The sequence below is a fragment of the Solea senegalensis genome, linkage group LG6 (genome assembly GCF_019176455.1).
Source record: "Solea senegalensis isolate Sse05_10M linkage group LG6, IFAPA_SoseM_1, whole genome shotgun sequence".
Lineage (NCBI taxonomy): Eukaryota > Metazoa > Chordata > Actinopteri > Pleuronectiformes > Soleidae > Solea > Solea senegalensis.
The window spans coordinates 12,377,202-12,505,918 of record NC_058026.1 but is presented as its reverse complement, the minus strand read 5'-3'; the positions used below and the strand labels follow the sequence as shown (position 1 = coordinate 12,505,918).

Below are 128,717 nucleotides of genomic sequence, written 5' to 3'. Positions count from 1 at the left end.
TTATTATTATTATGTTGGTACAGCTATTTTATCTCTGTGGTGGCTTTGCAGCAAACAAATATGAGGTTCTATATTAGTATATAATTTACCTACATTTAATTTTTCCGTTCTGTTTTCTATCTCTATATTGTTGATCGCTGATGTGCTGTTCCACTAGGGCTGAGTCGATATGATACGCCGTATCGGTCGGATATTGGACTGCTAAAATCCATTGCAATCCAAAGTAGAGCATGCAACCAACCATTATTTTCTTGATTAATCGATTAATCGTTTGGTCCATAAAATGTTAAAACGTTAACATTAACTGTTGATCAGTGTTTGTCATTATGATGTTATCGAATGCTCTGTTTTGTAAAATGGCTGCATCGGGCTGATATTTGAGATACTCCAGTTTGTGATATCAGTACGGTCCTCCAGCATTGACAAAGGCAGAACAGTACACAATTTAAAATTACATCAACAGACAAGGCTGTTAAAACAGAATCTATATTGTCGTGTTTCTTCAAAATCTATTCGAGGGGTATATGTTGTATATTGTTTAAAATGTATTTCTTTATATTTGGGGGGAATTGGACATTTACAATTTTTTTTCTAATGGCTGAAATTTGGAGATTAAAAGTTATTTTTGTTTTACCAGGGTATAAAGTGTTGCTACGCTCTTTAGATTGTTTTTAATTGAGCGAATAAGGAGAATATGATATTTTGACATGAATTCATCCAGTTCAAGTAAAAAAATCATTCAATTCAAGTAAATTCATTCAGTTTCTTAAAATAATATCTTATTATTTTATTTATGAGGGCTGAAGTCCAGTTATGACGATTTTGACACGTTAGTACCAGGCTGTGACGCACGTGATAACCCGGATGTAAAATCATAACTTCCGGGTCAAGTTCTTCCTGTGAAATTTAAAGTTTTCTCATCGAGCGTGAGTACCAGTCAGACCGCTGCAGGCTAGTAATGAGTCATATTCGCGGTGTGTAAACGTAAACAGTTTATTGTCTGTGTTCGTTTTTTGTTTAGTTTTATAAAAGAAGAAAAATTAACTCGAAAAAGCGATCCGAGCTCGTTTTATTCTATTTAAATACATTATGCAACATCACTTGAATGGAAGGAGCCTGATGAGCGGGTCAGCTTTTTAAATCGTGAGGATTCATTTCTTTAATAGATTTTTGGACATGTGGACCCACCTGTGCTCCTGATGTTACCTGTCAAACATGTCCTGTCGACACGAACACTGTGGCACGTTAGGGGGCGCTGCAGTTTGTCAGGGAGCGTGGATGCTGATCAGGTCAGGACCTTTTCTTTTTTATTTATAATAATCAGTTCTTTTTTTTTTTTTTCACAAAACTCCATTTATGAACATCAGTTTACATACCAGAACAACTAAACGTAACAACAATAATAACAAGATACAAGAACAGATAAAGGAAAAGGTATAGGGACTAATACTAAAAAAATAATACTATAAGCATGTTCATCAACAGGGATTGTTACTTGGGGAGCAGGACACTTAGTCATAGACTCGCTTACATTTTAAAAACTGACTGAAGGGTTTATTGTTGTGTATAGTCCATTTTTTGTATATGTATATATATGTGTGTATATATATATATATATATGTGTGTGTATATGTATATTTATATATATATATATATATATATATATATATATATATATATATGTACACAGTACTTTATACCACTGGACCATTAAAGAAACATAAAAAGACCATTCATATAAAAAAATAATTATTTATCCCAAGAGTTAACCATACCTGTATAGAATATATTTCCAAAATTGCATTGTATCAAACAGAAAATCAGACCGAAACAAGAATCTACTATGAATTTTTTTTTTTTACCTTTATCTTAGAGTTTTAGCAGCTGGATAAATAACGTTCAATATTTTAACGTGAATTTCCATCTCAGGTCAGGACTCTGCTGCAGCTCTGTGTGGACAGATACTACGTCTCACCCGGTCACACAAACTTGGAGTTGTTCCGCCGTGGTATGAGCTGTAGCTTTGGGCCTCTGGGCATGGAGCTGAGGAGGAACCTGCTGGAACAGTGGTGGCGCTCTGTGACCACCTCCAGAGCTCAGGTGTTTGGGATAAACACTGTGAGCAGCAGCAGGGACACAGACACTGATGGAGGAGGAGGAGGAGGAGGAGGAGGGAGGAGGAGGGAGGAGGAGGGAGGAGGAGGAGGAGGAGGAGGAGGAGGAGGAGGAGAACTGAGGATGGTTGAAGCTGAAAGACTTAAACAAATAATTGGACAGGAAGAGCTGAGTAAGGAGCAGATCATCCAGGAGGTGCAAACGCTCCTTCACAGGTCCCCATCTGTGAGAACTAACTTACTTCAAGGTGAACTGCTGCATATTGTTTTATATAACCATTACACCTTGTCACTCGATTATGATGGCTTCACTATTGCTGCACTAAAATAACACACTGCAAGATTGTTTTTTGCACATTATTTCATTAACTCTTCTCTCTCAGGTGCCTTGGAGCAGTTTGTGCCGTTGTTGGAGCTGGTGAACAGGAAGTTGCCCTTTGGCCTGGCTGAGACCAATCTGTGCTTTCAGCCTTCGGATGGTTCTGGTTGGTGAGGTTTCATTCGCTGTCTCTTTTTCTGCCTCTTTATTGGTGTAGAAGCAAGCTTGTGAAATGCATGATGAATATGTTATTCTCAGACTACATTATTCTCCAGGTGAGACGAGGATGCACAGTGTGTGATTGGCTCCTTGATGAGTCTTTGTTTAAGCACCTGAGTGATTAGTGATGACAAATACATGGAAATAATCACAGTGTACTATGTTTTCATCAGTAAAACATTATATTTAACATTATATTTGACAAACCTAAATCATTATCACAGTCTGTTAGCAGCTTGATCCATCTCTGCTATACTGTATGTTGTATGAAACTGTATTTTAAAGGGAAAAATAATTCCAGTTTCACATAATGTGTTTTACCACTAGAGGGCAAAGTGTCATCAATGGTTTGAGGTGATACCTGGAGTCTAGGCAATACACTAGCACAATTCAACCACAGTTGTCACTTTAATGTGTTGGCCTTTTTTGGCAGTCCTGCTGAAGTCACCCAGACGTCTCTGGTGTGGTTCTGCTCTCCTCGCACATCTCCACAGTGGCTCGATCACTGGGCTCGACAGAGGCTGAAGTGGTGGAGAAAAGTGAGTATTTTATTTTTGGAGCTAAACTGTCACAGGTGATGGGACGAAGTGAGTGGCCCTCTGCAACACCAACATCTCAAAATCATGTTGACTCACATTTTCCCTTCGTTCCTTTGTTTCTTTCAATCCACCTTTGTCCAGTTTTCACTGTCTCCCTCCGACTTCAGCAGCAGTGACGTGCCGGAGGGAGAACTTGTGGTGGCAGCGTCCCGCGGTGTGAGAATCGTCTATAATTTCCCGTGGGGACAAGAGCCACTGGAGATGCTGTGGAGCCGAGGAGACACTGAGCTGCTGCAGACACACAAAGGTGTTCGATCAAAACTTCAGGTTTGTCTGCTGTGATTTTTTTGACACACCCTTTTTTAGTATGAGTCACATGTGTGCGTTCATTACACTTGCTGCTTTTGTTGAATATTTGCAGTGTCATTGCAACATTCAATGCAGCACCTAGATTTAATGGCACCATGGAGTCTCATAAATAATATTTGATTGATTATTAGGATCTAATAATCACTTCTCCCATGTGGAAATCAAATCAGCTCTGTGGTTTGTTTTTCACAACACTTTTGAAAGCAAAGAAAAGCACAGGTGTGAGTAATGAAATGAATAATTGCTGCAACTTGTTTAGCTTTATTACCTTAAGGCCCCAGAAACGTGGTGGTTCAGTGGATAGTGATAAATTTTTTAGCCAAAGACTAAATTATGAAACATCACACATTTACAGTTGATGGAAACAAGTAATATATTTTGACCAAACTGATTTCTTAGGTCACATTTTTAACACTGGCTGTTGAAATACATTTGTTAAGTGTATGGAAAAACAAGCTAGTTATTTTATCGTTGTTGTTGTAAGTCTGTATTATTATAATCACGTGTAAATATGTTTCAGTGTCGAAATGAACGCAAGTCAGTGCCTCATGTTGTTTCTCTCACCGGGAACATGGATCGTGGCATGATGGCCTTTTTGTCCAACTCACTGCAGCTGCAGAAGAAAAGAGACAGCAAACAGAGGCTGCACCAGAGAAAAGTATTGATGGTTTCTAGCACGAATTGTTTACTTATAATAGTATAATTTGTCTATTGCTGTGTGATTCTGTCACTGAGTTTAATTTCTCTGCTTGTTTCAGGTTCTGAAGTTGAATCCAGTGTTGGCTCCAATAAAAGTGGCTTTAGACATTGGCAGAGGAGCTACGATGGAGTTAAGACAGGTCAGAAAAACACCACTGTAGACATCAGTGATTGACAGTTTCTTCTTTTGTGCTGGGTGAATTTGATATTCAAGGGATATAATCACCACAGAACTTATTTATTCATTGTTTTCCCGTCAGTCAGTGAACTGATGAATATGTATCTGCTTTTGTAGGTCTGTGAAGGCCTTCTTCAAGAGTTTATGGAGTCTAAAATCACTGTGTGGCCTGGGTACCTTGAAACTATGCCAACATCAATGGAGCAGCTTCATGCCAAGTAAAGTGCTATTAAGTGTTGTGATGAATGTAGAAGTTGGGTATCATCGGGAGCAATTTAGTGATGATTCTCTTGTTGTGGACTCATGTCTGTTTCTGGTCTATGTCTCATTGTTTTGTAGATACGATGAGATGGGAGTGCTCTTCACTGTGGTGGTCAGTGAGAACACCATGGAGAGTGGCCTCCTCCAGGTTCGCAGCAGAGACACCACAATCAAGGAAACCATGCACATCTCTGAGATTAAGAACTTTATCTCTAGATATGTTTCTGCTGCAGACAAAATCTGAAGAGACATACTGTGATGGCACCCAGGATATTGTGCTGCCTCAGTGTCCTACAGAGACATCCTTGTGATAAATATTTCCTCTATCTGTAATGTTTTATTGAATAATAGATGGTTCAGTGTGATCCAGCCAGGAACTGTGGATGTGTTTGGCTGGCTGGCCATTCTGTACCATATCTGATAAACTGAGAGACTCCTATCATTACTGGTCAAAATGGCAGTATGAGACATGGACAGTTTATGTTCATGTGCACAAAACCATTGAGCATGTACTTGCCAGATGACGCTGATTCTGATGATGATATCCCTCAGCCCAGTTTCAGTACATTCAAGCCAAAGGGTGGATCATTTATGACAAGGCAGGACAATTTATAATTTTCAAATCATAATCACAATTTGAAACAATGCGATTTGCAAATCACAAAGGTTGCAATTTATTTTCATTGTATACTACATAAATAAATGAAAAAAGTTTTCATTCTTGCATTGAATAGGTTGTCTTCTCATGTTGTATTGCTCTGCCTGAGATGTTGTCGGGGTTTTTTGGGGGAGGGGGGTGTTGGTTATGTGTTCACCTTGGCAGCCCGTGGCCAAGTGGAAAGGGAACTTGACTTGTAACCAGAGGGTTGCCAGTTCAAATCCCCACCCGGCCAAAAAGGGCTGGGGTACCCCTGAGCAAGGTACCCAATCCCCAATGCTCCCCGGGCGCCACTCAGTGTGGCAGCCCACTGCTCCTAATTCTAGGATGGGTCAAAATGCAGAGGAATACCCCTAAGGGGATTAATAAAAACCTGCAGAATAATAATGGGGGGATTGCACACCAAAGTCACGATTTTGAGAGATTAATTCACAATTACGAGTTGCTATTTTGAAATTTTGACTTAGTATCCCATTATTATAACTTAGTGATCAGTCAGTCAGTCATCATCTAACCGCTTTATCCTCCACCAGAGGGTCGCGGGGGGTGCTGTGCCAATCTCAGCTACATCGGGCGATAGGCGGGGTACACCCTGGACAGTTCGCCAGTCCATCGCAGGGCCACACACAGCTAGAGACAACCATTCACTCTCACACTCACTCCTATGGTCAATTTAGAGTGTCCAATTTACCTAATCCCCACATTGCATGTTTTTGGACTGTGGGAGGAAGCCGGAGAACCCGGAGAGAACCCACGCACACACGGGGAGAACATGCAAACTCCATACAGAAAGGCCCTTGTTCCAACCGGGGCTCGAACCCGGGTCTTCTCGCTGCAAGGCGAGAGTGCTCACCACTATATACATTTTTATTTTTCAAGTGGCGGAAACGCGCGTCCTTATATAAGAGCATCAATCAAAGGCAACAGCGTTTTTGTTTTTTTTTTCTCATAGGAAAAGAAGAGAGTGCAGATCAAATGTAGATCTAGCGCGTACCCACCTCTAAATTGTGTTGAATACGACTTTAATTTGTGATCACGCCAGACCACAGTTGGGAGGGCCGATCAAGTTTGCAAATCTCGCGAGTTTTTAATGTAGTTTCGAGAGCAAGGCCAGCCCGTCCCTGCTGGCTCAACTCCTGACTGTGCATTTGTATGTGGCTGCCGCTTAGCCTTTAGCATCCAGACATGGCCGCAGACAAGCAAAACGAAGCTAAACTTTCCCCCATGGATGAAAACAAGGAAAATTTGCAAGACGGAGGGACTGGATTGGAGAGTATCCTTTTTGGCACCAGAAGTGACATTTGTTTTTATTGTTTTTTATTTTTAATTTGCCACAGCGAATATGTGTGCGTTTCCAAAGCTAACGTTAAGCTAGCACGGTTAGGGGGATAACGTTTTAGGCGACGTGTCATATTGAAGCAGAGAAGAAAGTCAAATTTGCTCAATATGTCATGTCAACTTTTGTACATCGAGTAAACAATGAATAGTTTTGTTTAGCCGATTTGTTTGCTTTCCATTGTTGTAACCTCTTGAATTTTAGCAGCATTGGTAGAGTCAGACCAGTGCTAACACCACTGACATTCTACAGCCAGTGATAGTAGAACGTCGGTTTCTCCTTAACAGTGAACCACAGTCTTGCAAATCATCAAGGAATCTCAGCAGCAGCATGGCCTCAGACACGGAGACTACCAGAGATACAGGTGAGCCGAGCCGAGTCCAGTCACAGATTACCCTATATTTGACCGCACATTTCTGCGTAGTTCCCTGCTTACTCTATGGTTGTTCATGCAGAGACGTCCAAATACCATATCTATACGTTTCCCACTAAATAGTAATAACGTTATGCTCTTTATATATTGCGTTTGTGTCTTTGGACTAAATTCTTATTTTGTAAGTTGACAGGGAGCTGTACGCATGGAAATCTATGCTGCCATATGGTTCCCATCAGACAGTTGGTGTATAAATCAGGGATGGGCATGGTTTAGTGCTGAACGACTTGGGGAAAATATCTTATTGCAATTTGTTTTCTAAGATATCACAGTTTTATTTTGATTTGCAATAAACAAATTGGTAGTGAAATTGGTAGGAAATAGGGCCAATTTCATTCCTAGTACTAAGAGCTTATTGAATAACTAGTGGGTTTACCACACTGTCAATGCCCTCCCCTTCCTCAAGGTTAACTATTGTTTTTCAAAAATCCTGAATCTGTAAGTGTGTCCAAATCTCTTATATCTCTGAATAACTTAAAGCCCACATAGACCGGAAGCTCCAATTAACGCTGCGTTTGTGTGTGTATCTGCGTCATTACCTCGTTTATGAAACCCTAAAGTTTCAGAACAAACAGTTCAGCCACTGCTGAGAAAATAGTGTTGTATTGTTTTCCTGGGCTCTGCGAAGCGGATCGGCACTTCCTTAATTTGATGTCGTCATCAGAAATCCGCACCACTCCTCTCACCACTGTAGCGCCTCCTGGTGCAGGCACTAGTCCGGGCACATCCGGTTGCGTACATTCAACCGCAGAAGAAGAACGACTCTCATTGTAGCTGCTGAGATGCAGAGCATCCACCGTGCCAGAGGGGGAGCTGTGTATCTGAGAGCTGGCGTATCTATTACGTCACTTCCAGGTACCTGACCAATCACAGGACAGTGGGAAAGCTCTCGTTGGCTGGCCAATCACAACACAGTCCACATTCTGATTAGGAGGTTTTTAATCATGAAAACAATATATGTAAGTAGACCTCCATAACTAACATATATGTGTGATACAAGCATTCTATGTCACCTTTAAACCTAAAAACCTACTATCACTGAAAATCCATATCTGTTATTTACCTTATTATGTTTTGTTGCTCAAAATGAAAGTGGCCAAAACCTCATTGGTGGAGGTAATGTGTAAATATTTCAGTCCAATTCTAGTCTACTCTGAGGCCCCAGTACAATACACTTGTGGTACAGCCTGAATAAACATCCTTTCATTCGCTGTCACTTTAACTTCTCAGTCTTTACTTACTGGTCTGAATTTTATTACCTAACAATGAAGGGAACATAATTAAATATTTATACACTATCATTGCCACCACGGAAGCTCTGTCAACTAAAGAATAGAATAGATCTTTATTGTCATTGCAACACTGGCAATGCCTGCCTTGTTCATTCTGAAAAACAGAGGTTAATATGTGACTGTTTTTGTATTTCCAGGGGCTACTGTTCCCGGAGGCTCCGGCGCCTGCGCAAGACTCTTGGCTTCAAGATGGGAAACAGACACAAGTTTGTTGGGAAGAAAATAACAGTTGAGATGCTTTCTGACAGCAGGTGAGAAATGATGGTGTACATATTTTGAATATAATCTGTAAAAATAAACTATAGGGATACCCAACTTTAGCCTTAAATGGATATAACATGTACATATTCAAGCGTGTGTTCCTTCAACTGTTAACTGCTGCCTTTTAAATACTTGACTGAAAATTGTACTTTGGGAGATTATTAAATATGAAAATTGTTTTGTAAGCTAACAAGTGATTTAACTCCATCTCCGCTATCAGGTATTTATTGCTAGTTTTGATGGAGGCAGAGCGTGCATGGAGCTATGCCATGCAGCTGAAGCAGGAGGCCAATACAGAGCCACGTAAACGCTTCCACCTGATGTCGCGTCTACGAAAGGCGGCCAAACACAGTGAGAAGCTGGAGAAGCTCTGTGAAAGCCCTCGAGTCGATGCCAAAACCAAACTTGAGGCACAGGTATGAAAGACATTCATCATTCGTCTGGATGCAAAGATGCATCATGAAGGAAATGCAGAAATGATTTATTTATATAGCCTAGAGCTGCAGCTAACGATTATTTTCATAATCAATTATTTTCTCGATTAATCGTGTGGTCCATAAATATCAGAAAACCTTATGTGTCCAAATGTTGATCGGTGTTCGTCAAACCTGGAAATGATGATGTTCTCAAATGTCTTGTTTTGTCCACAAACCAAAAATATTAACTTTGAATGATTTCTTTGTTATCCAGAGCAAAGAATTTAAGAAAATATTCACATTTAAGAAGCTTAAACAATCGTAAATCTTGTTTTAATCATGAAAAAAGCTTCAAACCGATTAATCGATTATCAAAATAGTTGTCGATTAATTTAGTAATAGATAAATAATCGATTAATCATTTCAGCTCTAATATAGCCCTATTATAAGTTTAGCACTTGCTATTATATAGCAAGTCCTTTAAAGAAAAGAGAAATACAAATTATAGAACAGCTATTGATATTTTGATCTAAAGCACATATGGGTTTACTTTGAAGGTGTATAGATTACACTTTGTTATCTTTGAAATTGTAGCCTTAAATACCTTAGCCTTCATTTTTTCTTTTTTAAATGTCAACTTCTTTTCAACCTTTTCATGCTTATTACTACAGACAATGTTGATATGCAGAATGAACTATTTAAAGAAGCATTAACATGTGAAACTAATGCTTACAACAGCTAATAGTAATGACTAATGTATCTGATTCCAGGCCTACACTGCATACCTCAGTGGCATGGTGGATTTCGAACTGCAGGAGTGGAAACTTGCCATGGAAGCTTTCAACAAGTGCAAGTGAGTTTTATCATAATTACCTTTTCAACATTGTCTGGCAGAATAAGTTGGTTTGTCATCTTTGGATTTGGAAACTATAAAGCAACCTAATTCTTGTCTTTTCAGGACCATCTATGAGAAACTAGCTAGTGCATTCACCGAGGATCTAGCTGTTCTTTACCGTCAGCGCGTGGACGAGATCTCGCCAAACATCCGCTATTGTGCTTACAACATTGGTGAGTAACGAGCACTTGGGTACAAAACTAATACTCTTTTACCGACTGTCATCATAGTTATGAAGTCATCCTGAGACATTGTCCAGGATCTCATATCCTCCTACATGCAGTGAACTTGTTGTTCCCCCTGACTGCAGGTGACCAAAATGCTATTAATGACTTGATGCAAATGAGACTGACAGGAGGAGGAGGAGGCATGATGGCTGAGAAACTGGAGGTGAAAATGGTCTTTGTTTCATTAGAGTAATATATTGGAGATATCATGTTCGGTTTGTGACACAGAATTTTCATTGACAAAATCCAAACTTGTCATCAGTATGCAGATTGGGAAAAATTTGTATAAATTTGTATAAATTAATTAATTATGTTTTGGTTTTTTTTCTTTTCAGTCCCTGATCACACAGGCAAGAACCAAACAGGCAGCTACCATGAGTGAAGTGGTGTGGCGAGGGCGTACAGTGCCCGTCAAGATTGACAAGGCCCGAATCTTCCTCTTGGGTCTGGCAGACAATGAGGCCGCAATAGCTCAGGCAAGTAGCTGCTGCTCTGTAGATCTTCAGATGAACTGACTCCATTGTCAAGTAATCAAATTATCAAATTATACTGTACTTTGAGCATCAGCTTGGTGCAGGGCCAGTGTGATTGTTGTTGTTATTATGTAAGCATTACCAACAAAAAAACCCATGAAATAACAAATGGAAAGCCTATGTTATTCATTAAGGATCAACATTTATTATTATTAGTTATAAAATGAAATCAAACTTGAGCAGCACTGACACTGGGACAGGGATGTATGACCAGCAGTTGAAAACAACAGTAGCAACAAAAAGCTGGAAAGGGTCAAGACTTTCCAGCTCAAGAAAATGTAAAAACTTAGTCCACCTTTGTCACAATATGCTCCAAAATCCTTATACACTAACACTTAATGAATGTGTAAACATGTGCAACAGAGTAGCAAAATAGCTCACACATAAGTCAGAGGCAAATCGCTTTGCAAATGGGATCTGCAATGCAGCAACACAGGGTAACCAGCATTTAAAAGCTAAATACCATGATCCGAACTGAAGATGCCTCCTGGATGAACTTCTACAAAACTCAAGCAAGATTTGTCTGTCTCTGTACTCCAAAGATGCAGTGACCTGAATGACTGAGAACTGTCACAGACAAGAATAGAGCAAACACTAAGCTGTGATCTCCTTTGTTATTGGATCTGAAAAAAATCTTTTTAGTTCATTATGAGACTAATCGGGCAAATTACACCATGGTAGGTCACTACAATCTAGATAATTAATGGGAAACACTTAGACTCATACAGTTCACCCTTCTAGTATCGATGTACTGGTTGTTTTCTGTAAGAGTGAAATGAGAGATCAGGATTAGACTTATGGCCTAAGATCTCAACATATTACACAATAGCCTTGTACCAGTCAGGTTCTTTACACTTTCAGTAGGTGGCACTCTCCTCTTTACTGTCTCACATGTCCCCTTAGTGACACCACAGCTCATTCCTCCTGCTGTTTCTGTGCCGAAACGCTCAACACACCCTGCAGACACACCTGTCACACCCACAGTCACTCAGGTCTCTGGCATGCAGCCTCTCATCGCACAACTGCATTCTGTGCATTTCATCCCACACATGAATATAGGGCTACACCCAGCAGGTCTCTGTGGACAGACCAGTATTGTCTTCTTGAAACACCTTTCATGCTCCACTGTTCGGTTACTGGTCATTATTAAACTAATAATGTTATAATTGAATTGTATTGACACCAAAACAGAAACTGTAAATAGTTAAGACTCTATGGATACAATCCAATTACCAGGCACATTGTTTGAATGTGATCCAATTGTAATTCACAACACATCAGATTTGAAGGGTCTTGCAAATTGCATGCATTTACCCTCTCACATGGCATCTCGTTACAGAAAATGGTTGTGGGAGGTAGTTCAGTAAGTGAAACGTACACAGAATTTGGTGGTTAAATTGAGCTCTAGTTGACACCACTCTTCATTGTTTGAATTTGCCACAATGCTGGTGCAGGTCAATGACGACAACGCTCAGCAAATGCGTTTGATGTGGCCCTTGTGTCGATACACTGGAAATATATCTGATCTAGAACCACATACTGAAGTGACACAAATCTGATTTGACAATCGTAATTAACGATCAGATTACTGTGTCTACACAGCTCTGGGGAAAAAAAATCTGATCTGAGTATAGACACCATAAAATAGCTTCAGGAAATCTGAACATAATTTTGATTTATAACATTAGTTAACATTTTCTGGGAGAATTAATGGGCTCTTTCACTTGTTTCACTTCTTTAATAGTGCATGATGTTAGTTTTGTAATTTGTTTTTTAAATTTAGAGGAAAACATTCAATTCAAATATAGGCTGCCAGTTTGACAGCAAGTATCATCCCATAGGTGCAGGCGACAAACTTCCACTTGCTAAAACTGATGGGGCATCATTAAAATTGTGAAAATGGAGGCTTCAAAATGGGACTTTGTTTTGTTACTACTACGTCCCCATTTTATATACAGAGACAACCTCAGGTGCTACCTTATAAACTCAGGAGAATTCATGTCAAACTTATATGTGAGGCTTTCCCAGGTGTTGCACCTAACCCTCTGCTCTTGTCTGATGGGGACAGGAAACCCTGGGTTGGGTCATACATCAATCATGGTTGAAGAGCTCCATCAACACCCTCCTAACTCTAGTCAGTTTATCTGCTGTTAAACCCTCTATCTGAACAACAGAAGACACTGAACAGGTTGAGCTGGTCGTGCAAGGCGTTGTCAGGTTGTTAGCATGAGTGTGTAGCAGCACATAACATCAGCTGTCTGGGTGGATGTGAGCAGCTTGATCTTTCACCAATAATTTCTACGAGGAATTTCAGCGTAACATTCTTGCCCTCTGATGCATCCGAAGGATTAACTTGCTCTTTAAAGCTACAAATGTGTCAATAATGTCATTCAGATGAAGTGTCCCCATTTTTTTAAAGACCCCCAAAAAAAATAAGAATCAGATTTTTTTTATTGACTAGAATCACAGATTCTGCTAATAGCACATAGCATCTTTTCAACACAAACCTAGCATTTACAGCATAAAATCATAGAAGAGCAATATGGGAGTGTGTCAATGAAGGGACGGTCCTGTCTTTCACAAAGATCTGAACCCTGAAACTGCAGTGTGTCTGATTACAGAAGAGTTGTGTGCAGGAATGCATCAGCAGCCTGCCGAGCCACATACCTTAGTCTTTCCCCCTGTACACCACAGTAGCATTCCAGCTGCAACTGTTGCTCTTTGTACTACTACTACTTCATGTGTATTCATTGGTGAAACCATTTTATAACGCTGTCTAAAATGTTGAAATTGAATTAAAAATACAAAGAACTGTTCACCCCATTTTTTGAACAGCCCAGCCTGTCTTTACATACAGACATAAAATAATCCAAATATAAACAAAACAAGGCTTATGTGTGAATGTATCTCCTTACTACCCAAAATCTTAATAAACTTCACACAACATATAATTGATTTGAATGATTTTTAAATATAGCTGTTAGAAATGTTCATTGAAGTACGCTGTAGATCTCAAGTGGTGTTTCTGTCACACAGGCTGCCAACGAGGAGACCAAAGAGCATCTGTACGAGACGCTGCTGGCTGAGTGCAGAGACACCATCCAGGCTGTGAGGGAGGAACTGAAGAGTGAGGCGGTAGGACATCATATTTGGTTTTGTTCGCAGTGACCTTAATATCTGTGAACAAGTCAAAATTGTAAGTTTCGTTTACGGGCGGCTAACATTTCTCTTTTTTTTACGACTGGCTGTCCTTGTAGAAACAGCGAGAGAGAAGCTCTGATGCTGACAGTGGCAAAGTGTCCAACCTGCAGTTCCTGCACAGGTAAGAGAAAAAAAACTGTGTTAATCTGGTGTTTCCATCATGGTACAGTTCGGTTTGGAATGGGAGCAGTACCTTTACTTGGTTGGCTGGGAGTGTGCTGTGCTCGATGGCCACGTCACTGACTTGCGTAGCGTTACGTACCAGTGCACCAACAACGACATTAAACGCTCGGTTTGTGGCTGTTATTCTCAACAAGATGTCAAGCTTTGTATGAGAATAGACTGTGGGCATTGGACTTTTCTGTTGCCCAATCAGCTGACTAAATTGACTAAAGATTTAAATTGACTAAATTATCACTATAGCTGCAGAACAGAGATAACGACTAATTACAGGTAATGATAGCATGTAGCCAGGCCTTTGTCTGTGAAGAAGTGGTAAAAATGTGCTGCTTTCTCTTCTTAGTTACCTGACCTACATCAAGCTGTGTACTCTGGTGAAGAGGAATGAGAGTATGGCTCATACTCTTCAGGCCAAACTGAAGGAGCCTATGACCGATGAGAACAAGAGGGGTCCCCGTCCACAGGACCTGATCCGCCTCTATGACATCATCTTGCAGGTAACTGTCAGGACATTAAGTTATTGATCTTTTCGGCTGCATTTAGGGTTGTTCAAAAAGACAAACTGTCCATAACACTTCCTTAACCCTCCTCTGTACAGAGTCTGGCTGAGCTCTCCACCCTGCAGGGTCTGGAGAATGACCACACCTTCCAGAAGGAGGTGTCCCTGAAGACACTGGTCTACAAGGCTTACAGGTGTGACATTTAGTTTTTTAAAGCTTCAGCTGTATACAGTCAAATGGTTCAGACACAAACAGCATCAGCTAGTACAATAAAATTGATGTTTCCGTCAGTTGGTGTCCTCTTGTGATCCTGTCTTACTTTCACTGTTGACCACATGACACCAATTTTTGCAGGTCCACCTTTTTGACGTCTTCTAATTTTACAGTGTCTTATTTCTGATAAATGACATGTTGTTAAAGTTGCATTGACCCTTTTTCCACCTCCTGTGGCAGGTGTTTCTTCATAGCCCAGTCTTATGTGCTGGTGAAGAAGTGGAGTGAGGCTCTGGTGCTGTATGAAAGAGTGCTGAAATATGCCAAAGAGGTCCAGTCTAAAGCCAAAAGCCTGAACAACAGCCTCAAGGTCGGTTTGGACAGTAAAACATGCACTAATAAAAAGTGTACAATGATCATTAACATCCATTGTAAAATCCTGTAGGATCTCCCTGATGTTCAGGAGCTGATTGCTGATGTCAATGCTGAAAAATACTCACTTCAGGCTGCAGCAATTTTAGGTGAGGGAGTCTTTCAAACTGTTTGCCTGTTTATTTCTTTTACTGTATGAGAAACTGTGAAGTTGTGTTGTTCTGCTACATTAAGTGTACAGTCCTGAGGAAACATGTTTGTGTTTTAGACACTGATGAGACTGCTGAAGTTCCTTCTCAGCAGCAGGTTAAGGACAACACGGTAAGTCAGGGGAAACATGAGTTCATTAATATGTCATATTTTGCTCGTGTAATTTTATAGTTGATTCATGTTTTAATGACTTTCTCCACCATGCTCCACAGCCCCTCTGTGACCACCTGGACACATTTCGACTTGACCCCACCCTTGTGGGCAAGCAGCCACATCTGGTCCAGTTCCCTCCTGACTTCCAGCCAATCCCCTGTAAGCCTTTGTTCTTCGACCTTGCTCTTAACCATGTGGCCTTCCCACCGCTGGATGACAAGGTAGAGCAGAAGGGCAAGGGTGGTCTGACTGGCTACATCAAGGGCATCTTTGGCTTTGGCAGTTAAATCAAACCCAGGCCTTTGGCCTCCACAAGAGAACCACAAGGCCCTGCCTGCATTTACCACAAACATGCAGACTTGGTTCAATCAGTGATTACAATAATTTAATTTACTTTTTAGTTTTTGATTTGTGGTGCGAGATGAACTGGGTTTGCAGAGGGTCTAATCTTGCAAGAAAGATTATAGAAACACATTGGAATTGGAATCAATGTCTTAATAAGCAATATGATCCAAGTTCTCCTGCCACCTTTAGTAGTAACATCATGCTGTGTGGGTTCCTAGCATACCAACTCCCTCATTTATCAGCGCTGTAGAGATGTCGCAGACTTTCAGGTTTTACAGGTTACCATGTCATGGTCTTGTTGCCTACAGCCAAGTGGTCAATCTAAAATCTTGTCCGAGTAAACTCCTTCTTTGGCATTGCACCCCCCCCGTGTTGTTTTTAAACGCCTTCATTTATTTACATCTTGTCTGTTTCAACATCGTTTGTTCAATCCAAACCACAAAGTGCAGACTTGGCTCAGCTTATTAAATACCAGAAATAGTAAGCTGCAGCCAATGCATTTATCAAACATGGTGCAGTTGCATTCCATCACATTCTATCACCTTTGCCGTGGACTCTCGTGTTTTTGACATGGTGTGATTCAAAGCCTCTTTCAGTCTGAACATCCAGTCTCCCTCCTCATTGACTAATTGTTTCCACAACTCTTAGCTGACAAAGGAAAAAAAGAGATGGAACACTGCAGGCCAGTAATGCAACTTTCAACTGGACAATAAGGAGCTCAGGTTTATGATGTGTAGTAATTATGCGTGTGGCTGTAAAACCTCCTCATTCAGAGGAAGCCTGAGTTGTGTGAAGAACTGGAATAAAACGTGGCTGCATCAGGAGGAACAAATCCCTGAATTATTCATTTATTAATATCAGCAGTGACATAAACTGTTTCTGACATACTGTGACATGTTTGGTACTGAACACCCCGTCATGTCAGACAAAGGGTCCAACTGCATCAGCTCAGTGTAGAATTTATTTTATCACCACAGGCTTCCTTTCTGATAACCTCATTTGTGCCCCGGTGCAAGTGACGCTCAAATAACTGTAATTATGTAATGTTTTTATTTTGACGTTTGTATTTACATTTTAGCTAATCATAGTCTTTGGACTGTAGTAGTTCAGTACGTGGGGGGGAGTTTTTTTTTTATCAGCCTTTGCACCACATGTGTTAAAGCACCACATCTGTGTCCATCATCAGGATGAAGACATTTCATCACTATCTGCACATCTCTCCTCTGTAACATCAGAATAGATTTTGTCATCAGTTGTTTGTCAGCCGTAACATGTATCCATGTTATCTTTGTACACCAAAGGCGCGTCATTCCTCTGATCCTTTAGGGACCTGGTTTGCCTGTGACATCTGCCAGAAACTCACCCATCCATTCATGTCTTGCTTTCTAATTTTATCAATTATTATAATTAATTATTCTCTCTCTCTTCTGTTGTATGTTCGTGAATTAAGATGGAGGTGCTGGATAAATTCCAACGTTTCACCTCTAAACATACTGGAAAACCATTGAATATGACCAGTAATGAGAATAATTATGTATGATCTGATTTGATTTAGTTTCTAGGTTATTCATTAAATATATTTGCAACAAACACTCGTCTTTTATGATTCATTTGAGTCTTTTGTGGAAACGTATTGAGACATATATTTTTGTCTGTGTCTGTCACCCAGAGATTCATGGACCCAGGACCATGAAACAAAGCTATGAAATGTAAATTCAACCCTTGTGGTTTAGTGAGTAAAAAGAGAATGTCTGAACGAAGAATCTGTGTAGAGGAAGAGGTGTGTGTGAGTATGTGACTGCGCCTGAGCATCTCTCTCAGGTGTGGGTGTGGTAGGAGTACGTAGGATTCCTCAGCAGGGTGTGAATGTTGTTTAGGTGTATTTCACGTATACATTTTTATGTATGTGTTTGTTAAATAAACACAACCCAACATGACAATATGGTTTTTGCCTACTCATTACCATACACCATATTAGTAAATGAATTAACTCACATACCCTATGATAACACATGTACTAATGAAACAGGATTCTTGACTTTATTTTTGTCAATGTGCTTCACTAAAAACATATATCCAAAAAATTACTTAGATAAAGATAAAGGGAGAAGTTCCATGTTACACATGTTTGTCAGACTTCATATTTACTTGGTGAACCAGTCAGCCATTCTGTGTTTGTTGACTGTATGAAGAAGGCTGACACACCCTCACTGTGTTGCTTCCCTGCTGCTCAGCTGTTTTCTTGTAGCATACAATTTATTTTCTTACACTGCCCTGCAAACTATGGAAAAGTAACTTGACCTTTTAATCAGATATTTTAACCTCAGTGGCCCAGAGCACAGGTGCATCCACTGTTTCTTTTGTACTGTTTGTCACTGAAAATGTAAAAGCAATTTCAGAAAATTCTATTGCTTTTACATAATTCCTAACTTAAAGCTGCAGTGTCAAAAAGTTTTGCTGATTGTTGATGTTACTCTGCCTCTGTTTGTTTTTTTGTGAACAGAAATGATGTAATATTATTTGTATGCTGCATCCTTCATCTTAAAACAGGCTCTGTCAAGTAAAACTGTCAGAAATGACCGAGGCTGCGTTTGACCCTGTTCAGACCTGGGGCCCATTTCAGAAAGCAGGTTTAGTGAAAATTCTGAGTTAGTTAACACGGCAACATACCCCGTGAACCTAACCTGCTCGTTGGCAGGTTTTCTTCAACAAACCCTGAGTTTCTCTCTGTCTCCTCCTCCTGCTGAGCCTGAAGCAGCTGTGGGGGTGCGGGGGGGTGTTGCGGGATGGACGTTTGCGCGTGCCTCAGAGCGAGGACCTGTGGCGTATTTCCACCGGCTCTACTCGCCTCGGCACGGCACGACGCGGTTTAGGTACATACTCAACTCAACACATCTATGATTACAAGCCTGTACGTTTACTTGTCTTCAGTCAGCACATATCAAATCCAACCTCCACACACGCATCAATTCTTAATCAAATCAATCAAAAAACAATATTTTGCCAATGTTTTAGAGACGCCCCCAAAATCTCACAAATCATGTTTCCAGGGGAGCTCATGTCTCATTAAGGGGGGGTGAGAGTGCTGGCTCCCCTGTAGTTCACACCAACACTGTGACTGTGTGCACATTAAGACTCTGTCACACTGTTTTACCGTGTGTTACTGTAGACACATCATCACTGGAGACACTCTCTGGTACTGTAGACATTGTTGTGAAATGTTCCGATCATAGATCACATCATGATGGAGATTATAGCTGATGTGCCTATTTCTGATGCACTTTAACTTCACTGTAGTTAAGAAGTGACTTTTTGAATCTAGCTGTAGACAAAATCTTAAAGTTTGACAGCATTTCAGTGACTCTGTTTATATTTACACATGGAAATATAGCCATGAAGCAAAATGTGGTTAAAAAAGTGAGACACCTGTGATGAACACACATAGTGGGCCAGTCCATCACAGGGACAAATAGAGACCACTAAAACTTAAGTACATTTTATTTTAAAAAATTACTTTTGATAGTTAAAGGAATATGCATGTAGCTTTGTATTACTAGAATAAGGGTAGTCTTTTTGAAAAAAATTTCCCCTGAGTTGAGAAATATCTTCGTTCTTTTCTTTGTTACGTGCCCTCCAGTGACACTTGGTCCTGTTAGCGTAACTGTTAGCAAAGATGGCGGACACTGTTTACATTCTGGAAATTAGGTCCCGTCCCCCTACGAGTGAGTCGAAAAATTACCAAATTAGCGTTGCAGTTTCAAGCCTCGGACCAAGTGTCACTTGTGAGCATGTAACAAAAAATAGGATGAAGATATTTTACTTAAACTGAGGTTGGGAAGCATCATTGTTACTACTACCCCTATTCTAGTATTATAAAGCTAAATGCAAATCATTGAAGTATTCCTTTAAGTACAGTAAAATGATAAAAAAAAGTGAGTCATTTTCTAGTAATATACTTTTACTCAAGTATCCCTTTAAAGGTACTTTATACAAGACTGCCAGGTCCTAGCATTACTGCTTAGCTCAAAGGGTTTAGAGGCCTCATCATGGTAGCCACACAGACACATGTGCTGTTTGATCAAAACTCTTGTTAGGATTACGTGGGTGTGGTCAAACTGTTGACTGACAGCTTCCTTCTCCTGTTAGTTTTGTCACACCCGTTACAACAGGGTAACTTGTCGACCGATTGTGATTGTGACTGGTCATGAAGAGTTTTGTGTGTCCACATGTTTCTAACCTGAGCAGGTCTAATGCGTCAGAGTCATTGGAAACACCTGTGTGTGTATGTGTGTGTATGTGAGTGTATGTGAGTGTGAGTATACAGCCTCACATAGTGACCAGCATGACACTGATTCTGAATCAATCCTGTCCTCTACTGCTCTGTTTAGTTGCTCTCAAACATATTAATCTGCCTTTCATTTCTTTTTTTGATATAGTTACACATTTGGATCAACTTCATCACTTCATCACTTCAAACGCTCTGATGAATTCTTTGTGCTTCCTGGTTTTAAAGTGAGCCAATAAAGAAATAAAGAGCTTAAGTGAAATGTGAGTATTTGCCCTGACTGATGACGGGCTTCCTTTCACATACCTTTGAATCACCTTTCATTTCTGCTTTGCCTTAAGTTCTACACATTTGAACCACATGGTATTGAATCATTTCTATGCTGACCTTTAGAGCTGACCCCTGGTTTAGTAGCGACAAACACTCGCATCACCATGTGGTCAAAGCTAAGCCATTTTTAATGGAGCGACTGACTCTTCACAGCTCAAAAACATGATAAGGTTAAAAGTAATTGTAAATATAGACATTTCAACAAAATTGTGTTTGTTTTTAATCTAGTAGTAGTTGATTTAAAAGTTGATATTTTAAGAGTGTGTTTAATTTTTGGAACTCACTGAATCGTTTTCTTTTCCACTCCCACAATTCCCCTCAACCTATTTCCTCAAAAAACAATGTATAGTATTATTCAGCTTGACAACAACATTATTGATTAGTGTTGAGCTGAACTTTTTGAACTTTTGAGCTGAAAATTAAAAACGCATGCATGCTTGCATCCTCCAAATAATGAGTATCTGTTCTTCCAGACAGGTGGACGCACCCAGAGAGAGAAAGAGAGACAGGATGACTGGACCCATGAAAAATGTGCGGTCTCTGTGCTGTTCCCCACTCTGCTCCAGAGAAAGCTGCCCAGCTGCATTCCTCACCATGATTTCCTATTGTTGATACGCTACAGAGACGCCCTGATCCTGAATGATTGTCATGCCTGTGGATGCCACATGCAAGTACCTGCAGTATGTATGGAGCCATGGTTATTGTTTCTTTATCATGAACACTATGACATTTTTTTGGCGGCATTATGTAATTGAATTCCTCACTGGTCCAGAGGCTGTTAGGCACTTCTGCACTGTTGACTGAACACACAGAGCATCTGGGTTTGTCGCGTCAGCCTGAGCCCTATCTGAGGGTTAATTTGGGTTTTTTTGTTTGGACGTGTGGTTGTATGACGTAGAGATACAACCACACTGGTTCACTGTCACCTGTCAAAACCAATACCTGCTGAACTCTTAAGAATATGTTAATCTCACTGTTTTTGGAGCTGGTATTTGCGTCACTTGTGTAAACCACTCACTCCCCATGACAAAGGCCATAAGAACATCAGCAATTTTGCATCACTGCACAGAGGAGATCTTAAATCAACTGCTGCCTCTGTCAGGAAGTTAAACTGTGTTGTTTAGTGTTTGGAATTCTTCATTCGAATTTAGTTAAAGGAATACTTCACCAATTTGCATTTAGCTTTGTATTACTGGAACAGGCTAGTATTTTGAAAAATTGTGCTTCTCAACCTCAGTTTCCAGAGTCAAGAAATATCCTAATTCTTTTTTTTGTTACATGCTCACCAGTGACACTTGGTCCTGTTAGCTTAACCGTTAGCAAAGATGGCGGACACTGTTTACATTCTGGGAATGAGGTCCCGTCCCCCTACGAGTGGGTCTAAAAAGTACCTATTTGCATGGCTGTGGTCACGTGACCACAGCCGTTTCAAGCCTCGGACCAATTGCTACTGGTGGGCACAAAGGAAAGAATGAAAATATTTCTCGACTATTTTTACAAAATACTACCCCATTCTAGTAATACAAATCTTGAAATTTGCAACACTAATTCCGCATGGGGACGGGACCTCATTCCCAGAATGTGTGCGCCATCTTTGCTAACAGTTACGCTAACAGAACCAAGTGTCACTGGTGGGCACGTAATAAAGAAAAGAATGAAGATATTTCTCAACTCAAGGGAAACCGAGGTTGGGAATCACATTTTCTTTACATTGAGGAAGATAAATTAGTTGTAAGGAACAAATGGATTGTGTTCTTACTGGACAAACCTCATTACTGAGCTGAGGTTTCCAAGGCCAGAGGGAAACCATTTTAATCCTCCTATTATGGTTTTTCCTAAAATCACTTTTCATTGTGCTTTATTCATTGTCAATGCACACATGCAGCCACAAATCTAAAATTCCTTTGTAAAGTATCTTCCTTGTTGATGTTCTGAAGTGTGAACTCGAGTGTTAACACTTAACATCGCAGTCATTTTTGTGACATTACATTTTTGTGACATTACACTTCTGAAATCAGTTCTCCGGCTTCCTCCCACAGTCCAAAAACATGCAATGTGGGGATTAGGTAAATTGGACACTCTAAATTGACCGTAGGAGTGAGTGTGAGTGTGAATGGTTGTTTGTCTCTAGTTGTGTGTGGCCCTGCGATGGACTGGCGAACTGTCCACCCCGCCTATCGCCCGATGTAGCTGAGATTGGCACAGCACCCCCCGCGACCCTCTGGTGGAGGATAAAGCGGTTAGATGATGACTGACTGACTGACTGACACCGGAAACTTTGGCAGGGAATGAGGAGGACATGTGAATAATGAGGACAGGTGAATGATGAGGACATGTGAATGATGATGAAGACAGGTGAACGATGAGGACAGGTGTATGGTGAGGAATGGTGAGGACAGGTGAACGATGAGGACAGGTCAACAATGAGCACAGGTGCATGTAATGTAAAGCGTTTGTGACCTTTGACCCATTTGGCTGATACATTATGTGCTTACATATTTCATTTTGTCAGCACTGTCATTTGTAAAGGTTTGCCTTTTAATTAAAAACTATTTTGTCATTTTTGCACGACACAAGAAAGAACCCCAACCTTGTTATTAAAGTAACTTAGTAACTTGGGAAATCTGAGTTTAAAATAAGCTACTTTTTTACTGTAACTTGAGTACATTTTTAGACTAGTACTTTTACTTCAGTAAAATGTTATCAAAACAGTGGTTGAGAAGAATATTTCAGTACTCTTTCCACCTCTGATTTTAATAAGATAATACTCTTGGTTTTTATATTGTACAAAACCTTCAAGATGCTTAAATACGGTCTTAAAACAATACCCTGTGTGTATTTACTCTTTGTATATGTTAAAATTTGTGTTTTGTGTTATGATTGTGCAGGAATTGAATTGTCCTTCCAACCCTGACCTGTGCATCCATGTTCATGGAAGAGCCCCTGCTCTTGTGCTCCCTCACAGAGATGAGAGAGTGTTTGGAGGCTCAGGTGAGAAGGAAGGGCAGGACCAGAGGTGGGAGAAAGGGAGAGTGCCAGGAACAGGTCGGTCCAGTCTGCATGGTGGTGGATTTCTGGGCGGTGACACACGGGCTAACCTGTCTGGGAGGAGCTGCTGGTGCTCAACACTGTGCTGACGTGAGCATGTGTATGTTTGAGTGAGTTTGAGGAACCAGAGGGAGACGAGAGGCAGAGTAGCAGCCACAGGGAGAAGAGAAGAGGACAGAGACGCAGAAGGAGTAAGAGACAGAGAGAGATTTCTGTGGGATCTCTGCTTGGGCCCCCCATCCCCCCCACACAACCTCCAGGATGTTTAAGAAAAAGGAGACCAATGACAGTACGAAGCTCAGCAAGTGAGTGTTTATATCCCAGAGCATTTTATCAGTGTATGTATGTGTGTGTGAGGTGACACTATCCTGGTCATGTTCTCCCCCCTTCTGTTCTTATAGAGCTCAGAACTGTGTCATGTTTCTTGTGTGTGGCCTTGTCCTCTTTCTGTGTGTGTGTGTGTGTTTTGTCTGCCTTCTTGTTATTTAGCAGCTTGTCAGGGGTAAATAAATAAATACAAGTTTACAGATGGAATTCTTCACTGATTTCAGGTGCTGAGGTTAATCGGGGTTAAAACACGGGGAAAGTGTAAGATTACTGAGATGTTTGCAGACCTGTTGACACAGCCTGAGGTCAGGTTTACCTTGTAAACATGAGGTCTGACATTGTGCTTCTGCACAGCAGAGGGTAGTAGTGAAGATGTGTATAAAAATGCTCCAAAAACTAAACCTACATTGAGACTTTAGGCATCTAACAAGACATTCTTGCTTATATGAGAGATAATATCTGTTCCATGAAGTCTGTGACTGGAGATAATCAGACAGCTGGTGTTCATCCACACTCTCATATTCTGCCAGAATTAAAGGGCCACTTCCAACCTCGCTGCCGAGTGCCATGTCTGCAATGTCTTACATATCGTCTTTATTCAACATAAGGCGATAAAGCCAACGTGCAGCAAAATATGTGAAGGAGAAGAAGAAATCTCCAGAGCTGGAAAAAACTGATCTCTGAGGGATGTGGACAATCATGGCTTTCCCCTGATCTGCCAAAACTCATTGATTGATAGTTTTATTTTCTTGGTCTCAGTGACATGGTTTCACAGGAAGGTGTTTTCACCTTGCTCCTGCCCTTGCTGTGGTGTCTGCTGAGGTGTGATGAGGGCTGGGCAGCAGCTTTCTTTCTCTTCTGTGTGGGTGTTGGTTTCAAACAGGTGTGACACATGCCCCTCTTTACATATGGCTTTCCAGAAATTTCCATCGCCTGTGACGTCAGTCGTGTAAAACATGGCAACAGCCAATGAATATTATCTTTATTAACTAATCTCTTGGTCAGTTTTTCAAGTTAGTGGTCCGTTTCGTTTAAGTCGGGAAAATCCAGAGACGATGATTTCAGTCAAAAACACAATGATTTTCCACTTAAATGTGATTAAAACTGTAAATGGTAGGATGACTTAAGGGATTAATGGATTATGAAAACCGCCACCAACTAATGTTCCTTTACATTAAGATTAAGGTTGCAAGTGAATTTATTTTGACTTTGTTCTGATTGTTTGACTGAAAAACACAGACCTATGATCGACACCCAGGTAAATGACAGTGTGTGTGTGTGTGTGTGTGTGTGTGTAAGATTCTGATTGAAGGTCAAGTTCTTTCCTCTTGTTAGTCACGGTGGTGGAGATCTGGAGACACACCTGCAGTCACATGACCACACACCTTTATTATATTGTCTGTCAAGGATATGAATTACAAGAACTCTCATGTTCCATGTCAGCAAAATGCTCATGATCACTAGTGCACACGTAAAACTCATCAGTTGTGGAGCAGATGAGAGTTTTCAGCTTTATTTTGTGGTCGTCTCATAATTCAATGGGAGTAAATTTCACAATGCAAGCAGTGAGCTGGGAGGAAATGTGAGACCGTATCAAGGAAGGAGTGTTCTTGGTTAAACGTTCTGCGATCTTGCAACTTCAATAAAAAGGAAAAAAAAAAAATTGGACGACAAGCCCTTCTCAATTATGTAGGTTATCCAGTTATCGGCTCAGCCATCAGTGTTGAACTTTGATGCCAAGATACCATTATAATATATATATATATATATGTTGGTGGTGAAACTACACAAAGAAATAGCAGCTCTTGCACTGTTACACAAAGGTGGTTATTGAATGAACCATGACAGTTAAATTAACTGCACATCCAACAACTCTCACTCTACAACCTCGACACAGCACATGCCTGATGCAGAAACCACACAATCGGTGATCTGTTGGTGTGGCCTGTCATTCAACTTCCTGAGGCAAAACAGATTGCACTGATTTGATGGAGACCTCTTCAGTCACATCTCCCATTCCTGTCCTGCAGCATAAAGATGTAATGCAACCACCTTTAAAAGCGAAACACAAACTCCTCGATTACAATCCTTTTTTTAATCAAGACAAACATAATACGTAATGTATATGACATGAGGACATGTTAGAAAATGTTACAATGTAATCAAATCAATTATGTATACAGACATTTTATAAAACTCATAAAAGTTACATACTTTCATATGATATAGTTTCACTCAGTTCATCCCCAGCACAGAGCAACGAAAATGATAATGTTTCTCTTCACAACTGACAATGGTGAAGAGGAAGTTCTTGTTTGTACTATGTGTGTTTGTGTATGTGTGTGTGTGTGCGTGTGCGCGCGTGTGCGTGTGCACATACCTGTCTCTCCTGCTGAGTGAGCAGGCAGAGGAAAGCCATTGTCAGAGCAGTGGCAAAACCAGATCAGCTCATACCTCCTTGAGTCTGTGCAGGAGGAGCGAAAAACACATTTCCACATTCCCCTGTCACTCCGTCACCATGGCGTGAAATGGTTTTGAGGGTTGTTGTAAATCTACATTATACACAACACCTGCTTGTCTTCTCCTCAGTGAGAGATGCCTTTGTTCTCTGAGGAAACTTTGGTATGTGGGCTAATTAACCAGTGACAGCCGCATTATTCCCGAGGCTTTAAGTGTATATGAATGAATGAAGCGGTTGTGCAATCGATCAACTGTGTAAACTATCAGAGGGAGGAGAGGATTTGGAAGGGCCTTGTCGTGTTTTAAATGTGTATAATACGAAGTCTATGTGAAATATGTGTTTTCGAAAGGGGAAAAAATGGAAAAAAACTCTCATATTTCTAGCTTTCCCAGCTGGTGTGAAACTGATTTTAGAAGATAATTGCTGCATGTGGGCAAGATGCTACTTGAAATAATTTACATTGAGTAATTTGTCACTGCTGGAGATGAAAAAGCAACATGCAGTTGAGTTAATGTGGGTATTAATATAATACACCTTTGTCAGAGAGAGCTTCCATAAGAAAGGAAAAGCTGCTGAATATTGTATTTATGTGTAAAAGAGGAGCTGCCGATGTGCCACAAACCTTTAAAAGTCTCATACTTTCTCATGCGTTTGCAAAAAAAAGAATGAAAGAATACAATGAATGACTACTTCATGCTGTTAGGGTTATTCACATTAATGTCATTCAACTCCATCGTCACAAAGAGACCTCTTGTTTAAGTTCATGGGGCGTAGTTTCGTCTCGTGGTGCCAGTTTGACTTTTCTCAGGTTAAACACAGAGTGATATCGACAGAGAGCAGCACAGAGGGAGTGACAGGCATGCTGGAATTTTTAACATTTCAGAAACGCTGTGGGTGGGGCTCAGTGAAACAACACATCCTCACGCTGACCCTCACGCCACACACACCAGCCGCCACAGTGATACAGTTTGTCAAGTTTCCGGATCTTGATAAAAATCAGTCTGATAATACAGGAGTGAGAAGAACGCATTTTTTTTTTTTTACGGTGTGAAAATTGTCCAAAGAAATGTGATGCCGAAACTGGTTTGACAGCATGTCTGCACTCCTGGGTTCATGTACAAAGTGTGTATTAAAACACACACATTTGATGTCTTTCTGCTCTTAGAAATCCCGGTTTAATAAGACAAAGGTTCCCTCTTTTTTTTTGCCAACACAAAATTCTGTCTTCAAAAGTAAAAACAAATTTAACATTGGCAGAAGTTGCACATGGGAGCTTTAAAGAAGCTATTTGTTGTGCTCGTGATCTAAATCATCTTTAGTATTTCGGTCTTTTAAAGACTGATGGGATAAACATACGTCATTGTTGGGAAATCACAGCCACTTCCACGGTCAAGTGTCGGTGCTCAGGTGTGGAGGGTCTGAGAATGAAGCAGAAAACTGAATCCATAATTTCTAATGTCGTATAACTGATCTGTCACATTTATAGATCCTTCACTTAATGGGTGTTGAAAATGAGCAGTAGCTGTGTTACATTATGTCTGATATTTCGCCTTTTTCTCACACTTTCAGGAGCCAGACGAGTAACCTGGCTCTTCTGATAGCTCAGATGCAAGAAAATGCCGACCGGGTGGAGAAAGACATCCTCCGGGCAGAAGAGCTGCTGGCTGTGGTGAGAGCAAGCAGAATAACCCAGAATAACAAACACACACACACTATTGTGCAAATGATGCCATAACTGACACCGACTGCAGCCTCGACTTAAAATTCTATTCTCATCTGTTTTCTTCTTACACCAGGACGCAGAAAATGACAAGAAGGAGATGCCGTATCAGCATCAGACTGAGATCTCAGACAAACTGGGCGAGGCCGAGGGTCTGCTGAGGGATCTGTTCTTGGATGTTGACAGAGCCAAGAAGCTCAAACACCCGCAAGTCAAAGAGATAGAGGACGAGTCAGTATAATTCATTCATCTTCACAAATCAAAGTCTCCACCTCAAGCTAATGTTGCAGCTCAAAGTTGTTGCTTTTTTACATATATACACACACATTATTTATATATATATATATATATATATATGTATACATATATGTAATGCTGCTTTTCACTTGAAGATTTCTGTCTAATCTGAACAAACAGAGCAGCAGCAGGTGTGTGACTGAATGCAAATACTGTACATGACAAGGGATTATGAGTTTTTGACATTTGAATACAATCTCTACTATTGTTTAAAGAAAATCAGGATAGAATTTCAAGGTAAAGCAGATTTATTTGGAAAGCAAGGGATGGGACCATACCACTTTTTTTGTGTCTACACAAACTCGAGCATCCACCAATACTAATATTATTCTGATAAAGTCATTTTAGACCGTTTATGAACTTTGAGCTGTTCACAACACATTTGTGCGGAGACATTTCAAAGTCATAATTCTCCAACTGTGTAACAAATATTGTTCTTCCCAAAAGAAGAAATAAAATGCTTTTGCTGATTTGTATTTACATTTTACATTTATAATATAGGATTTTTGGATTGAGTTGATTTTTATTTATCTAGTGATTTTGAGCAGTATCAGACTTAAACTGACCAATCCCAATCCCTAATTTTAACAGCAAAATTATAATAATATATATAATAATAAAAATTATAATATTATAATTTCTTTTCAAAATTAAAGGTGTTTGTGATCCCAAAAGCAGCGTAAGACTATATAAAGAAGTAAAAGTTTAACCAAAAGCTCTTTGATCCTCGTTTCTCTGCCGACTCCAGTGTCATCCACCTCCATGAACGCTGGCTGAAGGACTGTGCCTTCTACCGAGACATCTTTGAACAGATTGACGACGTGTCACTGATGCCCAGAATCGATTGGGGACCTGTTTTCAGCCAGAAACAAGTACGTGAGCAGTTTGAATGTTTTTTCTTTTTTGGTCTTACCATGAAGACCACATCAACATTCTCTGTTATTGCCGCCCTGGCAATAACAGTGATAAGCGTCATATGAAGTACAGTAAATATCCAAAATCAGTTTCCTTTGTGACACAAAGCTCCACCGTCGTCCATGGTCTATTAAGAATGTATGGACAGACGTAGTTTTCCAGAAAACAGCCTCCAACAAACTCACTATACTCCTGTTTTAATGTCATTCGAACATTTTCTTCAGTCTCACCATCAGATATACCCATGTACATGATTCAAAGCAATAACTATATAACAAAAATGAAAGTAAAACAAGAGTAGTGTTTGCCATCAGTGTATTCATACCCATGTGATCCAGTCTACACTCTCATTTTCAAATTGACTCAAGTATATATGCTGTATTTCTAGAGATTCAGGTACAAATAAGATGAAAACACAATAGAAAAAAAGCAACATACTTCCTTAAACGGTGTGAGCTCAGGTGAACTGACTCTGATGTTGTCATGTTCCTGTGGCGTCTTGCAGAAACAGCTGAACGTGGAGGAGTTCGGGCCCTCGATGGAGGAGCTGGAGAAGCAGATTGCGACTCACAACATCTTGCACAAACAGATCGAGGCTTACAACGCACAGCTCAACACCAGCTCTGCCGGCAGCAAGGTGAACCAACACCAGTGTTTACATGAAAAACACATCAACGTCACGCGTGTCTTCCGTGTGCACTGACTTTGCAGTTTGCAGCAGCCCCTAACTGTGTTTTTATTCCATTACTATTTCAGGACAACTACCTGGCCCTAAAGAAAGAATACAACAGTTTACTGGTGAGTTGAGCTGTTCACACATACTCACTTTATCAGTTTTATGATGATTTCATTATCCCAGTAACATCCCTAAGTAATGAACAACTATGTGACACTTTACATTATAATATACTAACAGCATGGTAATAGTATGGTAATAAGCTTGTAATATGATGGTAATGTTGTGATAATGCATCTTATTTCTAATGCAAGGAGATAATACTACAGTAATACCATGTTGTTCCAAAATAATATCATCTGTCACACCTTCACATCAGAATGTTTGTGAATCTAAATTGAAAAATACTATATCATATATATATATATATATATATATATATATATATATATATATTTATATATACATATATATATTTATATATGTGTGTGTATATATATATATATATATATGTGTATATATATATATACATATATATATGTCCCACAAACATTTATTACTAGCTACAACTTGGCAATTACTAATAAATAAGAAATAATATGGAATTACCATAATATGTAAATAAAACTAGTTTAAAGCATTTTTTTTGTCATTGTCTCCACCTGAAGTTCACTTGGTTGAAATAGTGCACATTGTACAGTAGCCCAGGTTATTGCAATTTACAACTATGCCTTTATATGACTCTGTTTGGCATAAACGAAGGATGTTCTCGTGTTTTTTTTATTTATTAATAATTGCTTGTCCTTGAACACGCAGCTGTACTCTCTGTTTGTCTTTCGACAGCTTTCCATAATCTCCCTCTTTTACCCAACAAGTGTCTTCCTCACTCCATTACCCTCATGGAATGTGTGCACATCCTTTGTTTGATATCACTTTCCACTCTTGTGATTGTACACAAATCAAAGACAGGAATTACTTCCATCACAAATGAATCACAGCCAAAATATCTCAAGTAGTTACAGAGACATAACGATTTCAGATTTAAACAAGCTAAAAGGCCTAAGTTAAAGGAGAGTAAATAAAAGAGAGAAATAATAAAGTAAAGTGTAGAAGCATACAGGCTATACCAACAAGATCCTGTATCCGAACCACTCAAAAAGGCAAATATAATTTAATTCCATCTGGAAATGACTGAACTTCCAGAACTTGTCAAGTCTTACTTGTTGTTTTTTCATCTTTCCCCAGGACAAATCCAAGTGGCGCCGCCACTACCTGAACAGCCTCCGTGAATACATGCACGGCTGCAACAAAGAACTGGGTTTCCTGAAAGAAGAGCAGGATAAGATCAAGAAACAGGACTGGAGTGACCGCATGGTGGATCCACCTGATGTCCGAAGGCAATATGAGGTCAGGACTCGTGGGTTGTCGGAGCAGTGAGAGATAAAACGTCCTGAAAGATAACATGTAGTATAATATAAGCCTAAACAATAAAATGGTGAGACTTATACTGAAAAACAAAAATGATTTGATGTCAATCAGAACTTCAAGAACAACAGTCTCCTGTCCCACGAGACCGAGGTGAACAAACTCCAGGATGAAGGAGACAGACTCATTGAGCTGAAGCATCCTGCCAGTGCCACAATACAGGTATGTGTCACCACCGTGAAGCCAAATCTTTCAAACTTTTATCAGTGTTTCGAGTCGTGCTTTAAATGTTGCTCCAACCCACTGATGACTGTACCTCTTTAACCGATACAGACTCAAAGAGATGCCGTGCGAAGTGAGTGGCAGAAATTCCTGAACCTCTGCATTTGTCAAGAGACACATCTGGATAATGTGGAGGAATATAAAAAGGTAAGTACAGAATATACATAATAATTCACAGCTTGTGACACATTATTGGGGACACAAGAATGTTCCAAGTCTTCACATTCTAATCCTCTGCCAACTTTAGATTTTAATTACTCACATATTCTTATAAGCAGAGCTGCTGTACAGTATTAACAGCCATAACGTACGACTTACTATCTGTATCAGACCTGGCACGCTGCTCACCAGAATCTGCGATGTCAGACATTGTCTCAGTTCTCCTCGGAACTGAGCTGTCTTCAATAAAATCTTTCAACTTAACTCACCACTGACCCCAGAGGTTCCATCATTGGTCATCTCACCTGATGATCAAAAATCTCCATAACATTTACTGTGCACTGAATACATCTCTGTGTAGATTGACATGTTCAGGTTTAATACAAATGTTGTCGTTTTTTTCTGTTTTCTAGTACCAAATGGACACAGACCAACTGTCAGAGACACTGACCAAACTCAACAACAGCCTGGACCCCAAGATCGTCAGCAAGAAGACCACCTCGGAGACACTGTTACAGCTGGAGGTACAGGAAAACTGCGAGTCACCCTTGTTTTAAGATCGAGCGGGTCATGTGAGAAAGAGGAGAAAAGGGAAACAGAAAATAACAGACAATAATTGACCTTTTATAAATATTTTAAACATTCATATCTTAAAGTTGAAAAACAGTCAGAGACAAATACATTTATATAGAATCACCAGAGTTGAAAGTTTGACCTACAGTATTGTGGAGCAAACCTTGATGAAGATAACATCTGCCAATCTTAAGATGTGCATTTCTGAGGATCCATTTGTCCATTTCCAACCTCCTCAGGGAGAGGAGAAGGCTGTGCAGAACTCTGAACAGCTACTGGCTGACCTGAGGAGACGCAGCACCACCATTCCCCCTCTGAAACAACGACGCATCACCCCCAGCAGGCCCGTCACCGTGGAGTCCCTGTGCGACTGGGAGACAGACAGGGTAGAGTTCTGTCAGATATTCATTGAACAAAGAAAGAAAGACACACATACAGTATCAGTCAGTGATGGCTCTTATGTTTGGCTCTTACGTATGTTTTATGTGTTATCATAATTATATTTTCAGGATTCTCTGTCACGAGGCGAGAAGTTAACCCTGAAATCAAACTCGGATGAAAACTGGAACTTCATCTCCACTAATGGAGCAACTAAAACCTTTCCAGGAGTTTGTTTCCAGATCCCACCGCCTGACCCCGAGGCCATCGACAAGGTGGATCTGTAAGTGATGCAAAGCTCTAATTTTAGGCAAATGAGGCAAACACTTAAAAAACAAAACATGCCATTTATACAGTTTGTGTTTCTTCCTCTGTCCCTCTGTGCTGTTAACGCATCAGTTTGGGTGGTGAACTGGGAGACATCAAGAAAAGAAGAGCTGCTCTGTCGGCGTCCCTGAAGAATAACAAAGCAGATGTTTCCAGGTCCCTACAATCAGGTCATTTTCTATAGATTACATATTCACCTCTCCTTCTTTGGTGTTTTCCAGCAGCTACAGCATTGCTGCCCCCTGCGTCCCTTTCCTTCGCACACCATGAAGATTGTATCGCCACATTCCGGTCAATTCAACTTCCCTGTTCTTTTATTTAGCTCCAGTGTCCTCTGCAACAGTGGACCCTGCAGCCAGAGCCCTGTCCCAACAGCTGGACAAGCTGGACAATGACCTGACCAGCACTGAGCAGAACATGCTGAGCCGCCTGCGAACTCCACTGAGCCACAGTGACCCAGCTGGAGACCTGGCCAAAAGACTGAGGGAGCAGGAGGTGAGAGGAATAAACCTACCACTGACTGTTTGAACACATCATGTATTTGAGCTGAGGCTGTTAATGTTAATGATCATTAGATGTTGTTCTGTAGACACTAGACGTGTCAGCTCTTTACTACAAATGTGCTTCATGTTAAGTACTGTAGCTGTAACCAGCAACACAACACAAACATTTAAAACCAGGAGGTATGTTGGAAGCCGCCACTAGAGGGCAGAACCCCATTTGAATGGAAGTCTCTGCAAAAATGAGCCTAGTTCTCACTTGATTTGTAACTAAACTAATAGAATGAATATAGAATCCCATAGAACATTATGTTGATTTTGTAAATGATGTTCCAATTTAGAGGAAAAGTGATGGTAAAGTATGATAGAGTGTGATTGACAGCACGTATTGTCCAATAGGTACCTGGTTGCAGATTATCTATGCATATGTGCTATTTCTGAAATTACTGATGTGGAAAAAAATGCTTCTGAGAAGAAAATAGACCCATATGTGCCTCTTTAGAGTTTGCTCGACGTGAGATGATTGGATGAAAACCCTATATATTAATTAAATTACAGCAAGCTGCCAATGCCCTGAAGACTCTGGCACAACAGAAGCAGGCAGCGCAGGCCGAGCTGCAGCCACTGCTGTCCAAAGATGGTACTTCCTCTGCACTGCCTCTCCAATTCAACGCTGCCAACAACAAGCACGATAGCATTGCTGCACTTGCTGACCTGTACACCAAGAAGTAAACAGTCTATATTTTGTTTGGGGAGTTGCATATATTACAAAACAAAAACATAACACTTCTCATTTTCTTGGAGGTGTAGAGCTCTACACAATCTCAATCTTATCATTTATTTTTTGTCACACTCAGAGCACAAGCTTCTCTCAATTTGGAGAGACAGCTTCAGAAGGTGGATGGTCTTGTTTCTGGATTTGAGAAGAACCTAAGTGAAGATGGCCCAATCCCTGATCAGCCGAACGCAATTCAAAACAGTATCAAGGACATTCAGGTGAGGTCATCGTCATTCCCACTTTTCTCACCCCTACCAAATAAAAAGCAGTTGGCTTATCGACAGCGTCAGTTTAGAGTTGACGTATGCTCTGCATCTGTGTCTCCTTTATTGTGTTCAGTACCAGCGCAAGTCTGTGACAGCAGCTCAGGATGACATGAAGAAGCTGAGTCAGGATCTGGAGACCACAGAGCAGCTGTGCAGCTCTCTGCAGCAGGGCTACCAAGAATACTGCCCAGACATCCAGCGCCAGAGAACACAAGCCAAGCAGCTGCAGACCCGCTACACAAACGTTGCCAACCAGCTGAAGGAGAGGTGAGTCCAATTACTTCCGTTTCTACAAAAACTCAGAATACAGTGAGGATTATTTTCACACTGATTGGTAAAAGAAAGGGAAAATCTTGTTTTAAAGGTTCTTTTTAATCTGATTGTTGTTTTGTTTTGGTAAAGTCAGGATAGGTTTGTCATCAGCAGGTACCACAATGCTAGTCTCGAATATATTGCATTCATTTGAAATATTTTTAATGTTTGTTTCAAAGGAAGTTATTTTTGCAAACAAAATGTAAGAGGTAGAGTGTGTTAAATTGTTGTGTTGTTGTACGTTGCAGCTGAATATCCCTCACTTCACCTTTCCCTTCCAAGTGTGTTGGAGAAACTATGTAACCTTCAGTTAGTATCAAAAGTCAAAACATGTTTGCCCATTGTGGGCTGTTGTAAAAACATGGTGATCCAAAATCCCTTAAAAAATCCCTTAGTAGAGCTGGCTCAGCTGTCGATATAAATATTAAAGGCTACAACAACAATTCATATCACATCGATTGTAGGCAATTGTACACTTACAAAACAGTAAGTATACTTTAAGTATGATTATTTTGTCTTTAAAACCTAGAAGACTTCATGTTGACCTCCACTTACTTCTATTACTATATACAAGCATTGTACACCATCTTTCTATACTGCTCCACCTGTTTCCTTCACATGCTCAGCGTAAAATAAACCACAACAGTCATTTGGATATAACAACACTGCCACAAACATAATTGGTCTACAAACTCCAAACATACAAGAAGAGAACAGCAAGGCCATCACACACATTGCACATGCAACATCACAGGACACCACACACACACACTCAGTCATCATTTCCAACTCCTAGCAGAAGCCTAATACCTTCACCAATCTCCACTTTAAACAAAACAAAGCCATATATGCAATGTCTGTTGTATGTATTTCTGCTGTGATTTTTCACAAAGTGAGACATGCAAATGTACGGAAACAGTGAAAACCAATTTCCCTAAGAGAACAATAAACTACCTAAGTAACTAACTAACTAACTAACAATAAATGAATTATTTAAAAATGTGCGCTAACCATTAGACATTTGACTTGTACAAAGGTATCATAATGCAGTGTTGTCACAATGCTAACTCAAAAAACATTTTACATCAGAGAAAACATCTTACAAGAAGCTGCAACCAAGAACCTGGAGTTCCAGGCCACATCCAAGTCTCTCAACTCCTTCCTGAACACCCTGCCGACAAACCAGATAAACTACACCGATGATCTATCCCAGGTCATGGCAAAGCAGAGCTCCCAGGAGGTGAGACCATCTCCTGACCATACAAAATGTAGTGCATGGCACTTTATCTGCAGTTCCAGTAGAATGACTGTATATTAATATGTTATATCACAGCAATTAACATGTGTGAAAACATTAATGTCACTGCAGAGGGTAGTGGAGGACCTGAAGAGGAAGGGAGATGACATGGACAGACTCACTGACGTGTCTCTGGACCTGCAGAACCTACTCGATGTAAGGATCAAATGACACATGGCTTTTCTATTTTAAAAAAATCTGGAGACGTACTTAAAATATACATTAACAACTGAATGAATGACCTAAGATGCTGTGATTAATTCTTCACATTCTTTGCAGGAGTATGATACAAATGTTGATAAATACAACTGTACACTTGAGGATTCTGGGGCCACTATTGCAAAGAAACCAAGAGTGCTCACACTTTCTGAAGCTGTTCAAAGAGAGGTAACTGTAACAGTTTATTGAAACTATAATTTACATATATTAAATATATTTTGTGTGGTTGGTGTCTGATGGTTGTCTCTGTTGTTAGGAAAAGGATCTGGTGAATCTTTATGCCAAAGCAACAGCTGAAAACACCCAACGCCAAAAACAGATGGGCCTGGCCAAGAATATCATTTCACAAGTAAGATAAATATAACTCTGTAATTTAGTTACTGTCATTTTAATCAATTATCATTAAATCATTTAATCAGGCAGCCTCATGCAAGAGAGACATACGAACATAAAAAACCAACAACACCACAAACAGAACCAAAACATCTTAGAATCTTAGAAAAACATCAGATAGAGGAGCTTTAAAAACTCTGTACCTGTAAACAGATTTTATGTGTACATGAGGATATCTAGGGTTAGAACATCTCTGGATTGTGAAGAAAGAAAGTCCATCCAGCCCTCTGGCACATGCAGTGCACTGAGACATACATGGCTTAAACTGCTTAAATGTTGATGGGACAGCATGATGGTACATAGTGGTGGTTCTACTAATGGTCACAAAATAAATCTGTTTTCTTTCTGTTTTTCTATAGCAGAATGAGGAGAAAGTTCAAATGGTGGCTCATCAGCAAGTTCAGCTTGAAAACCAGCAAAAGACTGCTTTTGAGGTCAACACTTTGGTGAAAGAGCTACAGGAAGAGAAGGACAGAACAATTCATGCTGAGACAAACCTAAGAACCTTTAAAGACAGGATGTTATCCCTGAAGAGTCGTAGAGGTGTAGAGCGCATTGAGGAGAAAGAGGTCCTGCAATACTATCGCGACCCAAAACTGGAGAGCGATTTGGTTGACCTGCAGAAAAAACTGCATGAAGAGTCTCTGAGACGTAGCACCACCCATACTGACGTTGAAGTGTTTAACAAGAAAATCACCACTCTTGAAGACACTATCAAAAACACTCCTCCCAAACTGGTGACCAAAGAGGTGACAGAGTTTGAGAGAGATCCTCAGTTGGACATCGAGGCCAGTAAACTGAGAGATGAATTAGCAAGGCTGAGAGATGAACTACGAGTGCGAGATGGGGAAGAGGTTCAGATGAAGACAGAAATTACTATTCTCCAACAGAAGCAGCCACCGATCAAACAGAGGGTGGTGAAGAAGGAAGTGTTGAGAGTAGAGCAGGACCCAGAGATGGTAAAAGCAGTGCGAGTGTTTGAGGTGGAACTTTCTAATGAGAATAACAAGATTAAGTCGCTCAATGATGACATTTTCCAAACAAGGAGTCAGATCAATGCCCTCGAGCAAATTATTCCAAATATTCAGCCTAAGATCATCACTAAGGAAGTGCTACAGATTGAACAAGACCCTGAGCTCATCACAGAATCAAAGACGATTAGAACAGCCCTGGAGGATGAGAGGGTTACCAACACCACTTTGTCCACAGAATTAATGGAACTCCACAGCCGCTACAGAGAAGTTCAAGACTGGAAACCAAAAGTCGAGGTCAAGGAAATAGTTAATGAAATCTACAGGATAGATCCAAACACGGAAAAGGAGATAATGCGGCTGAGAAAAGATATACAAGATACCAGTAAGCAGCGCTCTGATCTGGAGAGAGAGCTCATTGAGGTCACGACTGATGTGAATGTCCTTCGATCTCAGAAACCTAAGGTGGAGCTTAAGGAGGTTCTCCAAGAGGTGGTTAAGGAGGAGAGGAGCCCTGAAAATGAGAGAGAGATTCGGAGGCTAAATGATCAGGTGAGCCTTTTACACACCTCTTACAACTCTCTCCAGGACCGGGTGAGACTTCTCAGGAAAGAGAGGGATGAATGGAAGGCTGAGAAGTCCAAGATAGAAACCAGACTTGTCACCAGAGAACTCATCAAGTATGAACCTGATCCACTGTTGGAGAAAGAAGCTGACCGCTTGAGAAGAGATGTACGGGATGAAGCACAGCTGAGGCGCACCACTGAGGAGATGGTGTTTGATCTGCAAAACAGATACATCCAGCTGGAGAGACAGAGACCTGAGGAGAAAGTGGTAGTGAAGGAGGTTCTACGTTTACAGAAGGACCCAAGGCAGATTATCGATCATGATCGACTCAGCAGAAGTCTGGATGATGAAGTAAAGAGTCGGCGTCAGCTGGAATTAGAGCTGCAGCAACTAAGAACAATGGTAGAAGACAAAGAGAGGATCCTCAGACAGAGTGATGAGCGCCAAAAAAGGATTCATGCTGAATCTGAACTCAGAGAGATTCGTCTGCGCATTACACAGCTGGAAAACGCTCCACCTCCTGTAGAGGAAAGTATAATTGTTGAAGAGGTGCTGAAGGTTGAGAGAGACCCAAAACTGGACAGGCTGACAAATACTGTTCGATCAGATATAGACAATGAAACCAGAGACATCCTGCGTTTCCAGAGAGACATCCGGAACATCAATGTAAAGCTTGAGATTCTGCAAAGGGAAAAGTCTGGAGAGAAAACGGTATACAAAGAGATAGTCCGTGTTGAGAAAGACCAGGCTGTTGAAAGTGAAAGGGATCGCTTGAGGGAACAGGTGTCTCAGAATAGATTTGCCAGACAAGACGTGGAGGATGAAATCAGACGTATTAAGGATAAAATTAACTTTCTATCGAGCACCAAGTCGAGCACTTCAAGAGAAGAGAGTACCCTGATTATGAACAGAGATGCCCTAGACCGGGAGAGGGACAACCTCACCAGGGAGCTCAGGACACTTGAGACCAAGAAACATGACATCAACCTGTCATTCCAGCAGCAGAGCCGCTTGATGAGTGAGAGATCACAGATGAGCAGAAAGAAGAGCATTAAGATGGAGTCTGATGTACAGCGTCTGGAGAGGGAGATCCTGGATGAAAAAGACAAGATTCATCTTCGAGACAGCACCATTCGAGAGCTTTTGCTGACACTGCAGAATGACGAGCACACAGAGACAAGGACCAAAGAGACCAATGTGTCCACCAAAATCACCATTTTGGATCCAGAGACAGGCAAAGATATGTCTCCTTACGATGCTTACCTGCAGGGTCTAATTGACCGCAAACAGTACATCCATCTGCAGGAGCTGGAGTGTGACTGGGAGGAGACCACTTCCCAAGGACCTGATGGGGAGACATCAGTACTGCAGGATCGCAAGAGTGGCAAGCAGTATTCCATTGACAGGGCCATGAAGGAAGGGAGGCTGACAGAATACGATTTACAACAATACAAACAAGGAAAAATTCCTATCTCGGAGTTTGCCTTGCTAGTTGCAGGTGACAATAAAAAGCAGCTTGATTTTAATTCAGTCATCCCAAAGTCCATCACAACAGTGAAGTCAGCCCCTCTAGAGCTCTCCTCTGCGAAAGAAATCTACCCAGTTGCTGGAGTCATGGATACAAATACTGACACCTGCTTTACAATTCGCAGTGCCACCCTGCGTAAACTGATTGATCCAACCACTGCCCAGAGGCTCCTGGAGGCTCAAGCCGCAACTGGTGGAATCATTGACATCAACAGCAAAGAGAAATACACAGTTCACAAGGCAGCAACCAGAGGCCTAATTGAGGACAGCCAACTCCAGAGGCTACTCAATGCCCAGAAGGCTTTCGCTGGCATTGAGGACCCTGTTACCAGAGAGTGTTTGTCCCTTGGGGAGGCTGTTCAGAAGGGATGGATGCCGAAAGATACTGCCATTCGATACATGGAGGCTCAGCACCTGACTGGAGGGCTGGTCGATCCCAACACTGGCCGCAGATTGAACATCATGGATGCCATTGGGTCAAAAATGATCGACAGCACAATGATGAGGGAGTTGCAGGCCGAAACAACCTACATTAAAGATCTTGTAGACCCAATCACCAAGGAGAAGATCAACTACAAACAAGCTCTGGATCGCTGTAAGACAGACCCAGCATCAGGCTTACCAATGCTGCCCGCCTCCTCCAAAGATTCTCGTTACACTCCAGTGTACAATTCTACGAGATATGCAAGATTTTAGATATGTTTACAACGTACTTGGAATTATCTAGTCTCTGTTGTTTTGTGGTAAAAATTAATACTTGATATGGAAAATACATATGAATCTCTACATTAATTATAATGAACATTTTGACTCAGGAAATGTCTTCTCCTGCTTCTATCTAGCTAATGTGATTGCTGCGGAGTTGCCTTTGTTTACCAAATGTATCTGACTTGGCCAATGTTTTGATCTAATTTAAAAACCAAATATAAATGCAGTTTATCTTTGATATTATTGTATTAGGGATTCTGGGACATGGTGCAATTCTATTTTCCAAGATTGATTTAATCCTGTATTATTCATGGGCTATTCTTGACTGTTCACTTTATACTCAGTCTTGTTTGATACTTTATTAAGAAACAAATATCAATAAAAAATAAATTATAATGGTTAAAGAGCCTTGATTCCTTCACTTCCTATACTGTGTCGTCTTATAAATAAAAAAACACATTTGACACGCTTTTACCCCAGCTTTCTGCACCTTCATGCAACTTAGGTTAGGTAGAAGAAGGAATACCAAATCTTATATAGTATACACATGTTATAATGCAAAGTACAAACAGCAAAAAGACACCATTTTAAACTCTCATTAGTTGAAAGTGCTGAGTGGGAGAGTTTTGTATTAGTAGATCTCTATACAATTTTTAATCTATGTAAGTGAAGTAATTCTACATTGTTCAGTTTGGATCAGTTTAATGTGACTCTTATATGCCATACCTATTGTAACAGATTTACAAAGTATCTTTGGAATGACATCAGATCACTTTCAACACAAATGTTTAAACTTTATAAAAGATCACTGAAAAGCTATTAGTATACAGTACTATTGAACACAATGATCACACTAAAAATGAAATAAATCACAGATCCAGAATAACCTCTCAGTTCTTTATTTACCAAAAATTCTGTAAAAAAAAAAAAAATAACTACAACAAAACATTTATTTTGAGTAAAATGCAGAAACATGTTATGGTCAGACATAGACCACATAAACCAGCAAAAGAAATCCAGTGCATTTTACATTGAACTAAACAGTGCACCTTGACAAAGCTTGATGAGAAATATGATGAGTGAACACTCTGATCACATTGCATCTGCAGGCTGTGCATCTTTAGCCTGCTTACACTCCCTCTCTCTGAAGAATCGTCTCTGCTCATTGATGGCTTTCTGTAAAAGGGCTATGTTTACACCATCAACACAGTTCATCAGACGGGCACGGATCATTACACCGACGCCTGGAAGATAAGAAGATATAAAGGAAGTAGGCAGAGAGCAGAAAGTCCTTAAGTTATTTCAATGAGCCTAGTGACCGAGAGTCCATTAATGAAATTAAAATCTAGATAGAGGGAATGAAAAACGAGTATCTACATGTTATTTTGAAGAGAGTCGGGAGTGTGACGAGGTAGAGAGGAAGAGGTGTGAAGAGGTTTTTGCATCATTTCCAAGTTTTTATTGTTTCCTCAGGTAAAATAATTATTTTTGTGTACAATGCTAAATGATATGTCTGGGTTCATTATATACCCTGTTTGGTAAAAAAAATAAGAATAATAATTAAAGAATGTAGAGAATAGCTCAAACTACTTTGACATTTGCAGACAAATGATTCATAAAGTTATGAATCATTTTATATCGCATTTTTAGTAGTGATATAAAGCAGCAATAATTGTGCAGAAGTTTTTCTTTTATTTTCGCCAAGCGAACTTTGAACTGTGATGTATTTGCAAATTTCAATCCGATTTTAAATATTTTCAGTACTTTTTTGCTCAGGTGTGTTTATATAGTTGGTGAAAATGAAAACAAAATGTCGTCAAATTGTGTAGATTGTGCTGAAAAAAAGGATATAAGACACTATATTGCACTTCCTATAGCCTCTGTATTTACTATACATTTTAACATAGTGATACAAAAAAGCAGCTGAAACACTCTATGTTCTAAGGGTTAAATGGGAATTCTTCTCTCTACATGTTTCTCTAATGCAGCCAAATAGGTAGGTCAAACTGCCCTTTGTCTACTCTGAAATAAGCTTTGAACCTTGCATCATCCACATAAAGCTCCTAAATTAGTTTGAAATTTGAAGATTAGACTGCACGCAGACACTGTTGGGTTTTTTTAATTTTATTTTCTATTTGGTTAAAAAATGGTGAAAAAAACCCTGTGATTGTGAATAGTAGTTATTTTAGTATCAGTTTCTAAAGCTAAATAAATCTGTTTTGATAACATGTTTTTTCCTAAACACTAGATGATGAAGATTGCAGTCACTTTCTGACTGAATCAACTGTCACTTCAAAAAAGTTTGAGGTGGAAAAACACACATGTGATTCTAACTGCTGTGAGCCAACACGGAAAATACATATTTACATATTTCTATCTTATATCTACCTACAGCATTTTAGTATTTGTCTAGTCTCATATTTGTCTACCTTTATTTACTTATATATTATATATTTGCCTGTGTTAATCAAAAGGGTTGGTCTTGTGACATGCCACACCACGTCACCTCCTCTGCACTCTGTATTTCACTGAAACCCATCATAGTGAGATGAAAAACATGCATTTCTGGAATTGTTATTTTAATCATAATGGTGTAATACATAATCCCACATGCCTCCATCAACAATGATAAGTAATAAGAGATCATAAAGTTTTTCCTCACCCTCAGCATTTTCTGTTTCACCCAGAACTATGTACTGGGCCCCAATTATTGGGTTAAAGGGCTCCACAAACAATGTGTGGACAACCACGTTGTGCTCTTTTGATGCATGCTGAGCTGACAGTGTTGCTCTGGACTCCTCAGACTGGTAGCTGACAAGTCTGGAAAATGTAAAATATATTTACTTAGCAGGTACTTGCAATTCATACTTTTCTTTTTAATGTACATTTGCTATTGAAACCTTAAACTTGACAAACAGCAGGTGGAGGCAGTTTGGTGGCAGAAATGTTATATTAAGCCAATCAAAATCCATACGTAACAGATTAAATGTTGCTTAAGACCACAACGTACATAGTTAGGAATGCAATGAACATAGGCTAAATTAAAGCTAAAAAATAATACATTCACATTCGACTTGATTATGTACTCATTGCACAAAGATCATGTACCCTAATACTTACATTGAAAGATTTCATCAGACACCAAAAAATCTTAATAAAATAAAAACATCTAAAAGTATTTACACACAAATAACTACACAGTTAAAAGACCTGTGGTGTCAACATTTACATACAAAACCCACCGGCCAAATGTTCTCACTGATTCTCCTTCCTGGATGGATCCAGAGATTATTTCCCATGGGAAATGAAATACTGCAGCGGCAGGAAGCATAGCGTTAAAACAAACAAAAAAAGACTAAGCAAAACAAAACAAAACAATGAAAGAGTTGGACAACAACTACGATTTGGGGGAAAAGTGTGTGCTTCCGGGACACGTGTCACGTGACAAGTCAGTCTCCGGCTCCGCACACCGCCGCACCAAGTCTGCGGCTGCGCAGGAGCAACTCGTCTTTCAGTCAGTCAGTGAGAGGAGTTTGTCAGGTGAGCTAGTGGTGGAACAAGGTCGGTTTACATTTATATTTGAACCGCTCTCATTAACGTTTAGTATTTTTTTCTGTGCAGTACACAGCCATGAATCCTGATATTATCAAAGAGCGACAGAACGCCACTTTTGACGTTGAAAAATTGATCAACATTTTGGACCGAGGCCCAGAAAAGACGAAAAGAAGACGAGAAATCGGTGAGTTTCCTAATTAAGACTTATTGTACTCGCCACTGACGACACTTGATATCATAATAGCAATTATTGTTTACAGCGAAACGTATTCACATGGAAAGAAATGCTAAGAAACAATGTTTTTTATTAACTGTTAGCTACACTGTTAGCTGACCTGTCCTCAACAGTGTTCCTGAATTGCCCCAAAGTTTTACGGAAATTTTAACCCTAACTCAGCTGAGGCCCGATATAAGGTGTTATTTCTGAAGTGGGCTTTGGTCTGTTGTTGTGGTAAATTCGGCGTTGGTGATAAAAAAAACGGTACGGAAAATTAATAAAGAATGGAAAACAACAGTGTATGGGTGCAAACTCTACATTTATTTTTATATGATAATATGTCGTTGTACTTCCACGTGCAACACAATAAACGATACACCAGGATATCTACATCTATCTATTGATATCTATTCACGGCAGCGGTGCTCAAATAAATGAGGGAAACAAAAGTTACCTGGCCAAAAGAAGAGGGAGTTTAAAGTGGGATAATGTCGGATAAAGTTAGGTTCTCCGACTTTTCCATGTTTATCTGCTCCTAAATAAAACACAAATTTGCCTTGTTGGTGGTTCTGTGTGTTTGGAGAACATATCTTGCAACCGTCTGGCTGTTATATCCTATCAGTGAAATATTTCATGTATTCAGGAGTGACTTGTGGAACTCAATGAATATACTGCAGGATCATGTTATTTTGGTACATGAAGTGCAAATAATTGATGTTACTGGATTACAGATTGCTTAGGGCACACTTATGGCTTAATTTCTCAGTTTATGTTGAGTTGGCGGAATTCATCCCCTCTAATGTGACCGTAATTTTTTTTGCATTAAAAAAAATGTATTATTATTTTCGATCCCCCTCATCTTGAACTATTTCCATATGTCTGGATGTATAGACTAAGTGGTACATATGTTTTCTAATCTCCACTGTAGAATCACTGATTTTCAACGATCCAGACTTTAAGGAGGAGAATCCAAACTTCCTGTCCCGCAGTGAACGCTATGATCAGGCTGTTCGAAAAAGTGTAAACATGATTCTGAAGCTCCGAGAGTATGGCATCACAGACCCTGAGGAGATCTACTACTATAAGAGGTACGTGGTAAAAGAATGGATCTGTTTCCCAAAAACTTTAAGCATTATCACTCATTAACACAGCGTTCCACAGACTTTGGTAAAATGTCAACGCAGAAATATTTTTGTATTCATTTATTTATGCAAGGCATTTAATAGTAATGTACTAAATTTTATTTGATAAGTAAACATGGAGTGCTCAAAAGGCAAACAAGGTGTATGACACTGGTAACAAATACCTCCACCTATACATTTGGGCTGCCCAATACAGCCAAAAGTATTACCATGATTCAAAAATGTTTCAAATTAGTCTATATAAATATCATGATGAAATATGCAATAGATAAAGATTGAATTTTGTTCCTGAATGAAAGATAAAAAAAACAGTGAGTTTAGTTAGGTTTTAAAATTCTTGTTAAACACAAACAAATCTGAGTAATTTAATTATATGTTATGTTATATATGTTATGTTGTGTCTTAAATTGTGTTTGCATAAAATATATATCCAATTGACATATATATAGATTTTTTTATACTAATATACCTCATGTATGGCCAAAAACTAAATGTAACAGACATATGCACATGAATGTGTATGTAATGTAATCTGTATGCTACACCTAAATACATACTCAAATACTACATATTTTTATTTTAAAACAAACTGTTATGACCACTTTGAAATATAGTTTCGTCAGTATTTGAAGGTATGTAATTCATCCTTAAACTGGAGTAAAGGGTGTTGGATAAATGCAGTTTGACCGTGTGTGGGTTTGAGACCTTGATGAGATTCAGTTAGAGCAAAGTTCATTGTGAGATTATAACTGTGCCAGAGGGTATGTAGCTTTTTACCAGTTGAAATAGATAATCCTTTAAGGTTCCTTTAAGGTGCATTTTGATGTCATGATGTCATTTTGATGTAGATTCTCAGAAGGATTTACCTAGTCACTCTTGTCTTAGCAGCTTCTCATGAAAATGATTAATATGGATTACAAACTCAAACATGATTCAGTGCAACATCCAGACATGTAAACAATTTGTATTTGTGAGATTAACAGCCATTAAATCACATTAATTTTGTTTGAGACGTCTATAACATAGTGAAAAATATTACATTAAAGGGGATAGTTCAGACTTTTTAACATTAAAGGAATACCTCATACTGATTTGCATGTATCTTTATATTGCTTTGTATTGCTAGAATAGTGTGTCCGCCTATGTCCGCCATCTTTGCTTACAGTTACACTAACCGGCTCTTGCTCAGCCAAGAAGGCGCTTGCTTCAAATATTATTTCACATTTCTACTACATGGATGACCCAGTTTTAATAGACATTCATCTTTCCAACGGTGAAATATTCCTTTAAGTTGTATGACACAGGCCCCAGGAGTAGAGTGGATGCAACGTTGTTAAATTATTAAACAAGGCTCTGGTTCGGAGATCTCTCCATGGTACGGAGCCAAGAAAAGTAGTTCAGGGAGAGAGTTTGGGACACACAACTAACAACTAACATTCATGCATATGTTATGTTAACACGTTTGAACAATAAATCTGCTGCCCAACAGTATGTCAGATCAGTTTGGCACTCTTTTCTGGTCCGTATCACTATCCCAGGGAGCCGCACAAGTCACAAGTTCTGGTGTTTCTGCTGTTTTAGTCAAAGAGTGTGAGGGAAATTAAACAAACCAATAAGTCTGACTTAAACTGATGAGGATGAACCATGTAGAGAAAGTCCAACGGGTTATCTTTATGAACCAGAGTACACAGACAAGGAACTTTACCAGATAGAGCGAGAGGATCATGTTTGTGGTTTAAAACCTGTTAGTTGTGTGTCCCAACAATTACTTTTCTCGGCTCCGATCCGGGGCAATATCGCCGAACCAGAGCTTCGTTTAATGATTTAACAACGTTGCATCCACCCTACTTCTGAGGTTTGTGTCATACAACTTAATGTTCCAAAATCTGAACTATCCCTTTAATACATTAGTGACAAGGTGTATGAGAAGTCTTGTCCTCAGTTGTAAAAATAAAATTATAAACTTTCCCTTCACCCAGTATTGCTATAGGAAACCACCATGAAGCCATGGGGCTACACTTTGCCATGTTCCTCCCGTCCCTGTACAACCAGTGTGACCCTCAACAGTCCAGGAAATGGTTGCCTCTGGCAGAGTCCTTCCAAGTCGTGGGCACATATGCCCAAACTGAGCTGGGTCACGGTCAGTCCTGGACCTAGTCTGTAATAAGACATAGGAAACATGTGTTAATTGTTTATTATTGAATGTTTAGCCCAAATTCATTATGGAACAGGAAAAGCTTTAAACAGACTGTACCAGGTACCGCTCTGATGATTTGTTATATGTTTTTGACAGATCCAAATCTGTAGAAAATTATAAATAGCTGCATGTGTTTTCTGACAACTGACATTCAAAACACCCAGAAATTATGATTTCTGCTCTGGTAAGCACATATAACTATAGTTTAGGGATTAAAGTTAGTTTATGACAGATTTCAAACATTTTGATTCAAGACAGGTTTTGCATGAGATCACAGCGTGTATCTTCAAATCAATATAACAATATGGAACAACACAATAATGAATTACAAAGGCTTCAAATTAATTCTTCTAATCTTCTCTACAAAAAAAGGGTAAATCATGCATGTTGGGTAAAATAATATCTTTGGGTTAATGTTAAAGAGTAGTTAATGTTTTGGTTCAGTTGTGTGATAATGCTCCTTCTTTTGATACACATCTATTACACGGTGAATATTGAACTGAAGCTTGCAAATTCAAAATCACAGTATCTGTCAGAAAAAAGGCAATTAGATAGATATTTTCCCAGAGATATAGTTCAGCTTGAACACACATACAGTTCACATGCAATTAGTCATTCAAGATTTATTCAAGATGTGATTGTAGTTGACCATTCAAAAGCTGCCTTTCAAAACAAAACCCTGTGGATAATTTCTACAGAACATAAGGTGATGATAAAACTCAGTGGCGACAGTGCATCCTCATTAGATGCTTACTTCATCAAACCGTTTGAAGTAACAACTGAAAACCTAACAGTTAGTGTTAGTGTAACATTTTCCTTTGACACAACACAGGTGTTCAAAGGTTTAATGGAATTATGGGCAAATAAATTATTTTCCTGGTCTTTCAAATAAATGGGACAAGGAGTCAATGCTCTACAATGACGCATCCGTGCAAAAACTTGCAGTATGTTGAGTTCTTCTGTTATTATGGGAATCGAAAAATATGTGTCATGACATCTGGCTTTTCTTTAAGACGTCTGGCAGTACAGTACAGTACACAGTGAGAAGAGAAAATATTTCTTGAAATGTCACAAGGTCTAAAATGACTGTTTCGGACTGATATCTGTATCGAAGATATTGGAGTTTGTGATATTGTTATTACTATTGGAGACACAAAATGGCATCGTGCCATTCCTAATTTTGGCCAGTATTTGGCCGATGCTAATTCTTAGTATTGTAACGTATTGGCTCATCTCTAGTTAACAGTTTAATTATGATCCAGAATGTTTACACTTCTCATAACATCAGTGGACCGGACCATCAAAACATTTGAGGTTTTTCTGTCCTCAGCGGGCAGGCAGAGCTCAACACAACAGCAACTGCCCTCTCTCAGTGCATTTCTGCCTTTATTTCTCTGTCATTTGATTGCGCAATGCGAGCACATTCACTGCCTAAACCGTCAAACAAGAAACCTGTCCTTTTCATTCAATCATGAATCAAAAGAGGGAGAAGATGTATTATGTGCTGCAGAAGAATCTGTTCTGTGAGCCCTTAATGAGGCTCGGCTCTGAATGATTCTCTTTGTAATTTGAGAGCCTGAGAAATCTGTGCACCAAACCTCCTTTCTGTAACAAATCCAAGTGGATATTATTATAAGTTTGTGTTTAGTTTGGGCAAACCTACACTGAAATATTAGAAACAATAGACAATATTCAGTTTACCTGTGTTTTTACAGGTTCAAGTTCAAACTTTAATCCGTTAACCGTTTAATTTATTCCGTGACCCAATGTTCCCATAACATTTTTAGGGCTTCATCTAACAATTGTTTTCATCGTAAACTATCTGGAATTATGAATAATTAAGGCACTCATCCCTGTGTCTTACAACACACACAATGGCATAATGATCAGTTCAAATACAAATAGTCAAGTCAATAGTGTTTTTTAACTGTGTATTCCCACATTTGAGGGGCAGGAACCATCAGTTCTTTGCATGTTTTTTCTTGTAAAATATCTAACTTTTAATCACTTAACCAAAATAGTTGCATATTCATTTTGTTAATATTCCAACACGTCAATTAATCAACTAATTGTTACAGTTACCTCTGTCATTAACTTTGTCTGTCTCTGGATTGTTTTGACACACTAATAAACCCATGTTGCTGTTAGTTGATTCATTTAGTCCACCAAAGCTAGCTAAGCCTTCAGGAAGTGAAAAACAATAAGTAGATGGGTAAGTAAATGCAAGTCAAATCAGACGCAGACATTTTGTGCTCATATGTAAAGAACAGAGGGTCACAAACGCCACCTGCAGAGTCTGATCCCAGAACTAGTTAACACTCATACTGTGCATTGCTGAGGTTAACAAAAAGTGCGTGTGTCAAGGAAAATTGAAATGATGCCACTTCTGAAGATTTGTATCTAAATGATTGATGTAAACAAATCAACCATTCCAATGTGTATGGCATGCTCACAAGTTGTCTTCATTTTTTGTCACCCCTTTCTCCATCATCTGCACTCCCACTGCTTTAATCTTTTCATAAAAATGGCTTCCATCAAAAATGATGTATCTACCGCCCTCTCTGCCTTTACCACGTTACCACCTGCTTTTCTTTTACGTGCGCCCCTCTTCTGCGTGGCTTAGATGTATGCACCGCAACAGGCCAGAGCCCCTGGATCTCCATCTGGGGATGTTCCTCCCCACACTGCTCAACCAGGCCACCTCAGAGCAAATGGACCATTTCTTCATGCCCGCCTGGAACCTAGAGATCATCGGCACCTACGCTCAAACTGAGATGGGCCACGGTAAAATTAACAAAGCAGCCCAAAATATCAAGCTGGTTTCCTTAAGGCTGATTTTTTTTTTCACTTTCACACTGATCCATCAATAAACAGGAATTATTTAGTAGCTTTACCTTTGAAGTTGCCAATATACCCCCAAATGCTTGCCACTGCCATTTAAATGTAGACTGACGCTACATCTTTAAGATCAAATCACTAATGTAGATCACATTTGCTCCAGTTTGTTTTTCTAACATGAATGTGTACTAAACTTCCATTAACGAACTTAACTAAGAGTCTGTTGTTTCTCTAACACAAGAATTCTTGACATCCTTATTATTCATATCATTTGTGTATTTAAACCAAAAGTTAGTACTTCCATCTATGGCACTGACTTTGAAAACACCACTTAGAGGGAGAGAGTAGGTAAAAGTACAGTATTTGATGAGCTGTATCTACTAAGACAACCTGCCTGAGCACTTGTGTTTGCTGACCCACTAGTACAAGTATATTTATTGAAAATCAAAGAAATAAAAAGAAAAAAAAAAAGAAATCTGGTATACACTCTGTTGTTGTCCTTTTGAGATTAACGTTGTCTTTACTAACTGTCTCTAATTGTTGTTGCATGACTTGAGATTTGTCTTTTACTACAGAGCAGTGGCTACTGAGTCTGTGGGAAACTATGCCGATAGAGCATTAACTGAAACATCAGATGTGTTTGGATCTGTCAATTACATGGTTTTGCTTCTTTATGTTCGGAGTATTTTAAAATTGATGCACATTTCAAACTCTCAAGGGCTAAACATGTTTTTGTTGTTTTACCTCAGTTTTTACATTACTGTTTACTGTTTTGAGTAATGTTTTTTAATGTTCAAGTATTAATGCATTCTGTGTGTGTGTGTGTGTGTGTGTGTGTGTGTGTGTGTGTGTGTGTGTGCTTTTACATATTGCCTCTCTCTAGGCACACACCTTAGAGGTCTGGAGACCACTGCCACATATGATCCAGCGACACAGGAGTTTGTCATTAACAGTCCCACAGTCAGCTCAATTAAATGGTGGCCTGGAGGACGTGAGTACATTATTTTGCAGCCTGTCATTTATTATTTTAGATACACCACAATTTCTCTGAGCACATGTGTGGAAATTGATGGAAAGGATTACTGGATGTATTGATTTTCTCAAGAAAAACTGATGACATTCAGAACGAGTCACTTTTTTGGTTTTCATCCTGAATCTCTCTTTCTAGTTGGAAAGACCTCAAACCATGCTATTGTCCTAGCCCAGCTTCATACTCAGGGGAATTGCCACGGTCTGCATGCCTTCATCGTACCCATCCGCAATATGGACACACACATACCCCTGCCAGGTAATTAGCATATGCAGCATTCCTCCGAGTGAAGTGTTTGAAGGTTTTGCCTGATTTTTCTGTCTGTCTTTGTCAGGAATTGTGGTCGGAGATATAGGCCCCAAGTTTGGCTTCAGTGAAGTTGACAATGGCTTCTTGAAACTGGACAACGTACGAATCCCACGGGACAACATGCTGATGAAATATGCCAAGGTGAGCCACAACACTAGAACTTTAACAGCGTTAGGGGTTTTTTTCTGAGGCAATTTTGATCGAGGATCTTTTTGGGATGGTTTAACACTTGGGTCTTTTTTTGAAAGGCATTTCTGTCATTATTGGCTTATTGGTGGTTGTGTTGTTGAAGTTGTCGTATGTGCCTCTCCAATACCAAGGTCGAGATATTATACGTACATTGACATATACAAATGTGTCATACGATGTGATTCACACTTAGTGCAGTGCAAGTACAGTTTGATTCAACACATTTACAGGCAGTTGAGATGCGATATAATGAATTATTATTTTTGATCACATTTTCATATAAATATGGCACAGTGCACACATTTTACTAGACAATAACATGTATGCTATTGCACTATTGTAAATCTTTGTATAAGCCACTGTGTCAGTTTGCAGAAACAGCTCCTAGTGGCTCTTCAGTTTACATTTGATGTACCAAGCCTGCAACTTACTGCTTTCAAATGGAATTTTACAACAAACAAAAGGACAGTTTGTCTGTCTGCGTTCACCATGTCTCTTTTTGCACATATCTTGCCATGGTTTTGTGCACACATTACCACAGATTTGTATCTGGAAAAAAATGAGCACATGACATCTGCCCCCATAATTACAATGACTCTTTCTCAACACCAGGTGGATCCAGATGGAACCTACATGAAGCCACCAAGTGCCAAACTGACCTACGGCACCATGGTATTCATCCGCTCACTGATTGTTGGCGAGGCAGCTCAGGCCCTCGCCAAGTCCTGCACAATTGCCATCCGCTACAGTGCTGTACGCCACCAGTCTGAAATCCGGCCTGGGTCAGTCATTAAAAAACATATTTATATACTTTTCTAGCCTGCGGAAGTCTTGAGCTCTCCTCAAAAAAAGATGATGCCAAAAGAGAAAAATGCATTTATGAGAGAAAATACCTTAACTTATAAAATGGCAATCTGTAAATAAATCAGGGTTCCCACAGGTCCTTGAAAGTTTGTGAATTTGAAGACCTTTGCTACAACACCACCTACTGTTTCATGCACTTGATGTACATAAACAAGGACTACACAGAACAAACGTAGAGTCTTAATTACTAGTGGTGGTGTGGTTAGTGTACACTGCACTGTCTCTCTCCACCATTGACGCAAGACAGCGACATTAGGCACGAGGGGACAAATTATGTGATGCCTGGGAAATATTAGTTACAAATTATAAATTGGCTCACCAATGAAAATTACAAAGGCAGCCCAAGATCCCAAGCACAATCACTTGGCCAGATGCAGAGCGTGCTGCAAATCAATAAAAGTGGACGCCATGGGTGATGCAGCTCTTACAAGTTGCCCTCCCATCCTAAGATGTGTCAGCACATTCGGCCCTTGAGTTTGAGGGAGTTGTTTCTGGAAAGTCCTTGAAAAGCACTTGAATCTGATGTAACCCACAGTGTGGGAACCCTGATAAATATTCAACTGCTCTTTTAGACTTTTACCTCAGTGTCAAGCACCAAAACAAACTGCATGGTTTGTTTATACAGTAAATGTGACTGATTTTGTCATGATTCAGTCTCTCTTTACATCCCCTTGTCCTGTGTGTTTCCATCCCAAAGAGAGCCAGAGCCCCAGATCATTGACTACCAGACTCAGCAGTATAAGCTGTTCCCTCTGCTGGCTATGACCTATGCCTTCACATTTGTTGGCCAGTATATGAAAGAAACCTACCACCGTATCAGTGGAGACATCAGCCAGGGGGACTTCAGTGAACTGCCTGAGGTAGTGACCAGATATTCATATGTATGATGTGATCTATGCTCAATGGTCACTGATTAGCTGAGACTGACATATTGACAGACAAGTGTCTTTGTCTTTCCAGCTCCATGCTCTGTCTGCGGGTTTGAAGGCCTTCACCACGTGGGCAGCCAATGGTGCTGTTGAGGTGTGCCGCATGTCGTGCGGTGGCCATGGCTACTCTTGCAGCAGTGCTTTGCCTGACATTTACGTGGAGCTCACCCCTATGTGCACCTACGAGGGTGAGAACACTGTCATGATGCTGCAGACTGCAAGGTAATTCATCATTCAGAAACATAAGACCACAATTGCGATACCATATATGTACATGTTGTTGCCACTGTAATGTCAGATTAAAGTAATACCAGGTCTGAACAGGTTCACAGTTTCATGGTCATGGATGGGGGAACAGTTCTGATCTGTTCAACAGTGAGATTCTACCTGATCATGAAGTACACACACAAAGGTCATGAATTAATGAATAGCTTGAAATATAAAACGTCCTAAAGGGTGGTTAAGCTGTTTGTGTAGCTTAATAACCTAAAATTGATACAGGCATAAAACATCAGCTTTTGTTGTGAAGCACAAAGCACATTGATAATCCATCATACAGAATGTAATATCACGGAACAGAAAGAGGTGACTTGTGTGTAAAAAATATTGCATTTGGCTATGTGCTATTTGCATAATCGATCACTAGCTCATGGACTCATGTTTAATTGTGTAGCCCTGACCTTTGTGTGGCCTCAACTTTTGTCTGTGCAGATACCTGGTGAAGAGCTACCAGCAGGCTAAAGCTGGCCAGCAGCTGAGTGGCTCTGTGTCATACCTGAGTGATGCAGAGCAAAGGAGGGTGCAGCCCCAGCCTGTCGCTGCCAGACCAACTGTGGTTGACATTAATGACCTGGCTAGTCTTGTGGAGGTCTACAAGTTACGAGCAGCCAAGTAAGAGACAGAAATTAGCCTAGTCACAGTCAAATTGATTTGGCAGCCAGTGCTCAGCTGTATAAAGAGGCATCTTGTTAGGCTAGAAATGGTGACTTGCTAATTGAAACATCAAACATAATTTTTAAAATATCATTAATTTCCTAAAAACCAAAATACTAAAGGTGTGGTCAGTGATATCCAATTAGTTTCCATTAATGGGGAAATTGGCAGAACACAAAGGTAAATATGAATCTGCATTGTCAAACCTGGGAGCTAAAAACCTGTCTTTTTTAAAAATTAATGTTTTGCCAATACCAGCTTTGGTTCATTCAGATGAATTTGTGTTTGTAGCTTAGTACAGCTGGCAGCCAAGAGCATTCAGCAGGAATTACAGAACAGGAAGAGCCAGGCGGATGCCTGGAACAGCAGTGCCACTGACTTGGTCCGAGCCTCTGATGTAAGTTCTGTTCGAGTGTGTTTGTGTGTTTGTGTGTGCAAGCTCTTCTCATACTATTCTAAAGCCTGATGTGATTGTCTTCATTAATATTAATACTATATTGTCTTAAATATTAGATGTAAAACATTTTGCAATCATTATCTAGTCCTTTTAAGCTTCAGTTATCCCCTTGTTTTCTTCTTTTTCTCCTCCTTTCCTTCCCATTTGTTTCAATTACTTGTCCTCCTATTTTGTCTCCAGGCGCACTGTCACTATGTTGTAGTGAAGCTCTTCACTGAGAAGCTTGGAGAGATCAATGACACAGCTATACACTCAGTACTGTCAACTCTGGCTCTGCTCTACGCCTTGCATGGCATCCAACAAAACTCTGGAGATTTCCTCCTGGTCAGTGTTGATTTTAGTTAACAGTGTACTCGTCAAATTGTTGTTGTTGTTGTTGTTGTTGTTGTCGTTGTCGTTGTCATTACAGTTACAGATAGTCGATCCAGCAGCATGTTTTCAGCCACATCCTCACCTTTTTTCTCTTATTCAGGCTGGACTGCTGAGAGGGCCCCAGGTGCTGCAGATTTCTGTCCGTATAAAGGACCTTCTGTCTCAGCTGAGACCCAATGCTGTGGCACTTGTGGATTCATTTGACATCCATGACAATAAGCTGAATTCAGTGCTGGGTCGTTATGACGGCAATGTGTATGAGAACCTGTTTGAATGGGCTCGCAGCTCTCCCCTGAATGCCACAGAGGTCAGTGAAATAATATCTATTTATAAATTGCAGGAACGTCTGTCTGTGTGTTATTCGCATATCTCTTGAAGCGATGGTCCAATTGATTTCAAACTGTCTTGCTATGGGCACAAGTAAGTGCAGTGCCAAGTTATGTATCATATATCGGTAAAAAAAGCACACACTGTAGAGTGACGCCTTCGTCACTCTACTATTATTTAGCAGGATTTTGCTAAATATGGTTTTCTTGCAATACAATGACTCAGTGGATTTTGCAACAACACGCCAACAAAAACAGGTATGCAGTGGCTATTCAAAACTATGTAAAACAGGATGTGCAATAAACTGACACTTTGAATAGCCTAGCCTACTTTGGACAGTCTTTAGACTTTGAATAAACAAACAACAATTCCGACTGCAAGGTCCCAAATTTAAACGAGCGATAATGGTCCCGAATTTAAGGGTGTTTCTGAATCTGTGGTTAAGATGTGAATGTTTATTTGCTGATTATGTTCATTTATTGCATTGTTTTATCTTATTATATTCACTTCTTTCTTCCACAGGTCCATGAATCTTTCCACAAGTATCTGAAGCCTCTGCGGGCCAAACTGTGAGCTGACCTTTGCACCTTGAATCCGGTTCTGATCATTTTACTCTGTGTTCATATTCAGTACTAACCGACATTGTGGGGGGATAAAAGGTTTCACTTTAATGGAGACGTCAGGCTTGTACTCTTGGCTAATGAGGGTTAAGAGGGAAGTCATATCGTATAGACTATAAAATAGAAGGTGGACTTGATATTAGATCTACTGTAAAACCTTTTGTGAAGTTAATATTTTCAGCCTGAGAAACTAGTGTTGATTATGCTGAAAAACAAATCAAGGATCTAAATAATCATGTTTTCTGTTTTCATGCTTCATTGTTTTTTCTTTTCGCAGTGTGCCTAATTTACCTAATTTGCCTCCTTTACAGTAAAGACGGATTTGTCTTTTGCTATTTTTAGTGTTACATAACCATAGAGTGGACCAACTACAAAATTAATTTTGATTGTCTCCCTTGACTACATGGACCAAATGCTATTTGAAAATACACATATAGTTTTGGAGGCATTGAAATGCATCATCAACATATTTCAAAGGCTCAACTACTTTAGAACTTCTTAAGTCTATGGCAACCTTATGACCCTCTCCTAACCAGTCTAGTAGATCAGTGCTGACACACAATAAGTCAAGTGAAAGGATACCGTTTTAAAACTTGCATTACATGAAATCTGATACACATAAACTTCAAATATGCTTCAGTGTAGTATGAATTTTAATTTGTGGTGTTTGCTATTTTGTCATCTTTTGTAGAAAACAGTGGCTACGGTCAGCTACAATGGTCACACAGATTTTTACAAGCCAGAAAATTGCACTAAATAATTCCCGATTGTGTACATGAGTCACAAAGATGAAACAATCTGCCTTGAAGAATATTTCAGTTTATATTTCCTCACCAACAATTTGTTCAAACGTTTTCAGCCCCATCATGTGTTTCTGTATATTAAATAATGGCATACAAAACACAGACTCACACACTCTGGACTGTATGTTTACGTCATATGTTCTAAAATGGAAACAGAACGGTTTTGGCCGAGTGTATGTGTAAAAAAAACAACTTGCAGTTGATGTAAAGCCCAACAGCCAATATCTGAATAATTCCTTTTTAGACTTCAGCAAATTTTACATTACATTACATTACATTACATTCAATAACTCTACAGCTTGTATTTTATGCCGTCATGTATATATTACTCACTGAGTTATATTTCCGGTTCCATGTTTTGTTGTTACTCTTTCAGAAATGATGGATTTGTGATCTTGGATTACATCAACCTGCAGGAGTCTAGTTTGCTCTGTGAGCACTCAAACAACAGATGAATTGAAGCACACTGTGAAATGAGGGGTCTCTTAATGAACTATAAAGATAGGTTGTTGTATAATATGTGTCTGGGGAATTGTCCTAATCCAAGCAATTGAGAAAGTTGTCATAAAAGTCCTATCATTTCATATCTTTTACTTGCAGACGTTTTAATCACTGGATTTCTGCTGCATGGGCAAAATTTTTCAGTAGCCTGTATATTGACTAAGCTGTTTATTAAGTTAATGGGATGGGTTTTTGAATAAAAACTTTAATCAGTGGTATTTTAATGTTTGGTGAATAATATTAACTTCTATTAATAAAAAAAATATATTTAATTACTTTTGTGTTCATCTCTCTTGATCCTGTGGTTAACCAGAGTGAATAACTTGTCAAGGGCACCAAAGAATAACAAGGGAAAACAGCATTAAGACCAATATATCACAGTCAAATACAGAAGCATTTTACATTGTAAATTAACTTTGTTATTTATAAGACAGAGGGACAAGATTATGGTGAATAGAAATACATTTTTAAAGACAAATGTCAGAGCTTTAGCACAGCAGGCTCTCAGCTGGTTTTCCATCCCAGATTTAGTTACTCGTTAATACTTCTATTAAATATTTCTTTTAGTTGTATAAACTAATGGAAATCATCCTGAGTGGGCATGAAATTATAACATGTGAACAAATACCAAGTACAGACTATGAAAGCAGGGACTCTATAGACATTTCTTTCAGTTTAGATTTCTTCCATCACTTTTTAAACCCTTCTGTTTGCCCTTTATTTTAAGTACAGCAGTAGTCTAAAGCGTACTACATTTGGAGCTGCATCATTACAGTGGTGAGGAAAGAATTCCAAAGAAAGTTTATCTAAGAAAGAAAAGTACTGAATATTTAAAACATTGTGTTGTCTTTGTTTTGTATTTGGGTTGTGAGGGGTCAAAATGTGGCAAAGGTGGCAAACCCCTGGTACGTGAAATCATTATCGCCCACTATGAGGCCCACCTGCAGTACCACCATTGTGCAACAGAGGGCCGCGGGCCACACTTTTCTGTCCACTCTACCACAGGCCAGCAGGTGGAGGGCTTGTACCGGCCACAGCACCGCCCTTGTGTAGCAAAGATAAGGCGTAGCTCCGCCTTTTGCTCTTCCTGCAGTAGAGGACTTGGGAGACAGAAAGAGGGAAGTGGTGACATACAAGAGGACAGGATCCCACTGTAGTGTGGGATTACGGACACATACCGACTGCTAATGAATTAAAAAGTCACTTGTTTCTTTCTGGAGGTGAGTGAATGAAGACTCTTCACAATGTGCATTTATTTTCGTAACGTGAATGGGGCTAAAAATTAACTCTGAGTATTTGGACGTTGTGTCGAAGTGTCGAACTTCTAATACGAAATGCGCCTCGTACAGGTAATTTTAAAAGTAACTGTTAACCTAGTTCATTTTAGGTGTTTTTCTAAAGTAGACGGTGACATTTCCAAAGTTATTTCATTTTAAATCTGACTACGCGCTGCTGGAAGCGTGTCCCGACAAGCCCTTTGTTGCTCTGCCCGCCGCCGAGACCGTCATTCACGTCAAATTCATCTCCGTTCTCTGGTTAAAGTTGGCCGTTGTCCCCGTGTTCCGCCGCCGACACCTGTATTAACTGTAAACAGCCCCGTCATGGGCTTTTAAAAGCATTTAGTTGGTTGTGTTCATTCACACACTGCCCTGTTTCACCGGAATGATTCCATTCATATCCATAACCAACTGGAATAAACCTTTCTGTGTTTGGTTCACTCCAACATAACATGGAGCAACTGTCATCATAATCAAGACTGTGACTATGTTTACATGAGCAGCAATTTGTTGATAGTAATCCGATTTAAAGGGAGGTCTCATATCGATGATGTCACGATACGATAATACAGTGAGTGAGCTGTATTAGTGTTAAATTAAAGATCCAGTGTGTAACATTTAACAGTACATGTTGGCAAAAATGTAATAAACTACCAGCTCATAAGTATGTTACATATAACATACTACATGTATATGGGAAGTGTGTGACAGTCGTTTTAAAATGAAAAAGTTTGGTTTCAAATCAGATTTTCAACTAGGACAGTCAAAATGGGGCTTTTCTACTACAGAGTTCTAGCACGGCTCAGCACGGTAATGGTACCAAGAACATGGTTTTCCATGACTACAGTATCGCCTCGATGTGGCCGGTATGTAGTTCAGTACTTCCTGCATGACCGGATCACAGACTCCCTCTGACACAGTCACTGGACTAAAATACTGCTCAACGGGTTGTGATTCGGCTCACAATCGCCAGCTTTCATCAGTGCTGTTGCTAAATACACCAGACTTGATTTTAGAAATGTCCTTGCTAAATGTTGGAAATTAACGTATTCTGTCAAGATATCTAAGTCTTTTTAACTGATCTACAGTTTGGTATTGTTTCGTTTTATTCCTGTGTCGGACGTCATGCTCATTACTTTTCCGACTACACTGTCTGCCAAATGGAAAAGCAATATAAATCGAGTAGAGCTGTGCCGAGTCGTGCTAGAACATTATAGTGGAAAAGCGCCATTTGAGACCCCTTCTGTAACTCTTGTGTCCATGTGTTGTTTTTCCAACATATCTCTGGAACGCAGTCAACTTTTAGGTGATTTTTCTCCCAGTTCTGAGTTCTCATGTACATGGAGCAAAACATTAAAGCAAGGACGTTGCTTTATGGAGGCTGCTGTCTTGCATCATCATGTTTCTACAACAGCCCAAATGGACAAACCAGCTGCAGAGTTACAGAGTCTGAGTCGGTTACGGAGTCGGTTACGGAGTCGGTTACGGAGTCGGTTACGGAGTCCGTTACGGAGTCCGTTACAGAGTCTTAATAAGTCACCGCCATGTTATCAGTATTTTCTCATTACCTCAACCTAATAAGTGCAGTATTCTGTTCTTCGGTGCAGAATGTGTTCTGTAACATGTAAATAGTAATGTGAATGGATTATTTTATCAGCCACTCATGAAAACATCAATATTAAGACAATGCATTATTCAGAATAATGTCTGAAGTTGGATTATTGGTATTGGCATTTCAACATGACCAATAAGGCGAGTGAATGACTGCCTAAATATGAGTGCAGATACAAAATAAAATGTTGGCGCAACTGCACCAGTTTTTGTTTACTGGCAGATCTGCCTGTCAGTTGAATATTAATCTTGTCAGATGTCTCTCTTTTCGTCTGAGGATGAATCGTGTGTCGGGGTATGAATAAAACAGATCAGATTAAGTCGTTAATTAAATTGTCATTTCATTTCTAAAATGTAGGTCATTGTTATAAAGTACCGTTTACTGCAGTGGTCACAGGTTATTGCTGATGTGCTCACCGATGGACTGAAGATGAGTAGAAATAGTGTGCAAGGTGTGCAGACACCGCTGACTTGTGAATACTTGTTCGATTAACATATGATTAATAACAAAATGATTCACAGCAGGCCCTCACAGTGGTGGATGATGTGAATAACACAATCATTGCAATAAGTCTTGCAACATTATTGCAGTATTTGCCTTATGAAATTCATTAGTGTGACACCATCGCACCAGTACCACACCACAAAAGCATTAAGTCATGTTTAACCTTTTGATGTATGTGCTGTTAAGTTGAGGGGCAGTCGTCTGTTGTTACTCCAGGCACACTCATGCAGGCAGAGGATGTGTCGCTCACACTTTTCCACTGAATGGGATTTGTGAGATAACCAAAGCATGGGAAACAAAACAAGCCTGTGCTGTATTATTCCATTATTCCAGATCAGTGTCGCTGTTGCAGTTCATTTGTAGGTCACTGCTAACTGTTCAACTCTGTGGTGAATGGTTGCTCCCTTTAGTCGAGGACCATTGCTAAACTCCAAGTTCACCCTCTCTCTCTTCACCATGTGAATCACTTCTGGTCTGAACTATTTTAATATGCTGTAGCCGGATATTGGTCAGTTGTCTTTGTTTTTGCCTTCAGCACCTGCAGACTGCTGCTGCTAATCCTCAAAGGGGCCGTTCACGTGCATTATCTTTTCGTGCACAAATTCATTATTTTTGAATGGAAACTTATTACAGATTGCAGATGCTTGCACAAACAAGAGCAGTGTTGTTGTGATGGCCATTCATTAGTGGTGCTCCTCTTTTTCTGAGCATGTCTGTGCCGCACCAAGATGAATAAAGCTCTCCTTTTTTCTTGCAGCATGTGCTTACAGAGCATCTTTTGACTGATTAATTGGTTGGGCCACTTAATTTGGCCACTATTTGTATAACAATATGGCATTGCCCATATCGATCGACCTACAAGGCAGTAGATCAAACTGGTCTTTCCATTATTTAGATGAACTTCCAACCTCAGTTGTTGGGTTTGAAGGATAGGATGCACCCAGGCAAAGGACGTTTTTTTTCTTTCCCCCACACATGCATGACACAGCAAATGGAAGGACATGCGGTGCTACTTGTAATCTATTGTCTTTGTATAATTGTCTTTTTGTTTTGGTTGAATGAATGAATGAATGAATGAATTAATTAATTAATTAATTAATTAATTAATTAATTAATTCAGTGACTCTGCACCACTGTCACGTCATCTCAGCAGCCATCAGGTTTTGGTTGCTTAACGAAAGGATCAAAACCCCTAGTACCTTTTTTTTTGTTTGTTTGTTTGTTTGTTTAGATAAAAACAATTCTGGCTTCTTGCATGTGTTTTTCACACGTATTTAGTCGGGCTGCGAATCGCCAGAGATGCCACGATAAGATATTTTCAAGATATGTAAGTCACACTAAGATATTATTTTCACAATATTGCTCAAATACTAGTACTGAGTTGGGTCTTTAGAATAACCTCCTCACTTCCCTCCAATAAAAGTATGATTATCATGTTTAATGGTCATAATTTAAGCCAAGTGATGGGAGAATATTGCACTGTTTTTGTTGGAGCTCAGATTAATACTCTGTGTAAAAATACACATTATTCAAAAACTATTCCTTTGTAACGGCATGAGTACATCTGTACATTTAGCTGGTGCTAAATGTACAGATAACATGATGATAACATGATGATAATATGTACTCAGAAACCTCTCATGAAATGTAGTGGAGAACCTGTTACATTTTTGTGTGGATCCAATTAAGTGGATGGATTCTTTTTTTATCATTGAGTTATGTGTCCTTGCAGCACTTGCAAAAAACCTTTATAACTGACTGTATGTGCATCGATATTTGTAGTGAATATTGGACGTTGTGCTTCGCCTTTGTTGCTGTGAAGAGGATCCACTAAAGAGGAAACCTATAAGAATAGAATGAGAATGTTGTACCAGCAGCTTTGCTCCAGCTGTGTCTTTATGGTTTAACTGGCATTCTGTGTGCACCAGCTGTGTAATTTGTTGGTAAGTTAATGAAGTCATAAAGCTTACACTCTGTACTTACTGTAAGAAAATTGTTTAGCCAAAACCTTAATTGCTGCAAGAAAACTGTGTTGGGATTTCATAGTAAACAATTACATAGTAAACATCCAAAGAAGTAGGGTTTTGTTTACTAAGCCTTTTGTGCTGAAGCACTAACAAAACATTATCACTAACAAAGACCGTGGTGTATGCTCCATGATTTCAGCTGCTTTGCCATAACAAGCTTGGGAAAATACCATGCCTATTTTCTTTCATAATAACATTCCCACAGTAACCGGAGCAGCGAGTTGCTGGAAAGCCTGTTGGATTTTTTTGCCCTTGCACTCCCATTCCAATCCTTGTTTGACAGTGCATGATTTATTATCTCAGAAACGCGAGGAGTCTGGAAACTTGCAAGTAACAATTATTTTCATAATCGATTAGTTGTTTGGTTCACAAAGTGTCAAACATTTTTTCAAAAAAAGCATTTTGATGTTCCTAAATGACTTGTTTTGTCAGTAAACCAAAAATGATTCAGTTTTAATGATTTCTTTGGCAAATAAAACATTCAGACATAATATGAAACAAAGTAAATTAAAAGTGGTATAAAACAATAAAAACTGAATGTTGAACCTATAAAACATACAAAACAAAGTCAATAAACTATATAAATATATCTATAAAACTGCCAATGTAATAATCCATTAACCATTGTACCCCACTTGGTAATGTTTTAAAATCTAGAGAGACAAACTATATAATAATTTCTGTGTATACTTTTTTTTTTCCACTTGTATTTTAACTCCATTTCTGTCTGGTACCCTTGTTAATTTGTGACATCTCATCTCTCTGTCTTGGTTTTAACAGTCATGCTGGACCCGTTGCCAAGAATTTATCTTAACCAAACCTCTTAAGGGGTTGGCTGCTTTTAGTGACATGTGTTTCTGCACATGTTGCACAAGTGACAGAGACACCACACACACTGTGTGAAGCTGATTGTGAGGTTACTCTTGGATTGGTCTGTTGCTGAGGTATTTGTAATCGTATTTCACTTTATTGCAGGTTTGGACATGCTCACTGGTGGAAAACGGTGTTGGGTTTTACTGAAGTTATTAGGTTGAAGAGGTGCCTTCTAAAACTAAAAACCCCAAGAGTAAACTCAAGTTCTCGCCGTCTGATGGCTTTGAAATGAAATAAGAGTTTTGGAAAATGTGTAGAACAGTGTATTTTTTGTTTTATTTCGTTCATGATCAGAGGAGGAATTGTGGTTGTAAGTGAAGAATGAGTGGGCAGCTTCAGTCGTTGCTCTGAGGCAGCACACAAACACACAAACACCAATGAAACTCACACTCGCCTACATCTTTAGTAGCATTTAACTGTTAAGCGCCTGCTGGAGTAACAATAGCCTGCTTAGTCATGATCAGTTTTCACCCTACACACATAACAGCAACGACGACAGACCAAAGCAGACATGTTGTCCACACTTTGAAAGCACACGTGTGAAGTTTATCTGCAGGATGTTATAACGGCTCTATTTGTTGAGATGAATACATTATTAACAAGAATAATCACTAGCAGTATTTTAGTTTGATCGTAATACAAGTACAAATTCTACAGCTAATATGACTGTGCCTTTGCAGATATGTCCAGAAAATAAAAAAAAAGTCCTTGCTACCTAGGATTACATAAATACTTATGGTAACAGTTGCACATGTTTTTTGCCTCATGTTCCAGATCAGGAGCTTCAAAGGACGGTGTACCTCAAACCTGGTGGATATTAATAAGAAGAGGTGATGAAGCATTTCTCTGAAGGTCAGTTCCTCATTTAGCCTCATAAATGTCCAGAATGATTTCATCAGCAACATGGACTGGAAAAAAAACCTTCTATTTCTCCTGCACATAAATATGACAAAACGTTGATGTGAAAATGACTCAGTGTTCAGTGTTAAATAAGTGTTTACTTTCATAGCTATCATTTATTGTGCTATATATATATATATATATATGTATGTATATATATATATATATATATATATATGTGTGTATATATATATATATATTATATATATATATGTGTGTATATATATATATATTATATATATATATATATATACATACACTCGAAGTCTCATGATCTGAAACAGTTTTCTCCTCTGTGGTAGTGATAGAGATTAACTATGATCTGCAGTCAATGTGAATAGTTTGACATTGTGATTCTGGTTTGGAAACCCAGTTGGATGAGGACTTTTCTGTGAGGAGTTTTGCGTGTTCTCTGTGAGTTTGTGGGCTCAAAAACACATACTGGTCAAGTCAGGTCATTACAAATATTAACAAAGAGAGTGATGATGAAGTGATTCAGAAAATGTGTGCTTGTGAATATAAAGAAAGGTCACTACTTTATTTTCTAAATGACGCAGTAAAGTGTGTCTTTAAGGTTGAGACGAACTGTTCATGGCTGATGTGGCTGAAGAATCTGTGAATAAGTAAAGAAGTAAAGCCTTGAATCACTGACAAAAGGAAGGATGTTGTGTAATAATGTCTGGTGGTCAAGTGTCAGCCCAACACACATGCAGGCCGGAGTGTGACATGGTGAAATGACTACTGCCTGGTGTACGACTATTATGACCTTTAAATGTCTAATAACAATAATAATAATAATAATAATAATGATGATAATGATGATGATGATGATAATAATAAAAACTCAACAGATTTACGAAGAAGTGGTAAGTCTTTCCCATATTATTGGCTTACACAACAAATTAAACTACAAATTTTGGACTGCGGAAGGAAGGAAGCCAGAGTATGTTACGAAAATGCCCACAAACTCACAGAGAACACGTAAAACTCCACACAGAAAAGCCTCATCCAACATGTACTGTATGTCAAAACATACAGCTCTTAGTGAATGTGTACTGACCAGCCCTGTCAGGTTTTGAAGGGTGACAACACTGCTTTTCTAGGGGGAATTCATACACACACACACACACACATACTGACACATTCAGAGGGCAGGCTTCTCCACAGAGAGAAGAAACTGAACCATGGTGACACATGGTATCCCCAAGCACAAAGGGGATGGATGTGGCCAACTAACAACATACATACATACATAGAGGCATAGACACAAACACACACACACAGCTGGTTGTTGTCAAGTAAGGACCTGTTAAGATCTATCACTGAATTCTTGGACCACAGAGAAGCTCAGATATTCAGAAGCACTTGTTCCACGTCATGTGATCACATTAGTTATGGATGATGTCATTGAGGACAGGCGTCTTCCTTGTCGTGACATGCGACTTAGCTACCAGTGAGTCAAAGTAGTGACCCTCTCGTCAGAGGTTTGATAATCAATGAAATCTCTCTACCAAGGATTTATTTGTTTTTTTCGGTTCCTTTTTTCCGCTTTCATGCAAGCTTGACCTACACTTTACTTTGATTTTTACTTTTATTTTTCATTTCTTGTCATTAATTTATTTCCAAAGCCCTTTTTTGTTGTGTTTATAAATGAAATTGAACATAAAGTTTTACTGCATGCAGTTAGTACAATGGGAGTGATTGCGCAGATGGTTAATGATTAGGAACGGTCCATGTTTATTCAGCAAACGTCCCTTATGGTGCTGCTGCTGCTGCTGCTGCTGGCCGGCATACTAATGAGTTCCTCTGACAGAAAATTGTAGTCATGGTTTTAATGAAAATAACTAATCTCATTTTTAAAATGTCAACATTCTCTCAGAATAAACTTGCCTAATTATTTTTCAGCTTCAACCACATCGATTATGTATTCTTTGTACACTGGGCAACATCCAGCAGCTCTTCTTTTTTCCTGCTCAGTTTGTGGCTGGTGGAGCCGGACTAGCTCCACCCTGACTGTACCGCACCATTTTACTTTGGTACCCCAAGGGAAGGATGTTGAAAAATGGAACGGTTGGGGCTGGTTATTTTGGTACAATTGCATTTTATTTTTAAATTTAAAGTGACAGCCCTAACGTGCAGCCTCTGCAGGGGTCCGCACTGGGGTTATTGCAAGCTTAATTACAAAGTTGAATTTTAGTTTAGTTTTTAGTTTTAAGTTATTAAATGGGATGGGACCATTCCATAGATACCGATATTAGTTTGATACACTCATTTTACTTTCCAAGACATAATTTTCCGACTGTGTGAAATATTGTTCTCTGAGAATCTCAATCATGAGTCAGCTAAAATGCCTTTTCTGATTTTTTTTTTATTTACATTTATACAGTCTGTGCATGGTGACAAATGCAGATTTTACATTTTTATGTGTCCGATATCTAGTCAAGTGATTTTGACTAGTATTGGAACGGTACTGACCGATACTGATTCCCATCCCTATCTTATATTATGTTTAAATTAAAAGCTGAGCTGCAGTATTTTGACATGGCCCTTGTTAGAGTCTCACAAAAGCTTGTCGTTGTGTATCGCTCTTATTGTCTTCCCTCTGGAGAATACACGCTCAGCCTGTCCCCATTAATTTTCTTTTGTGGGTCCTAGCAACTGTCTGTCTGCATTAACTCACTGTGGTCAGCAGCACTTCAGCTCTCAGTCCATTAGCTGAACTCCAAGCTACTTCATTATCTAAGTGGGTGAGGAGCTCCAGCCCATACCCACTGACTACACTACTGTACCACAGTCGCCTCCTGTTTGTCTCAAGAGGAGTGAATCAGGCTTTCTGGCCAAACCTGAAATATTTATCACACTTAATTGAAAAGTTGGTTAGCAGAAGTAAAAGTTCCCTTCTCATTACTATGGAAGTGTTGCAGAAATGCAGTGGCACACTCTGTGTGTAGAGACCTGCCTAAGCGTGCCTTGGCTCTGTAGTAGAAACTAGGCTATTGACTGAGATGGTGTCAGATTTCTCTGCTGCTGCCATTCCTGCTGCAGACACCCAGGGTCCCACATTGATTTTGTTTTTAAACCACAACTCCAGAACATCTTCAAGGCTTTCAAGACTATAATGGCATAATGGATGTGTTGGCCAAGGCTTGTGACATTATAGGTTATATGTCTACAGTGCCTGTGAATTTTCTGGAAATACTTTAATGCTATGAGGGATTCTGAACTCCAGGAATAGACCGGCTGGTTGTTGCGATTGGTAAAGACCTGAAGGCACATGAGTAAGTTACAGTATTTTCTGTCCCTGAACAGGCAATGAGACATGTTAAGAGTTATTAATGTTTAATTTGTGTGTTCCAGAATGTACAGTATTGACATAGTGTTCTTTGTAAACACTGACTATAAGAGAGTGATCCTTTCTGGACTTATCCAACCAGTTTTGAGTATGGTGGGTGTACTGTGTGTTTAAAACAAGCCAATGAATGGCTTCAACTACTAGATTATTACATGCAGACAAGAAGAAGAAGTGCTGGGCTGTTTTCAGTTCTAGCAGAGGATGCATGATGATCGGAGGGAAACGCTGATTGATCTGCTTTCCCTCTAACAACTTAACAGCTATCAGTTGCTTTTTCATTAGCGTTTCAGGTCTTTACATTAGGTGTTTAGAATCGATTTGTGAATTTGGTTGGCTGGTCCCAATCATTATTTAGAAGTCTGCTCATTTTGATTGGGTGGAACTACATGATGCTATACTAGAGTATTTAAGAAATACTAATATTAATCCGATGAGACCATTTATGAACTGTTAAGATAAAATTCACTACGTAAAGATTTTTATTTACATTTAGATGTGATATATAGGATTTTTGGATTATATCGGATTTTACTTTTGTATCTGTCCGATATCTGATCCTGTGATTTTGTGATACCGATTCCCATCCCTAACTAATAGAATTAGAGATTTCTTTGGGCAGCTAATGCCAAGATATTTTAACATCTCTCTACAGTCTTGATTCATGTGATCTCACTTCAAAATAACAACAACTCATTTTATGAAATGCCAGCTGCATTTCCTAAAATGCGGTCCTATTTTCACCTTCAATAAATGACAACGCGGTGTCACGCGGTAACTGGCACTGAAAAAAGTAAATACAATGAGATGATAGTGGTGTATGAGCTAAATTAGTGCAATAAATGTTGAAGGAAAAAAATCATGAGGGAAAATCAGCAAGAGAATCACGCAGCCACAGTGTGTGGGCAATTCAACAAAAAGTAGGACTATGTTTGACATTTTAATATTTCTAATTCACAAGTTTTACTGTGATATTTGTGGTAGGGTTAGGTTCTTCTCCATTGGTTGATTTTACTTTTTTTAACCCAGAAGGAAGAGAATTCATTAAAATCTGTTAACAAGTGAGACGTGTTGTAATTCAGTAGTTGAGTCTGCGTGTCCATCTGATTATTTTGTCACTCTCTGAATTTCCTTCATTTAAAAGGCAAAATTAAAGATGAAGTAGTAATTATTAATCACTCCTGGTCTCTTACATGACACTTTGAAATTAAATAGACTTTTATTTTGAAATAACCATATCTGTGTCAATGTTACCATTTCACTCACTTTATTAGGAAGATTGTGTTGATGACAGCAGTGTAATACATTTTTTGTTGAGTTAGTAGTCGGCAGACAGGTTTGCTTTGAAAATCACACTTATTCCTTAGAATTCTTCACCTTTAACCTAATACCTGCATAGTTTAGTTCAAAACACTTTTATTCTAAACATTCACACCACACTGGGTAATGCCCACACAGAACTGATTTGCTAATCTTTCTGTTCCTGGCACCCAAGGCCATATTTCTCTTTTCTCCTTTCACAGGCGCCTTTTGTGCGCTACACAGATAAGTTCATGACGTGAGAACCTGCTATACATCTATGTATCTTACTTTGTGCCTCAGAGCCATCTTGACTTGCCTCTGAGGTGTTGTCCATCTCGGCTATCCCTTTGCAAAGAAATAAACAACGCTTCAACAGTCCATTCAATACTCCAGCTTTATTTCCTCATCAGACATCTTAAGACACATTTTTCCCACAACATTCTCCAATCAGTGAACTGTTCCTATTCCACTTCTATTTTAAGGCTCACTTAGGAAATTGCCCAATTAATCAAACAGCAAGTAAAGCTGGCGATTATTTATTTATTTATTTATTTATTTATCTATCTATCTATTGTTTTCAGGAGATTAAACTGGAGGAGGGCCAGCCCCTGCTGAAGAGACTGTTTGTTTGGATGTATGAGTGGATGGTTTCCTTTTTTGTTTGTCTCTGCAAAATTCCCCACACGATGCTTGACACATCTCCTTTTACTTGCCTAAGTGGTGCAACTACTTTACATTAGATTATTTACACTGATGAATAAAGAACATGTATTGTAGTCCTAAGCTGAAATGTTTTACTTCAAAATGTACAATGTACAAGCAGTACCTACTTCAGTATCACATTATACAGTATTGTTATCACAATGATTATGGTGGCATGAATGTACCAGGATGTTTACGATTGTCTAATTTTCAGCAGTCTGACAGGATGGCATCACAGGAGAAGGAGCCTCCCCCAAACCGAGGTCCAACAGATAGCCGTCTTAAGAGTAAGAAGCCACCCAGCCTAGTAATCGCCATTCCCCCTCCTGAAGTGACCATGTCCCATGACCCTGCAAAACAGGTACGCTGATCATTTTGGCCTAGCCATGTCCGGCAGTGCCAACAAAACTACCGAAATGAAATCATAACAAATATGAACAATAATAATAATCTTTTCAGCAGTGGTCTAAATTAATAAAGCCAAATCAGTTTGTGTAATATGTGGCTCAAAATGAGGTTCAAGACCAACTTAATGCTTGTATAAAACAATCAGAATATTGAGTTCAGATTAAAATGCTTAACAGTGATTACCTGCGCTTAATTGAAAACTGACTTAAAGCTTTTGACATTGTCTAACATTGTCATAAAAGTTAATGTAGTTAGTTTATGTGGGTTGATGAGTGGGGAAATACTTTGGGCACTACTTAATTTTTTCAAATTAAAGTTCAAGTTTGGTATTCTCTGTTCCTCTGAATTTACCATGTGCTTGTGCAGGATGTTCTTGCTTAACTTCAAGACAGCTGTCTTGAAGTTAATGGGCACAAGGCCATGCTTTTGCCCCTGTGGCCCCATGCTCAGAGCACAAATGATCGCATTTCTGCCACACCAAGCAGTAGGAAGTCAAGAGTTTAATTGAGCCGTTGCCGCAGTTAAACTCTTCCTAAGGAGCAGCGAGTGTAATAAACATGCAAATGTAGTGAAATGCGAATGTGTGAAAAGAGTAGAGGAATACAGAAACGGATAGCAGCCTGTAAAACCGAAAAAAGGGCCCAAACTCGTCCCACTCATTCTGGTTTTTACTTTACTAAAGCCTCTTTTCTACTAAGTGGTACAATTTGTTTAAGTTACATTATGTCATTTTTTAAGTTTCGATTGTCAATAGTTATGAAGGGTACCACAGTAACCGATTCACACTCTTACATTTTGGGAGTAAAATTTGGAATAAAGCACAAAACATGACATTTTTAAGCAGAGAAAATTTAAGTCTGTTTGTGTTTCTTTTTAACAAGAAACGCCAGCGAGCAGTAACATTTACTGTGTTGCCTTCATCTTCTTGGTTGAAGTCATTGACGAGCCACCACCACTGTGTATGTTTTATGACACATGACACAGCAATTACCATTTGACCAGAACACAGCATATAATGGAAACACGAGCCAGATGAGGGTTCACTGTTCCAAACCTCAGAGAGCTAAACTGCTCTCTCCACCTCTTTTGTGGAAACACAGCTCAAGGAAAAAATTCCTTTAATTTCCTGTTAAACCTAATTCACCAAAGAGTAAGGTTAATAAAAGGCTCATTCTCTGGGTGCATCTTTAGAGCGAATACTGTGTATCCTTATAACTTAATTAAAGAATTAAGTCTTGTGTTACTGATCCAGAGTAGAGTTTACAGCCATTAATTAGGGAAGCACTGTAGTCATATATAGAATAATTATCCTTGTCTCCAAGCAACCCATAATTTATTGCCTCTGTCGCTGCTACTTAATTTAGATTATTGTAATTGTAATTGTAACTACAATTGTTTAACACTGCTGTGTAGGCACTGTTAGAATGTGTTTTATAGTAAGAACTGAAAAATTATTTCTCCTTTCTTCTGGTCAGCCACTGCGGCCATCCCTGAAAAAAAGTGACAGTGGTCAAGCAACTGCTTCGATGTCGGAGAGCACGAGTGGAGCCGGAGAGCAAGGGTTCTTATCCAGAGACAGAAGATCGAAGCTTGGACGACAAACATCGTTGTCTCAGAGTATCCGCAGGTAAAATGGAAAGTTTGCTGTTAGCGAGTTAAAGTGAGATACATTTTAGTCACAGGACTACATAAAAAAATGCTGAGTTTGATTTTTTGAAGTGCTGCTGCAGTTCCCTGTTGCTCATTCAACTTAACGAGTCAGATATTTTAGTTCATTCACCAATTCCTCTTTTGAATTCTTTTAACAAAGTCATTCATCAGTGTCATGATTGAGCATGGAGTAAAAAACCCCAGTAAATAATATGCCAGATGTCAGTAAATAGTTTCTATTCGCTACTGTAAAAGGTTCTCAATTGATTTTGTTTCGTTGTTTACTATATGTGGCTTCATGTGCTTATGTGCACACGAACAGATGTTATTGAAGTGTTTGTGGACATGTTGTCTGATATCATGCAGCAGAACTGCAGTTCACCATCACTGTGTACAGCTCATTGCTCTTTAACATAAAATAATCTGTCACATGAAGATATTATTAGGACACAAAGGAAAGGAGACAAGATGGAGGCCGATGATCGCTGTGGCGACTCCCTAAAGAGAGAAGCCAAACGAAAAGGAAGATGTAATTAGAAAAATTGCTGTTCAGATAAATTGTATTGTCACTGTCACCGTCTTATTTCCATCCCTCCAGGAACACAGCGCAGTGGTTTGGTGTCGGGGAAGACTCTGAGACCAAGCAGCAGGTATGGCACAGGAAAAGCCTGCGTCACTGCAGCCAACGCTATGGCAAACTGAAGGCCCAGTATAGAGAGCCGGACACAGCCACCAGCTTCGACCAGGGCCTGGACTCACCAGCCACACACAAGATGCCAAAGGTACTGAAGCACACGGTTACAAAGTCAAAGTCAAAGTCAGCTTTATTGTCAATTCTTCACATGTACCAGACATACAAAGAATGGAGAGGACGTTTCTCATTCGCCCACGGTGAAAACAGTTAAAGTGCACAGGCACAACAGATGGACAGACATTTCCTAATACTAAAATTACTAAAATGTAAACATATAAATATAAAAATATACACAACATATAAAAATATACACAACAGATAAAAATATACACAACAATCACTCATTTGAACCCACGCAATAATTCACAGTATAGTTGAGGTTAAAAATGTTTGCATGAATATAACAAAATTACCCACACATTAATTTTCCTGCCCGTGTTGAAGGCGCAAAAAGAAAAGTGAAGATTGGACTGAGAGGAATTAGAAATGTGTCCGAGTGCTCTATGGTGACAGACAATGGCCATCTGTGTCCCAGATGACTCATGGGACTTCTCAAAGTCCTCACTCATGCGTCCAGTATTACTTTTTTTTTATTATTCAGTGTTGCTCTTGTAATCTGGACACACTGACACAAAGCAAATTGTGTCATTACTGTAAACTCATCCGTGTGTGACTGACTTTTGCTCCCCTCCACTCGTGACCATGAATGTACAGGACAAGTTCCCGTTAAAGTCAGAACGCAGCGCAAACGTTTCTCTCTCTGTGTTTGGCAGATTAGGGATCCCCTGGCCCGAGGAAGAGCCTTCCGTTGTCCTGATGAGGTGGACAGTCGCTCTCCTAGGACACCCCACGCCACTCCTCAGGGGGCTCCCATCACTCCGGGGGTCACCTCACTCAGCTCCTTCACCAGCCAGCGCTCCGGTTATAGCCGCTTCCCCAGACGCAAGAGGGAGTCTGTCGCCCGGATGAGCATCCGAGCTGCATCCAACCTGCTGAGGGTGTGTATGGTTACCAGAACGCCTGTGTTTGTTTGTGTGTGTTTACAGATGGGAAAGTTCAGAGAATTCTTAAGGAAATTATCTTGGGTTATAGTGGACCTTTTCTCAGCCATTAATTCTGTGTTATTCTGTAAAAAATAACGCATGTCGATTGAAGTATGTTCTGTTTTAAGTTTAGGATGGGGACCAAATTTCAAAAATCTTTATCACAGTGCACCTATACTTATGTGAGAGGTATTTATACATTTGCATACCATATTAAATTCAAATTCCTTTGTGTTATGAAGATAAAGAAACATTTTATTACCTTAATAGTAATAGAATACAATCTGAGGAGTATTCAGACCTTTATGTATTGCTGCTAGTTTACAGTTCAATCACTTTAGAAACAACCCAAGGACACTGCAGTATGACACATCCAAAAAATCAAGTTAGAAGAAATATAACATGACATGCTATTCCTTAAAAAATATTTGAAATTCCTACATTTGGTCTGATGTGCTTCTATGCTGTTTATTTTGAACTCAAACAGGTTTTTAAGGTTCGAGTCTGGACTTCCACCCCAAGCTAGAGTTCAGATAAAAAGGGATGTAGTGACTATAATACTGCCAAATTCAGTGATCACTGACATCTGCATTGGAATGATGATGATGATGAAAGTTGGTCTGATATAAAAAGCTACAACATGTGTGTGTAATGCTCAAGCATGTCTTGCATAAACCTGGCATGAATGACCTTTTTCACAGCAGAGAGTTTTTTTCCCCACATGAAATTGTAGGACAAACAGGTTTTACCAATAACATTAATTACCGTTCCACTCCAGGTTTAACAGTCGTGCTGTTGTTCAAGTGTACGGGTGGGTCACACTAAATACTCGACTCTTAAAATTGTAGAAAGAAAACAAGTATTTTAAAACTGTGTTTCCTATATTTTCTGGTTGTGTTCTGATAAGGTGATTGAGAAATAATTGTACTTTATGGTTATTATAGCGTTGCAAAAACAGCAAATCTAATGGTGACCTATAACAGAATATGATATTTAAAAGTAGGGAGTTTCCAGTGTTGTTGTTGAAAGTCTAGTCATCTTTGAGTAAAAGGTATAGCGAAAGCCAAACAATGCATATTGTTACCTGTGTTCCCTTATTCATGAGTGAAGGAGAACTAATCTAAAAAGCATAATGTATGTGAAGTGACAGTCTCCGTGTGTCTGTGTCCAGGGTCGCAGTGGTTTGGCCGGATCTCTGACAGGCCGCAGTTTCCCCAGGAGGAGTTTTGCCAGGCCCAGCTGGATGGACGAGGACACTGTGGACTCTGCAGACACGTCCCAGTCACTCTTTTTTAGCAAGGTCAGCAGCAGCTTTCTTAATCTTCAGTCAGGTTTTCTTAACTTTCTTCACCTATTTTAACCATCACACTCCTCAAATCTTTACAGAAAAAAAGTTCACTGCTTCCCTTTTCAGCCTCCATTCTCGCTTTCTGTCTTTGTTTTCTTTTACAGCTGTAAACAGTTGAGCTGCAGTGTCAGCTATATCTTTATTTGCTTGTTAGTTTCTTTAGTTTAGCTTTTTGAGTTCGCTATAAGTCAACTGCCAAAGAGACTTACAGTACATGTTTGTATGTTGTGTCTTGGGATTGGAGTGATTTCTGCCATGATTTCGTCTGATGATACTTTGGTACAGTCTTTCCTGGAGACAGGGTCAGGACCCACAGATTGGTGGTGGGCAATTTAGTTTTGTGATTTACTTAATAATATCATACACATGAAATAGAATAAAGTTATGGTCCGTTTATCAAGCATCTCTTAGAAATGGCTGGTTAACATCTTCAAAAATGGCAGTAAAAATAGTCAAAAACATTCTTTATTACAACTTTTTAAAAAGTGGGTGACACAGTGGCTAGCACTGTTGCCTCACAGCAAGAAGGTTGCTTTTTCGTTTCCCACACTGGGCCTTTCAGCTTCTCATTGCCATCATTTTCTTTCACTTTCATAATTTTTTTTTCTTCGTTTTTCTCTGTTCTCATCTTTACTGCTCGGTCTTAATTGTACGTTGTTTCCTCCGTACGTCCTCTTACTCTGTGACTTGCATTTCCTCTGTTGCTTAGGTCGATGCCCATGATGAGCTGTATTCAATGGCCGACGATGTCTTTGAATCTCCACCCATTTCAGCATCTTTGGCTCCCTGCGAGCAGCCTGACCAAAAGTTCCCAAGCCTGTGAGTAAATCGACGCTATTCAGAGACAGAATCAAGTTGATTATTCAACGTAAGATTAGACATTTTTAAACCTTGCATCCTCCTTATTGAATGCTACTGTTTAAAACATGGTTATTGGCATAAAGACACAAATATATACATATAAATACACAAACTTAAAGCATCTCCAAAATGTGCATCTCTTTCAATATTCACTGTTTTCTGGGTTAGAACCTCAGTTTATTGCCGAGTTCCATGACCTTAACCATAAAACTGTTGTGCAGAAGACAGCCTAGTCTTTCATTATTTTTCACACCAATACCTGTCTAACAACTGTCCATCACTCTTTTCTCACTCCACCCACCCCTCTTTCTCTTTACTCCAGTAAGGACATATCTCGGACGCCCAGGACACCAACAGCAGTGCCTGAAAAAGGCTACCACCCTCGCCGGGGACGTCGCATCGCCTCCCAAGTAAAGCACTTTGCGTTCGACAAACATAAGCGTCAGTATGGAATGGGTGTTGTGGGGAAGTGGTTGAACCGGCACTACCGACGCAGCCTGAGCAGCAATGTCCAAAAGCAGCTGGAGGACTTTCACAGCCACAGGTTTGGAAGGAGTAGATGGCAATCTTTATCAAAACAGTTTTTATATTTGACACCATGACTGAAAAGGATTTTTACCAGTTTTACTTGATTTGCAGTCGATTTATTTTGTTTGTTCTTGTTTTTTTAGGCCGTACTTCACCTACTGGATCACATTTGTCCATATCGTAATCACCCTGCTGGCCTGCTGTACTTATGGTTTTGCCCCTGTGGGGTTTGCACAGCACTCAACCACTGAACTGGTGAGTTAAGGTCAGAACTATGTGTGTCTGCTCTGATTAAAATCTCTGTATTATAATATACTGGCTATAGTCTTTTTTATAAATAATTGTATCTGTGTTATTACTTTTTGAATGTCATAATCTCGTAATTTAAAAATATATATATTCATCATTTTCATCTAATTATTCTGTCACCCTCTGTAGGTGTTGAAGAACAAAGGCATTTATGAAAGTGTCAAGTTTATTCAACAAGAGAACTTCTGGATTGGTCCTAGATCTGTGAGTCTCCTGCTTATTTCAGTTTAATTGTGGTATAACACGACGTATTACTTTACTTCCAGTGCAAAACACACACGGAAAACTAAATTAAGTTAACACTAATATTTCTATGGTTTCACAATGTACATCAGTGTTTTTTTACTGTGTTTGTGGAGTGGTGTCACACCCTCATCTGCTTGTGACTTCTCTCACTTTAGCACATACAGCATTTCCTGTTAAATCGTCTTATAATGTTGCCCTAGCTGTGTTGCAACTCCTCCCTCTTTATGTGTGAATCTCATGTCCGTGGTTTCTTCCTAAGAAAAGCAAACATAGTTTTTGTCTTCTGCAAAGTTTCAAGTTCTTTCAACTCAGAGTTTTCTCTATTTTTTATTCTATTTTTATTTATTTATCCTTTCTTAAGCAAGGAAGGTCCCACTGTGATACAAGAGCTAGCCTTCCAGGGAGTCCTGGTCAAGATAGCGGCACAAATATTACAAATAGTTACAGAGACAAAACAATTTCAGATGTAAAACTAATATAAAAGGAAGTTGTTAAAGGAGAGTAAAAAAAGAGAGAGATAATAAAAGTAAAGTGCGCAAGTATACAGGCCATACCAACAAGATCCTTAATTCAAGCTCCTCAGAAAGGAAACAAGTTTCTTTCATGACGGCCCACAAAACGCCTTCGAAGGTGTTTAAAGAAGGCAGTGTCTGGAACATCAAGCTGCATCAGCCCACGTGTAAAACTCTAAAACACAGAAAATTTATGTAAATGACTTCCTCACAATATGTTAAGAAGGAACTAGATAAAGTATCAATATACAGTATATACAGTAAATACAACAGCAGGATCAGCATTCTAAAGTGAACTGGGACCTAACCTACAATATAAAAGAGAAAGTGTTGATATGTACAATGACGTAAGTCTAAAAATAAGTGGGTTAGGTTTTAAATTAATTTGTATAAGGCTATTAGAATATACACTGTAGGCACCAAATAAATTAAGCTTGATTATTTATCCACAACAAATACACATGTGTAATGTGATTTCCTGCTTTTGTAGGAGGACCTGATCCACCTGGGGGCAAAGTTTTCGCCATGCATCCGTCAGGATGAGCAGATAGTCAGTTTGATCCAGAGGGCCAGAAACTTGGAGAGAGAGTCTGGCTGCTGCGTTCAGAACGACAACTCCGGATGTGTGCAGACCCTCAGATCCGACTGCTCTGTACGTCCTTGATAGTGCACTTTTCAGTTATTTTATTGAATAATATTGAATTGCAATTATAGAGAAGTAAACACATAGAGTTGTTATAATCTGCATCTAGTCCTCTAATAGCACACATTCTTTACATACTAACTCAACACCATTAACCCTCTTGTGACCATCATGGTCATCATGGATTTATTTTGATTTTATGGCTGTAGAATTGTCAAAAAATTTTTGAATGGGTGAGTGCTTCTTACCCATTGCTTCCCTTTTCTAAGATAACTTCCACTTTTGATATCTGGCAGTTATTCAACTGTTTAGGAATTACAGTACTGAGAAGCTGATGTCAGAAACATGTGACACGCTGGTGAATCTTTGTCTGTGATTGGACGGTCGTTCCGCGTCCTGAGGGGCTACAGTAATGACAAGTATATGGGCGCAAAGCTATATTTCTCTGCTTTCTGGTATTCCATTCGTCTCCTACCGCTTTATTCTATACAAGGGTCTTGTGGGGTGCTGTGCCAATCTCAGCTGACATAGGTCACGCCCTGGACACATCACCAGTCCTTAGTTTTTGAATTTTCTAGATATCACAAATTCAGTAATGAGAAGTATGCAGGATGGTCACTGAAGGGTTAATTAATTTTGTTAACTCATAGCTTCATATGTGTTTTTTTTTAAAAGCTTCTATGCACAGCCACACAAACCTGACTCCCTTAAAACTGCTTTGAAAACACTCAAAATGATTGTATGCATTCAGGAGACACTGGGCACATACATTAAATGGAACAATGAGCTTGTAGACTTCAACATCAGCAGGTCTTCTGGTTCTGTCTGTCACCAGGATCCCAGGTAAAGTGGATATTTGCAGCACATTACTTGAAGCACACTTGAAACAAATGATATAATCTAAGCAACAACTTCCTGTGTTGCATGTTGTTTGCAGAGTGTGTGAGGTGCCTGCCTCTCAACCGCCTCATACGTGGCCAGATGACATCACCCAGTGGCCGGTGAGAGAACACTACAACAGCCTAGACTTCTGTTTTCAAACAAAAAGGAAAAAAAGAATTCCTCATTATTTGTCCTTTACCAGGTGTGCACAGATCGCAAGACGGGGAACCAAACAGGTTTAAGACACATGGACTGTAAAATCAAGGGGCGGCCATGCTGTATAGGAACTAAGGGCAGGTGAGACATGTGGGCTGACTTGTTATTTGCTCTGTGCTCTATAATGGATTTAAAGCCTGCAGGTATCGTGTGCATGCTTAAGGATCATATTATTGCTTATTCCTCTGGAGAAAACTGTAATTACATTAAATTTGTTCTCCTGCAGATGTGAGATCACCACTCCGGACTATTGCAAATTCATGCATGGTTATTTCCATGAAGAGGCCACACTTTGTTCACAGGTACTGTGTGTTCTGGTCCTTTTCAAGGGGGTCCTAAAATACAAAACACATTATTGCAACAATTACAAAACATATGTTCAAATAAGACATCTCTTTATATTATTAAACACACTCTTTAGGTAAATGATAATCAACAGGGTTTCTTTTTGCCAGCTAAAATAATATATAGATATATATTGAGATATATGTATTAATATAAACATATATATATATATTTATTGTGTATATATGTAAATGTATGTGTATTTACGTACACGTATTTACGTATATATGTATATATATAGATATATATACACATAATACATAAATAAAGATATATGCTACTATAATATCTATACACACGTCTTGTGCCTTGTATATTAAATGAAATATTAGTGAATTGATTAATTAAAACAGTTACAGTTTGATTCAAAATAAGAAGACACACAGTTTTAAATATATGAAAATAAGTAATGGATCAAATATAGCAGGATAAATTATTCCAGCATGAAGGTGCTTCAAACACAAATGATCGTTATCTAAATTAGATTGGGATTACAGGATTAAAAATAATACAGTTGTAGTAATAGTAGAGCTTTATTTGTGTAGCACCTTTAAAAACAGCAATTTACAAGTGCTTTCACATACATCAATACAAATACACACATATATTCAGTATAAACAAAACAAATAATTTACAGATCATGGTTAATTGATTTAAGCTTTTGTATAAAATGTGTCTGTATACATGTGCGTAAATAGATTTCTGACCTCATTCATTGCTCTTGTGCAGGTCCACTGTCTGGATGACGTGTGCGGGTTGCTGCCCTTTCTTAATCCCGATGTTCCCGATCAGTTCTACCGTCTGTGGCTCTCTCTCTTCCTCCATGCTGGGTACACAATAAGTCGATTTGTTTACACACGTTTTAAATGACGTTATTTTTCATCTTTTATTTTCCTTTTTAGCATTTGTGACCTGGTGCAATAAAACCATGTTTTATTGCCACTGGGTGTTTGAGTCGAGTCCACAGTATAGATGCAACTATTGGTGTAGTAGCTGTCTATATCTGTTAAATAACACTGCTTCATATGCCGTAATGAAGTCATTATGTTGCGTCAATGGGCTGTTCCAGTCATTTACTATGATTGTGATTACAAAGGTTTCGCTGTGTCAGCATTCTCCAGGATTCAAACCTGAATAAATATTTCTGAATGAGGCCCCTTATTGCTCGTGAGCTGGTCACTCACATGAGCACTGTAATACTTAGCGTTAATACGGGGCACATGGAAAATCCCTCAGTTCTGCTTTTGAAATAGGCAAACAAACAGGCCATCAGGAGCGCCATGGAGAAATAAAAAAATGATGCGTATCATACAACAATTTCTTACCTTGAAATTCTAGCAGACTGCTTACTCAACACAAATGTTATTTATAGAGTGCATTTAAAAACAATCGAGGCTGACCAAAGTGCTGAACAGAATGAAAAATCAGTGAAATAGAAGACATAAAAACAACATTAAACATTAAAATGCTCCAGTGCATAATAAAAGCACAAGCACTCAAAATGTCTGTCTGGACTTTTTTTTTGCTTATTTTAACCATAAAAGAGCTGTGAGTAAGTGCTTTTGCCCATTTTCCAGAATAACTTTCAATATCGGAGTTGTTTACAATTTACTGCATGTTAAAGTATTGTATTAACAATTTTTATTAAAAAAAAAAAAAACACAAAAAACCCCACTGTAGGTGTACACAAATCATATTTAAAATAACTTGTTTAAAATAGGCCTATGTACAGGTGCAATTATAAATTAAATAAATTAATTATAAAATCATCACAAAACATAATTTTAGTTGTGCCTATTCATTGAGCTAGTGTTGTAATAAAATAAAATAAAATGCTGAGCCAAAATGAATAGAATAGAGCCTCTCAAAGCAGATAACACTGATAAATAAAACTTTACATATAGCTGTTAGGGAGAATGTATAGATTTATGTTCTGTTTTAATTTTTAAACGTGTGTGTACGTGTGCGTAGGCTCTTTCACTGTGCGGTGTCAGTGGTGTTCCAGATGACCATACTGAGGGACCTGGAGAAACTGGCAGGTTGGGTCCGCATCTCCATCATTTACATCCTCAGTGGCATTACTGGAAACCTCGCCTCTGCCCTGTTCCTGCCCTACAGAGCTGAGGTGAGCTCCTGCGCATGCACACACACACATATGCACATACACTCTCTCTAAAGGAAAGCACCTGCTAAATTTAACCATGTATAAACAAAGGTTTTTGGCAGCCTCAACCACCAGCTGTGAAATTAAATCCAGCTAACAAACGAAAACATGAAGCATCAGCATGAAGTGATTTAGTTTATGCACTCTTTTAGCACAGAAATGCAGTCATTGCACATTAAACACACCCTTTTACCTTGCTGGTAAAGTAAGTCAATATTTCTCTGTCCATTCGCTCTGGAACGGACAATTTTAGTGAACTCCGTGTCGCTTTAGCTCAGCGAACGACATTGCGCTACACAGTTCGATTCCTGTAACGTGAGAGTCTCTGACCTGTCTCGCCCATGAAGAGCAGCTAGTGAGTGATTTTTATCATAAAATCAGCTTCATTTACAGAGAGTTTGTGGGCCCTAGCAAATAAAAAAGACTGTATCCGCTAGATGAATAGGCCTCGCGTGGAGCATTATTATTTATTTCAGTGTGTACTGTCTGGCAGCCAATTTGTCTGATATATGTTCCTGTATTTTGTTCACAGTTCATGTGAATGGAAATAAATAATCTAGTTAATGATCAATATGTGAAAGTCAGTTAAATGAATTGCATTACATTCATGTTTAGGTTAAAACTATCATTTATGTTACCGTCACTTTAAGAGAGTGGGTCTTTTGAGCACACAGTGGTGTTTTTCGTGTAGTTGAGCCGCACAGTTTTCTGACTGTAGTACCTTTGCTGCTCAGGAGAAGTTGACGTTGAATATTCCTGTTGTGAACATGCTGCAAAACTGTGGAATAAATATATTTTCTTCTGTCTTTTTCACAACGGAGTCCTGCGGAAGTGTTTTCCTGCTCAAGTGAATGTACACGAGTCAATTAACACAAGTGATGAGCTTCAACTCCCACATTCTGTATTATCTTCAAGGAATTATTAGATGTTGAGTAAACGAAACCCAACATCTTTACTTGTTTTAATCACCATCACGGTTGTGTTACAGTACCTCTGTAAGCACTGCCAGGAAAGCCGATTTATTTTTATTACTTAAGCTTTCACAGTTGTCACACACATTCTCACACTTTGACATTGTGGAATACCCGCACGTGTAATCTAATCTGTGAGCTGGGTAATCGTCAAGGGCGTGAGGAAGCTGTTAAAGAGATGTGGAACATGGACCGATGCTAATCTATTAGTATTTCTGAATTAATTTTGGACCTCGACTGAGTTGTCATGCTGTTGTACATGCACATAGTAAGAGTTAATTACACATACTCATGACTTGTATCACGCTTTGTAAAACAAGCGCAATCGTGTGTTTTTAGGTGACTTACATGACTTTTTAGGCTGTTTGTTGTCTATCGCAGTGTGTATTGGTTTGTAGTAAAAATATTATATTTATTCGATTGATCTTTTAACTGTTCCATCTAGTGTGCGGGTGCCACAAGACAGTAATGGCCTTTACCACTTATGACAAAGGAGTGTGATGAGGTAACATAATGTTAACAGAAGGAAAAACGTCAAAATATTTATATATTCCCACTGTGACTACAGTTTGTTTATCTGCTGTTTTGTGTGGCTTAGCTCAGTTTAACGCTGCTCACTTACTGGAGGGGTTTCTCCAACTGGGGATTATTAGAGCAGACATGACGAGCCTCGTGCTGAGAGAGGTATAGAGGGGCTAAGGGAAAACCTCATGTGTTAAGTAGAGAAACAACACTTAATGAGGCTGCTTTTACTGTAGCTAAGCACAGCAAACATAGGCTATACTCAATGGTTTCAATTAATACAAAGGGAAACTCATCAAAATATCTGTTTTTTGTTTTTTTGTTATAAATAATTATTTTGTCAAGGCAATATTCAATGATGTAACTCCATATTGCATGTTTACTTAGTATTACAGAGACAAATAAGAACATATTTATTGATCAGAAGGCCAACGGAGGCAAAGCTTAGCCCAAATGGACTTAGACAAAAGTACGACACATAATTAAATAAGAACAGATGCATTATGAAGTCAAACTGTTGAAACACAAACAAATAAAATACATTATAATGAAATTGGTTCCTCAGTTTGCTTTCATCAGATTTGCATCTGGTACAAATACAAATACCTGACCTTGTCAGGACCTGTGACCAAAACCCTGGTCCTGATGAGGCACAACCTAATTTCTGAGGAACTGGTTAAGATTTTAATTGGGATAAGGTAAGGGTAAGGCATCAATGTTGTTATGATAAGGTTAGGTTAGGGATAATGCTTTGTTTAGTTTGTGTGTGTGAGTGAGTGTTCCGATGTGTGGTGTAATGCAAAAAAGCCCTGTTTCTGTCTTGGTTGCAAGACAGTACAAATCATGTGAAAAGAACACGGTCTGGAGTAACCACAGGTTTACTCTTTTTATTGTGGAAGTTAAGTCCACTTCCCAGATGCCGGACGACGTTAATTTAAAGCACACAAACCAGAAAGTATCAATTGGCCTTTAGTGCATGTCACATGGGTGCCTTTTCTTTGAGCCACTGGTTTGAATTCTGGTTTCTGGTTTGGACGATTTCTGTCCAAAAAATGCCAAATATAGGAGGGGAAAAAGCTGCTTTTTCTTACAATGTAATGGACAGTTGTAATTGATATAATTTCACTTCTGACAGATGTTAACATAATGCTTTTTAAGCACATCATTTATGTTTATATCATCTGTTATCTTCCTCATTTGCCTCTACCTCAATCACTCTCATCTCTGTGGTATGACACGTGGTGACTCTCTGAATGACGTACCTTGTCATGTGAGCCAGAAATCTCACTGTCCAGCTCACAGGTCTTCACACACCAGGAATAACCAAACCAGAGGAAGCGCATGCAATGCACAACCCAGGCCAGTCAAGCCACTTAAAGAGGCAGTTTAAGTGGATTATCCTGTAAGTGTGGAGTTAAGGAGACCCCGTGGCCTGAGCACAAATGACTCAAACAACAGCTGTGTCTTGAAATTGCCTTTTAGAAGGTAAAGTGCAGCAGTGTAATAAGTTGTAAAATACTGTATTTGATTGAAATTCTCCCCACTGGATCACATTTTTAACGTACTAAACGTTGGTGAAAAATTGTCACGCAAATCAGAACTGGTAAAAAAGTTTATAAAATAAGGTAAATATGTAAAAGTGGTGCAGAACGGTTCAGTAGTGCCCCCAAAGGTGAAACCCGGTAGGACAAAGCTGAAACTAATTTGTACCAAATTTCACGAAACTTGGTGGAAACATGTCACAGCCCACGCCGAACAGAAAAGTATATGGGGACCGTGGCCTCAACTCAACAGGAAGTCAGCCATGTTGAATTTGGCGTTCCGTCTTGGTGATTTGCACATCAGAGCACGATGAACATACCAACATGAAAAAATGTGTCAATTTGTACGAGACACAACAAAGATGAAAAGGGATCAAAAGGTCTCGCAGATACAAAAGGGTGTGGCCACGGCAATCTAGATTTTGGATTTTGAAACAGGAAGTGGCCTGTAACTTTGCCATACATTGACCGATCTGCTCTGTGTGCAGTATTATGAGAACTCACCTGAAAATTGTTTGAATCTAAAGATTGTTTCTTTATAATATAATGCACTACAGTTTTCAGTAAAAGCTTTGGTAAATATGACTATCATTCCATTTCGTCAATGTCCAAAAATTTTATAATCGCTATCTGTACGTTAGCAGCGTTGTCCTTCCTGTCTCTGCCACGTCATTGCAGCCATCAGGGAATGAAAGTAAGTGCGTCAGGAAAGTGTCAGCGTGAGAGTCTGGGGCTTGTAGGTGGACGGCTGTGCCATGCTCTTGTCTGTTTGCAGGAGTTTAGTGTCTTCACAGATTAGCCATCTGTCTGTGTTCAGGTCAAAACTCCAAATTCATCCCTGACGTCACTAATCTACTCACCGCTGCTGCCTGACCCAGGGCTCCTGCTGTAGTTCCACCCCATGACTAGATGTAAAGGAAAGAGTGTCTGCAGTTAAGTCTTCATCTGTAAGCACAGCCAGCAACTTTATCAAGCTTCGTTCAAACTCCATGGCCAATGTGACGCATTACCCAACGTGCACTCATTATGGCATTAGTTGCCTCAGGTCAGGTCTAGGTCTCTTGATGATGGACACTGTAAGTCCGTCTAAGTTATTCTGTGGTCAAGATTCAGTCATCAGGTCAAGCTTCAGTAATGTGCAACTCTTAATTACAACTCGGGGATCAACTCTCCTAGTGTGATAGTCGGACTGACGTTGCAAAGCAAGACAAACCAACGTAAGAGTGACCCACAGGCACTGTGTCACCAGTAAGCAGGATCTACGCATTGTATCTTGAGTTGACATTAGAGGTGATGAATGTCTTACATGTACACTCACTGGCCACTTCTTAAGGTATTAAGTCTTCCTCATATGTATGTGAAGTGTGGTCTTCTACAAACCTTAAAATATGTGGTTATTTGAGGTATTGTTGCCTTTCCAGTACGCTCATGTCATTTCCCCTCTGACCTTTTTCTGGCATCAAGAAGACATTTTCACTGTTGCTCACTGGATATATTCTCTTTTTCCAGACTCTTCTCTGTAAATCCGAGAGATTGTTGAATGTTAATGATGTATGACAACCGCGCTAACTCGACATCCTGATGTAATCTCACCACATTTATGTTTCTGCCTTCTCCTCCAGGTGGGTCCTGCAGGCTCTCAGTTTGGTCTCCTTGCCTGTCTGTTTGTTGAGCTGTTACAAGGATGGCAGATGCTGGAGAAGCCATGGAAAGCCTTCTCCAAGCTGGTGGGCATTGTCCTCTTCCTCTTCATGTGCGGCCTCCTTCCCTGGATCGACAACATCGCTCACATCTTTGGCTTCCTCAGCGGCTTGCTGCTGTCCTTCGCGATCCTGCCTTATGTCACCTTTGGGACTTTCGACATGTACCGGAAGCGTATCCTCATTGTTGTGTCGCTGTTGGTCTACATTGGGCTGTTCTCATCGCTCATCGTTTGGTTTTACATTTACCCGATTAACTGGCACTGGCTGGAGCATCTCACATGCCTGCCCTTCACAAGCAAGTTCTGTGAAAAATACGATATTGACCATAACATTAACGATGTGGTTCACTAGTCACCAGTCTCCATGTCAAATATACAAACACTGTCAGTGGTACTGATCCATTAGTTTCTAGCCAATGTCCAGGTCAGTTGGCCTTTTTGAAAAAACGGCCGTCATGGTCTTTAGTCTCCAAGACCTGGTCAAAGTCCATATGAAAGGGAAACTGAATCAGACTTTTCAGCCTGCTGATTTGCTTAGTGCTTACTTCTACAAAACCTTTAATCCTCAGTCACTCTCGCATTTTAATTTGCTTCTGAGCTCGAAGATCATCAGAACCAGAAGACAGAAAAAAATACTCAGGATGTAAAAACTGCTGAAAGGACCTAAAGGGAAATGTTAACATACCAACAAATAGTTCTGATCTTTCACTTTCATAACCAATCACATCAGTATAAAGAAGAAATCCTGGCAGCCTCAGGTCCGCAATAGCTTCTCGCCTTAAATTCTATGGACTGCAAGCGGATTGATGTCATAGCGGCTAATAAGGATTTCATGTTGCTGCTTAAATTGAGACACATCAGACGATTCTCCTTCTTCTGTGACACACGCGACGTCACAGAATCTTCCAACATGTTATGCCTTTAGTGGCGGCATGGAAGCAGACCAGCGAGAATCAGCCCACACTGGAGGACCACAACGTCAGGCTGGTATATCTATGGCTTTAACACCGCAGAGGATGTTATTCAGTGCTGCATTTTTTTTAAAAAAAATTTGAAGTCACGGAGTCTCTTCTCAGAGTAAAAGTTGTCTCCTATCTTTCTTTTGTGCACATGCAATCGTGTCATAGTGGTGAACTGATATGCTACGTGTAACACACAGGTATTGGCTGTGCAGCCGGAATAATGAACATGAAATATCACCGGACATCTGAGGCCAGATCTTTTGGTTTTCAATCACTAGTTGCCTTAAAAGGGACTGTGCCATGTATGCAGATGTTTTGCTCTTTTGTACACAGTTTGTAATCAGTTAACTGAATAACGATGAACACATTTCTGACCCTGAACTACCAAAGCAACGCCACATGCTGCTTCTTTATGCATGTTGTGTGTGTCTCACTGACACAAAGTGGTGCCTAAACCTTTTTTTTTCAGATTTATTCTGAAAAGAGACATCATCATAATAATAATATTTATTGTAGGAGTAGAGTAGTTCTCTCTAAACAGGCATCTTTTTGTTTTGTTTTTCTACTGTTTTTTTATGACCGTGTGAAACAAACTAAGAATCACAAGACTTTTATTTCACCAGAGCCTTAACATATTTGTGGAATTTACTGTAAAAGGCTTGTTGGCACTCTACTAAACAAAACCAATGCACAGATGACAGATGATTTACTATCACTCCTTACTTAACTATTTTAATTGTAATGTTTCCACACACTCATAGACTTGAACAGTGTACACCTCGTCTCTGTACTGCACACTACTACTCTAGTCTAGCAGTTGCTTGTTTTTGGTTTTTAGTCTCTGACCCACAATAGATGACCACTGTTCCTGTGTGTCCCTGATACTGTGACTAATATAAGAGGATCTCTGGAGTCTTGACTCCTGGTTTTGAACGTTGTCTTGGATGTAGTTTGTTGTTAAAGGTTTGTGTCATGTGTCGACGCCTGCTGTTAGTGTGAAGGATTTTACTTCTGAGTTAGTTTTAGGGGCTGCTTTGCTGATAATCTGGTGTTGCCCGAAAACACGACTCGTAAGAAAAACATGCAGAACAAGTTCTATCTGGACCGATTCAATATTTTGAACCACTTTTTTTAAATCAACTGTGTTTCTATGGTGAAAGTCTTCATTTTCCATTTAGTGGTGGCTCAAAGTGCGATAGTGACGTTGCGACACCTCTCCTTTTAGGGAACCTCCTTTTCTGTGCCTTTTGACGTGTGAAGGTGTTAATGTTTGACCTGAACCACAACAACTCACATCATCAGTATGCAGCGGTCACACTTCTGTGTCTGCACTGGGACCAAACACCCATTTTTTTTCTATACAGTGGAATAAAAAAAGGGACATTTTAAATGAATTTCACGACATGGTGACGGTACTTTTCTCTTTTGCTTCAGTTTTATATGTGAAAAAAACTCTCTCTACATATATATATATATGTATATGTATATACATATATATAGCAGTCATGTTAAAATAAAAGCCACCCAAGTAATAATGAAGTGTGTGCGTCTCTGTGTGACGTTTAATTTCATGACAGTCCCTTGTGGTCGGACAATGAATACATTGCTCAACACAGCTCAGTTTTTTAAACTATTGAGACCAGACTAGGGCGACCTTTGACCCTAAAAGAGAATCTTAGGCCATTTCTCCATACCCAGTCATACCCAGTCATACAAGTACAGATGCAAGTATGCATGTTGAGAAATGGCCTCAGTGTTTTTGTGAAACAACAATATTATATTCTCTGGTGATGCAATATAACAGAATGCTGCACAGCAACGTGCATGAAAGTCCTTAAAATGCCCCATAACTATATAATATCTAAACTGGGCCATCAATACTTTTATGACAACCGTGCTAACTTGACATGCTGATGAAGGTCATGTGTGGTGTGTGAAATGAAATGAATTTTGTGATGAGGTTGTGGTTTCCCAATAATTACTGTAATGCATAGATTGCAAATGAGAAGACAGAAGAGCAGATGGATAGAAAATAAAATATTTTTTATTTTCAGAACAAAACATTTAAAAAAATGGTCTTGATTCAAGACTGGGAGGCAGAGGTGGTGAGGGTCTACATGAGGGGATGGCGGGACTATGCTCAATAAGTACCACCTGAGAAAATATTGAGCTCTCAAAGTAACACCATAATCACAGGAGGCAGATTTATTCCCAATAAGATAATTTGCTCTCTCGTCATTCTCCTCTTCCTAATTTTTAGTATTTCATTCATTTGTTTATTTATTGTTATTTTATTTCATTTTCTACGCACTCCGCTCAAAATCCCTCGGCTCCACACTGATCACATACACAGTAGAACAGTATTTCTGATTTTCCTCCAAGTACCACCAGAGGAAGCTCATGTACCACTGGTGGTACACATGCAACAGTTTGAGAACCAAGGCTTTAACATAAATCACATACTGTACACAAAGTGCTTGACAGGCATTTAGAGATGGACAGAGTGACTTCAAGTCTAACACTGTTCAAGTCAGTACATTCAAACTGTTTGATTGTGTGCTTGTTGGAGGTCATTGTGTCACTTATGCATGTTACTGTGCACAAATCAGATCAACAGTCACGTTCTGAAGCTGACCTGAAAGAGGCATACTCTCCATACAAAACTTTAATGGATATATAAATAATGGATATGTACTTGTTTTATTGATGAGACATTACCCTATTGGCTTTACACAGTATATGTGCCATTTTAGACTGGTTAAATACATAAAAAACAAAGGTCTTCTGTTAAATATAATGATAAATGTCCAGCATTTATCGTCATAAAGAAAATAATTACATATTAAAACAAACTGAAATTTGAAATAAGGATTTGTATTCTTTCCAGAGTCTGCACTAATGATTTAGTTTTATGTCTTGACTGCAAGTAAAGATTTCTCCAGACAGCTGTTGGTGGTAGCTTTTCGATTCGACTTCAGTTCTCTGCCGACTCACAGGTCACCATCGTCTGCTGAGCAATTCTCTCTCTCGCTGTGACGATCACAAACACCATGACTGTGCTGGTCGCTCATGAACACAGCTGCTGCTCTCACAGCTGCTCACACAGCTGCTCACATCCCCTAGTCCTGTTTCCACAGGGGGGACAAACCGAGAGAACGCACACACCCCCGCCGCTCTGTCCTCAACAACCACTGTTGCGGCGCATGAAGGCGTGGCCCCTCACTGGGTAGAACATCTCGATGAAGGCGAGAGGCCCCACTGTGATCTCACTGGGGCCCTGTGCCTTGAAACCTGACTTCTGATAGAAGGGAACCAGGAAGTCCTCACACATGAGCACTGCACGCCGGACGTAGGGCAGGCACCTGAGGTATTGCAAGTACCGCCACATCAGGATGGAGCCTTTGCCCTGCTGGCGGAAAGTCCGGTGGACTGCGAGGACATGGATGTGGACAGTGGTCCCATGAGGCTTGTGGAGAGTCAGAGCGTCCTGGAACATATATAGGAAGAGAGGAGGAGTAGAGCTGAGAGGTCAGGTAAATGCTTTACTGTAAAGTGACCTCAGAGCAGCACCAGAAAGTTGCAAATGACCAAAAATTCCAATGCAGCCAAAAATTGGAGGTTGATAGAAGACAGATTAGTTAAGATGCTTTAGAGGCTTTAAGAATGTGCAATATAGAGTGTCTTATATCCTTTTTTCAACACCACCTATAGGCAGTATGATGACAAGATTTTTGTACAACTATAGAAACACACCTGAGCAAACAGTACTCAAGTTAAATTTAATGAACAAAATTTAATTTGTGAAATTTGGAAATACGTCACATCTCAATGTTCGCTTGGCTTGTTTTTATGAACAAAAATAGAAGAAAAATTGTCTATCTTGTGATCTGCACAATTATCACTACTCCCACTTCAGATGTCCATATAAGGAGTTGTGTATTATTGGGTGCCACAGGTGCAGCACTAAGAGTTAATCGTGACAAACTTGCTTTACTTTAACAAACATTTATTGAACCACACTTATGGTCTGTCTCTCCAAACTGTATCACATGTCTGCACTGCAGTGCACTTCCAACTAAATGATAAATACATCAAATGGGTCATCAAAAAATACAACTTGTCAATATTTTGTCAATTACTAATACAACATTATATAGAAACTTAAATAATAATCATATGTGTTATAGTCATGCACTCAATAAAGAGTAATGGGTGATTACATTCAGAAAATGCAATATTGCCTATATATCATAAAAATAATAATAGCATTAATAATAAGGCCTTGCAGTTGAGATGAGCTGATTACATCATAAACCTTTGTATGTAACTGAATATATACTGATATGAGTTTTTTTTTTGTAATGAAATGTTAATCTGCAAAGTAAAAAGAGTATTGAGTGAAAATTACAAAACAAAACTCAGGATAATAATAAAAGTGCAATATAGAGGTGTGTCTCACCATGGTGAGCCTCTCCTGGTCCCACAGAGAGCCAATGATAAAAGCCACCAGACGTCCCTCTTCGAACCAGCCAAGAGACAACTCTGGACACAACGTGAGGAAGTGACGCACCTCATCCAGGTGCAGGGGACACTCGCCAGACACGGAGATGAAGGCTGTGAGGAGGAGGGGGAGGAGGAAGAAGAAGAGAAGAGTCAGTGTGTTCTTCACAAACAAAACATCTATAGTTCACTTCAATTGAAAGTAAACACAATAGCCAAGATCCACAGCAAGTGATGAAGCGAGTCTGACCCAGTTTACCTTCTCTCTCAATCTCAAACACGCTGACTGCGTCCTCCGGGCTGAGGGAGCGGAACTCGCTGGCCGGCAGCGTGTGGCGGCGGCCTCGCGGCACCGGTGAGCGCATGTAGAGCGGCTTGAACGGAGCTGCGCTCACCACCGACATACTCTTTTAATTTTCTTTCTCTCCCCAAACTCTCTGCTGTGAAGTAGAAGTCGCTGTGGTGATATTTGACTCTCTAACTCGGTGGCCGTCTTCTTCTGATCCGTGCGTAAAAGTCGGTGCGTAAGGACTGAGCGGAGACTGGAGGACGCACGAGTATTTATACCCTCGGCACGTTAGGCTGCTTGTTTCTAATCCCGAAGTGAGCTGGATGACCAACGCCACCACCACCACCACCACTCCCCGTGAGCAGCTTCAACAACAATACACATATTTAGTTGGGGGATGTTTGTGTGTGTGTGTGGAGGCGAATGATCCTCGTCATGCCACCATCACACACGCAGCAGATTTACATCTTACATACTGATCATGTGTTTGAGTTCCCGTGACAACATAGCAACCATGCACGAGCATCTGCATTGTTGCTATGTTGTTACCTGATGTTGCTTAACTGGTCCATCTATCTTTAAGACTCGACTTAACCGCTTCATGTGATTTTTCTGAGGGAGACTTTCCATTATTCCTTTAAGTAGACTCCCCGAGTAGTTTCCACGCGTGATTTTCCATTTCTGTAAGAGGATTGGCCTGCGGGATGTGTACGAGTTTGTTTGTCAGCTCTTTAAATGATAAATGATATTATATTAAGAATTTTCACACATACATTTGGCATTCATGGATTCGATTCAAATGATTCACTGCGTTTAAATGAGGCGTTAACACAAACTGCAGGTGAACTCACTTAATGTCCATGAGATTTACAATTGAGCAAAGCTCCTGCATGCCGCACACCATATTATTTTCTGCCAGGAATCATGATAGGTCTCATCATCATCAGATTGTTGGTGTTTATTCGCAATACAGCCATACAACGACAAGCCCAAGCGTCAATTTCATGGTACATACTGGTTTAGATCACTTGAATATTTATCTTTCTGTCAGTCAATATTGGGCCTCCGCTTCATGTGGGAGTGTGTGTGTATGCGTGTGTTTGTGAATTATATGGAACTTTCTTTTTATACCATCGTCAAAATCCCTTCATTTGTATGACCCTCTCCATGGCTGGCTATTCACCAATTGTATTATTTCTATGTACGTATATGTGAGGGTTTATGACGTGTCCTTTGTTACACATGTTATAATGTATGATTCTGAAAATTGGAAAAAAACTTCATCATTCAAGAGTATACTGGAATGTTCCCCACTGCAAAATGTCCTGAGGACTTCGAATGATCTCTTTCAGATATTCTGCAAAATATGTATGTTTTATTTATTTATTTTATTTATTTATTTATTTATTTATTTAATTATAGTCCTTAACATAAACTATATATAACAATGACATATTTTCATAGAGGATATATGTACTGTACACGTTCAGTTAAAGGTCCAGCGTATAAGCGTGTAAGCGAGTAATTATTTTTACTTGGCAGAAATGGAAGATAAAAAATAAACAGTACTTACTTTATTTTATGTGTACAATCACCTGCTAGTATGCACTGTTTTTCCATTACCCCAGAATGAGACCTTTGTATTTAAAAACATATACTTTATTTTAAACTTTATACTTCCTCTGTGTGAACCGTTTGTCAGCTGATCAGATTATGACTCACACTGCCGCCCTGTGGCGAGAGAGGGAACAGACTGCGTGATGACGCCTCCTGCCAAACTGCGCTACTTACGCATATTGACGCAGCTTTACGTCGCGACGTAAGCACATGCACCTCGCTGCTTCCAGGTTACCCCCTGTTTTTTTTCATTCCGCCCTCATCCTCTCACTCCAGCATCACTCCCTGACAACAGCAGCGATGGCGGAGCCCGTAGCGTCGGATGCAGCAGCAACAGCATCCCCGAGTCCGGGCCTCTCTCCCACAGCCAGCCCGGGCTCCGAGCCTCCATCCGTGGCTCTCTCCCCCACGGCGGACGGCTCCCAGCGACTGCTCTTCTCACACGACCTGGTCTCCGGGCGGTATCGCGGCTCAGTTCGGTTTGGCCTTGTACGGATGATCCACGGCGAGGAGGATTTTAACTCAGATTCGGACCTCGACGATGGCGGAGGGAGACGCGGCGGCGGTGGAGGAGGCGGCGGCGGTGGAGGCGGAGGAGGACGAGGAGCCCCTTGTGGTTCTGACACGGAGAGTGTTGTGGACACCCCGAGTCAGCCCCTCGGCAGGGGATTTGTTCGCGTCCAGTGGTACCCCGAAGGAGGAAAGCAGGACATCAGGGAGACAAAGGTAACTCATTATAACCAGTGTGTGAATTGTTTACACTGACATTCACTGTTTTCACCGCCTGTTGTGCCTCTTTTTTAGAGGATACGTCCACCTGGTTGTAGTTTCTCGGGGATAACGTTTATATAATCAATTTGCCTTAAAACCAACAACCCAGCTCGCTAACTGGCTAGCATCCAAGCACACATGCTAACTAGCAGTTTAGCTCACAGGCTGGAGAGAGTTGGCTAATCAGGCTGGTTTTCCCGGACTGCGCCCAGTTAGCCGCTGTTACATTAGTTAAACCAACATGACAGACTAGTCAGGCAGTTAGTTGGTTAGTTAGTTTAAGCTATACTGTCTCACTCAACTGTTGGTGCGGCTCCAGTGACAGTTTGGCAGGTGCAGTTTTCTGCTTCCTGCCTCTCACCTCCTGGTTAGCTCATCCTTGGTTCAGCTGGGTGTGACTTGGTCAGAGTATCAGCATTGTCAGCCACTTCTACCTCATTAAAAACAGTAATAAATCAGCCTCTGGACCCACACATATTCTGGAACATTCATGTGCGACCCACATTTTTGGCAAAACTAAAAATAAATTCCCCCATAAAACACAGTTAACCCCCACCACCACCACCACCACAATGCCTTCATGTTAGGGCTGGGCAAAATCTATATTCTGGTACTTTTAGGCTGAGGGATGATAAGTAACTATTTTATACATAATGGACTAAAGGTACAGTTTTAGCTCAAAGCTGTATTGTTTGAGAAGGCACAGATATTTTTATTGAAATTAAAAAAACTACCCATTTAAAACTCTTAAACACACATTTTTTTGTTTTTGGCTTGTAATTTCTAGCATATTCTAGCCCTTTTTCATGCATATTGTTAAAACTGTATGCATTTTTCAGTGCTCAATTTCTTTCATGTATTTTATTAACGCTTAGCCTATTATAAACAACATTAACTAAAATACTCACACCTACGCATCAAAATGTGCTCATTGAAACCCATTCAAATCACTATTTTCGATTCTGCTCAAAGTACAAGTATAAAACATGAATCTACTTAATTCTCCACTTCATTTGAAGCTTGAGGCTTTAAGTGTGTGCTCTGAGGGATTTCCATCCTGTTGATGTCAATTTGACCCTATATAGCAAATGGAGAATAAATCTGCTCTTTCTGATAAAGGGCACTGGCACTAAAACCCTCCCCTCCTCTCTCCACACAAGCCCTGAGGCAGTATTTTGTGGGTGTGTGAGTACATGTGTGGGAGGGATACAGTCTGTATTTACGGTATGACCAAATGTGTAAAAGCGCAGGTAGCTCAGATTGGGTTACATTGCCATTTAAAAATGATAATTGTGACAATGAAAATGAAACAAAACAGTGTAAAAAAAAAAAATAAAGGTCAGAGAAGTCATTGGCCCCCGGAAATCTTCACATCAAATCTGGCCCTCGTTTGGACACCCACGCTGCAGTGCGGTGAACCTACCGGACATGTCACGGAGGTCCAAAAAGAACCACTGGGCACCCACAGATTCCGTGGCACTCCAGTTTCACCCTCCAGGCACAGTGTGCAAAAAATGACTAGAGCTTTCCCCTCAGCTCCTGTGGGTACTGGGGGGAGAGAGGCACCTATATATAATATTTGTATTCACTTAAAGTAACACTGAGATCAGTAGTGGGAGGGAAAAGGAAGCCCCAGACACACACTCAGCCTTTAATTAAAAAAGAAAGTAGAAAATCTTATTAATTTAGAATATTGTACACCTTTGATGAGCACATATTCTGCAAAGGGTTCCTTAATGTTGATATATGACATATAATTGGTTGTGTTTTTTAGACTAAAAAAGGAAGGTGCATAATGACAAAAATGTAGGACTAATGCTGTGTAGCATTCAGCAGAGTGTATTGTGGTGCTGCAACGATTAATCAGTTACTCAATTAATTTTCAACTAATGAACTAATTGTGTGTTTTTTTTTTAAATAATTAGATTGTCTCAGTTAATGTGTGTAAACTTTATGTCACTTTATGTGGCAATTGCTGTGAAACAATCCTAATAATAAGTAGACTTTCTTGGATTCTCTGCTCTGTGTTGGCTGTCAGTGCTCACTCACTCTGTTCAACATATCACTTTCTCAAACACTGCTGCTTTCTTTCACTCTCTTTGTTGTGCTGTACTTTTGTAAAGTTGTTGCAGTTATGAGCATCAAATCTATTTCAGCTCAGAGCTTCTTATAAAATTGTTATCCTTGAAGACGCTGAATACTGTTTTTGTTTTTTACAGAGGAAACCCAATGTTTACCAAAGGTGGCATCTTGCACTAAAATGCCTGTCTATGACCAATCCAGTGTTTTGCTTTCCACTCCTGTTTTAGTCAATTGTCATATGAGGGATCTTGTCATCTTTGCCAACATCCAATAATACATGAGTTTGAAGGAGGACTGGTCTGGAACCAGCTTACATCAGCTCATTTCACTGGCATGGGATAGAACCAGAAGAAGCCTGTTTGTAGGCCCTCTGTTGTCTTGCTTTGTCCTCTTGGCTTAATGGGTAAAGTTCTGGCCAGAGCATGATTCAACCTTTGTCACAACAACACAATGTTAGACAATGACTCTGTGGTTTTTAGACACATGGTCTGTTCATGCTGTGTTGTCCCTCGTTAATTCAGCTTGTGTATACTGGTGGACATGTGTGTAGAATTTACTCTGTGGTTATGTTGTAAGTTTTGCTGTGATGTTAGTGTACAATGATGTCATGTCACTTTTGCTTCTCTATGAGCACCACAGGCAGTAGGCTTGCGTATGTCCTGGGAGCATTGTGATGATTCTGATCAATTATTCACGATGACTTCCTGCAATATTACATGTTGCATAATGTTGAGGATGAGTATTCCACAAAAAAATGTATGACAATAAATTTATGAAGATAAATGGAGGAAAAAGTGATGTTCAATATCTGCCACATTTGTCAGCTTTTTTAAGGTAAATATAATATATATTTTTAATTTGCTCCCTTAAATTAATGTTTAACAGAGGTTTGTTTAATCTGGCCTTGTATTTCATAACAACCTGGATTATGGAATGAGCAGTGGTTTCATCAGAACCTAAACTGACTTGTCACCATTGTGAAGATAATGTTTGCTTACATGAAGCTGCACTGAACACTTTCATGGATCATGTATGTGTATTATTATTATTATTATTATTAGTAGTAGTAGTATAATACACAAGGCTGTAACAATCAACTCATAACTATTTTGACGACAAATTATTTAGTTTCATTATTTTAATCTTACATAAAACAAAATAAGTTCTTTGATTCCTGCTAGAAACTGTGGATATATTCGGATAACTTTTACGCAGGTTCATATTTTTGGTTACTGAACATTTAAGAGTGGCTTAATCGGCACTGAACAAACTGTTTTGACAATGTTTTTTAAATATATTTAGAGGTTAGGTGGTACAGCTTTAAACATCAGATATGCAGGGAAAGAATACATGTACCTGTGTTGATGAACTGCCACTTAACATGCTGCATGTGTTTCACTAGATTTTCTGTTCCTCCTGTTTGGTTGCCATGGCACCGGTTACATTTTATTCCCAACTTGTGATTTTGATTATCTATGTTTTAAGTTTTTAATTTATTTTCAAACATTTTGATTTTGGCTCCATATAATTATATTTTTATTTATTTATTTATTGGGGGTTTAACATAGATACAAATCTCACTCAATCATTCTTTTTGTGACAGTAGACCTTGTGTCACTGGCCTGCCACTGTCCCCACTCAGTGTCGTCAAACACACAATTTTCCGACCATGTACCGATGTTCAGCACTAGAAAATATGAGATGTCTTCTGCTTCTATCAGTGTTTTGGTAACTCAAACACTACTGTGAAAACCTCCTGACGTCTGCAGAGTATAAGCTCCTCAGGACACCGGTGCAATAGGAGTGTATACTTCTGCTCGTTGTCCTGTAGGAGGGAGGAAGATGGGGAAAAAGAAGGGAGGATTATAGATAGATAGATAGATAGATAGATAGATAGATGGATAGATGGATAGATAGATAAGTATTGAATTCTAATGATAAATGTAACCTGGGTGACTAAACCATAAGAAAAATGTAAGATGATATGAAACAGAAAAGAGGAACTGGGACAGACAGACAGTTAGGTAACAGATGGCTGATATGTGCAGGCTTTCAGTCCAACCTCCTGCTAATTTTACATTCCCAGCCGTAGATCGTATTTCAGAAAAAGATGTAGCCTTTTTCAATAGCACATGGTCTCAATTTTGTAAAGTGTGTTCCTTTGTGATAATGAGCAGGGTGCTCCTGGGGTTTGACTGCTTTTATATTTGCCTAGCATTGTGCTGATGGTGTGGCACCACGTGGTCAACCAGTTGGATTTTAAAACCAACTGTCAGTCAGGAGAGCTGTTTACCCTTCAACGGAAGAGTCAGATGGTCTACAGTACAGCGTATAGACCTTATTTTTGATGGCAAAAGTAACTAGGGGTCTGACTTCCTGTTTTTGTGCGGAAACATCCAGTATTTGTTTCCTCCGATAATCTGCGATTTTGCTTTCTTAACAATGTCATGGAAAAACTCTAAACTATCAATGATGAATCGAAAAGGGCAGGTCCGTTCCACATCTGTGGAGTGGCCTAATTAAAATAGACTATATAAACTGGTGTTAATTACACTTAACACGCTTGACTGCTGATATACTCAGACGTCGTCCTTAGACATCGCCTTGGAAGCCTTGTTTCATCGTCCAGCTACTTCTCTGGTACTGGATGATTACAGCACTTTGCATCCACATGCCCATCGTGTTTGCAGTAATGCTACTGGCCAGAAATGCCAAACCAGAAGTGTTGCACAAAAGTAATGGCTGATAATGGACTGTTCCAAAATAAATACAAATAAAATAAACTTATTTCTTCAAAAATGGTTGATTCCTAAACAGCTGCATCAGCAGAGGAGTTTTGTATTGGTTTGTGACTCCACCACCCTTCCTGTAGACTTGGAATGGGAAGGTATGACGTCATACATCAGCCATCATTGTCCTTTTGCAATTGATTTTATTTACACAGGAGTAAAATGTTGTCAGTGAAGTCAGTTCTGTCATTTATCCTGTATCCATACTCTAGTGAAAACAGTCTGGCTGAAATGGCCTGTCTGCACTGCTGATGGACAAGAAGTGAGTCTGTTTTTTCTGACTCTTCAATTTCATATTATTTAAATCCGGCAGACTGTAAAAATATTTAATATTAAAAAAATAGGAAGGAGGAGAGCTCTGCAGGTGCTGGACACTGTAGGGATGTTGACTCCCATCTGTCAGCCTGGCCCCTGCCCTCTGCCCTCTGCCCTCTGCCTCATCCATCCATCCACAGAAGTCTGGTCATACCCCCACTGATTTACTGAAAGAAAATACTTATGTTCTGAAGGGGTTGACTGCTGAATTGTTCAAGTCACTTCACCACACAGATTATCTTCCCTGAGATAATGGATCTCATCTCATCCTTTCTGTGTAGTATATCATTAGTCTGTATCCTCTGCCCGCTGCACCTACACTTGTATATGATGATACTGAATGATGATGATAACAATCGTTTATGTTCATTTGTGCAGCCTCCACTTGCTAATTAACTTAACAGCCTTATTCCTTCTGAATGTGCACACTTTTTCAAATAGTTGTACTTGTCTGTGCTTGTGTAAACCTGCCTCATTACAGATCGAATTTGCTTAAAAATGATGTGCCTTACACTCAATTAGATCATTTAGACTGAATTTGCAGAATTACCACTGTTGGAGGAGGTGGATTAATGATGCACATCTTGAAGCTTGTTTGCTTATAGGATGCGTCTGCAGATGCCCAAGGTGGTAGACAGACAGGGGTGTAATCAGGGAAGCCCCCCCCAACTGTGCTTTAATATGCAGAGCCTTAGTTATGGTTTTGAGCAGTTACCAGGCAGGTTCAGGAATACACACACAAAATGCTCTCAAACTAGCAAATCAACACACTGTAATACGGAAGCACTAGGCTTGTCTCTTTAAACAAGAATAACTGCTACGTTCCAGTTTTAATTCTCATCAGGTCTTCATCTTGATTTTGACTACATTCAGTCCTCAGAACACTGACATGAGCTGCTGTACAAACGTAAGATGTTACGAAAGATGTTTGTTTAGATGCTCATTTTGACTGACACACACTCTCACTCACACACACACACACACACACACACACACACACACACACACACACACACACGCGATCTCTAATTTTAGTTTCTGGTCTGCAGCTCCTGTCACCTGGAACTCCTTTTAGCTATTTTAAAACAGCATCCTATCGACTATACCACATTCATTCAAACTGCAATCAAGCACTATGTGTTGTTGTTTTGCCTGCATTAGAACTAAGAATGCAAATCTTGTGACTTTATATGTTGTTGACTCACTGCAGATTAAATTACAGACAAATTAACCAGACGTGTCTTTGCTGATTGTTGTGGAAGTGGAAAACAAACCTAACAGAACTCAAATTCACAACTAGCAATTCATTAATGTAACAAACCTAGGTTATGCACATAAGTTTAATTGCCCACAGTTTGTCACATCATCAGTCAGCTTGTATTATGCTGGTCCTGTTGAAATAATGTCACCTTATTCCTTAGTTCAGTTGCAGTTGAGATTGTGTCATTGTAATCAGACGGTGATTGTATGTGGCAGAGGAGTCGGACTGTGATGAGGTGATGAGCTCACGCAGCGGGTGAAGGAAGAGGCGACAGGGATGAGATGCACGTTTTATTCTTGTCGCCTCTGCTGAGTGAAAGTAACTTGTTTTCCATGTGTAGAATAGGACAAACTGTGAAGTCATCATGCTTCCTATGCACTTGTCACTTCATTGATCCTCTTTGTCCATTTTCTTCCTTACCTTCTCAGGATTCCATTTCTCTATCCTTCCTCCTGTATCACATTACACTTACTGTCTTTCATCACTACTCTCCTACTGTCCATAATATTCTATATTGTCTCTCTATGTCTCCATCTATCCATAGTTTTCTTGCTTCGTCACATCCAAATGCAGAACATAATCAGTTATAGCCACATAACACTGCTCATTGCTTTCCGGTCAAATGGAGAAGCATTAGTTTTGTTTTGGTCGAGGAAACATTTCAATTTAATTTGGAAATAATTTTTTAAATTCATATAAAAAATGTAGTTCAAAACCTTGTTTGACGCAATGAAACAAATGTTCATTGATTTGATCCATTGTTAAATGTGTTCACACAATGCTGCTTAAGTCCATCAGCTCCACACGACTCTCTCTGTGTTTCTCTGTATAGTAGCGTTCAGATCCTTTCTCAGACGGCAACATTCCTGCACAGCACTCAGGAAGTGATTTCAGAGGTAAAAGCAACTTTGCATTAGGGCTGCAACTAATGATTATTTTCATAATTTATTTATCTGTCCATTACTTTCTAGATTAATCGAGTGAAATGTCAGTGAAATTTTGAAAAATGTTGATCGGTTTGTATCAAACCTGAAACCGATGATGTTCTCTAATGTCTTGTTATTCCTCATACCAAAATTATTCAGTTTGAATGATTTCTTTGTTACATGGAGTAAAGAAACCAGAAAATGTTCACATTTAAAAAGCTGAAAAATAAGGAAAGATTGTTTTAATTATTGAAAAAAATATTTATTTGATTATCAAAACAGTAGGCGATTCATTTGGTAATCTACTCCCTACCCACCCCTGTGCTGCTGCTGTATACATACAAGCACTCCCTCAGTCAGCTTGTATTTGCTGTAAATCTGGAATGACGGGAACACAACACGACCACGCTCAGCTCATCTTTCCACTTTCCCTCAGTGTTGCTCTTTTAACCTCTGTCCTCCCTATTTCTTATCCACGTGCTCTTTCTTCCTGCTCCTCCTCCCCTCCCACTGCGTCACTACTTCCTTCCTCTTCTTCCTCCACTGCCAGCTCCACATTTTTCACCATCCCATCGTCTCCATCGCCACAGTTTTTACCTCAAACCTGGTTGTATTCCTTTCTTTCTCTGCCTCCTCTTTTTTTGTCACCCTGCCCCCACTCTTGCCTCTTTTCTGAACCCAACCCGTAAACCACCTGATCATGGATGCTCGTCCTGTTCCTGCCCTGAGATAATGGATCTCATTTCATCCTCTCTCTCTCTGTAGATGGCACACGCACACACCCAGACACACAGACGTACACTCACATACACACACGTGGGAATAGACAGACTCTGAAGTGACTTGCCTAGCTGCTGGAGCCAACATCCATCCCACCAGTCATCTTTTCTTGCATCTCTCTCTCTCGCTCTCTCTCTCTTTCCCCATCATCTTTTCATCCTCCCTTTTTCCTCTGCAGTGTTGGCCCTGCCCAGTGGAGAGACTGTCTGCCCTCACCATCTACCCATTGTAACTTCCCCTCCCTTTTCTATCTCACTCTCCACTGTGTTTTCTTTGCTCTTGTCTATTTCTGGCTCTTGCTTTCCCTTGCTTCCTCTCTCTCCCTGGGATGCGTCTCGATCTCCCACCTCTTTGCCCTGGCTGCTGTTTCCTCTGCACCTTGTTCACTGCTAATCCTCATCTCCTCCCTTTGATACCCTGCTGGGGCTGTCACTTTTTCCAAAAATCAAGTTTGAACACACGTGACATTTCTATTGCTTTGAAGATATTCAGATATTCCCCTGCCCGAACACTTGCATTTAAAAACACCTATTTACACTTAGTCTTAGTTACTACTTGTCACATGGGGTCGATCACTTCCTCTGCCACTTCACTCAGGTGGGGCTAATAGCTAAGCTAACTGGTGAGTCAGCAGATTTGTTCCTTACTTTATTAACATTAAAACTTCTACACACCGCTTTGCAGTAGGTGTTGTGATTGCTCACTCAGGAGGATGGTTTAGTTCCTTTATTCCCCTGTTACACCCTCTGCTCATTATCTTTAACTTCTTCTAAGAAGATAACTGTTGAGTATCCTACATCCTATATATCCTTCTTGTTCTTACTATCTTTGTTTCTGACCAACATCCTCTTCTGTAACTTTTAACCCCACAAAAAAGGGGTCAAAATATCAATTTGGTGACCTAACCCTTAGATCTGTTGCTATCCCACTGTGGTCTCTGTGGGTAGAAGGTCTTATGCCAGTTCTTTTTTCAATAAAGCTGTGCACCCTTCCTGTGTCCCAGTCAATAGCCTTCAGTGAGCGAGTACTGTGCCACAGCAGCAAGCGAGAAGAAGAAGGTATCCAGGTGTGCATTGATTGATGATTCTGTTGTTTTTTGCCCTATCAAGGCTAAACCAAAACGTGAGCACTTGTCTTAGATTTGCTTCCCTACCGTAAAGGAAACACATTAAAAAAAGAGTGGGGTTGCCTCATTCTCCATCTTCTTTAAAAAAAAAATGGCCTCTTGACCTGTTAAATAGCAGGAGGTGGTGACTTAACCAATACCAACACTCTTGACAGATTTGTAAATGAGTATTGATTTTATAACAAAGCATGTAGCCGTTTTCTGTGTTTGTAGGACAAAGAGGATACAGAGAGGCAATTTCTTTAGATGTTTGTCGGTGTTTAATGTAACCTGTGTCTTAATCAGATGGCTCTATAAAGGCTCTGGACATTTTCTTCAAAGACGTTTTTGTGTCATCACCTCAGCCACTGTCCTTGCACTTAAAAACTATCAAAGCTGTGTAACGTCTCTGTGTTTATTCTTTTACCATAGTTATAAAAGAACTGTCTGGATGGTTGTTCCCATCTCAGCATCCAAAAGTTCAGTCAGACTGAAATCTGTATAAAAAGAAATGGACATTAATTAATTAGAAATGAAAGGGGAGCAATATCTGGCATAGCTGCATTTTAAAAAGTCTACTATTTAAACCACCCATTTGAGTTCAGGATACTGCCATAAAAATAGGTTTAATTTTCAAAGAATGTATGGTCACAACAGAATTACTCATGATCTGGATCCAGAAGGTTCTGGTCTGTTCTCCTCTGAGGAAACCATAAAAGATTTGATTAATTTCCCCCAAACCCTAGTAGAACTAGGGATATGGGCAAAAATGTTATCACAATAAAAATGATCAAGTAACTTTGTTGTTGTTATTAATTATTGCTGATGGATGGGTAATGTCTGTGGGTGGAATTTTACATATAGTATACACTGTACGTAGCTTACAGGGATGTGTGTGTGAGATGAGAAAATGCAGTCCGTCCACCTGTTACTGCTGATTCCATTTGACTTCATCTTGTGTTTGTCGATCAGATGGACTGTCAGTGCAGAAAGAGAAAGCCTGGTGTAGTAAACTATCCGTCAGAGTAAAGAACAGGCGTGGCCCAGAGCTGCAGTCCTCTGCAGTGTCTCTTTCTCCCCCTCTTCCTCCTCTTCGTACAGTACCTGAATAATGACATGTGTTAATTAGCTCGGGAAATCAATGAGTCTGTCCCCCTCTGTATCAGCCTTATCAGCCGAGGTTTTCTCTTTACATGCAAATAAATAAATACATTTGTGCTAATGTTTTTTTTTTTCTTTTGTTGTCTGACTCCAACACCTTGCTGCTTCTCTCCTCCTCCTCATCACCACTGTATAAGCCCTGGCAACAGTCGGTGGGTTTGTTGTAATCTAGCTGTCTAGTTCCCAGATCATTTTGCAGTGTGTGTGTGTGTGTGTGTGTGTGTGTGTGTGTGTGTGTGTGTGTGTGTGTGTGTGTGTGTGTGTGTGTGTGTGTGTGTGTGTGTGTGTGTGTGTGTGTGTGTGTGTGTGTGTGTGTGTGTGTGTGTGTGTGTGTGTGTGTGTGTGTGTGTGTGTGTGTGTGTGTGTGTGTGTGTGTGTGTGTGTTTGTAATAATGCAGCAGGTACATGTGGCAAAGGAATTAGGGACGAAAAGCAAATAAGGAGAGAAAGTGTTTCAGTCCTGTTTTAATAAGAGATTGACCCCAAAAAAAAAGAGTACACGTGTCTAAACGTGTTACTGGAAATGCACAAATCTCTGCAGCTCTACAGTCTGAGTTGTTTGCAAAGGAACTGATTATGATGTCAGAGAAAGAGCTTTGGTTTCATGTGCTGCATCTCTGCTCTGCCAAAAGACAGACATCATATAAGAGGTCACCACAGTGACGCCTGAAAGATATGAATCACAATTCTGTTAAAGCCCTTGCATCTCTTCGGAGTGATTTGCATTGAGCCTTTTTATTGGCTGAATTCATTGCATTCATTGTTTTGGTCAGGCAAAGGTAGATCATTTCTTATCCTGGTCAAGAAGCTCAAATACTTGGCATGTACAGGTACAGGTGTTGTCTGCCATCATTACTAACAGTTTACCTATGGTCTTCATGCCAAAGGGAAATTGTGTCACAAGAAATGTGAATTTTTTGACAGGGGCCAGTAAATAGGCTGAACTGACCTGCACCACTCAGACACTTCATTGATAACATAAATGACTGCTCCTTCAGGCCGCAAGGGACAAACACGGTGGGGTGGTAACATTTGTATTAGTACTAATCACAATAACAACTGCCAGAAACCTGCATATTGTTAAAAAGTAGCCTTGTACTTGAACAATAACATGGCCCTGGCTCTCTTAAACCTGGAGTGGAATCCTAATTAATGTTATTGGTAAAACCTGTGTGTGTCCCAACTGTTTCACGTCAAGAGATATCTGCTGTGATAAAGGTTTATTATGCCAGATTTAAGACCTGCTTGAGCGTCACATACACATGTTGTATCATTTAAATTCATTCATACTTTGCTATATTTAAGACCAACTTTCAGTCACATCATTCCAGTCCAAATTTCAATGATCACAGAACTTTGTCAGATATAAAACATCAACGCTGGATGGTCCACTAAGACTTTTGCACAGTACTGTATGTGATCTGAATGATCAAGTTTCTAATGATCTTTGGTGTCTTGGTCTAAAGGGGATTGAACAAGGGTAGTGGGACTAAACTGGGATGTTTTCGGTACTCAATCACCCCTACATCTCTCACATGTTCGAGTAGCACTGCTGTAGACTGCTGTATTTTCTCTTCTCTAGCAATCACTCGGGGAGGGACATGCCGCTTTATAATAGAAGGTTAGATTACATGATGCAGCACGGCATCTATCGTTACAAATCAGGACTACCATACGACGGCTGTCCTGTCCTGCAGATTCATTTGCTAGTGGTACTTTGTCAAGGAATACAAGTTGTGTTGTGGTTTTCAGTTGTGAGTCACCATGTTTAATCCAGGGTTTCTTAATGCTGTTATCTACTGACCGATTTGAAATGGTCTTTGAACTGTGAGGAAATCAGCTACTACAGTAGTGCACTGCAGCACCATGCACTGAAAGAAGAAGAATTAAGAGAGCTGTGTGTGTGTGTGCGTGTGTGCGCGTGTGTGCGTGTGTGCGTGTGTGCATGCGTGCACGTGCACTCTTACCCCCAGAAGTAGAGACATGAAGAGCAGACAGGTCACTGTTTAATTGATTACAAGGGAACATGGTGACTCATCGATCGTACACACACTCACACACACACTCTTCCGCTCCCAGAATCCAGCGGAGTAGGGTTACATTGAGGCAAATTGGAAACACTGTATTTGTGAGAGAGTGTACATGGAAGAGCTTGTACTGATTACCTCCGCTAAGGAAGTTTTGTTTTCATTGGCGTGGTTTTATCTGCAAGTTTGTCTGTCCTTCTGTCAGCAACTTCCTGGGTGATCACCCTAGTAAATTTAACACATTAAATGTAGATAAGAATTTGCCCACTGATGACATTACAAAAAAATATCAAAACTCTTTCTCTTATAATGGGCAAAAGTGTAAAATGTTGTCATTAGTGTGCGGTTGTGGTGTCTTCACACTGCTAACATTGCATTCACTGCCACTGGAACTACAGCAAAACACCACCATTTTAGACAACAACATTCATCCTCACATGTAAAGAATTTTTTAAAGAATATTATGGAAATGTTGTTCAATAAAGGGTTTCGCGTACTGTTCCTTCAACTATCAGAGTGAGTGGCTACAAAAATTACAATCAGGGCCAGATTGAAAAATACTGAACATCAAGTAATTAAAATAACTAAAGGACAGTTTGAACTGACTTTATTGTCCTCACAAGTAGGTTTGAATCAGTATTTTCTTTCTATGAAGTGACGCCTCGACAGTTCGATTAAAATGTATGGTAACCGCTCTACCAACCAAAATCGAACACTCATCCTTCCTCTTATCTTTGAGCTGCACACTGATACAGGTTTGCTGAAAACACACCCTTCCTCCTCCCCCCTGTCAGTAGTTCATGTGCAACAGGTCTTTCATTTTTTCACCCCCCTCTTACTTCTAATTATGTGCTCCTCCTCTACTTCCATCTGTCTCTTTCTAAACTGTGAGGCTCTGGCTGCCACTGTGCTGTGCCTCCAGCTAATAAAGCAGCCTGTGCTGTAGCTTCCAGTGTAGTAGCCTGGTCTCCTGCAGGTAGCTTTTTGTAAACAACTTTTAGTACATTTTTTTTAAAAAAACATGGGTTGGGTCAATAGCAAATGTTACACTGGGAATTTTCTGAGGTGCCATTTTGACTGATTTTCAGTTGACAGTTTAAAGTGGGATTCTATCTGTATGATTTTTTTTTTGTTACATTTTCTGCAGGTGGTTCTTTCTGTTCTACTGTGGTGGTGCTGTTTCTGATGCTAGCACATGTACACATACCGGGCATGAAATTAACACTCGACCACACGCCAAATACGGGTACATTTTACAATTGGTGAGTGAAAATGTCAGTCTACCCGCCTAATGAGTACAGAGCAACTGTTGTGTTGTGGACATATCCGCTACATGTGTTTGTTTTTTTTTAGTTTAACTGTTACTCAACAGCGAAGTCCGACATTTTTTTAAGCCCAAAATGTGGCGGCATATTGCTGGGGTGAAGAGGCCGGTTGTAACAACGGACCAACAAAAAGGATGACGAGGATGATACAAAGAAAATGTCAAACTTGGTTGAATTACCTATATTTAATTGTAACAACCCACTACAGGGGCAAAAACCCTAATGACTAATGAATTGCTTAGTGATCAGTTAGGTGTTAATAAACGAGACCATCAGTGAGATGATTGCCTGTTTCTATTTCTGTTATTTTCTATTAACTAGGCCTAGTCATTAATTAGAATAAGTTGGTTAATAACTCGACAGCACTTTAATTTGTATTCTGAACAAGTTCAAGAAACATGCTTATGCATTTTCTGTGTTATTCACCTTTATTGGAGGCACAAAAATTGTGGCTGGTAAAAAAATGGATTTAAAAATCTACCTGCCACAGTTTCTGGTGCCCAAAAAAGTTAACTTCAGGCCCTGTACACACACAATCGTCCACTTGTGTCTCCTCTAAGTTTGGGTCCTCTGGGACCCCTGAGGGTTCGGCACAGTTTCTTAACTGTTCCTAGGACTGTGCTCTTCTGAACAGAGATGATGTTGTTGGAATCTGTTGGAGCCACTCTCACAGTTTGAGGGGTTACGACCTCTACTGCTCCTATCACCACTGGGACCACAGTTGCCTCTTCTCTAGCTCCTCTTTCAGCCCTCAACTTTCTCATGTTCCTCCTTCTTGATGTTGTTGTTGCTTGGGATTGCCTCATCAATCACACTGCTGTTTTATCAACCACCACTATGTCTGGTTGATTAGCCACCACCAGTTTGACTGTTTGGATCTGGAATTCCCATAGTTCTTAACGCTGTCAATCTCACCCACCCTTGTAGGCATCTTCCATCTTGACCCTGGTACCTCCTGTCTATACTCCACATGGATGTTTATATACACTATGCCAGTCACTTGGCTGTGCTGTTCCATGTAAGCATCTTACACCCTGCTGTGATGTGATACACTGTCCCCATTTGATTTCTGCTTAGGGAGTGGTTGGTCAGCCAGTTAGGTCCTGAGGCAAGGTCCTTCATGCTGTAATACTGTACCAGGTGTTGAGGAACCAGGGCAACCTGATTTAAAAAGTGGGTTACAGGAACACACCCTACATGGACTACAGCTATTCCAAACCTACTCACATCTCACAGATGTGCTCAGTTTAATTCACTTAATTAAATGGAATAGAAAAAAACAAAACACTGATCAATAATTTCATTATTTCATTTGGACAAAGTAACTAAGTAATTAATTAATTAATTAATTCAGGAAACCAATGAATCGATAATGAAAATAAAAATGAGTTGCAGTTTTGACATTAATAACTTCTACAAGAGCCATTGTGTGACACAATAAGCAAAACATTCTAGTTTATTTTTTTCAAATGTTTTCTTTTGGTTGAGAAAGAAGAAAGAAATTGAAAACCTCTGAGTTGGAGTACAATGCTGAGTGAAATGTACATGACACGTGGCTACCGGCTCTGGCAGGAAAACTGGAGTGAATCTATAACATTGACCTAAAATCCTTTGATAAGTCCTCAAAATCACAGACATGTGACTCTTAACTGTCCTGGATTATCTTTCATTGTCTACCAGAAACAGAATATCCCTATGGAATGAAGCTCTGTGCAATTTTATTTTATTTTTAAAAACTAAAGGTTTTATGTCTGGTTTCTGTCTGAATGGAAGTTGTCAGATATCGTGTGACACAGCAAATATTCTCCTCCTCCCCATCTCGGTCTCTCTCAGTCTCTCTCTCTGTCTCTTTTCAAATTTGGTTGTTGACATGTTCAGTTGGATTCTCAGACTAGAGTATCATGACCAGTTCAGTGCAATTTCTCTGTTTAAATGACTGAACCATTATCTCCGAGGGCATTTAAGCTCTGACTGCTCTGCTGATGGTGCATGTTGGAGCCTTCATGGCTGAGAGCAGGGACAGATCGTGGCCTCAGTGTGCCTGGGTCATCACAGGGTCACTGATGATGCTCTATTGTAGTTTTGGTGACAGCAGCTTCTGTCACAGGTGTTGTATGATGTTGTTGGATGTCTTGAAGGTGAGGTGAACCTAGCAGCTGTGTTCTTTTAATGTTTCTAAACTTGCGTTCTCTTTCTCTTGCAGCTGAAACTTGAAGACCGATCCATTGTCATTAGAGACATTGTGCGACGAAACCATTCGAATGTAAGTAGAGTTTTTAGTCAGCATCTTTGTCATTGTCTCAACTCTCTCCCTTTTTCGCTTCACTCTTTCCATTTTGTCTTGTTACTTTTGGCTCTTTTTCAATCAACGCTCCCATTGTCATTCATGTCACGCTTTACTGCTCCCTTCACTTTGCTGCATCAGACATGACTGGAATATATTATTGCAGGTTGACTCGTGCTAGACTGTCAACAAAATGCAACATAAAAATAAATACAACATAAAACTTTTGAAATTATTGTTTTTCTTGTGTTGGTCTAATTCAATAACCAGTGAAGTTGTTGGAAAATAGTTTGACAACACGCTGAACTTGTTTTTGTTGCATTACAGGACAACCAGTGTGGTATTGTTACCAACATCGACATCGAATGTGCAGTGAAACTAGTGGGAACAAACTGTGTTTTGTATCCAGTTAACAGCAAAGACCTGCAGCACATCTGGGTAAGAGAGAGATTTTTATGCCTTTCTTTTAGAGCTAAAATATGTCACAAGTATAGCAGTTATTTATTTATTTTCATTTTTTTAGTTCTACAATTCTAATCTAATTCAATAGAAATTGTCTCTATTTCTCACTAATATTTTCTTACTTTTTAAAGATCTTCCTGGGAATACATCATATTAGCATATTGTGACATATTACAGTAAAAAAGTACAGGTGTGAATAATGAGATTAGTTACCATTAAAGTAATTAGGAACACCTGAGCCAGTCATGCTGTGACAGTCAAAATACAAGCTGTAAAAAAAAGATGAATTATACATGTTTCCGGAATATATTGGTCCAATAATGTCACTACAAAAAACGTTAATAATTGACCGTTGTCCTGTTGTGATTTTGTCCCTCAAGTCCTTTATGTACGGTGACTACATTGCGTATGACTTCTGGCTGGGGAAGGTGTACGACCTGACTAATCACATCATCCTCAAGCTCTCCAATGGAGCCAGGTAGTGTGTGTGTGTGTGTGTTTGCAGTATGTGATTATCCAACATGTGTTGTCACCATGTGGGAGCCTGTCAGTGTCTGCATGCTGGTGCACATTCTTCAGTGGATGTCCCTCACTCCGCTGTGTGTCTCTCATTGTCTCCCTCCAGGTGCTCCATGAGCGTGGAGGACGGCGCCAAGCTTTATGACGTCTGTCCACATGTCAGTGACTCGGTATGTAGCCATTGGCTTTTCTGTCACTTCATGTCTTTTTTCTTCTTTTATTTCCCTGCTTCTTTTGCAAGCGGAAAAGAACAGCTGTTAGGGTTAGTTAAAGTACTTCTTAGGTTAGTAGTAGTAAGTCGTCTGATACAATTCAAACGGTGCAACCTGATATTTTTAGAGGTTGTGCAGTATCATATTTTCTGCAGCTATCGCCAAATTTATTTTTATTGTATTTATTTTTCTATGTTTGGTAGATTTTCCTTAATTTCCTCCACCTGGGTTATAAAATATAACCCAGTGATATCTATAACTTCTAGTTATCGGTTACGAATTATTTGAGCCTCTATTTCCACTGACGCTTAACTAACTGACACTGAATTATCTATTTTTATAAACAAATGCTACGAGCAAAATAATTTTTTTATTTGATTTTTTTTGTATTTTAAAGAAAGTAATTTTTTGTTATTTGTATGCTATGTACTCTTAATACTGACCCTGACCACGTAATAGAAAGGTAATAGAAATCAAATAAAAAAGACTAAATGCACTGTACTCGGACCTAATGCTGAGTTGTCTTTAATCTAAATGATCTGCTGCATTATAATCAAAAAGTTAATACCTGTTGTTGCACTTCAGATTAAGGACATTTGTTTTGCCATTATGTTTTACATTTGTTATTCTGTTGCTTTTCAGGGCCTCTTCTTTGACGAGGCATACGGTTTCTACCCAGGTCAGGTCCTCATCGGTCCTGCCAAAGTCTTCTCCAATGTGCAGTGGCTATCGGGGGTTAAACCTGTTCTCAGCAGGAAGTGCAAGTTCAGGGTGGTGGTAGAAGAGGTTAGAGGACTTTGTTTTTCACCAAACACACTTAACCACCTGTCGTTTGTTTGTGTGTGAGAATAACACATCCTCCTGACATATCATCACTTCAACATGGAGTGGAAGACTTTCAATTATGAATAGTGGTGACTCACTCAGTGAGTGCTCATGCACTAATATAGCTCTTGCTCCTATAATGCACAGCTCTTCGTGTTAGCTACAGTAATATGACGATTGAATCAGTTAACTTGTGCAGTTACCGTTCACAAAATTCTTGATCTATTTTATGGACTGCTGCGTACAAAGCTTTTCTTTCTTTCTTTTTTAAGTGACATTGTTTGAGTCATGAACTTAAATAACTTGGGGGCTGATTTTGATGTTAACTTATGTGCCATTGTGCTTTCCTCAGGTAAAGGTGGTTGAACTGAAGGTGACATGGATCACTAAGAGCTACTCCCCAAAAGGCTCCGACAGTGTATATCCACCTGCCTCCACCATCACACAGGAGAATCTCTGCAGGTCTGAATGTCCTCATGCACATTATGTTGAAGTTTATGCATAGATTTTGGTCACACGGTTACTTTATTTTGTCGCCCACGGTATAATGTTACTCTCTTGGTTTGGTTTAGGGTGCGACGTCTTGGTTATTATGACCACACCCAGAGGCAGCTGGGGGAGAGGGCCCTCTACATCTTCCCGGCCAAGGGAGATGCCACGCGCATCACCTGTGAAGGACCTGAGGGAGCAGCCATCCTGCCAGAAGATCCTGTGGCCAGAAAGGTGTGGATAAGAAATTTATTAGTTTCATGTGTCATAGTATACATTTAATTGTGCTCATTAACTAATTATCCCCTTAGGAGTAACTGCCTATTTTAGTTGATGAACAATAGTTATTTTATTCATGTCAATTTCATATCTTCACCTTTTGATTTGGCATGTTTACATGTTGATTGATTGTGTAATGTCCCCACTCTAATGAGTATATACAAAAAACAAATGCAAAATGTTGCTGTTGGTAAGCAAGAGACATTTCTGATCATGATTGAACTGTCAATCTGTGTGTTTTATTATTTCCCTCAGTTGAAACGGATGTTCAAGAAGGATTTGGGAAAGAAGATGGAGAACACTGACACACAAGGTACCAGACAATGTCTCTGTCCTCTAACCCAGCAATACTCTGCTGTTTGAGGCAGAATAATAATACATCAACTGGAATTATACTGGATATGAGTAGTTTCCTGTTAATCTGAAAGTGTAGCCTATGTTAAATTATTCTTATTCTTGAACATCAAGGTCATGAAAATATTCTCTCTTTTCTGTTTCTAGTCTGTTTTTTCTGTGCACAGTAGCATTTTTCAAATTCTCCTATTATTGTCTCGCACAAGGTGAACACAAATCAGAGCAGACAGACTCTTCCCAGCCCAACAACAACAATGGTCCCGTGGTGTCTGTCCAGAATTCCCTGGACCCCCAGAACACCAACGACACCTCAGCCGAGCACACAGAGCAGGATGCTGATGATGAGGCTGCAGAAGATACTGACGACACCAGGTGTGCTGTTTGTTTTTGTTTGTAGCTGTAAGAATTCCATTAATGTGAACATATCTTTGTGTTAGCACCTGTTAGTATTTCAGGTGTTTTGTTGGAGTGTGGTGCTGTAGACACAGTGAAGTGATTTAGTGCACAAAAATAACAAAAGCAAAACTTGCTACCACAACAAATTCGTACGCCAGAGCTAAATCAACTCTGTCCCTTAGCACAGTTTTTTTTAAATCCTTTTATAAGGAAAAATAGTCCAATGACATTACAGAAAACAGTGTGTCTCATGCCAAGAGTTCTAAGTTTGTATAAAGAACATCATGTTCCAAAAGCAGTCTCTCAGCCTGTTAATCCAGCGCTTTCATTATCCTTACATTTTAGTAATGTAGTAACAATGAAAAACATAGATCTGAACTATTTACATCCAGAGAAAAGGAGAAAGAATATGAGCAGGTGAGGAAGGACAAAATAAATAAGACTTGTTCAGTCACAATCCTTAACCTCTATTGTGTTTTCTAATGAGATGAATAGTAACCTGTAGAGCTTCAACGATTATTTTCATAATCGATTAATCTGTTGATAATTTTCTCGATTAATCGCTAGGTCCATAAAATATCAGAAAACCTTAAAAAATGTTGATCGGTGTTCATCAAACCTGGAAATGATGATGTTCTCAAATGTCTTGTTTTGTCCACAAACCAAAATGATTAACTTTTAATGTTTTTTCTTTGATATCCAGGGCAAAGAAATTACGAAAATACTCACATTTAAGAAGCTTAAACTATCGGAAGTCTTGTTTTAATCATGAAAAAAAGCTTCAAACCAATTAATCGATTATCAAAATAGTTGCTGATTAATTTAGTAATTGATTAATTGTTTCAGCTCTAGTAACCTGTGAGTTTAACCCCTGGTTGCAGTTCTCTGACGTCATCGGCGAGCTCCACCGCCTCCTCACAGAGCGGCGGTCTGGGAACGAACCGAAAGAAGAGCATCCCTCTCTCCATCCGCAACCTGAAGAGGAAGCACAAAAAGAAGAGGACCAAGTTCTCACGGGAGTTCAAGCCTGGAGACCGGTGGGTTTACAGCAGGACCACATATATTTTCTTCTTTCTTCTTTCTTTTCTTCCGCTCTTTTTTTTTTGTCTCGGCCTTTTCTTACAATAATCCTCTATTACTCATCATACTACTGTGGAATTGGTGACCACTGATCAATACACCTCAACATCATGATGTTGCACCAAATATGGCTGCAGCTCACTAGAGTTTAGCTTGTAAAAGGCTTGTTACCAGTGAAGATGTCACCTGTTAAAAGCCAGCATTGTCACATGAGTGATAGCTTTGTTTTTTGTATTTTTTTTAAATCCATCACAATTTATAAAGATGATTTCAGACACATATTCAGTGTTTGACATAAAATGGAAATGTGAATGCACCCTATCCCCATTCAGTGCACATTGATAAACACAAATGTGTTTCTTTGCAGCTTACTTTTACCCCAGTTTATTCTTACTCAAGCTGAAATTTTCTCAAGAATTTTGTTTTGAGGCAAAGGAAGAAGTGCTGGTTGACACAGGAGGCAGGAGAAAGTGGTGAAAGGAAGAAGTCAAGAGGAATGAAACAATGAAAAGGAAGACTGAGGCATCAGCATGCCAAGAACAGAAATAATTGAAGCAAATGAGAGCAGATAAATAATAGAGAAGATAATAAGACTGGATAAATAGAGGGGAAAAATAGTAACGGCAATGTCCTATTGTAGTTTTCCTTTTGTGATGCATAAACGAGGGAGACTTTGTTCTCAATACAATCAAAGCAAAGGCAGAGTTTTAAAATGTTCAGAACTAAAAACCTCTTTGCTGAAGTGACGCACAAGACTAATGTGTGTTTTGTACAGGGTGGCAGTGGAAGTTGTGTCCACTAAGACCACTGCCGACGTGATGTGGAAGGACGGGCGAGTGGAAAAGGGGATCCGATCAAACAACCTCATCCCGATCCAACACCTCGACAGCCACGAGTTTTGTCCCGGAGACTTTGTGGTGGACAAACGACGTAAGGGGAAATCGATTTCATTAAGTAGTTTCAGTGTGTCAGGTTTTTGTCTGTGTGAACTGTGAATGTGTTTTTATATTTGCATATCTATGACCATGGAGCACAATACAGAACAATATCTAGGCCCTTTTGCTGCTATTTCCAAATATGTTTTTAAATTAAACCGCAAATACAGTGTTAAATATAATGAAGTGTCATGGTGACCTTGCTCTACTCCCTAACTGGGTCTATTTCAGCTCAAGCCCTGCAGGATCCAGGAGTGTACGGTGTGATCCAGTCCGGCGATCACAAGGGCAGAACGTGCGTTGTTAAATGGATCAAACTCAACCCCACGAGTGACGACGTGGAGGTGAGTCAGCGGCACAAGATGACACCATTTTGTGCTGTAAAGACTGTGGAAAAAACCTCAGGTGTCTGTGTGTTTGAGTGTCAGACAGAGGAAAAAGGTGAAACTGATACCTGGTTATTTTTGTTATAATCCAGGTCATCGGTATGGAGGAGGACGTCAGTGTGTACGACATTGCAGATCACCCAGACTTTCACTTCCGCACCACGGACATCGTCATCAGAATATGGAACTCGGAGAACGGACAGAATGACTGTGAAAATGAAGTGAGATCAACAACAACAACAACAAAGAAATCTCTCATTTAATTGAATCTTATGGCCTTGTGAAAGCTGATTTATTACTTTTCCTCTAAATTCAAATTCATTTACATTTTTGCTTGTACATTTATATGACTTTTCTTTGGCATTAAATATAATATGATCAATATCTTTGATTAACTTTTAACGTTTTGGAATTTTAGGTTGAAACACTTGTCTGTAAAGGCCTTTGCACACCAGAGATGATGACAGTTAACGTAATTGCTAATCATTCAGTCAGTTGTTCAGGAACTTAAATTTAACCACGTAACCTCAAGTCCATGATGGACTCGGATCTGTTAACAAATGTGAGGAAGTTCCTGTTTGTTTGTAAACAGTCTTTTACATTTAAAACGTTTTCTTATTTTCTTATTATTAATGTCATGTCATCAAGTCACACACCCTGGTTGATGGATCGATTGATTGCTGTGAACCCGTCAGAAGTGAAACTTTGGGGAAAAAAAAGAGCTGCAAAATGAATTGTGATTCAATCTTATGTGAAAGTCACGTTGAATGGATACAGGTTTAAAAATATTAACGTCTGAGTAAATTGCATGGAAAATAATATTAATAATAATAACAATAATATTAATAATCCTTTCTGTACTCCCTCAGACATCTGTAGGTCAGGTGTCCAGGGTGGATGTGAGCAGCAAAGTGGAGGTGGTGTGGGCAGACAACTCCATGACCATCGTCCTGCCGCAGGTTCATGTTTATTCCATATAAAGATCAATGCCATTGTTTTGTGTCTGTTGTTAATAGTCTCCTAAAAATCACACACAGCACCTCTACAACGTGGAGTCCGAGATCGAGGAGACGGACTACGACTCTGTGGAGGAAACCAGCAGCGTCCTGTCCACGGAGGAGTGGGAAGACGAGAGTGACAGCTGGGAGACGGATAACGGCCTCACCACTGAAGATGACAGTTACGTCAACAACGCCGATGTCACCGACACGGCGACCCCGACCCCCACGCCCACTGGAACCACAGCCTTCATCATCCCCCCACAGGAGGGCAATAAAGCTGGGGTCACCAGCCCCACTAAAGCACTTACTGGAGAGGACGGAGACGCTTCTCTGGCTGTTGCCAGTCCTTCTGGAGGAGGTGAGGATCTTATTTTAGCATTTGTATTATTGTTTGTTTTCAAGGACGAATTATAGACTTCACGCTGCAAAACATTCTCCTTAATTCTCTTGGGAACCTTTTTTTTATTTTTGTCCCACTCAAAGTGTTAATGGGAAAATGACAATTTAATATGTACACTCAAGTTACTGCAGGTACAGTGCAAGTGACACAACTGTGGGTTATTAGACAGTTTATTTAATGAGCAAAATAAAAAGGCTTACTCATAGTATGTGGCCCACTAGTTCCATTTATAACATCACTATATACAGCACTCAGGATAAATGATTACACAATGTGAAAAATAAGATTCTTGGCAAATTCTCTTCACTGTGTTTTGGCAAAACTGAGGTTTATTAAATGTATTTAATGAGGTCAGGGATAATATGGATAATATCTTTCATCCAAATGCCACTGTTCATTACACAGAATAATGAACTCTAACGTTTTTTTAGGAACGACTCCAGGAGGAGCAGTGAACGGAGCGGAGAAGCCCAGTAAAGATGGTGCCTCCCGGGGCTTTAGGGAGTTGAAAGAAGCCTTGAAAATCCTGGAGAGCCTAAAGAACATGACTGTGGAGCAGTTGTTGACCGGTGGCTCGCCAACATCTCCGACCGCCGCTGAACCAACTTCCACAGCTAACATAGCCAGTTCAGTGACGCCTGCGCCTTCGGAGAAACCCACTAAGGAGAAACGCTTTCTGGATGACATTAAGAAGCTGCAGGAGAACCTGAGAAAGACGCTGGATAATGTGGCCATCGTCGAGGAGGAAAAGATGCAGGCTGTGGTGGAGGCAGGCGGGAGTGGAGGAGCAGCGACCGAGGTTTGTGTTAAACAAGTAAGAGTTTATTTGAATTTAAATTTGGGCCAAATGTTCAAGTGCATTTCAAATAAATAAACAAACAGGTGAAACTTTATATTGTGCATTCATCTGTTGCTGTGTTGCGGTTCAGGTGGAGAGAGCTGGAGATGAAAAGCCCCAGCAGGAGCCACAGACACCTGTTGGTGGACAAGAGTGGCCCAGTGAGTTTCTCAGCGACACGCCAGTACTGTGCCAACAGAGCGGTGGCAAGCCTGGCGTCACCTTCACCAGTGCCAAGGGAGAGGTGTTCTCTGTGCTGGAGTGGGCACCAGGTGAGTGATGAGGTTTGCTTCTCCTCCCTCTCCACTTCCTTTCACTCTTTTCTCTCCTTCTCTCCCTCTGCCTTTTTTTTTTTTATCCCTTCCTTGAACCACTTTTAGTCTTCAACCAACATATGGTGTGATGATTGCTTTTAGGTTTTCTTTCATATACTCACATAACCATTTGTGGTTCCTAAACTCTCAGAAAAGTGTGATGATAAGACCCAGAAACTGCACTGTTTAAGGTCTTCTCCAAAGAAACTGATAGAGTAGCTGGCCACTGTTGAACCTTGGATTATGAGTGAACAAGGCCCAGATTATTTCAGGGAGAGAGAGCACAGGTCTCAAAGATTGATGTGCAAGTTTGATTATATGTATAAGCCCTGACAAGTCAGAGTCTGAGACGCCCTGCAGTTCATGTCGAGCAGTTTGATTCCAAAGACCTGGTAACCGAAATCTCCCCCAACATATGGATGCTGAAGATTGTAAAAATAATTGTGGGTGAGAGGACATCAGCTGAGGAAGTGGTCTCTAATCCATCCTAAGTACAGATTTTGTTTATGCAGCTGGACACGTGTTCTCAAACCACCTCTGAATGTGTTTTTTGTGATAAATAATTCATTCTGTATGTGACCAGATCATTCTACTACCCTTATATCACAACCCTTAGTGATAGTTTAAGGGAGTGTTGCTTAGTCACACAGCAAACAAAAGACCCCACATTTCTTTGTTATTATCAGTGGTAATGTGAGGCAGATACTGTCATCCTGTAATTATACTTCTGTGTCTTGCTCAGACGAGCTTAAATGTATTTGCACCGTATATGTATTGCCTTTTACTCACACACGTCGTCTCTCTGTCACAGACACTCACTCATTTAAGAAAATGGAATTTCAGCCAGCCGAAGCAAAGAAGTTCTTCAGCACAGTGAGGAAGGAAATGGCTCTGCTGGCAACGTCACTGCCGGATGGCATCATGGTCAAAACATTTGAAGATCGCATGGTTGGTTTCTAGTCATTCGTGGCATTAAGAAGCACAGAATTGGTTGTTGGTTGAAAAAACACTAATGAACTGAAATTAGGGTCATCAACAATTTTGAGATTTTGTATAATTCTGTTTGTGTTTATAAATTATTCCCTGCAAGCCTGCGGAAATTTGTGTGCAGTTTAGAGCTGCAACTAACGATTATTTTCTCGATTCATCGTGTAATTGTTTGGTTCATAGAAAATATTGATCAGTGTTTGTCAAACCTGGAAATGATGATGTTCTGTCTTGTTTTGTCCACAAACCAAAATGATTCAGTTTTAATAATTTGTTTGTTATCTGGAGCACATAAAGTAGAACATATTCACATTTAAGAAGCTAAAACATTCAGAAATCTTGTTTTAATAAGAAAAAAGCTTCAAACCGATAAATCGATTATTAAAATAGTTGATGATTAATAATCAATTAATCAAGTAATTGTTTCAGCTCTAGAGCAGTGCCTGTCATGACTCATGCTGCCTCTGAAAGTTCAGCAAACCATGCGACCCCACCCCAATTTAAACTGAATGAGCAGCATCTGAGTGCAGCACAGACCTGCTGAAGATGGAGGCATAGTTGAAAATGTGTGATGAACACTATGTAAACATTAATTTTCTCTCTACACACACACTCTCTTTGGCCGTGTGTTTACAGATGAATGCAGCTTTGAATTCATAATATTGTGACTCATTCATGCAGTGTTTTCCCTCAGATAACGATAATGCATAGTCACACACTTTGAAATTATACCTAAACATCATTTAACAGCCTCATTATCATTTTTTAGATATATTTTTAAACCCATATGCAAGTTTTCTTCTGGTTTAAAATGGCAAGCAGCAGATTGAAAAGGGAAATTTAGTAGGATCTAAAGGTTTATAGTGAATGCTAATTCATTTTTAATTAAAATGAAACCTTAAAGATGCAGGCAAAGTTAAAGTTAATTTACTTCACTGTAGTGTTTTTTTAGGATGTCGTCATATTCTCTGGCATGATCTATCTACATTCCTCTCTTTCTTTGCTTTCTCCCATCCAGGATCTGTTCTCGGCTCTGATCAAAGGACCGACCCGCACACCCTATGAAGACGGCCTTTTCCTGTTTGACATCCAGCTGCCCAACATCTACCCAGCTGTGCCGCCGCTGTTTCGCTACCTGTCGCAGTGCAGCGGTCGCCTCAATCCCAACCTCTACGACAATGGCAAAGTCTGCGTCAGTCTACTCGGCACCTGGATTGGAAAGGTGGGTGCTGTCTTAAGTGACTTATTTAAAGTTTTACATGATTGTGTGACGTTGACCATGAACTAAACCATCACACCGTTTAAACCTGCAGCAGTGTTTTGAATTTCCTGCTTGGAACCATCATTTATCCCATTTTGTGTCAACATAAGGGACCAGCATTGGAAAATTAGCATTAGCTACCATATTAAATAAACACAGTGCAAAGATGAAAATGTAGTGAAAATAGTACAGCAAACAAATAAATAATTAGCCAATTCATTGATAAACCAATGATTATGTCACCATGAAAGAATATCTTTGGGTTTTTCATTGTTGATGATATAAAATAAGGTTGTTCAAAACTTCAAAAACAGTCTCTTTTTAGAGATCATTGCGGCTAAGGGTACACAATATTTCCTGATCCTGAAAGATTTGTGTTGTTTTGATTCTTGCAGTTTTTCTTGGGGAAAGAGATTTTATTTGTTATCACTCACAATCGTCAAGATTCTTAAAGATAAGAAAAAGATATGTGATATGTTTTTGTTGAGCAGTGTACCTACTGTATATCAGCCAAACTGTTTAAACACTGTTCAAATTCGTTCAAATCTTTGAAGGACCATTTCATTTTTGGCTGCCTCCACTTTGGTCAAATTCACATCACACATGTCTCCCTTTGAAAGATTTTCATTTCATTACAATTCCCACAATCCCCTGCTTCTTCCCAGTGTCCAAGGTCTTTTGTTATTGGTTAGTCTCAGACCCCTAGCAGAAATGTTATACTTGTGTCTTTTATAATCTAGAGTAGTTTTTAAAAGGTTTTAGTAAAAGTGAATAAACTGTGTGTGTGTCTGCACCCTTTTCTGAATCCTTTGTGCTCATCTGTTGTGGTCATGTGATTGATCCACAGGGCACAGAGAGATGGACCAGTAAATCCAGTCTGCTGCAAGTTCTCATCTCCATACAAGGTTAGTGCGCACGCACACACATTCATACAAACAGTTCTCTCATCTGCAGCACAGTAATGTTTTATTCACGTCTTTATTTGCTCTAAGTGCAGAGTCACACACACAATCACCCAATCAGTTATCTGGACCTTAGACATCACACTGTTATTCGTACAGTGCCGCATCACTGATGTGCCTTTTCTCCATCTCCTGACCAGACTTAAGTTAAACACTCTCCACCACAAAATGCAGCTCAGAGCATCACTTTAGCAAATAGAATGGATAAAAATCTGTGGAGATCCTAAAGGGAGAAGCTGAAAGACAAAGAGGAATGTAATAGAATTGCTTTACTGTCAGTCGGTTGGGTGGAGGCTGCACAGCTGCCACATGTCATACTATATTTTGTATAAGTTAGAAGAGATGGAGGAGGCTATAGACTATTCTATAGCACATTTTACTGATTACAGTGCAGTAATTAAGTCCTTGTATAGCAACAGCAAACCAAAAAAAAAAAATGGTCGGGCACACCCTTGTTAATGATATAAACCAAGACAATTAAAAAAAATAATGCTTCACAAGTAAAAAACAGGTGGTGGTGATGAGCTGCTGCACCGACATTCAGGAAACTAAATGTATCTAGTGTGGAAATGCCCTGAAACTGTAGTGTGTGACATTTAAATACAAACAAATCTTTGTTACATTCAAACAATTGTCGATTGAGTCCGTACAATGCTGATTAGTCCAGTCAGCTCCACACTACTCTCTCTCGGTTTGTCAGTACAGCGGTGTTTACGTCTCGTGTTGCCTGGACACAGGAAGTGACGCCTTTTATGTCGAGACAGTTGGAGGCATCGGCAACATTGCTGTAGAAAAGTGAGACAGCTGCAAACAGGCTTGAGAATCACGAAATGTGTCGGAAGTGAATTTTTCTTCTGCTCAAATAACTCAGTCATTTAGCACTTTTCATAGGACAAAGGCTTATTGACCACACCTGTCTCTGCACCGCCAGTGTATACACACACATGCCCTCCCTCTGTCAGGCCTGATGGCACCAGAAGTAGAATAATAACGTCAACAACGACAATAGCCACCAAAAAGTTACACACTGCAGCTTTAAATTATAAGTTGCCCAAAATGAAAGAAGGGAACTAATCAGTTGTCAAAGTAAGAACATGAGTTGTAACATGAAATAGCTCATCATGACATATGTGTGTGATTTTCCTGTAGGCCTTATCCTAGTCAATGAGCCTTACTATAATGAGGCCGGCTTCGACAGTGACCGAGGCCTTCAGGAAGGGTATGAGAACAGCCGCTGTTACAACGAGATGGCCCTGATTAAGATGGTTCAGTCTATGACGCAGCTTCTGCAGAGTCCTGTAGATGTTTTCAAGCAGGAGATTCAAGAGCACTTTAACTCAAACGGGTGGCGCCTCGTCCACCGCCTTGAGGTGTGGCTCGAGCTGAACGACGCTGCTGAGAGGAGCCACTCGCACGTGTCCTGCAGGGGTTCGCACTCTAAAGACCGACCCTCGTCTGTGGAGCCTCTGGACGAGCAGCTGCCCCTGGGATCGGGGCCTGTGGCAGTGGCACACAGCAGCCCCAGTAAGCCCGGTGAGGAGGGGGTCATGGGAGTTACCAGTATCATGGAGGAGGAGCTGGAGGATTCAGGGCTGAGTCTCTCCACCACAGCAGCTTCTCAGCAGGAGCTGAGCCAGACCTCAGACTGTGACAGCAGCAGCCAGGTAAAGGCCTCTCTGGGTGGCGACAACAGGGCTGTGTCCACAGTGCCCAGCTCTGTCCGTGGTGGGACATCAGAATCCGGTTCTGTCACAGTTAGCGGAGGAGGGGTTGGCTCCACTGGAAGCCAGCCAGTGGTGCGACCAAAGAAACGTAGAAAGAGCTACAGGAGTTTCCTCCCGGAGGGCAGCGGCTACCCGGATATCGGCTTTCCACTCTTCCCGCTCTCTAAAGGATTTGTGAAGAGTGTCCGAGGTGTGCTGCTGCAGTACCGAGCTGCGCTGGCCGCTGCCGGCTTCATTGAGCACACAGAGGACAAGTAAGTGCCTCGTCGCCATTCCCAGACTGTCCTCTGCACTGCTTCCTGCTCTTTTCCCCCTTCATCTCTGCTAACTTTTTCATCTGCCTCAAGCTTTAGAGGAGGATCCATTACTTATCTTGTCCAGAACTGCACTGCGCCCCAGCACTGCCTACATTTTGTCCTTTAACTCCATTCCTAAGTCTGTACTGCTCCTGCTGCCCCCAATCTCCTCAACAGTTTGCCTTTTGTCTCCCATAATCCCAATAATCCCAATAATCACAACTGCAGGAGAAAAGCATCTTTGATCAGGAGACTGAGCAAACTGGTTTGGATGCAACTTGATAATAATGTCTTTGTTTTCCTTTAGTGTCCTTGCAGATGAGTGTTATGGATAAAGCTGGGTGGCGCTCACATAGGCACCATCATCTTTTAAAGGATGCAGGTAAAATTAAAGAGCTTTTACTGGAGGTAAACAAAGTTTTTTTTTTTAGTCCCCGTCAGCCTCAGCAGGACTTCAGTGGCAGTGACGTGGATGTAAAAAGGACAGAATCAGATGAAGAGAGAAAAAAATCTGTGCCATGAACTCTCTCCCGTCCACCTCATTCGCCTCCAGCAAGCTTCCACCACACTTGTTCAATCTGCCTGAAAAACAGACTGGGTTCCACTGGAAAAGAAAAAACTGCAAATCCCAGCTCGCTTGGCTGTTGAGCTCACTGCGACTCTCTGTAGCACTACTAAATATTATTGCTGAAAACATCCTGCACTACAACACACACACGGACAACCTGGTCTGGAAGACACTGACCAGGAGGAGTCGTTTAAGTAGAAGTGACGCTTTCTGCCAAATTGCTCTCTGTTCACAAATAAACGCACACACTCGGACACAAATGGTCCAGTAGAATGTACTGAATGTCAGTAAAACTGCCAACAACAGCTTCACCAATTTGTCCACTACACTTGCTGGTATTTGTCCTTCGCCAATCACTCGCACTGAACCACGCGACAAACACCCAACGAGTGACAACGTTTACATAAGAATCACCCGCGCGGGTCAGACTGCTGTAGCTGTTTGGTGTGAAGAGAAGCCGGTCAAGGTAAAGGACGACGGTCTGTGCTCTAGTCCAACGAGAAATGGGATTGGGCCTGAAGAGACTGTACTGTTCAGTGTGGAGCTTATTTACCCATGATGCTCGTCACTGCTGTGACGGACACGAAACCACATCACTGCAAATGACACAATTTAAAGAATAAACAAAAAAAGAGAGAAGGAAAATCCATTCCATCATTTCTTGTCAACATGTTGCCTTACTTGAAATGTTAGACCATTGTGTGCAGAACTGCTGTGTCATGATTCAGGCATTCACACACACACAGACTTAACACTAAAACCACTAAAACCCAATCCAAGTGTTTTCCTCCTCTAATAGAACACATCTCTGATAAATCCCTCCCTTTATTCCTATTCCATGTGTCACACTGCTGAGTTTAATGACATCAGAAGCCGAAACCACAGTACGTGTATTTACTTAATCTGCTTGATGAATATTTTCACTTATTCCTGTCTCCTGGTTCAACATCTCATCCTGCAAAGACGACGGCAGAGTGAAAAAACGACAGCACACAGGCCAAACAGTAGCAGACCTGACTGTTGTCTGCGACTTTATTAGATTCCTTTTTTCTTTATTGCGATCTAGATGAAGAAGAAAAAAAAAAAGATAATTGGGTTTTACTTAAAGTCGCCTCGTCACAGATTAACTGTGAAACTCACCTTTGGGTCCAATCGTGTTTCCTGCGTGAAGTCCTTGTTTACATCTATTTAAGTCCCACACCGAACGTCACGTTATAAATCAATATCAGCGTTATAATTTGACTATGATTTAAACGGGTCAGACAAAAAACCCCTCGTGTTTGCTATGGTCTCTGAAATAAACGAGGGAGCCTCCGGCTGGCTCTGTATTTTATTTGAACAAAGAACCTTGATGCTGAACAGTGTTTGTGAATGACATGAATGTGCTGCTGTGAGACGCCGAGTGAGATATGAGAGGATGAAAAACCACGAGCCAAGAGTTTAACAAAGAAAAGAAACACTTGAGGGGGGTGGGGGAAATAAAAAGGGTCTGTTTGTTTTGCTTTGTCTTCCGTCGTTTCCTCCCGTCTGCTCTTAAAGTCTCCCGCGTCAGACGTGACTTTCAGGCATCCACGACGTTTTACTTCCCCGTCGTCATTCTGCCGCCTTCTTCACGGGCTACTGTAGCTGTAGCATGTAGCTGCATTTGCTTTACTGTCTATTAACGCACACATGTTTGTGTGTGTGTGCTGCTGCTGTTTGTTAAACGTCACCCTCACAGTTCTTGGAGGAGCTCATTGTTGATTAATCGGAGCTCTGGCTGCACAATATGCTGTTCTGACACATGTTGCCATTGCGACGTGATACATAATTGGTGCGACTTGTCTATTTTCTTCTGAAATCTCAACTCAAAATAACAAACATTTGACTTTATCTTGGAGACCGTCAACAAAAAAACCCCCACACACATTCAATAGTCTTGAGAGAAAATGACTGCAGTGTACTTCGGATTCCATTTATTTTGGGATTAATTACGCAACACCAGTCAAAGGTCAAACACTTGTCTCCTCCGAGAATTCACAGGTGACATTTCTGCTTCTTTTCGCTCGTCTTCTTTCTCATTCGTCACAAACCGAAACAGAAAATGTGAAGCAAAAATCTGGGAAAAAGCTAACAAGCACATGATGCTGTGTACATGCTGATGATGTGTGTGTAAATGATCCAGATTTGAACATTGGAATTATTAATATGATTATCATTCTTGTTATTATTAATATGATTACTACTGCGAGACGTTTTGTTTTCCAGCCAAAGCATGTAACATGTTGCTTTAAGCCTTTAGAACGGGCGACACGAGACTTGACTGTACGATGTCTACATTTCCACAGTGGCCTGTTATTGATGTATGAAAAAAAAAAAAACAGAAGAAAAAAAAGAAGATGATTTGTAGCCTGACTCCCTCTGTACAGACGCCATGATTATATTGAAATATATATAAATACATACAGTATATATATTTAACACACTTGAGTTCTAACAAGTCACGTGGATGCTTGGGGCATAATATGTACAAAATGCTGATGAGTGTGTATTGTACCTTTATGATTTTTCATTTTTTAAAGGTTTACTTTTGTTGAGTTCAAACTTAAACTGTATAGTGATGTATTAAACTTTGCAAGCCGTACCATAGAAACACTCTTGACTGTTTTTTTTATTATTATTATTTCTGGTCATTAGGACTGAAGACGGCAGCTTTGACAGTGATGGAAAAAATCTTGGATTATTTTTAAAATATTAATGATGAAAATTAAACCCAACAAATATTTAACCTGAAAGCCTGATATTGTTTTATAAACTCTACTTGTTTACTGGACACAGTAAACATATCTGCAGTTTAGAGTTGTGACTAACGATTATTTTCATAATTGATCAATCTGTCGAAAATGCTGAAAAATCGTGACCATTTTTTTTTTTTCAAAACCTGGAAATGATGTTCTCGAATGCCTTGTTTGATGATTCAGTTTTTAATAATTTCTTTGTGACGTGGATCAAAGAATTTAAGATGCTGAAATAATCCGAAATCTTGTTTTAATCATGAAACCGATGAATTGATTATCAAAATAGTTGACGATTAACTTACTAATAGTTTAATATCCCCAGCTGACAATATGTCTCATTATGACTTTGTCTAACATTCACTTAAACTATAATTCTCTAA

The 128,717-nt window shown here is 39.8% G+C and overlaps 8 protein-coding genes and 1 long non-coding RNA gene across 16 annotated transcripts; 6 read left to right on the top strand and 3 right to left on the bottom strand.

Moving 5' to 3' along the window:
* Positions 1-876: 876 nt before the first annotated feature.
* Positions 877-5,379, top strand: polg2 (polymerase (DNA directed), gamma 2, accessory subunit). Of its 2 annotated transcripts, none has more exons than XM_044028323.1 (10): positions 877-974; positions 1,167-1,289; positions 1,930-2,362; positions 2,498-2,603; positions 3,086-3,191; positions 3,333-3,518; positions 4,081-4,218; positions 4,319-4,399; positions 4,555-4,655; positions 4,777-5,379. In XM_044028323.1, the coding sequence occupies exons 2-10, from the start codon at positions 1,200-1,202 to the stop codon at positions 4,940-4,942; spliced, it is 1,407 nt and encodes a 468-aa protein (XP_043884258.1). In that variant the 5' UTR covers positions 877-974; positions 1,167-1,199; the 3' UTR covers positions 4,943-5,379. The 2 variants fall into 2 exon arrangements, with proteins under 2 accessions (XP_043884258.1, XP_043884259.1); XM_044028324.1 differs by having other exon boundaries at positions 878-926.
* Positions 5,380-6,456: 1,077 nt separating this feature from the next.
* Positions 6,457-17,515, top strand: srp68 (signal recognition particle 68). The gene is made up of 16 exons (XM_044028976.1): positions 6,457-6,629; positions 6,990-7,056; positions 8,555-8,668; positions 8,899-9,094; positions 9,865-9,947; positions 10,053-10,162; positions 10,300-10,379; positions 10,552-10,692; positions 13,786-13,884; positions 14,007-14,071; positions 14,474-14,627; positions 14,729-14,823; positions 15,084-15,213; positions 15,289-15,364; positions 15,484-15,536; positions 15,638-17,515. Exons 1-16 carry the CDS (start codon positions 6,542-6,544, stop codon positions 15,863-15,865), a joined length of 1,779 nt encoding a protein of 592 aa, XP_043884911.1. The 5' UTR covers positions 6,457-6,541; the 3' UTR covers positions 15,866-17,515.
* Positions 17,516-23,675: 6,160 nt separating this feature from the next.
* Positions 23,676-41,070, top strand: evpla (envoplakin a). Its single transcript, XM_044028738.1, has 22 exons — positions 23,676-23,891; positions 27,944-28,043; positions 28,171-28,325; positions 29,140-29,263; positions 29,812-29,943; positions 30,063-30,104; positions 31,228-31,389; positions 31,522-31,629; positions 31,741-31,836; positions 32,262-32,372; positions 32,661-32,807; positions 32,931-33,082; positions 33,199-33,296; positions 33,449-33,621; positions 34,185-34,354; positions 34,484-34,622; positions 34,744-34,937; positions 36,072-36,222; positions 36,352-36,435; positions 36,559-36,666; positions 36,755-36,847; positions 37,251-41,070. Exons 1-22 carry the CDS (start codon positions 23,848-23,850, stop codon positions 40,650-40,652), a joined length of 5,985 nt encoding a protein of 1,994 aa, XP_043884673.1. The 5' UTR covers positions 23,676-23,847; the 3' UTR covers positions 40,653-41,070.
* Positions 41,071-41,159: 89 nt separating this feature from the next.
* ten1 (TEN1 subunit of CST complex) lies at positions 41,160-44,100 on the bottom strand. The gene is made up of 3 exons (XM_044028740.1): positions 43,907-44,100; positions 43,327-43,484; positions 41,160-41,908 (listed from the first exon to the last, which is right to left on the bottom strand). The coding sequence occupies exons 1-3, from the start codon at positions 43,993-43,995 to the stop codon at positions 41,757-41,759; spliced, it is 399 nt and encodes a 132-aa protein (XP_043884675.1). The 5' UTR covers positions 43,996-44,100; the 3' UTR covers positions 41,160-41,756.
* A 45-nt stretch (positions 44,101-44,145) lies between these two features.
* On the top strand, positions 44,146-58,222 carry acox1 (acyl-CoA oxidase 1, palmitoyl). 2 transcript variants are annotated; one of them, XM_044028719.1, is made up of 15 exons: positions 44,146-44,204; positions 44,286-44,403; positions 45,365-45,524; positions 50,399-50,559; positions 51,497-51,604; positions 51,782-51,901; positions 51,978-52,093; positions 52,754-52,923; positions 53,703-53,865; positions 53,966-54,156; positions 54,646-54,825; positions 55,159-55,264; positions 55,505-55,648; positions 55,797-56,003; positions 56,546-58,222. In XM_044028719.1, the coding sequence occupies exons 2-15, from the start codon at positions 44,295-44,297 to the stop codon at positions 56,594-56,596; spliced, it is 1,986 nt and encodes a 661-aa protein (XP_043884654.1). In that variant the 5' UTR covers positions 44,146-44,204; positions 44,286-44,294; the 3' UTR covers positions 56,597-58,222. The 2 variants fall into 2 exon arrangements, with proteins under 2 accessions (XP_043884654.1, XP_043884655.1); XM_044028720.1 differs by lacking the exon at positions 50,399-50,559 and adding an exon at positions 47,558-47,718 and having other exon boundaries at positions 44,162-44,403.
* An 828-nt stretch (positions 58,223-59,050) lies between these two features.
* LOC122770987 (inactive rhomboid protein 2-like) lies at positions 59,051-88,116 on the top strand. 3 transcript variants are annotated; one of them, XM_044028233.1, is made up of 19 exons: positions 59,051-59,167; positions 65,015-65,092; positions 70,711-70,854; positions 72,377-72,528; positions 73,150-73,333; positions 74,019-74,243; positions 75,460-75,588; positions 76,346-76,455; positions 76,820-77,041; positions 77,169-77,280; positions 77,464-77,538; positions 78,583-78,744; positions 79,487-79,578; positions 79,673-79,736; positions 79,820-79,914; positions 80,060-80,135; positions 80,908-81,008; positions 82,150-82,303; positions 86,999-88,116. In XM_044028233.1, the coding sequence occupies exons 3-19, from the start codon at positions 70,720-70,722 to the stop codon at positions 87,428-87,430; spliced, it is 2,520 nt and encodes an 839-aa protein (XP_043884168.1). In that variant the 5' UTR covers positions 59,051-59,167; positions 65,015-65,092; positions 70,711-70,719; the 3' UTR covers positions 87,431-88,116. The 3 variants fall into 3 exon arrangements, with proteins under 3 accessions (XP_043884168.1, XP_043884166.1, XP_043884167.1); XM_044028231.1 differs by having other exon boundaries at positions 70,708-70,854; XM_044028232.1 differs by lacking the exon at positions 59,051-59,167 and adding an exon at positions 64,253-64,311 and having other exon boundaries at positions 70,708-70,854.
* Positions 88,117-90,721: 2,605 nt separating this feature from the next.
* aanat1 (arylalkylamine N-acetyltransferase 1) lies at positions 90,722-94,225 on the bottom strand. The gene is made up of 3 exons (XM_044028230.1): positions 92,800-94,225; positions 92,500-92,654; positions 90,722-91,527 (listed from the first exon to the last, which is right to left on the bottom strand). The coding sequence occupies exons 1-3, from the start codon at positions 92,942-92,944 to the stop codon at positions 91,222-91,224; spliced, it is 606 nt and encodes a 201-aa protein (XP_043884165.1). The 5' UTR covers positions 92,945-94,225; the 3' UTR covers positions 90,722-91,221.
* Positions 94,226-94,334: 109 nt separating this feature from the next.
* Positions 94,335-126,302, top strand: ube2o (ubiquitin-conjugating enzyme E2O). 4 transcript variants are annotated; one of them, XM_044028227.1, is made up of 24 exons: positions 94,924-95,172; positions 108,811-108,925; positions 111,192-111,251; positions 111,600-111,710; positions 112,115-112,212; positions 112,360-112,423; positions 113,108-113,251; positions 113,643-113,752; positions 113,863-114,013; positions 114,314-114,371; positions 114,619-114,784; positions 115,690-115,845; positions 116,664-116,818; positions 117,055-117,167; positions 117,302-117,430; positions 118,079-118,168; positions 118,247-118,568; positions 119,042-119,424; positions 119,540-119,720; positions 120,574-120,710; positions 121,768-121,971; positions 122,858-122,915; positions 124,122-124,950; positions 125,300-126,302. In XM_044028227.1, exons 1-24 carry the CDS (start codon positions 94,988-94,990, stop codon positions 125,325-125,327), a joined length of 4,047 nt encoding a protein of 1,348 aa, XP_043884162.1. In that variant the 5' UTR covers positions 94,924-94,987; the 3' UTR covers positions 125,328-126,302. The 4 variants fall into 4 exon arrangements, with proteins under 4 accessions (XP_043884161.1, XP_043884160.1, XP_043884159.1 ...); XM_044028225.1 differs by lacking the exon at positions 108,811-108,925 and having other exon boundaries at positions 94,336-95,172; positions 119,042-119,409; XM_044028224.1 differs by lacking the exon at positions 108,811-108,925 and having other exon boundaries at positions 94,336-95,172.
* Positions 107,681-126,567, bottom strand: LOC122770986. Its single transcript, XR_006360573.1, has 3 exons — positions 126,297-126,567; positions 123,881-123,885; positions 107,681-107,700 (listed from the first exon to the last, which is right to left on the bottom strand). It is a non-coding gene; the product is annotated as an uncharacterized LOC122770986 (long non-coding RNA).
* Positions 126,568-128,717: the final 2,150 nt, after the last annotated feature.

Excerpts from the sequence above, each read along its gene's own strand:
- polg2 (XM_044028323.1), top strand. The coding sequence starts at position 1,200 with ATGTTACCTGTCAAACATGTCCTGTCGACACGAACACTGTGGCACGTT. Across the intron at positions 2,363-2,497 it reads GAGAACTAACTTACTTCAAG|GTGCCTTGGAGCAGTTTGTG; the intron begins GTGAACTGCTGC and ends CTTCTCTCTCAG. Across the intron at positions 4,400-4,554 it reads CTACGATGGAGTTAAGACAG|GTCTGTGAAGGCCTTCTTCA; the intron begins GTCAGAAAAACA and ends CTGCTTTTGTAG.
- srp68 (XM_044028976.1), top strand. The coding sequence starts at position 6,542 with ATGGCCGCAGACAAGCAAAACGAAGCTAAACTTTCCCCCATGGATGAA. Across the intron at positions 7,057-8,554 it reads GGAGACTACCAGAGATACAG|GGGCTACTGTTCCCGGAGGC; the intron begins GTGAGCCGAGCC and ends TTGTATTTCCAG. Across the intron at positions 10,163-10,299 it reads CTATTGTGCTTACAACATTG|GTGACCAAAATGCTATTAAT; the intron begins GTGAGTAACGAG and ends CCCTGACTGCAG.
- evpla (XM_044028738.1), top strand. The coding sequence starts at position 23,848 with ATGTTTAAGAAAAAGGAGACCAATGACAGTACGAAGCTCAGCAA. Across the intron at positions 29,944-30,062 it reads CCAGCTCTGCCGGCAGCAAG|GACAACTACCTGGCCCTAAA; the intron begins GTGAACCAACAC and ends TTACTATTTCAG. Across the intron at positions 31,837-32,261 it reads ATGTGGAGGAATATAAAAAG|TACCAAATGGACACAGACCA; the intron begins GTAAGTACAGAA and ends TCTGTTTTCTAG.
- ten1 (XM_044028740.1), bottom strand. The coding sequence starts at position 43,995 with ATGCTTCCTGCCGCTGCAGTATTTCATTTCCCATGGGAAATAATCTCT. Across the intron at positions 43,485-43,906 it reads TCAGTGAGAACATTTGGCCG|ACTTGTCAGCTACCAGTCTG; the intron begins GTGGGTTTTGTA and ends TACATTTTCCAG. Across the intron at positions 41,909-43,326 it reads TGAAACAGAAAATGCTGAGG|GCGTCGGTGTAATGATCCGT; the intron begins GTGAGGAAAAAC and ends CTTATCTTCCAG.
- acox1 (XM_044028719.1), top strand. The coding sequence starts at position 44,295 with ATGAATCCTGATATTATCAAAGAGCGACAGAACGCCACTTTTGACGTT. Across the intron at positions 55,265-55,504 it reads ACTTGGTCCGAGCCTCTGAT|GCGCACTGTCACTATGTTGT; the intron begins GTAAGTTCTGTT and ends TTTTGTCTCCAG. Across the intron at positions 56,004-56,545 it reads CTCCCCTGAATGCCACAGAG|GTCCATGAATCTTTCCACAA; the intron begins GTCAGTGAAATA and ends TTTCTTCCACAG.
- LOC122770987 (XM_044028233.1), top strand. The coding sequence starts at position 70,720 with ATGGCATCACAGGAGAAGGAGCCTCCCCCAAACCGAGGTCCAACAGAT. Across the intron at positions 75,589-76,345 it reads AGTCACTCTTTTTTAGCAAG|GTCGATGCCCATGATGAGCT; the intron begins GTCAGCAGCAGC and ends TCTGTTGCTTAG. Across the intron at positions 77,281-77,463 it reads AGCACTCAACCACTGAACTG|GTGTTGAAGAACAAAGGCAT; the intron begins GTGAGTTAAGGT and ends CACCCTCTGTAG.
- aanat1 (XM_044028230.1), bottom strand. The coding sequence starts at position 92,944 with ATGTCGGTGGTGAGCGCAGCTCCGTTCAAGCCGCTCTACATGCGCTCA. Across the intron at positions 92,655-92,799 it reads GTTTGAGATTGAGAGAGAAG|CCTTCATCTCCGTGTCTGGC; the intron begins GTAAACTGGGTC and ends TCCTCCTCACAG. Across the intron at positions 91,528-92,499 it reads ACCAGGAGAGGCTCACCATG|GACGCTCTGACTCTCCACAA; the intron begins GTGAGACACACC and ends TATATGTTCCAG.
- ube2o (XM_044028224.1), top strand. The coding sequence starts at position 94,657 with ATGCACCTCGCTGCTTCCAGGTTACCCCCTGTTTTTTTTCATTCCGCC. Across the intron at positions 111,711-112,114 it reads AAGACCTGCAGCACATCTGG|TCCTTTATGTACGGTGACTA; the intron begins GTAAGAGAGAGA and ends TTGTCCCTCAAG. Across the intron at positions 115,846-116,663 it reads GAGTTCAAGCCTGGAGACCG|GGTGGCAGTGGAAGTTGTGT; the intron begins GTGGGTTTACAG and ends TGTTTTGTACAG.